The sequence below is a fragment of the Beta vulgaris genome, chromosome 1, assembly GCF_026745355.1.
Source record: "Beta vulgaris subsp. vulgaris cultivar EL10 chromosome 1, EL10.2, whole genome shotgun sequence".
Lineage (NCBI taxonomy): Eukaryota > Viridiplantae > Streptophyta > Magnoliopsida > Caryophyllales > Amaranthaceae > Beta > Beta vulgaris.
The window spans coordinates 61,140,504-61,283,818 of record NC_079202.1 but is presented as its reverse complement, the minus strand read 5'-3'; the positions used below and the strand labels follow the sequence as shown (position 1 = coordinate 61,283,818).

Below are 143,315 nucleotides of genomic sequence, written 5' to 3'. Positions count from 1 at the left end.
AAAAAAAATAAGATAAGATAAGATCACATCAGATAAGATCAGATAAAATAAAATAAAATAAGATAAGATAAGATTTTATAAAATCTTATAAGATAAGATAAAATAAGTTGAACAAAATAAACCTAAGTTTATTTAATGGATTAGTAATAATTGTGATTGTTTCCCCTACTTGTTAGTGAAATCTGAAAAGGTGGACTTATAAAATACATATATTGTCGTTGTCATAAAAAAGTCTTATACAGATGGATATAAAAATTGATGGTAAGATAATGTAACTAGTTCATTTTATAGGATGATTACTTACAATTTGGCACAATTGCATTGTTCATGTTTTTGATAGCTCATATAGTCATATCTATACAAATTAAAAGTCATCATAGCCAAACAGTAATAAGATATTATTCTATGAAATGAATGGGTCAGATCAAGGAACCAAATCATAAGACAAACATACAGGAAGTGTCCAAATTTTATGAGGAATGGACGTCCCAATGATCAATTAATAATAATGCATTAATTAGAAGCTTAAGGAACCGGCAATATGATTTGATAAGACTTGATGATTATGAAGGTGTTGGTGCTATGAGACGAAGGCTATGTTTAGTTCACCTGAAATTTTCTGATCTGATCTGAATTTATTTTTTCTGATCTGATCTGATTACAAGATTTTATCTTTTAGATTTCTCTCAATATATAAGAAAAAATGTAGTCATTTAATTCGTCTCAATGAGTATTTTATTAATATTCAATTATTATAATTTTTACAAATATGTAATGGAAGATATAATGATTTTTAAATATAAGCATGATCTGAACTGATCTGATCTGAACTTATTTTTTCTGATTTGATCTGATCTGATCTGATTAGATCTGAAATAAGCAAAAATAAGGTGAACTGAACATAGCCGAAGAGTAAATCAATTGGGATTTTCATTACTTTCCTTTGCCTATAGATACTCTCACATAACTTGCTAACTTACCACATATTCACTTCGTTTTATAATATAGTACTTTTTTTTTACACGGTCTCCAAGACGTAAGTTTGACCTTTAATATCTTCAATTTCGTATTAATAAAAGATATAAAAAGTTGATATTATAAAACTACACATTGAGACGAATCTAACAAGATCCCACATGAATATGTTTTTTTATATATACAAATGAGAATATTCGGTCAAAAATTAATATTGCTTATATATACAAGCAGAATGTGATAATTGATAACCTAGTGGTGCTGGCATCATGATTTTTCCCTAATTTGTGAGAATTTTCCACGTAAAGATATTATGTGTCATTTTAGCATTTTTGTACTATATTTTCTTTTCGATATTGCGTTTTTGTTGCTTATATCCCAACAATGCTGACAAGTGACAATTAGATTTACAAGTGACAAAAGCCCATCTTGATATTTTATTGAAAAATATCATTTATCCAAAAATCTAAAAAAAACCGTATTGGATATCTAAAATTTCGATCGGATCGACGAATAATGGCATCCGATAGCTCGGATTGAATTTTTGCACACCCTAGCTACGGGCTACATCGATGTACAAATCTGACTATACTAAAGACGTCGAAGAGACGAAGACTACCAAGTACCAACTAATTATAAATCAAGAGTACGTGGTAGTGTGTCGGCAAGCTAAAGACAATTTGGAAATGTCGTTATTTTTAGTGGAAAAGTTGGATCAAGTGCCTTTATCATCAAATTTCACTAGATGTAATTAGTATACTCTCATTTAATAAATTTTTCACTTTTTGCATGTAAATATAGAATGGTACCACTATACAAGTATATATTTGTGAAACGTAGCTTTTCACAGCACAGATTATTGAGATACTAACATCGAATTTTTTTTTACTTTTTTTCTGCCAATAAGCACTCAGAAGGCAAAGAAAAATACTTCCTGCGTTTCTTTTTACTCGCTACACTTTCCATTATGGCAAGTTTCACATTACTTGCTACACTTCTTTTTTGGACAATAAACTCTCTCTATCTCTCTCCTCCCACATGGGTCCCTTTTCTTTTTACTCTCTACCTCTCTCTCCTCCAAAAATTGTCTAGGAGTCCGTGAAATGAGAAGTGTAGCGAGTAAAAAGAAGAAGTATAAGTTATTGGGTTGGTTTGGGACTTGTGGTCGTTTCGGCCACCACAATCATCTCTACAACTATTTCCATGCATGATTCTAAGTTTCTAACCAAATATTAGAATATTCTAAGTAATCTTCACGTTTTAGCAACCACGCTATATATGCCTGTACTTCTTCATATTCTTCATATTTTCCCAATATGTTAAAAGGAGATTGATATTCACTCAATCAACGTCTTTTAATAGATAAACTAATTTTGGACTCCAACCTCGCTCCAATTTTTAATTTTTTTATATTTTAGTCGTTTAAGACATCACATTATTTGCATGTTCCCGTTAGAATATTTGTTTCACCTTGCTTTGTGGCCTGTCTTTTTTTGGTCAGTGAGTGCTATTTGCAATGGTTATTTTTTTGTACATAATGTTGCGAGTTATATGGTGGGTATTATATTCAAAGCGTTTTTTGTGCAACACGCCACACGGAACCAAAATCGTGTGGCCACCTCCTTTCCCACCCACTTGGTTTACACACACGGGTTATACACTTAGATCCTCCTTCCACCCCAATTCTCTCTCCTCCCACCCAATTCTTCTTCGATCCTCCTTCCTCCCACCTCCCTCCTCCTTCCTCCTTCCTCCTTCCTCCTTCCTCCTTCCTCCTTCCTCAGATCTGCCATTAAAGCTGCAATGGCGGGTAGACGAAAATGGAGTTCGACGCAAAATAACCCCGCCAGCCCCGACCACTACTCACAGCGCACTAATTTTCTCTCTCCTCAAACTAAACCCATATTCCCTCCTTATCTCTTTCTCTCCTCCATTTTCATTTGTTTCATTGTTTGTTTCTCTAACTTTTGTTATGAGGAAGCAATAAAGGAAAATTATTCATAATTGTGTTTGCCGTTGGAAGATATATGTTGTGGAAAATCATTTGCTTGAAACCAAAAACAATGAAAATAAAACGCATTTAAATGGTCACACTCAAAGGGGGAGGGCTAATGTGTGTTCCCAAAAATAGCAGTTTCATAGGCGAGTTGCGTATGAGAAATAGGGGATTGGGATTTAGTTGTGTCACTTTTGTTTATCCTACTCATATAAATGGCATACTCATTCTTTGCATGCATTTCTCATGTTTTCCCTCATTGTTAAAACATACACTTTCAATAAAAGTAACCTCGAGTTATAGTAAAAGTAACCCCCTTACAGTTACAAAAAGTAACCTATACTTTCAGTAAAAGTAGCCCCTAATTATAGCAAAAGTAACCCCTTTACAATTACAAAAAGTAACCTATACTTTCTGTAAAAGTAACTCCTTGTTATAGTAAAAGTAACCCCTAGTTATAGCAAAAGTAACCTATACTTTTAGTAAAAGTAACCCCTATTTATAGTAAAGGTAACCCCTATTTATAAAAAAAAGTAACCCCCTTATAGTTACAAAAAGTAACCCCTATTCACTGTAGAAGTAACCCTTTATAATTACAAAAGTAACCCCTTATAATTAAAAAAAGTAACCTCTATTTACTGTAGAAGTAACCCCTTATCATTAAAAAGTAACCCCTTATAATTAAAAAGTAACCCCTAATTTCAATAAAAGTAACCCCTTATAATTACAAAAGTAGCACCTACTTTGGTGAACATATGAGGTTACTCAAACAAATAAATAAGGTTACTCAAACATGTAATTAGGGTTACATTTGTAAACTAATGAGGTTACTTTTATAATATAATGGGTCATTTGAAAAATATATAAGGGATACTTGTAGAATAAATGGGTTACTTGTATGATAAAATAAGGGTACAAATAATAATAGTTACTTATTATGAAGTAATGAGTTTCTCGTATCATAAAATAAGGTTACAAATAATAAGGGTTACATGTACATTCAGGTAGGGTTATCCAAAAACGGATTCACGCTTGGATTTTTTATAAAGGGGATACGAGCATCATTATACGGCCTAGCTTGGACTTATTATTGGCCACATCCTTATTTATCAACGTGTTACTGGTAAAATTCTAGAGGAAATAAGAGGAGAGAGAAAATAGGGGAAAAAATAGGGGAAATAAGAGGAGAGAGAAAATGAGGCAAAAAATAGGAAAAATGATAGACACATCAAAGAGAAAAAAAAAAGAAAAAAAAAAGAGTTTAAAAAAATGAGAGACAAGAGAAAATAGGAAAAAAAAAATAAGGGAAATAAGAGGAGAGAGAAAATGAGGCAAAAAAATAGAGAAAAATGAGAGAGACATCAAAGAGAAAAAGAAAAAAAAGAGAGAAAAAAAAAGGATAAGAGAAAGAGGGGAGGCGTGAGATAAAGGGAGGGTTGAGAGGAAAGGGGGAGGGGTGGCCACACCATTAGTTGAAGGTGTGGCCCGCCTCATATAAAAGTTTGTGTATTATATTTAATATTACGTCATATTACTTCACTTTGTGATATATGCACCCATGTTATTAATTTTAGTGTGTTACATTTCATTAGTTCAAGACATCAAATGTCTCTATGTTTTTATTAAGCCAATTATTTCGGCTTCGGTTGTGGCTTGTGTTTATGTTTAGGGAGTGTTCATTAGCCATTACAGGCTTATAACAGATTCCTTTTTCCTATAAAAGTATTTATATATTTTTATAATGTGAAATAATATAATGATATATCAAAGTTTAAAAAGTTTCTTGTGAAAAAGCTTGTCATATGTCTCCATCACTCCATGTACATTCTGAAACATTTTCAAACTACCACCAAATTGTAGTAGTTCTTTATATACTTTTCCATTTTCAAAACTAAGTTTAATTATTTATTTCCAAAATCTTACAACGACTTGAAGTTCAATCTCATACAGCAATTCAATAATATATAAAAATTTGTTTGTTCATTTTATTTAATTAAACCCTTTTTAATACAACGACTAAAGTTTTGAAAATATTGAAACTAAGAATCGTAAAACTTATTGTCAATTTCATTAGAGTTAATAGCAATTTTTATTTTCAAAAAAATAATAGAATGAAGGCAAAAGGCTGATATACTTCTTTCATTTCAAAATACTTGCTACATTAAAGTAAAAATGTCATAATATTTGCTAAATACTCCTACTATCTTAGCGTACTTAAACGTATAAATCTAATTTCATTTAATATTAAAATATGAGGTGGGGTTGATTTCTTATAATATACCAAGTGTGTGTGAATTTATGTTGTATTTTAGGCATGTGATGGGATAGATAAAGGGGATAGGTACCATCATTACCCAATGTGATAGAGGTTGAGATTAATTGTATGCAATTTTTAGTGGAGATGGATGTGGATAAACCATCCACACTCGCTCTTCCAATAGACATTATCACATATACTAACTCATTTTTTGAGGTATTAACTATTTAGTGATGAGTAGAGATCTTATTGATTATCAAAATATATATGCAAGAGAGATATTGGAGGAAATTAAATACCTATTAGCTAGGCTAAACTTTTCATAATCTTTCCTTATTGTCTAAAACATTTATGTATAAATTCTTTATGCAATCTAGCTACAAATAAGAACACTCCAGAACCGCACCAATGATTTGGTAATGTTCTTTTTTTTTTTTTTTTTACGAAAAAAAAATGACACTTGAGTGGTCATCATTCTTACCAACGCGCTTCATTAATATATTATATTGTTGATCTAATATTAATTGATATTGATATACTAATATTTAATTTTAAATATTTTTTATGAGTACATATAAGAGTGATGTTTTATTTTCGGACGGATTTGATAGATTAGGATTTTTTCCAATTATTTTCCACACAAATACCATGAACTCATTCTCCAACTCTTTTTTCCTCATTATTAGGGAAAACTTCATTCTCCAACTATCATTAGGAAGTATAATTTACTCTTCGTTCAATGCACAGTCTTTACTTTAAGCAGTATAATGTATACGCAATCTACTTTGACCCCTTTCTAAACAAACCGTTAATTAACGTATTCATGCCGTGATTCATAATATTCATACAACTGTCCTACTCTCCAATAGTTTTGGAAGTGTTATGACTCTTGGACAATTGACGAGGTTGAAGAGCAAACTTTTAAAAATTGTTAAAGACCCCAAAATTATTCTTAAAATATGAAAAGTATAGACTTTGGATCTTTCAAACCGTGGACATTTTGTCTACTAGAAGCACAACAATTATTCTTCAAGACACTAAAGCAATATATAGTACATGCAATGAGAAGCCATGAGATGGGTAATAGTTGCTTTTTGGGAGTAACACTACTTATCAATTATCACTAGTTATTAGGCCCGGGCTATGTCCTGGGTAAGAAAAAATTTCATTTATTAATATTATACTTTGATATGATTATACTAAATACAACTTGGTCTAGTGGTTAAAACTTTAGTACATCAACTTGAGGTCATGGGATCAAAACCTATACTATACAATTTGTAATTTTTTTTATTACATATGCACGCGATGCGTGCGTTAATTTCAAAATTTGTTATTCTATAGATACTCCATTCGTACTTTATTTATTGTTAAACTTAAATGTGAAAAATTCAACAGTTAGATGAATTTAGATATATTAATTCGCTAATGTTAAAAAATTAAAAGGTTGTGAGTGATTGTTAACATTAATTTTTGTAATGATTTTTGTGAATGAATATTGAACAGAAAGAACAAAAATAATGAGTTGGTTTAACTAAATTAAAGAGTATCAAAGGTAGTGAATGTTCAGACTTTTCATGTACACGTTATGTATGTCATTTTTTTTATAAGGTATAAATATTTTGTCCATTTAATTTTTGATTGAAGTATTTGATGCATATAAGTTGGAATGAGAATTTTTAAATGATTTGCTTTTGTAATTTTTTTCATTCCATTAATTAGATCATTAAGGGTATTTTAGTCACTTTAAAAAAGGACACCACACCTCCTCCCTTGGCTTATATAATAGAGATAGATGAGAATATGGACACTAAATTGTAATTATATATCTTAACTAATAAATAATCTATTTTGACTAAAATATAGCCGTTTATTCCGTTATCGCATGAATTTTCAAAAGGATTATATATATTCATGAAGAAATATTAATATGTTGTATTTTTGTAGAGGATTACAATTTTTAAAATTTGATTTATGTTCCAACTTCCAAGATTTTCATATAAGAATTGTATTTTCACATTTTCCAACATTTTTCTTTAACCATTAACAATGATCAAATATGAAAATAATCATCCTCATATTTATATATATAAAAAAGTACTCCCTCCGTCCCATAATATAAGTCCTGATTCTGTTTTTACACGGGAATTAAGGGAAACTAGAATCTTGTTTTATTTAAATAAAAAGATTCATTTTCATTGGGAAACACTTACATTTTTTTTTCTTTTTAACAAAAAATAAAAACTTAACATTAATGTTGCATAGTTTGATGTGTGGAGGAGTTTAATGGGTTTTGAGATTCTATTTTATCATTAATAATGGTGCATTGAAAGCTGAAATTATGAGGATTTTTTGGAAGTTAAATTATTTTCATGAGGGTATTTTGAGTATAAATTATTGACTGAAAATAGAAACAAGACTTATATTTTGGGACACTTTTAAAAGGAAAGGGGACTTATATTATGGGACGGAGGGAGTATGTCAAAAGTATATATTAAATGACACAAAAAAAATAGGGATGATGATGCGCATTTTATACTTTTTTTTTTTGCTTTGTATTCATAGAAATAAAGCAATTTATAAATTTACAATTACATTTTCCCCCTCTTTCTCCATCAGTGTGTGACACATGGCGTGCAACCACTTATTGGCATGAATTGATTTATTTGCTTCCCCCGGCTGATTATCATTTCACTCATCATATTCCCGAAAACCAACCCAATCATGCCATGATATTTTTATTCACTCGTGGTTGAGGCTCAAAAATAAAAGATAGAGTTTACAATCTTTAATTTCACTCATGGTTAAGGACCAAAAATAAAATATTGAGTTCACAATCTTTAATTCAATAATGGTTAAGGATACTCTTAATATCTTTCATGTATGGATAAAAATCATTAAAAGTTTATATGTTTGAATTTTCGGTATTGACACGAATCTAACAAAATTCCACTTAATTATTTTTTTAACATAAAATAATAAGAGAATATAGTTAAAGTTAATTGATGGATAATTCTCGAAGAAGCAAGTTTGCATATAAAAAACACCGAAGGTTTTTCTTATAACAATCATCTTTCCAAGGTTTCCATATAGTATTATTTTGATGCTGAATAAAATTATTATTTCTAAAATACACATCATGATGTATTTTAATAGGATACTAGTAAAGTAGGAAATTAAACTAGGAGTATTTGACTATTTTTTTAGTACCAATTAAAACAAAAACGGATGTAGATTAAAAGTTGTCATTGATTATTATTTTATTTTTTTAAAGGTAAAAATAAGGCGTCCTAATCGAATCGGAATATCGCATAGGCCAATCCGACTCGGATTTGTAGACAAGGCCCTTTGAAAATAAGGGGAAATGGTAAGGAACAATCTCCACCTTAAAGTACAGTTAGGGGTTATTTGGTTAACATTACTTAACATAGGAAGTAAGAAATCCTAGGAATTGGAATTGTTTAGTGTTGTTTGGTTGACAAATTCATGGGAAGTAGAAATTCCTAGGAAGTTCCACGTCCCACAAAATGGAAGAAGTTACTTACCTAGGTAAGTGGAAATTCCCATGGGAATTTTCATTTCCCTTGAATCACCAAACAACATCTAGCAATCCGTAGGAAATACAATTACATGGGAAGATAATATTCCACAGAATTTGCACTTTCTACATTCAACCAAACGAGTACTTAATCTCAACTAAATCATTAAACCAAGTGGCAAGTATTACTTGGTGTTGTCATTGCTTATTTGCTTATGCCTTAACTGAGGTGATTGCATGATAATGAAATGTACAGCCTATGCAGATTAGGTTACTTAGGCACTGCGACAACACAACTGGGGCCTATAAAAAAATAACCCACAAAACAGCGCACAAGCAGCCGTTAGAACAGTATTAATAGCATGCTTATCAGCTTATGCTTATGATTATGCTGATGCTGCTCCCAGTACAGCAACACTGTGGATCTGGGCTGGCACACCCAAGGTGTAGGCTCGATGAACCTAGCTTCCATTTCTGACATTCTGACATTATTAATAATAATTCGTCGGTCCTTTTCCAACCTTGAAGCGTCACTTCTAACTTTGATTTCATCCCTCTCTTCTCCATTGGTTAAGTTTTGTTTAGTGTTTCATTATTGGAGTCTTTTACTTTTACGAGGCATTTTAATACTCCAGCCATATCATAATACTTTTGACACTTATCAATGCACGTAATTTTAGATGATAGTAATTTGTTGTTTGGTTATCAAATGTTTGAAAAGTAGAAGGATAGGAGTAGTAGTTAGTAAAAGTAATATTATTTTATTCTAAGGAGAGAGAATGCAGGTCATGGTTAAGAGTTAGTAGGTAATGAGAGTGTTATTATTTTATTTGGAGAAAAGGGAGTGTGAGCCAATAGTTATAAGTTAAAATGATTAAATTAATAGTGGATTACTCATATCCTAAATTAAAAGTGTAAAAAGTATTCTGATACAGATAAAAAAAAAAGGAATAAAAAGTATTTTGAGACGGATGGAGTAGTAATTTTATCGGTTGAATGTATCAAATCAAAGATAAACGAATACTAAATCATACCAAGTAAGTCCATTTGGTGATAGTATCGCTACTAATTTGATTAAGATTTGGTATCAGTTTACATCTGATTTGGTAACTCCGACCTATAAAATTACTAAAATACTCTTATTTGTCAATTTTTCAAAATACTAACATATACTATTTGTTATAATAAATCCAGCTTTCCCAGGTCATATAATCAGAGGGGTTGATGATATTTGTAAATATAAAGTTCATAGTTAAATTCTCTTTGAAGCTTCACACACTTTTCCAATTACATGGGAGCAACTTATGCAATTTTATATGTTGATGCTGCTATGTGAATTGATTTATGTGTGGTTTTCAATTTTAAACTTATTATTCACTGTAAATCAGGTCTCCGAAATACATTATTTCTAGGGTTTATCACCAAAAATTCAAGACTTATGGTGAGATACCTAACTAAAACCGAATCCGAACAACAATCCTCCATTTACACAGAACATCATTATTTTCAACAGATACCATTTCACTAGGCCTTTCAGACCCGTTTTCCAGATGGGGTTTAACTTGGCTCGAGGATAAACTTATGGCGTCAAATTCTTTGATTGTTTCATCTAAACATGTAAATTAATACAAACTATTGAAAACGACGTGCCAGAATATGGAGGGCAGGGTTTTTTGTCCTGCTAAGTTTGTAACTGCGGGTTGGGAATTGGGGTAGTCGGATCAGGGTATTGGTTTAGCAGATATAAAAATTCAATTCAGTTCAGACAAATTTAGATCAGTTCAGTTCAGCTATCTTCTTCACACAGTTTTCATTCAATTAAGTTTAGTTCAGTTAACACCATTTTAGTACCAATGTTACTCAGATAACATCATTTTAGTACCCATTGAGATAGGCACATGTATCAAATTACCTTGTTGGAGTCTTTTTGGAACTTTGTTTATTGGTTGCCAAGACACACTCGCTCCAATCTATAGATGTAAAGGTAAATAAACTTTCTACATGTAATAAATATACACTCATGAGTTGATTGTTTACCAGATTAATAAAAAATAGGGATGAAAATAAAATTGGGTCTATAGTTCTAGTTTTTTAGCAAGAGCTTTCGAGCCCTTAGTAAATCAACTGTTTTTTTAGTTGATTTTGTGAAAGTGGAGGCTACCTTCCATATCTTGAGGTATTTTTCTTTAGCGTTTTTTTAATTTATTAACATTTATTTAAACTAATATGAATTTATTTAAACTTATTGAAGTCTAGTTTTAAAACTCATTTGATTCACCCTTAAACTTATATAAATTTATTTCATTTTCATGATAACTTATTGTTACTTATAATTTAAATTTAGAGTTTGTTCTTTTTAAGTGAAGACAACATACCTTAAGTTCTATTAGGTTCAAATAAGCTTCAATTGATTTCAATAAGTTTATGATGATAAGGTGAAGAGCACGCACCATAGCCTTTGTTCTTTCATCATATTTTTGGAACTTATCAATTTTGTTGTTCAAATCTGCTTGGAGCAAATTAAACCAAACTAGGAAAATTTTGACTTGATCACTTGACCATACCTTATTGTTTCAGTTATTTATTATAAGAGATATTTAATTTTGTACTAGTAATTTCATGAAAAGTAAATTTATATAAAACAATATAAATTGAGAATAATCTTAATTAGCAAGATCTCACGTAATATTGTTTTCTCTTGTAAAATAACTTAGATTATGTACAAAATGAAAACTAAATCAAACCAATTTTTTTACACCATACTAAATTAAATGAAGAAATCCAGACTCTTGATTACTTGGACCAAATTAGTATTTTTATATAAAGGAAAAACCTCCTATATAGTTTTACCGTACCAAAGAAGGGGTTACAATAAGGTCTTAGACACTAGACAAGTCCATCCCCAATAGTAATAGTAGACTAGTAGTAGTAGGTTGACAAAGAAGAATTAAAACGCGCACACAAAAATACCTCTTCCCCCATCCCACTCTCCTGAGACTTTTCTTCTTTAGTTAATACCACCAATACCATCCACAAAACATTTAAATAGTTCGACAATCCAATACTTATCTCTTTCTCTTACTTTCCCTATCATTTTATAAAATCCTTGCGTCTTTTAAATATTGCTTTAGGCCTTGTTTGGTTGTATATAGGAAGTCATACTTCCTAGGAAGTCATACTTCCTAGGAAGTTATTTTTTCCATATATTTGAAATTCCTAGGAAGTGTAAAATTGTGTTTGGTTGATAATGGGAAGTAGAACTTCCTATGGGAAGATCTACTTACCTAGGGGGACCTAGGTAAGTAATTTCCTCCATTGTGGAGGAAGTAGAACTTCCTAGAAAGTGCAAATTCCCATGGTTTTGCCAACCAAACAACTTCACATACTTCTACTTCCTAGGAATTTGCACTTCCCATGATTTGTTTTGTCAACCAAACAAGGCCTTAATCTTATTAGTTACTTCAAAATATTGCCCCATACCCAACGCTCTTTATCCCACCATTATTTCATCCTAAAGATAATTATGAGTTAGATCGAGCTCTATTTAAGTTTAGGGTCAAAACTTTTTTTTCCCAAAATATAAAGAAATTATATCACAACAGACTAATTAGACTTAATATGAGTAAAAAAAAGTTATATTTCATCTCTAAAAATCATACTCCAAAAGGCTAAACTCGATCTTTTCACCTGGAAAATATAAGCCGATCGATAATAGAAAAAGAACAGAGAAAGTACGACAATTCGACAATCCAATACTTATCTCTTTCTCTTACTTTCCCTATCATTTTATAAAATCCTTGCATCTTTTAAATATTGCTTTAATCTTATTAGTTACTTCAAAATTTGCCCCATACCCAACGCTCTTTATCCCACCCTTATTTCATCCTAAAGATAATCATGAGTTAGATCAAGCTCTATTTAAGTTTAGGGTCAAAACTTTTTTTTCCCAAAATATAGAGAAATTAAATCACAACAGACTAATCAGACTTAAAATGAGTAAAAAAAAAGTTATATTTCATGTCTAAAAATCATACGCCAAAAGGCTAAACTCGATCTTTTCACCTGGAAAATATAAGCCGATCGATAATAGAAAAAGAACAGAGAAAGTACGACAATTCGACAATCCAATACTTATCTCTTTCTCTTACTTTCCCTATCATTTTATAAAATCCTTGCATCTTTTAAACATTGCTTTAATCTTATTAGTTACTTCAAAATATTGCCCCATACCCAACGCTCTTTATCTCACCCTTATTTCATCCTAAAGATAATCATGAGTTAGATCAAGCTCTATTTAAGTTTAGGGTCAAAACCTTTTTTTCCAAATACAGAGAAATTAAATCACAACAGATTAATCAGACTTAAAATGAGTAAAACATATATATTATTATATTATATATATATATATATTATTTATATATATATATTATTAATATAATATATATATATATATATATTTCATGTCTAAAAATCATACGCTGAAAGGCTAAACTCGATCTTTTCACCTGAAAAACATAAACCGATCATAATAGAAAAAGAACAGAGAAATTACGACAATTCAACCCCATGAAGGAGGGCTTGACTTGATCTTGTTTCATCTTCATCCTAATTCCTAACCAGCTCACTTACCCCCAAATTGTAAACTGAAAAACTCCCTTAGTCGCATCGTACCTAATCTTCTTCCACTTATATCATCTCTTTCTCTCTCCTCATTTAACCTTCAATTTTATCACCTCTCACTGTCTCTCTTCATCATCATCACAACTTCTAGATCTCACCTCATTTCATCATATCTATCATTTTGAACAAATCCCTAATTTTATTTTTTCTCTCCACATATTTCTTCTTCCCAAGTAACAGAGGAGATAGAAAGTGAATTCTTCCAAGAATTTGTTTTTGGGGTTGAACTTCCAAGGTTAGTTTCTTTTTTTTTTTTTTTTTTTTTTTTTTTTTTTGCAAATCCCTACCCATCAAACTTATCCCCACTAAAATCGGTTTTTTGTTTGTTTTTCTTCAATTTTATATTCCCCCATTTTCCAACTGTATATCTACTTTATTCTTTTACATTCTTCGTTTTCACGATAATTATGCTCTCATCTTTTTTATTATTTTTTTTGTCTTAATTTTGTTTTCTAGAAATTGCTATGTCCCCTCCCCAATTTTCGCCGTGATCTATGTGTAGTCTTATAATTTGATATATTTACTGAGTTTTATGCTTAAAATTTTTGTTGGGTCTTTTTTTTAAAAAAATTAATAAAATTTTGTGTTGTATTATGGTTAATGTGTTAGAATTGGGATCTGTGTTTGAGGGTTGATTTGATAAGCTGAAAGTTTTGTACTTTTGTTTGTTTGTTTAGATAATTAATTAGTGTACAGCTGAAATTGGTTAATTCTGGTGAATGAAGGTGCAAATTTTGTGGGGATTTCATGATTGATTTATCTGGGTGGAGTGTAGTTCATGGGTTGAATGAACTACAAGTGATAGATGGGTAGTTTAAGTGAAGAAGATGAACAATTTTTTGATTCAAAGGATTCTATTACCCCTGTATCTGATTCTGGATCCGAAGGCGTAGAGAATTATGATTCAGATTCAAGGTTGGCTGAAGATGTGGTTCACAATTTTGGGTATGAGGTATGGATTCAGAGCCCTGGAATTATTAGCGAGCGCCGCCGGAAGCTGTTGAAATTGATGGGTTTAGCTCCAAATCAAGTGGTAGAGGAAGGGGATGGTGATAGTTCTAGCAGGTTTGAAGGGGAGGTTGTGGATAGAGCTAGAATTCTGGAAAACAGTGGGACGGTTTTGAGGTCGAGTTTCAGGGATGTGCGTTCAGAGAGTCAGTCTTCTCTATCGTGTTGCTCGAATGATACACAAGACTCTTTGGATGTGGCACTGGAGGAGAATCTGGTTCGTAGGATCAGGAATTTGGACGATGGATCGGAGTTCATTGTGGATGAAGTAGGGCAGGATGGGTTATTCAGAAAAATTAGAGAATTGAGGTCTAATCGATCGCTCAGGTGGGAGGAGTTTGAGAAGACGTTGGGTCTATCTCCGCTGGTTCAGAGAGCTATGAGAAGAGATGCTGCATTGGCACCCAATAGTCATACAGAAGGGATAAGGAAAGCAAAGAGAGGATGGTTGAGGAAATTAGGTGTAGTGGCATGTGTTGCTGATACACAATCAGGGATTAATCGTGTAGAAAGTGATGGTTCTTTTCCAAAATTAAGACGTAGGGCTCACAGTGTTAGGGTTCGAACTTACAGGAAAAGGTCCAAGGAATTCTCGGCGCTTTATATGGGGCAAGAGATCACTGGACATGAGGGTGCAATTCTAACAATGAAGTTCAGTCCTGATAACCAGCTTCTCGCAAGTGCTGGTGAAGATGGAACTGTTCGGGTATGGCAGGTGATTGAGTCTGAAAAATCAGAAATAGTTCATCTTCCTGATGTTGATGCTTCACATGTCTATTTTACAATTAATCAATTTGGGGAATTAGCGCCGATTAATGTGAATAAAGAGAAAAGGGGGAAACTGAGGAGTTTGAGAAAATCATCTGAATCTGGCTGTGTTATCTTCCCTCGGAAAGTATTTCAACTAGCAGAGAAGCCGCTTCATGAGTTCCATGGTCACTGTGGTGAAGTTTTGGATCTTTCATGGTCAAATAACAAGGTCAGTTAGTGGGCCGAGTTTTATCTTTCGCCTCCATTAGAATTTTGTTCGGCAATCTTATAATCTTCCCTTCGCTATGCAGTGTCTTCTCTCATCTTCTGCTGATAAAACTGTCCGTTTGTGGAGAGTGGGATTTGATGAGTGCCAGAAAATCTTTTCACACAATGATTTCGGTAACTCTCTAATTCTCTGTAAATTTATTGATTTTTGCACTTGTTTTCTGCTCTTGATTCAACATGAACTGATTTCTATAAATCCTGCTTTGTTTGAACCAGTTACGTGCATTCAATTTAATCCCGTTGATGACAATTACTTCATCAGTGGTTCTGTAGATGGTAAATTTCGTATTTGGAGCATTCCTAGTTGTAAAGTTGTTGATTGGACAGACATCAAAGAAATAGTTACAGCTCTTTGTTATCAGCCGGATGGAAAGGTTAGCATTTATTGGCAATACTTTGTCTGAAAGATGCTCCGACATTGAATTTCTTGGTAAACCTGAAGATGTTTTGAATTTCTTATCCAGGGTGCTATTGTTGGCTCAATATCTGGTGACTGCTATTTCTTTGATACTTCAGGTGAGCATTTTCTTTCAGCCTACGCTGCAATTTCCTGGGCAACTCGGATCAAGGATTAGCCTGGTCTTTTAGTCTTAGAGAGTGCTTGGTTGGGTGTAAAAAGTTTGTCTAGAAAAGTTGCCTTACACATTTTCCTTTGTTTAGTTTGTAGAGGCGGAAACTTGTTATTTTACATGGAAAACATTTGCTCTTTCAAAGGAAGGAATGCCACATTTTCCTCTCTGTCACTTACCTTCCTCTTTCTTCTTTCCCATCCACACTCTTCCTTCCATCTTTTTTTTCCTTTATCTTTTCTTGCAAGGAACCAAACAAAAGAAAACTAATCAACATAATTTCTGTCCAACCATTCAGACCCTTGTTGAAGTAACTTGAATGCTTGATAGTTTGTTCGCCAGCCGAATTTTCATGCTGCAATTGTATCCTGTTGTTTTTACTTACTCTCAAGATTTCATGTGGCTGAAATAGAGTGAGTAAGGTGTAAGAGGTTCGAAACACCAATTAAGTTATCCCATTTTATAAAGATAGACATAGGGAAACATGCTTGCATGGAGAGAATCTGGGCTTCTAACTCTATGTTTTAATTTTTAGTATCATCTATATGATTTCTGGTAAACATTTGGCTAAATCTTGTTACCTGGATCACCTTTTCGTCTAATTTATTCACTTCTTATCTAAGACTCTGTTTGTTTCATGAAACATTTCAGATAATAGGTTGCAAATGACTGATCGAACATCACTACATGGTAAGAAGAAGGCACCCGTAAGAAGAATAACTGGCTTTCAGGTAGTTAGTTTAGTATATCAATTTAGTATCTTTTGCTTGATTTATCGTTCAACCCTAACCCATTTGCCTAAATTTTAAAATGCTGACATTTTGATTTGTTATGATCAACCCAGTTCTCCCCTGTTGACCCCAGCAAGCTCATGGTAACTACCGCTGATTCACAGATCCGAATACTCAGAGGGGTTGATGTTATCTGTAAATATAAAGGTTTGTACTCTTACACATAGTTAAGTCTCTTTGAAGCTTTACACACTGTTTATGTTACATGGCAGCATATTATGCAATTCCATTTGTCGGTGTTGCTCTATGAATTAATTTACATGTGGCCTTAACTTCTAACTTATTATTCATTGTTATCAGGTCTCCGAAATGCAGGAAGCCAGATATCTGCGACGTTCACATCAGATGGAGAGCATATTGTCTCAGCGAGTGAGGACTCGTTTGTTTATGTATGGGACTGCACTAACTCAGACCGAGCAGTTTCCTCCCACTTGAGAAGTAAGCACTCTTCTGAGCGGTTCTTCTCGCACAATGCTTGTGTTGCTGTCCCTTGGCATGGAACCACGTGTGGAAATATTTCATCGAATCTGTCGGGTTCATCAACAAAACATTCAGGAGTAATGGTGAGATACACAACTGAAACGGGACCCGAACATCGACCCTCAGTTGACAGAACATCGTTATTCTCAACAGATACCATTTCATTGGGCTTCTCTGACCCGTTTTCCAGAGGGGTTGCAACTTGGCCCGAGGAGAAGCTAATAGGCTCAAATTCTTTGATCGTTTCATCTGCAACATGTAAATCGGAGTACAAGCTATTGAAAACGACGTGCCAGAATATGGCGGGTTCTCCTCAGGCATGGGGTTTAGTCATTGTAACCGCGGGTTGGGATGGTCGGATCAGGGTATTCCAGAACTATGGTTTACCGGTCCGCTTGTAAATGCACAGGAGCTCTCGGTCAGTGTATGCATCAGAAATGAATATAAGAATTTGTGGTTACATTGTATAAATGTAAAGGTAAAATTTTCTCCCACACGCAATAAATATACACTTATTAGTTGATTTTTTTTACTGGAAAAAGAGAAAAAAAATGAGAAAAAGAAAATTGGGTCTATAATTTCTAGTTTTTAGGAAGAGTTTTGAGGCCCTGAAAAAGTCAATGCTTTTTTGGCTGATTTTGTGAAAGTGGAGGCTTCCTTCCACATTTAATTATTGAATAGTAAATCTTGGATTGTGATTTGTGAGGAACAAATTGTACAACGATGTGATTGACTCATTACAGTTGACTTATATATTTGTGTATGTCCATTATATCATACTTTATATTATTTGCACCAAATTGTAGTGGTGTGGTGGTACTAGTTCATTTTATACTAATTCTTGACGTTTTCTCTTTGTACCCTTTCAACTTCAAAAAACAAATCCTTTCACTTTTGCCTTTTTTGGGACATCATTCACACCACAAGAAATGACAACTTGAGAAGAATAAATATACTTGTGTCTTTGTTGTTCTCGCATTGTTCACACTTACTAGAACTAAAACCTTTTGCATAGAAGATTGAGAGGGTTACGATTTACAAAGATTTGAGACAGAATTTTGTGTATGCCATTGTCTTCTGTGACTATTATACAACAAGCAATCGGTCTTCTTTTTTGTTCGACAACTTGAATAGCAGATGTCGGAGGCTTTATTAGGCACGACACACTAGTTCATGCTCCTGTTGTGCCAATAAACAATTATGAGGCATCGGTACAACCTACATGTCTCTTGTGTCGGGTGATGGATTGTGTGTCTTCATGCTTACACTTGATTTTTTTCGATTTAGCCGTATCGAACTCTTGACTCGTGTCTAAGGAATATTATGGATTGGATTTGGTCATTTGGAACTAGTAGAACGTTGTGCAAATCCTAACCCATTTTATACACGCCACGCAATTCATATGTTGTTCGATATATGTTGCGCCCATCACCCAAATTTCATCCATTTATTATATATTGGTGAATCAAGGGGATTATGTGATTGTCAGGTCAAATAATTTTAATATATTGTAAAAATAAATATGATCCAACATATATAATATAAATATGGATTGTGATGATCCCTATCAAAGTGAAAAACCAGAAAGTAGAAAATACTAATACCTAGTAGGCTACCAAGTATAATTGGTTGATTATGTGAAAGTCAACATAATTTTATGGTATTGAATATTGATTCAAAGCTTATTGGCTTGCCTGGTTGCATCACGAACTCTGTACTATTGAATATTTTGATCATTAAGACCTCTTTTTTTTGCCTAGAGTTTATTATGCGTCTAGCTGATGAAAAATGTTAAACACCCCCCCCCCCCAAATAATGTTGTTTAGCAACAATATGTTGTCATTTTCATTCATTTATTCATCATTGTCACAGTTAACATACTTAATTTTGGTAGTATGAATCACACAAAGTTTACATCTATTATACTAAAGCACAAATCAAAGATCACTTTCATTTAAAAAAAAAATCCCACCTTAATCATTTATAAGATATTTTTTAAGGAATTTTTTTGATAATCTTCTTAAATTGATAAACTTAATTTTTTGGAAGAGAAAAACGCGGGTAAGGGAGTATATTATTAAGTCAAATCAAGTTCTGCCAAGGATAAAATTCCTTGTGGAAAATTACCTACAAATACACACTTGTTATACGACAAGGGAGCCACTCTAGCCATAAGATGTGCTACGGTATTTCCCACCGTAATGGAGAAAGAAGAGAAAGACAAACTAAGATTTCTAATATGTTCCTACAGAAATCCTCATAAGCACCTCCTCAAAGTTCTTTTTGACGCCACTAACAACACCCAAAGCATCAGACTCCAATTGAATGCTCCTAAATCCCAACCTGCTGGTAGTGAGAAGACTCAACCTTACTGCTGTGAATCGTGCCATAGGAGCTCCCCCGAAGGTGGTGCATCGAGGCACTGCAGCAGCTATAACAGTACTTCCCAATTACGCGCAACCATGCCAAGACCCACCACACCATCACCAATAATAGCAGCATCAAAATTTCACTTTACAGTACCTTCACTCACAGAGGACACATAGCAGGGACTTGTATTGCACACACTCACAGACTCGCAGTAATCATTTACCAGACTTGTGAATACAACTGCAGTAACTTCCAGATTAGAATTTAAAAAGATGTGTTCAATGTTAATACAAATATTCAAATTTAACCCATCAAAATTTTCCTACATATTGTATTTATATACAAAAACTAGTAAAAGATACTTATTATAGAATCGTCACAGAATGATAAAAGTAACATTGTGCCACTGTGGGGAAGTCAACATAAACTAGATATTGGGCTTCCATTATTTGGCAATGCAGACCTCAGACTTGCTTTTGTTGAGTACCTTGACATTCTCAGACCGATCATCCTGTCTTCCACAGAACTTTTTCTCCAGTTTGTCAACATCGTCCTCGTTCAATTTCTTGAACAATTGACATGGCTTCCCTATTTTATGACCAGCAGGGACAATTTCCCAAGGCTTTTGAACCCTCTCAATGTCGTCGTTTTGAAGTGTGAACTCATGAGCTTCAAGCTGAAGTTGCTTCAACACCTCTGTGCTAAATGATGGCATAAATGGTTGAAGCAGGCATGCAAGAATGCAAACAACTCCAACTAAAGTTTTGACAACAAAAGAGCACCTCGATCTATCACTAATGTAAAGCTTCCAAACTTGACTTCTCTGGAAGTATCGATTTCCCTCGTTAGCAATAGCCATTGCAGCCTTTAAACCATCCTTCAACTTACCCTTCTCCAAAGTCTTGACATATTCCTGCACATAGTGTTTAAGGTAATCACATAATTCAGTGTCCATCTCAGTCAGCACAACATCAGAGACATCAGGGATAACAGAGTTATATCCTTTTTCGGGGGGCTTAGCAACAAAGGTGAGCACACGGTTGATGAAGTTGCCCAAATTATCAGCAAGTTCGCTGTTCAGTTTAGCTTGCAAGTCCTTCCAAAAAAATCTTGAGTCAGATGTCTCCGGTCTAACACTTGTCAAATAGTATCTCCATACTTCTACAGGTATATCTGTTTTTTTCGCATCATCACCAAACACACCAATACCATTGCTCTTAGAAAATTTTCCTGCTCCATATAACAGAAAATGAGTAGCATGTATCGAATGAGGAAGGGTCCATTTTTCCCCTGTTCCAATCAGATATGACGGAAAATAGACCGAGTGAAAAGGGACATTGTCTTTCCCCATGAAACAATGAAGCTCGACATTCTCAGGATTTTTCCACCATAGCTCCCACTTGGATGTGTGACACTTTGTGATGGATATATAACCAAGGGGGGCATCAAACCAAACATACAGCACCTTTTCTTTAAATTTTGGAACAGGTACTCCCCATTTAAGGTCACGAGTGATGCACTTTGGCTGAAGTTCGTTATGAAGAAGATTATTTGTATGGGTCACTGCTTGTTGATTTGAGAATGTAATCCTATCAGAAAGGGCGCGCAAGTCCTGCTGCAGATCAGCTAGTTTCAGAAACAGATGCTCTGATTTGCGGAGAGTCAGGCTCAAACTCCCACAAATCTTGCAGGTAGGGCTAAGCAAATCTCGAGCATTCACAAACGCGCCACAGCTCTCGCATTGATCACCTTTACAAGGCAAAAGGCAGCGAGGACACTGACCTTCAACAAGACTATCTGCTAAGAACTTTAAGCATTGCTCACAATACAACTGTTCAAGAACATTTTCCTCCAAGAGCTTCTTGTTGTTAAGTGAATCGAGGACTTCATGACAAATGACAGTGTGTTCAGGAGTAGAAGTTCGGCCAAATTGATCAAACTTAATATCAAACCAGTCATAGGTCTCCTTGTGCAAAGGATGGTACTTGTCACAAATTTCACGGGGAGTGAGATTGTCCTTAGCTGCACGGACCTCAGTAGTGGTACCATACTCGTCAGTCCCACAAACAAACAACACATTATCACCTCTAAGACGACAAAATCGAGCAAATATATCCGCGCTCAGCACACATCCAATGATATTGCCTAGATGAGGCACATTATTGACATATGGGAGGGCACTCGTTACTAATATGTTCCTCTTGCCTGAGATTGGTACCTTCTCCTCCGACTGCGACATGATTTGCAACTGAAAACATTCACCACAATTCCTCCTTAATCAAACTCACTGTCATTAATCAATACTCCATATATAAAGATTCAACACAATTTCTCCTTAATCAAAGTCAATGTCATCAATCAATATATAATAAACTTTTGTGGCATATAATAACTTTTGTGATGATAGCAACTTTTTTGATAAGTATTCGAATTAATAATATCTTACAGGGAGTCATTCATACTCATCACAAAAGTTATTATCGCCCTGTTCTTTTGGACTTATTTTCAGTTCAGTTCAGTTAATTTAAATTTATGTCCGCAATCCAGTTTCTCTCGTACAATTCAGTTTCTCTCAGTCCAAAAGAACGAGACCTATATGTCTACAAAAGTTCATATAACATAGGTTTCATACCCTTCATAGTTCTTAATTCGATATCTAGCTTGCACCACCATCAATCAACATGGTATTACAATAGAAGCATATACACAAATTAAGGTTTATTAATTTCAATAAGTTATAGTCATTATAAAAACAACCCATCAATTTGAATGATAGTTTTAACATATACTATAATACGAAGAACCATCATTATCATCATCATCACAACCCATAAAACACCTTATGATAATTTTCAACATAAGGCTGTAAACTCATACGCCACCAAATCACTCAAATATCAACACAAATCTGCAAGTTTAAATACATTATACATACTAACATACATATACTTCTAGGCTAATGATTTTTTTTTTATATTAATATAATACCAGTAAATTGCTTTGTTCATATATTAATCTAAACCAACTTATATAATTCTGGCATAAAACAAAATATTGAAAACCATCAAATTAACCTGGTATATTGTCTGATTCCGGCGAGGGGAAGAGCAGGGGTCGTCTGCGTCGCACGACGAGAGTGGCGATCGTGTATTCGTGTTGTGGTGCTACAAGTTACAAATGGAGTATGTGACAAAACACTTAACGTTTGTAGGGGATATATAATTACACGAAGAGGTAGGTTAGTTTTTTTTTTGTAATTTTTGTTGTATTTTTATTTGTTGTATTAAGGCTATGTTCTTTTCGATTGAATTTTTCTGAACTAAAATGAATCGAAATGAACTGGAATGAATGAAAATTGTGAGAGGAAACTAACTGAACTGAATTGAAATGAATTTGTTTGAACTAAAATGATTTTTTATTAATTCAGTCCAAAAGAACATAGGGTTATAATATTAATTTTTTTTTCTTTTTGACGAGACTATAATATTAAGTTGTTAGTCCTATAGTACGTCCGTATTTTTTTAGTTGCACCATTTAATTTGGTTTTGTGACACTATTCATCAACCAACTTTGTTAAACTATCTCGCATCATATATAAGAAAAAACATAGTCAAGTAGGGTCTTGTTAGATTCTTCTCAATGCGAGGATTCCAAATAACAAATTTTTATAATTTTTACTTACACCCAATAAGAGATATTCACGTTCAAAGAAGCTTGTCGATAAATGTGAAAAAGCGAATGGTGCAACTAAAAATTGCAAAAGGAATATTAATTAGGAAACCTAAGAATACTTGGAAAAATGGCATATCTACGTTATTTTAAACCTATGATAATTTTATTTGCTATCACTTCTTACAAATATATTAAAAGACGTGTGGGACAATGTATACGCACCGCGTGTCACGTTTGTTACTCCACTAGAATTGTTCAATATGTACATAAGTCATGTCGATTAACAAAAGTAAAAATAGCTTGCAACAAGATGTGAACCCGTGTCCTCTTGCTATTTTAACATGACACAATTACCATCTCAACCAACTTTTTTTTTTTTTTGAAGGGATCTCAACCAACTTTTAATCATGCTTTAAGTGTCCACAATAAAAATCTAAATTACCATTTAGGAAAAGATTATAATAAGAAGCCACCAGAGAATCAACCCTCTTGGTAAAAATAAACCCGGAGGACATCGCTTTGCATTACGGAAAAAAAAAACCTCACTTACAGAACTACATAAGTGGAAGTAAGGATGTATAAATCAATAAACATTAAAAAAAATCTAAAAATCTATTGAGCATGGAAACTCTCATGAAGATCATGTTTCCCATTTCCGAAACTCGAGAGGACAAAATTTCCTTGAAAGACCAGCGAAATACCTGCCTCAATGATCTTCAGTCACAAAATGATATTTTCCCAACTAAAAATCTCTTAGCTAACTCTATAGTTTATGCCCTATTATATACATTTTTTGTCGGTAATAAACAAAACTACCAACAGATTTCTATGCAACAATAGTTATTTAATCCTAAATTTTGGATTTCACGAGAAATGAATAAATGAGGTGCTCAGAGTCATTCTCGAGGCAAGACAAATGTGTCAAGCAACCGTACAATGTTACAAGTCACATCGGCTTTCCTAAAAATGTTTCGGGAAAAAATATGACCAGACCCGGAGATGTCCAAAAATATCCAAAAAATAGCCAAAATCGAAGGTTATAATACAAGATTTCGAACTTTCCCGTGGCCCGAGATCCGGATGGCACGAGGTGCCTTCTAGGGACATGAGATGTCATCGGAAAGGAGTCAAGTAGCTTGGGAACGAATATATGGATGCATTTACGTTCATTTTTAGGCAATTTTGGGTTTCACTAGAAATGAACAAATATGTTGTTCAAAAGTTTTTCGAGACGATGCAAATGGAGCGAAATACCCGCGCAACGTTACAAGTCACGTTGGCTCTACTAGGAACGTTTAAAGAAAATATGACCATGCCCGGAGAAGGCCAAAAATGTCCCAAAAACAGCTAATATTGAAGGTAATACACGCTTCCGGACTTTTCCGGGGCCAGAGCTCGGAATGCCAAGAGATGCCTCCTAGGGACCCGGGAGGTCATTGGAAAGGAGACATGCGGCTTGGAACGAATATGTGGATGCCTTTATGTTCATTTCCAGACAATTTTGGGTTTCACGAGAAATGAACAAATGGGGTGTTCAGAGGCTTTTCAAGGCAACACAAATGGTGTCAAGCACCCGCGCAACGCTACTAGTCATGTCAGCTTTCCTAGGAACGTTTCGGGAAAAAAATATGGCCAGGCCCGGAGAAGTCCAAACATGTTCCAAAAACAGCCAAAATTGAAGGTTATAATACACGCTTTCGTACTTTCGCAGGACCCGAGCTACGGACGCCACGGGATGCTTCCTAGGGACATGGGAGGTTATTGGAAAGAAGCCATGTGGCTCGGAACGAATATATCCATGCCTTTACGTTCATCGCGAGGTAATTTTGGGTTTCACGAGAAATGAACAAATCAGATGTTTGAAGGCTTTTCGAGGCAACACAAATGGTGTCAAACACTTTCGTAACGTCACAAGTTATGTCAAATTTCCTAGGAATGTTTCGGGAGAAAAAACGATTAGTCCCGAAAAATTCCAAAAATGTCTCAAAAACAGCCAAAATTGAAGGTTATAATACACGCTTTCGGACTTTCCCGGGGATCGAGTTCTGAACGCCACGGGATGCCTCCTACGGGAATGGGAGGTAATTGGAAAAGAGTCATGTGGCTTGGAACAAATATGTGGATGCATTTACGTTCATTTTGAGGCAATTTGGGTTTCACGAGAAATGAACAAATGGGGTGTTAAAGGCTTTTCGAGGCAATGCAAATTGTGCCAAGGACCCGCGCAACGTTACAAGTCTTGTCAGCACTCCTAGAAATGTTTCGGGAGAAAATATGACCAGTCCCGTAGAAGTCCAAAAATATCCCAAAAACAGCCAAAATTGAAGGTTAATACACGCTTTCGGACTTTCCCGGGGCCCAAGCTCCGAACGCCACGGGATTCCTCCTAGGGACATGGGAGGTCATTGGATATGAGTCATGTGGCTCGGAACGAATATATGGATCCCTTTAACGTTCATTGCGAGGTAATTTTGGGTTTCACGAGAAATGAACAAATGGGGTGTTCGAAGGCTTTTCGAGGCAACACAAATGGTGCCAAAAACTCGCGCAACGTCACAAGTCATGTCGACTTTCCTAGGATGTTTCGGGAGAAAATAGGATCACTCCTGAAAAATTCAAAAAATGCAGCCAAAATTGAAGGTTATAATACACGCTTTCGGACTTTTCCGGGGCTCGAGCTCCGAACGCCACAGGATTCCTTCTAGGGACATGGGAGGTCATTGGAAAGAAGCGATGTGGCTCGGAACGAATATATGGATGCATTTACGTTCATTGCGAGGTAATTTTGGGTTTCACGAGAAATGAACAAATGGGGGTGTTCGAAGGCTTTTCGAGGCAACACAAATGGTGCCAAGCAATTACGCAACGTCGCAAGTCATGTCGACCTTTCTAGGAATGTTTCAGGAGAAAATATGACTAGTCCCAGACATGTCCAAAATTGTCCCCAAAAACCGCCAAAATTGAAAGTTATAAGTAGTAAAACTAAAGGTGACCCAATCCGATTAAAGTTTAGCCGAACTAATACTACGTCCGTTCTTTTATCACAACAATGTGTTTGGACACAGTTTTTAGGGATTTGGAACAAATGAGTAGTTTAGCATAAAAGTAACTCTTTAATTAACTAGAATCGGAGAGAAATCATCGTTAGAAAATAAAAAAAGTAATTTTATAAGGCAAAGTTAATAAGTAATAATTGTTTTAATAAGATAAAGTAAGGGAAACATTATCAATTAAAGGTGCTTTTTATACCAAAATTGGAATTGTTGTAATAGATGTCAAACGACCCAAAATAGTAATTAGTGTAATATAAAAAGAACGGAGGAAGTATATTGTAACCTCGTCTCATGTACGAATCTATAATATGTAAAATTTTGTGTATTATAGGAGCTTTAGTGCTTTACCATTTAATACTACCATACATCATCTATTCTAAAATAAGTAAGATGTTGATGGAGACTGTAGAATTAAAGAAAGCAAAGAGAGAGAAACAAAAAAATTGTGAACTATGTGCAGAAAGAGTCGGTCTTATAAGAGACCATCTAATTTTAATTTAAAATTAGGCATTTTTTCTTTTTAATAAAATGAGTCCTATGAGGTTTGATCCTTATACCTCAGGCATAACAGATGGAAAGCGATACCATTACTCCACCACCTCAACCTCAATTAGACAACTATTCAAGTTCAATATTAAGAAGAGAACATACCACTTTTTGAATATAGTGAATAGTTTAAGCTATGTCGGTTAACAAAAGTGAAATTAGCTTGCAACAAGATTTGAATCCGTGACCTCTTGCTATTATTACATGACACAATTACGATCTCAACCAATAGTGTCCACATTATTATATTTGTATCTTTTAAATGTTGAGTTTTCCTTAATATATTTTAGTAGGAATGCAAAAAATGCATATCAAATTCGAAAATACAATACCAAACCGGGACAACCTCCGAGCCCAAATAATAATTCATACATATTAAGAGTCTAGATTAGAAGAGTAAGGGGACGTGTAATTAAAGAATAACCTTATGTAGTTTATGGATAGAATTTGGCAAAATATAATGTCCAAAAACAATGCAATGTTAAACTTCTATTTTATCGGCTGATATTTTTATTTTATTTTGATTAGGAAATTAAGTCAACTCAAGGGCTAATTCCTACAAGGCTACTAGCCTGTAGGAAATACAATCGGCTATTATGATATAAACTTATATTTTATTCTTGCTCTCCATCTATAAAAAAAAACGTTAGCTTAAATATTTTAGTGCAAGGAAAGTTTTGGTTTTTATTTTCTTTGTCCTTTTCCTTTCCCTTTATTTAGAACTAGTTCACAAACACTTTTTGTTTTTGAAGGACAAACTTAGAGCATTAAATTGAAAGAGAATTAATTCACAAACATAGCATAATCTGTTCCCTTAATCCTCAAATCTCCGATAAACAATATTTAAATGATACTCTCTTAAAAAAGTTTAAAGAGCTTGATTACTTTACATAAAAGAGTTACAACTTACAAGTCAATTGAAACAAGATGAGCATAAAAAAATGGCACCCTTGCATGCCTTAATTAAGGTTAATGCATAGGCTTGCAAGCAAGCTAGCTAATCACCCGGCCTTAAGAGAAAATTAGCAACCTATTCTATAGCTAGCAAAGCTTCACAATTCACAATCTATACCTTTCTACTCTTATATATTGTAACACCCGACTCATTCGAAATCGAGTCTATCATCACCAATGCGCAATTATAAGGAGCTCTTTAAAAAAAAGATACATCTTGTTAGATTGAGTAGCCTGCTAAATTCCTTTAAAACCATCATAAGAAGTACTACATATATCTCCTTTTATCCCTATTTTTTGCTCCACATTCACTCTTCCCCTTCATTCTCTCTCTTTTTTTTTCAATATACATGTTTGACTGTATCATTAAAATCTTTAACTACTCGTTATTAAATATTGATATTTTGAAAGATATATTAGAATAAAATTACAAGAGCGTACATGATGACACATTAGAGATCATAGATGAAAAATGGAGCTACTAATTAAAGGCAAAGAGATTATGAGCTAAACGGATAAGACCTATTTTTTTGGACTGAATGTAAAATGAAATTATTAACTGAAATGAATTGAGTTTTCACTAATTCAATCCATAAGAATAGGGATTAAGATGGCGATGACTTTTAAAAATACTGACTTTATGGTTTAGATTTACGTACAAACATAAGGTGTTGCATCATTTCTTATACTTTTTGTCATTATGTATATTACCCTAACAACTTAGCAACATATTAGTACGTAACTTTCATACGTACAGCTTAAGAGCCTAGATTAGAAAAAAAATGACGGGCTATGAATTTAAACAAGAACCCTCCATAAATTGAAATAGCGTGGAGGATTGGGCAGGGCATATATTAGGGAGGAAAGTTGGTTGAGTTCAAAACATTATACTTTCTCATACATTTAATATAATGGAAACAAATCCTTCCATATTACTCCATCCGGTCTTTATTAGTTTATCCGTTTCTTTTGCACAAAGTTTTAGAAAAAATAATGTTGTGGGACATAAAATGAAATTAAAGAGAAACTATTATTTTATGTAAAAGTTGAATGTATGTTTGATATGGAAAGTTAGTAGTCCCGTTCCAACAATAGTCGCAAAAGATATGAGTAAACTAATAAAGGACATTCCAAAGAGTAATACGGGTAAACTAATAAAGACGGGAGGTAGTACGATGCAATATCATAATAATTAAGTCATATTATATCATATATTATGTAGGTGTCCTAGTAAGTTGGAAGAGAAAAACCCTACTATTTAGGAAAGATTAATTTTTATAAACCTTTATTATTGTTTAATTAGTAGGGAATTAACAAGGTTGTGATCCCTTGTTTGCTCTCTAAAGCATGAAAGTCATCCTCTTTCTCTGAGTACCCTCCTCCTTAATCTCTCCCCTACACTTAATCAAAAGTTTAAATTTTACTAATATAGAAATTAAAGGAAGAGGAAGCAAGTAAAGAGGAGAGAGAAAAAAGAAAGGAATTAGAGATAAAAATTAAATAAAAAATGGGAAGAGCTCCTTGTTGTTCTAAAGTTGGCTTACATAGAGGTCCATGGACTGCTAGGGAAGATGTCTTGCTAATCAAATACATTGAAGCTCATGGTGAAGGTCAATGGAGATCTTTGCCTAAAAAAGCCGGTAAGACGATGAGATTAGTTGATTAAATCCTCTCTAATTACGTATATTTATGGTTTAATTACCAACTAGATAGTACTAGTTAATAACCCATGAGATGCATGCATGTTTAATCACTAATGCATAACCCTAGTCTACTTAGAATTTCATTCATCTCTTTTGAATAAACATGTACGAGTTAAATTAATGCTTATTGGAACCTCTCTTTTTTTTGAAGTAAAGTGAGTTTAATATCGTAATTAATTGAGATTGATATCATGTTTCTTATATTTAATCATATTACCACTTTCCTTTTTGAGATATTTCGAGAATAAATTCTCGTTTTCTTTTTAAATTAAAATAATTTCCTCTCTCCGTCACTTCAATTTTTTGTTTCTTACAATTAATTTTTTTTACTGTTCATCACTTTTGCTCTCTCTATCCACTAGCACTCTCAAAGTTTCATTCAACTTTAACTTTTTGTTTTCCAAAAAACTTTTGTGACACTTAGAAGTACAAAAGTGAAAATATTGTTAATAAGTACACATCTATTTTCAGATCGACTATGTTGAAAGTTACTTATCGAATAATTCTGTATATACAATTAGTAATATTCATTAAAAAAAACATTTTCCTTTAACGTACTAAAATCACAAATTATTATTTATATATAGAATGATTCAATTAATTATCTAGACATTAATCTTCATTAACTCACTTTGTTTTTTCTTCTAAATGTGATTTGATTTTGATTTATGAGCTAACACAAGTGATTAATTGATGCATGTTATTTATACATGTAGGACTTCTAAGGTGTGGAAAGAGTTGTAGATTGAGATGGATGAACTACTTGAGGCCAGATATCAAAAGAGGCAATATTACACCAGATGAAGATGACCTAATTATTAGGTTACATGGCTTATTAGGCAACAGATGGTCTCTTATAGCAGGAAGATTACCTGGTAGAACTGATAATGAAATCAAAAATTACTGGAATACCCATTTAAGTAAGAAGCTCCGAAGCCAAGGGACCGACCCGAATACCCATAAGAAACTATCCGAATCCGAGCTCGAAAATTTATCCAAGAATAATTATAATAAAAAGAGATGTAAGAGCTCCATTGATGATAATAATAATAATAAGCATACTAACTATAGGAGTATTAGATCTAAAAAACTTGGTGATGAAGTAGGGGAAAAGACTAAGATCCATTTACCCAAACCCGTTAGGGTTAAATCTGTCATTTCACTAACAAGGAACAATAGTGATAGAAGTTTAGAGACTAATAATAATAATAATGTAAGTACTACAAGTGCATCTTCAAGTCAAACTCAAACCTTAAACCAAAATTATGGGCTAACAACATATGACTCAGAGAATAATATAATTATGCCATGGATGGAAAATCATGCTAGCATGGGAACAAATGGATTTGATGATCATATGATGATGACTATTGGATCATCATATGGTGATCATGATGTCAATATTGATACCATGCAGCCTCATCATGAAGTGGTTGCACAAGATAATAATCAGCAGCTTGAGAAGCTTTATGAGGAGTATCTACAGCTTATCAAGGTAGATCATGATCATGATCATTATCATGATGGTGATGGTGATGATGATGATGTTGATGGTGAAGCTCAACTAGATTCATTTACTGAATCTTTTCTCATCTAATTGAGGAGACAAGAAATCTAGTTGAGAGGTTTTCATGCTAGTTTTAGAATTTGATGTGCTAATTTTACCTTCCTTAATTGGATCCTTGATAGTTTACTGATAATAATGATTTCAAATTAAATATGGTTGCACTTAATGAGCATTTTATGTAATGTGTATTATTGCTAATGAAAGGTTAAGGTTTTCCCATTCTCTTAATCAGTTAAAAAGGCTAACATATACTTTGTCAGTTACAAATTACTTGCTACATTAGCTTTTGGTACTAATTATTAAGAAGGTAAATTAAAGTAGAAAGAAAAAAGTAGGTGAATCCGTGGATGAAGTGTGGAAAAGTTAAAACTTGCTTAAAAGAAAGTTAATGTGTAGCAAGTAATTTGAGACATCTAGAAAAAGAATGTAACAACTGATCTGGAATAGATGAAATAAGTTTATGGATTTACTTTATAATATAAGATTTTAAGAGAATTGAGTAAGCCAACTTCACATGCTTTTTTCGAGTTACTCAAATTGTGGTATGAGTATGACTCAATTTTGAACTTAACTCCACCAAACTCTAATATTTTCAAGTCAATCATAACTACCTACACCTCTATAATTGGTTCGGATCACAAAATGATAGTTTTGACTTCATTTTTTTTAACTAAAAGAGTTGAATATCAACTATCAAGTTGATTATTATTTACCATATATAAGTCGAGCCTAAACTCAATATTACTTGGCTTGGTCACCTTTAGGTCGAGCTTGGGTAGTTGAGTCACACAACATCTATCAGGCGCATGAGAGTTTTTTTTTCCCCTGAGGGATAGGTAGAGTTGGTTCAAACAAGCTTGGCTCTACTCAACTTTGTTACTTATAAGGACATATGCCCTATTGGATTGAAATCTCGCATAGGTTAATCTGACCGATATAATTACACAGACAAGATCCTTTAAAAGTGGGAAAAATGTAAGTAAATCTCAAGTCCAACACTTAAAGTGCCTCGAGTGGGAACGATTACATGTACAAGACATATTAGTATTGCCTAAATTAGGTATAATTGCCTAAACTATTTGAGATTCATCTTTAATAGTCTATTTTAATTTAAATTAGTTTAACAGCTATTAAAGAGATTAAAGGTCAAATTTTGTCCTTAACAAGTAACAACAAAAAGAACACGGATAGTAAATTTAAGATACCAAGGTATCTTAAATTATAAACACCATTACGATTCACATGCAGAAGTAAAGCAGAGGATCTCTCCTTAATCAAGATAAGAGAAGTACCCAAAAAAAGCAATGTGTATCCCATTTGGTTACTTACTACTTACTAGTATAAAGTATATATATGTTCTTGGGTGACCTAAATGAGACACCTATCATTTTGAGAATTGATGAAGTAAGCTTCTAAATCATGTTAATGTGACTGTTAATGTCACAAATCATGAAACTCCAAAATTATGTATCCTCCAAAATCCAAATTCCTTAGATAATGTCAAAAGTGAAAATTTGAGAATGATGACACGAGAAAATATTCCTCGATTCATTTTCCCCTAGTTGGTGTGCACGACCTTGCAAGTTCTAAGAGCAGGGCCACTGAGCGAAATAAAGAGCTGCGTAGAAAGTACTCGTAGCCGACTAGTTTCAAAATGCAAGCCAAGATTGCTGGGCAAAAAAAAGTCCAGAATGCTACATAAATGCATAAAAATTAGGCAATAGCAAGGACTATATATTGAGAGAGAGAGCCTGCAAGTTTCATGTTTTCCTTAAAATGTGCAGATTTGAATTCTGCATTGTATGAGCCAGATTTAAAAATTTAGTCATACAAATTTTAATCATTCCGATAACCCAATGACTGTACACAAGACCAACCTACTCTTGAAATTCTTCTGCTTCCATACCAAAATCAGTTTGTAAAAGGTTGTCAACCAGAGACCTGCATATTATTTACTCAAGCCAAGTACCGGAATAACTGGGGGTTTTCCTTGTCTCTTTCGATATAATCCCGAGTAATTAAATCCTCAATCCTCTTCTTGATTGCCTTGAAATCGGGCTGCAAAGAGACGGTAAAAGAGAGCAATCATCAGCAAAAGATAACTTGACACTAGATATATTGTTTAATCCTAAGTTACTCGGACTCTCCAATGATCTCAAGTACCTGAATCGGATGCTCAACACTCCGACATGGGTATGGAGTATGGATGTTCCGACACACAGTTTTGGACAGTTATTCAGAAAATAGCCGAGTCTCACACTTAAACATGTACTCATGTGCAATATGAGTACCAGAGTCCGAGTAACATAGTTGTCAATGATATACCCTAATAACGTTACAAGCAAGCAGCAAGGAGTCATACCTTAAACATGCGGCTTAGCTGTTCAACACACTCTGTGATCAATTGTTGATACCCCAATACCTTCCTACTCTTCATTATACGCACAATAGAAGCATCGATGGCATATCGTCTATCTTTGTCCACGTCCTCAACAATCTTTTTCCTCTCATCCATCGGGGGAAGAGGAATCTGTATATGCAAATATACAAACGAAAAGATTTCAGAGACGATTTCAATGAATAAATAAGAAAGCTTGTACAAGATGACATACCCTAATCCTCCTCATTCTGTCAGTAAAACCAGAGTTGAATGAAAAGTGATCAGTATGAGACACAGTTCTTGTGTTTGGCTCCTTCAAAAGAATCTTGTACTTTGCACACGACAGTGATTGAAGCACTCTAACTAAGTCTTCATCAGCCAGATTTAGTTGAGTTGAAATTTCTGCATAACTCAAGCGATCCGCTGTGTTGAATAGGAGCAAAGCAGCAGCCTGCATGGGGATGAGTTCAGTAATTAATTAAAGCACGAAACATTGGCACAAAAAGAAAGTGAACAGAAAAAATAAGACCAGAACAATTTAGTAATTACCTGATAGGTTCCAACAATCAATTCAATTGTTTTCGGACCAAACTTGCCATTAATGTTGCAACTTCCCAATGAGTAAACCCAAGAGAGCTTCCTGTGTTTTGTTTTTGTTTGATAGAATTGCTTAAAAGCTTCCACACACCTTACCTAAAAGTCAAAAGATAAATTATGGTTTTCATGCTCAAATGAGAAACTTGTCGAGCTAGTAACAGAAAGTTTTATGAAGCACTAATTACCATCTCAGAAGGAAGGTTAAGATCAGAGGACTTGTAACTTGGCCAGAACCCCGTCGTGAGAACTGTGACATTCAGATCAAGCCCAGGATTGGCATTCGGATTTTGCTCAAGATATTCTTCAAAATGAGTCTGATTCTCCCTCCCCAATGTCAAATCAGTTACCTAAAAATATAAAGACAAAGTGGGAGAATAGAATCTAAGACATATGTCCCAGTAATACACAGCAATTTAAGTCCAGAAGTACATTACAGCTTACCATCCCTTCCATCTTTGACGTAAACTGTGCACCGCACTGCTGCTTCAATTTCGTTAAGATGCTTCTTTCATGATCATCATTGGCACTCTTGTCAAAAAGTAGACGGCGAGAGAGCTTCTTTCTGTTGCAAGTTGATAGCAAGAAACAGTATTGAACTTTCAGAAAGAGGACTCCAAAAAAAATATGACAAGAGAAAGGCGGGAAATGCTGACCTGTAAAATTCTGCAAACATGTCTTTATCGCTTACATAAGCAAGAAGCTTTACCACCTGCACAAAAAATGGAAAAAAAAAACCATTAATCAACTGCACCTTGAGCAGCACAGAAGCTTTGCTAAGTAGTCAGCCTGTTTGCACTGTTACCTTCTCAAGTGAGTCCTCAATAGCTTCATCACTTAGCTTTTCACTCCCGCCCTTTTTGAGTATATTATCACAAAATGTTGCGAGCAGTTCAGCACTAGAACTACCAGCAACACCCTTGTTTAAAAAGACCTCAAAAGCTTCCTTTAGAGCCTGTGCACAGCACCAGAAAATAAAAATTGAAAAAAAATCAGAATCCAAAACTATAAAACCAAATAGCACAGTCCATTGATAAATTTCACCAAGCACAATTAAGCAAACCTTGTGAAAAATAGTGTGGCTCATAAAGCAATCGATGACATAAACCATGAACTTATCGTGTAGCACTATCACCTTCCTTACAAAGACCTGATAACATGCAAACGAGTTAATTTTAGTTCCAATTATCCAATAGCTGCTCAAGTATGAAGCTAAAGGTAATGAGACCTGCCTGTTCATGTGAACCACCCACAGCATTTTCAGCCTGCCAAAAAGAGAAATCCAGAGGGATTATGATCAATACAACAAAGCATTATTAATATATCATATATACTCCATAAGGAAACCTACAGAGAATAATAAGCCAACAATTCTAGCTACACCAATATACTCATAACGAAAACACTAAGCCACGTTCTGGTCATTACCAATTACCTACACAAAAATCTATTTGTCCAAACATTTCATTCACACGTTTTCATACATAAGATATAAGAAATATAATAAAAATCTCTAGTGCACCAAAAAGAAAAAGAGATAACTAGTCCTCAAGAGGACTTCCTTGAGCAATTTGGGGATACAACAGATTTAATTAGACAGATGCAACAAGAGAGACACATCAGTCTTCTCACTGCAGTACCAATCGCTTAAATAAAAACATTCTTCTCAGCAAAGAGATCAACACTATTTAGGTTGGGTAAAGCGCATACATATGGTACATTGACTGTGCATGGTGAGTGGGAATCAGAACAGTCAACAGCAGAATTCTAAAGTTCAACAATTTTGAATGCTAGAGAGTAGTAAAACAGGAGAGTAACAGAAGGTAACATATAGTAAACAAAAACCAGCGTCATCAATTAGTCAAAACCAAGCCACCCACATTAACACGCACCAAAACAGCAACCCAAAAGGAAAGGTGTAGCAGCTCAGATTAAGTAGGGCATAATGAGCACATGGTAGTGAAACAAGTATACTTGTTCGTACTGAATTCAAGGCTTGAAGTAGATATTATCCAACTCTTAGCTAGAGTGGAGCATGAAAGCAGCATATCATCTATTTGTACTGATTTTGAGGCTTGAAGTCATTCATTAACAACAATGATTCAAACAATGATCATGAAAAGTGCCAAACCTTGCTAATTGCAGCATCTTCTGCCTGCTGGACCAAGGCAGTTCCTTCATCTGTAATATGCTGCAAGTGAGCAGGTTGCGCAATGTCAAAAATCATCACAAAATACTAAAAATATTTGCCAATAATCATGAGAGGCTAGACAAACCAGTTTAAAGATGGATCCAATAGGATCCAAACCCTTAGGAACTTTACTGTATAGCCTGTACATCCTGGAAAGATCATCCACCTAACCACACCCAAAGAACAAGTTCAACATTCTTCATTTGAAAATGATGAATATTAAAATTCATAAGCTATTAGAATAAATAAAAGCAAAAATACCTTATCGTCTTTAAGCAATACACGACATCCAGAATTTTCTTTCTCAAGCAATTGGTTTTCATAAACCAACAACAATTCATTTTGCACTCTCTGTAAAGGACAGTAAGGGCAAAAATCAAAACCATATATAATAATTTCAATTGACTAATAACATCAGAAATTTATTCTTTTATTATTAACAGACTTTTATTGAAAAGGAAATCAAATTGATACACAACAAAGCCTACTTTCACTAAATAAAAGCATGAACGAACCTCTAGAAGCTTCTCTTCACTGCTAGAATGCAAATAATGAGACACCCTCTCCTTTTCTTTTTTGAGACATTCCTCGGACTGCACAGCCAGAAGGCAAACAATGAGCAACATAATACACCGTGTGCTGCCCAATAAAATGTAAGAGGAGTTAAATGGTATTAAAAGTTGCCTTCAACATGTATTCTGGACATGAATCCTCTACAATCCAACTTGAAGCCTTCCGAGAATAGTATGCAGCAGTATCATCCAGCAAATGTGCCTCAAAATCCTTTTCGTACTGCTCCATCTGTCCCATACCGATTTCAACAAATATCCCAAGCACATTCTTGAGTAATGCTCGGTCAATTTGTCCACCCTCTCTTTCTACATAGATCTGACCAAAGAACTTCAAACGTCATCCACATCGCAATCATGTGAAAGAATTGCAAAACGCTTTAAATGATGACCTTACCAGGGCTAGAACAGCATCCTTTGCCTTGCAACTGATTTCTTGGTAAACCTTATAAAAATAGAAAAAAGTCATCAACGACTTAAATGCATAACAGACGTACAAAGGTAAGAAGAATTATAAGGATGGGGTCCGTATGCGACCTAGAAATTCAATAACTTCACTCAGCAGGCAATTTCTAAGAATTTTAATATAAAATCTACGGCTTTACTCACCAAATTAAATTAACTAGCTTGTTATGAGGGAAAGGGGTTCATTAGTTTAAGAGGTTTCGCTCACATAACTTGATTAACCAGCTTGTGATGTTTTCGCTCACCTAGAACAGCATCTTTAAATTAACTTCACTCACTAATTTAAATGAAATTACCTAGTTTGAATTTACTCCTCAAATTGAAAGAATTAGTAGAAATTCCAAGACTAAATTATAAACTCAGCATGCAAAAGTAACAAACTAAAGCCATATATAAAGACAAGATAAAACATAGTTCTAAGATAAAAGAGAAAAGTGAACTTGATCCTAAAACCAATAAATGTTGCCAGCACCAATGCAGATTAAATGGGATTAAAACTTCACGAATCCAACCTGGCCTATGCATAGTACAGCTGCTAGACGTGTCATAATCCAGATCTGCAGACTGTGCAGCAGCTTATATTCTCGTGCATGAAGAGTAATAATGCTCTCAAAACTCCCTTATGTGTAGGAGCAATTTCTAACTAAATTAGGATGAAAACTATGGTGGCAAGCTAAATGGAGATTCACGCAATAAACAACATTGTTCCTTTTAGAAAGGAGATCCATATTGAAGTGAGACGATTGATTTCACATCACAAGAGGCTCAACTTACCACTTGATCAGAGTTATGACATAATCGATAAAAGGAAAAGGCAACAACGTGAAAACAAAAAATCAACATATGTATAACACAAACAAGAGGGATCTATACCAGATCGCGGAAGCAAGTGAGCCCAACATCGTTCAGTGAAGGAAGTGTCCTCCGAGTGATGAAGTAGCGATCAAGATAATGAAAGAAACGAGAGAGCCATCTGACCATCACTTTATGATTCAACCATCTATTTACAAGTTCAATCAGCATATATTCATCATGTTTTTCCTTCAAAGCTGGCAAAACCTGATTTGTTTGAAAAAAAAAGGAAAAAGACACAAGGTAATAGAAAAGAGTAAGCATGAAGGCGTGAGTTAATATTAGACATGAAACTGTACTTTCCACTTTTTTAGTTGCAATGTTTGACTTTTAGCACTATTCGTACACTGAACTTGACCTAAATCTTTTTACTAATAGAATTTTAGGATTTAAGATATTGGATTTATCTCAATGCATATTTTCATAATGTTTACTAATGTCTGTTCGCAAAAGTACAAGTTAAAATATTGCAACTAAAAAAATACAGAGGAAGTATATTTGAAGAACAATGCAAAATTTCATTAGGCATCTATCAAACAAAAACAGAAAGCATATTAAGTCGTAGACCCCAAAAGGGAAGCAAAATACATCTTTACTTGTATGCCTTAGATTTTTATCATTTCTTAATAAAATGATACAATTAAAAATATTTGTTGTGATACTCAAGCAATCAATGATATTGATGAGATTTATATTTAAGTCTTAAAATAATATCATATGACAATGCCTATTATGCTGCTTCACCAAGCAAAAAAACAGCAAAGCCCATTAAAAAGAACAGGTATAGAAATGCCCAGTCTACTTCAATGTAACAAAAAACATGAATCAGAATGGTTGCAAGCTAACTTTCTTGCACAAACAGAAACCTGGGTTCTATCTTCCGAAAAAAGAAAAAATAAAAAGCAAAGAAAAAGCAATCTCTCAAATTCGAAAGAGGACTTTATATACAGCTTTTGGCAAAAAGCGGCGAAAGTAGTTTCTCTTTTAGTTTTTGATGTGCTTAGTCACCAAATATATGCATGATGCATGGGAAAAGTCCATATAGACGAACAAAATGACGACGGGACAGTAATTCCTTACCGTCGAAACAATGTAATCCACAAAAGCTTGTCTGTAATTATCATAAAGTTGCTGAGAATAGTCATATGGGTTTTTCTGAGTACACATGTTGTATATTGTTCTGCAATTAAAATTATGAGTTAGCAACATAACTTGTACTCATAATCATATCACATTGGTCATAAGGGGACAATACACTTACGTGTAAAGCATCATGTACTCTTCAGAGTTAAATGGAGGCTCAGATTCACCTTCAAGAATCTTCTTCAGTTTCTTTATTCCATTTTCCATAAATTCCCATCCTTCGTGTAGTTCCATGGGTTTGCGGTCACCCATTTTGGTATATTACTTGATTTACTCAGCTGTGACACACAAGAGAAGTAGCTGCTTCAATAACATTCCACTTATCCAATGATATAGACATAATGAAATCTCAGCCTCACTGAGAGATCTATAACATATATTCATATATATCTCGTAACAGCTACCTTACGAGACAAAGGCAGTATAATAGCACACAAAAATGCAAGGGAGGAAGAAGAACAGGGAGATAAAATAAGTAGTGGTATAACTGTGGGTCAGATAGCAAAAGACTGAGATGAAACAACAAACACGTGGGATAAAACTACAGAAAAAGTATATAAAAAAAATAAAACCATATGAATACATTATTTTTATGGCATCAACAGTCAAAACAATAAGATGACATTAGGAAAGCTTATCAGAAGAAGATCCACCACTTATCCATAATAAATGCGTGCCTCTAACTGTTACTCCGTTGGTTAGTCCATTCTTAAAAAGAAAAGGCCACACTGGACTTTTATGATCAACGTTGTGAACCTTTTGTATACTACCACAATATCCTTTTGAAATTTAGAAAGATATAATATTGCAAGATTACTGTCGAGGTAAAACTTACGGGATATTTCCATCATAAGAAGATCTACCACTTATCCATCATAAATGTGTGCCTCTAACTGTTACTCCGTTGGTTAGACCATTCTAAGAAAGAAAAGGCCACATCGGACTTTTATGATCAACGTTCCTGAACTTTTCACTGTTGGGCATGGGATATATACTACCACAATATCCTTTTGAAATTTCAACAGATATAATCTTGCAAGATTACTATTGAGGTAAAACTTACGACCTTACGGGATATTTCCAAATTATATTTGGGCGCCACATCATAAATTGACACATTGGAAATCAAGGTTAATGACATTGACCACTGGAATCAAACATGTCGATAAAACAGAAAGTCTCGTATGAAGGATAAAATGAGATTATCTATGGTGTCTGCATTAAAACGGTAAAACCTACCACACCACATCTAAAGTATGAATGCCACTTCATTACATCCAAGACATCTCGCACTTACATGCATCTACTACAAATGCAACCATGTCTACAAAGCAACTACAACATCGTCTAGCCAGTCTCATGCCAACATCCACATCGCTATAATCCATTGTTACCCCGACTGTTCACATTCCACAAGCTGCTGTCTATTTTTTCAATAAATTCTAAATAATTTGTATTATTTGAATCCAATATTCCAATTCTCCTCCTTGGAAAAAAGATTACCCTAATTGTAACTAAGAACCAGACTTCAATCATCAGTCCAACATATTTATGAAGCTTAAACTTCTTTTCTTCTGTACTCAGTGAACAAAATAGAAGACGAAAAATTACATCAAAGACAACAATAACTTAATAACAATTTCACTACTCGCAAAATTAGCATCACAAACTCAACATAAGCAAGAGCACTTTTTTGCACCGATTCAAATCGCAATATAAAAAACACTCGCATGAACTCACACCAATCGCATTCAACTACAAATTCATAAATTACGCACAAAAAAAAAGGAATCACTCAAAATTGAAATAACCTAATTCAAACTTATACTCAAAACATTCAAACTCAATCAACGCGCTTTTCTTAAACGTCAAACAGAAAACATCAAACAAAAACCTCAACAAAAAATTACAGTAAATAACAGAGCAAACAAAACGAAACAGTTTCGAAGCCAATCATCAAGTGATCGAGATTATAAAAATAAATAAAAAGCAAATACTAAAAAAATAAAGGAAAGGAGAAAGAATCTAGTTACCGTCGAAATTTAGGGTTTCGAAATAATGCAGAAATCTTAAATTCGTTCCGAAATTAGGGATTTGATGAGAGAGAAAGATGAAGTGGAGAGTAGGAGTCTGAGCTAGAGAGAGAAAAGGGAGATGACGAAGAAGACGACTATGGTAGTTTCTCTTTCTTCGCTTTTTTTATTTTAATTTATTTGTCGCAGGAAAAAAAAAAAAGCGCCTGTAAAAATCCCTCTTTTTGGGCAACTAATTTGCCTGTATATAGTGTTTTTTATGCGTGTTCTTTTTTTTTAATGGGCGCTTTTTTGTTTATCTATATGAACGATGAAGGCAATACAAAGTATTAAAAAAAAAAAAAAAAGGAGGGAAATTTGACCCTGTAACCACTAGACCAAGACATTTTTAATTTATAGTAGTATTTTTTTTTAGCACACAGTATAATTTTTTGTCTTTAATTTATTTATTTTTTTGTCTTTGATGAGATATTTAATTAGATTTGGGTTTTTTTATAGAAATTGGATTTGGGTTTTAATAAAATTTTGTTTAGTACAATTATCATTCTTCTAATTATTATTGTGGACAATCAAGTAGAATTATCTATAATGCTAATTTTAATAATTGATCATAAATCATCTTGACATAATTGATGGAGCACACTTATTATTATAATTTGGTCGTCAATTATTGTTTGTCAATAAAATTATGATAAGTTTATTCAGACATATTGTGATGATAATTGAGAATTTGTATACATGATATCGTTGTACTCTATTAGTTATATTGGTGGAGTTTCTGCTTCATTTAATTTAACATCTTTTACATCATAACTTCGCGCTAAAAATTCATTGACAATTGAATCAAATAAATACCCTTAGCCTCAAATTTCGAGAAACAGATGAAAACAAATATATTCGCTCTTCTCTCTTTAACTTACTCTCACTTGTCCCTCAAAAAAAAAATCAGAAAATTACTCATCCCCTAAAAAACATTACTCATCGGCAACAATTACTAACATCTTCACCCTCATAATTATCGTTACACGCTTCATTTTCCTTTATGATGGTTTCATCTCTCTGAGCCCTACTCCCTTTTCACTTCCTATGTCATTTCATTGTCATCGCACATTGCTAAGGTAAATGAAAAGGAAACTCCCAAAGAAATTGAGGTTAATTCTTGACCCATATTATATACACCACAATGCAGTTGAGTCGCTATAAGGTAATTAAAATCATAAACTCGACATCGATCAAATGATTTTTTTTTTCCTTAAAGATCCAGACAGTATAGAGAATATATACATATCAATGTTCATAAATACACTTTCTTATATTTTATACTTATCGTTGGAAATCTATACTATATACTCCCTCCGTTTTCTTTTGTTGTTTCCATCTGAAATTAGAGAATAAATTAATCCAACTAAAAAACGGGCAAAATTCGACTATTTTAAATAAAATAAAATTAATTATATATAAAGATTTTAGCCTTTTGAGATATTTTATGCTAGCCAACCAATGACACAAAAGTTTGATGGATAAAATAGTAACTATAAACTAGCGTGAACACATTTATTGTCCGTTGAGTTACCCTACGTTAGACAACCAATGAGACAAAAGTTTGAGGGGTAAAAAAATAAAAATGACTACTTAATCGTGTCGACGCGTTTATTGCAACTTAAAATAAATGAGAAAAAATTGTAAATTACACTATGTATGAAAATATTCAAAATAATAACAACATATTCAAATTTTTCAATGAAAAATACAAGAACAACAATATAAAACATAGGGAGTACACACTAAGCCATAAGCCGAATTTTCAATCCTAAAAATCATTCTTCAATGTGTAAAAAATTAATAAACAACTCATTGTATTTGAACTTTAACACACCTATCTACAATAGGTGGGTAGCTATTAAAAAAAAAACTTGAACACTACAAATTAGTTGATTAATTACCTTAAAATTAGAGTTTACTTTATTAAACAAAATATATCGATTTCAAATTCATATATTGAAAATTCAGCATGACTCATATATATATACTTCTTCCGTTCTCAATGAGTGATATTTCTTACATAGTTTGTATATTCTTTTGATATGTTACACTTTCATTTTTCACGTATAGATATAATTTTTGTGTTTCTAAAACTTATACAAAGTACATATTAAGACGATATATTTTTTTTGACAGGCATATTAAGACGAATTTAACAAGTTCTCACATGACTATATTTGTATTCACGCTTAAATCACAAACGATTGTCAAAGTGACATTTGTGAATAATGTAAAATGTTAAAGTGTAACATGTAAAAAAGCATAAAAAGTATAAAAACTGAAAATGTCACGACTCAAAATAAGGTGACACCAAACTTGAAGTGACAAGAATTTTCAGGTTCGTTACAAGTATGTTATCATAAAAGTAAGAGGAAATCATTATTTTTTTCACTCGTTTAATTACCCTACTTTATTATAGTCATAATTATTTATATAAGTTCTTGATTTTCTCGATAATTTTCCTTTTGTGAAAATTAAAAGAAGTATATATGTAATCTGTATTGATTTTAATTTTGGAGATATGTAATCTGTGTTGATTCTTTCTCTATAAGTACATATGGTGTATCATATACTAAGGGCCTGTTCTCCCCAGCTTATTTTCAGTTCAGTTCAGTTCAGTTCAGTTCAATTCAGTTCAGTTCAGTTCAATTCAGTTCAGTTCAGTTCAGTTCAATTCAGTTCAGTTCAGTTCAGTTCAGTTCTGTTCAGATCAGTTCAGTTCAGACCAGTTCAGTTCAGCTCTTGACAATACTTTTACTCTCACATATCACTATTCATTTCAGTTCAATTCAGTTCAGTTCAGTTCAGTTCAATTCAGTTCAGTTCAGTTCAGTTCAGATCAGTTCAGTTCAGTTCAATTCAGTTCAGATCAGTTCAGTTCAGTTCAGCTGTTTTATGCCGAAGAGAACATGCCCTAAGCGAGTTAGTTTTAATATTTTAAGACTCCATTCACATCGGCATGTACTTCAAATATAATGAAGCATATATATGAACACATCATATTTATTTTTTTTTGGTCTTACTACGAGAAGTTTTCCACCGCTTTCGGTGAGGGGACTAATCTCCCATGCGAATGTGTATTAGTACCTCAAAAGACAACATCCCTCCCAGTTGAGATTTTTTTCATACTTAACGCTCGAACCAAAAACTTTAATTGAGGAACGAGAGCCCCTTAACCACTCGCGTCAACCCAACCGGAGTGTCATATTGACCATTGCATAGTGCAATAACCCAAGTTGCAGGAAGGAGAAAAAGAAAAAACAAGCTTCATCTGAAACTGCAGATGCAAGATGAACACTGTAACGCCATGGAAGCAGCTTCTTCTTCATGCTATTGAGGCCAATTCTCATCTCAAGCATTCTTCTTTCTTCCAACTTGTAATCTTTTCTCATCCATTCTTTTAGAAATCTCTCTAAACTTTATCGATTATTTACTGGATTTTTCTGAAATTAAATTGCTTGCACAATTAATTAGGCTACAATTGGAGGAAATGGAAGACCATCTAATCGCACTGTAGTTTTCAGGTATCAATTATTTCCCTCTAAATTTAAATGTTGTTGTAATTAGGGATTTTTCTTAACATGGTATATCATATATGATATGATTTTCAGGGGATTTCAAGATGAGACTGATAAAATCCAGATTAATACTGATTGTCGCACTCGGAAGGTATTCTTTAATCTTTGAACTCGATAATTTCGTTATAATTGGACATATATATTTGCTGGAAAAGTCAATTGGGAGAATAAATTCTGGGTATTGCAGGAGAAAGTTGTTTGAAGGTGTTTTTTTTGATGATAATTAAGATATCTGATTGAAATTTATCAATGATTATCAAAGTGTAAATTAAGAAAATCACATTGAAGCAATTATTTTTATTTGGGTCATTTGGATTTATTTTGAAATTTGTTCTTATTAGTTAGTGGAACATGAAGAATGTGGAGAAATGAACAGATAAAAGGAAAAAGAAGTAATTGTTGAGAGTGGGATTTGAACCCACGCCCTTTCGGACCAGAACCTTAATCTGGCGCCTTAGACCAACTCGGCCATCTCAACAATGTGCTACTTGAAATATTCAATGATGTTTCATTTTATATGATTCTGCTTTCTTGAGAAAGAATATAATAATGCTCTATGAGATTCTCTGTCATTTGTAAAGATGTATTGCATAGATTATTGTAAAATTTGGATTTATATACCCTTTGGGGTTGCTAGAAAATGCTTAAAGTTCAAAATTTGGATTCAAATAACGGGTTAGAGATTTTTTATTGGTAAACAAACCTTAAGTGGGGGCTTAGGAAGTCTGGTATGTTGGTTTATTAACAATTTAATTAGCTCCCACAACATTATTTTGATCGTATTCGGAGAAAATTGTTTTCATCTTCATGTTTTTTGTTTCATGCTTGTCCCACCCTATCTTTTTTAGACTATATTAGCAGTTTGTATTTCTTGCATCATTCACATTTGACATGAGTAATAATCAATTTTATCTGAAATCAGTATCAATCTAGCTATTAAGTATGCAATTGCTTTTGTAATTTATGTGTGTCTGATTCCCTCATTTTACATGCAACATTGCTAAAACCTGGAACTCCAGACCCATTAGTTACTGATATCAGGGTAGTAAAATTATAGAGACATTTATTGCAATTGGACAATGTTATTTGTCACCGGCGTAGCTCCTTTTATCTCGCCTTGTCCCCCATATCCTCATTGAGACTTGGTGGGGGGGGAGGTAGGGGGGTAAAGGGCTGTGGACGTGTGTAGTTAATACCTCAGTTACATAAGTTTATGTCAATTAAGCTTTTGGCAGATATGATAAGGAAGAAGAGACACAGTGAGGGTAGATTGAAAGATGTTCTTATTATTTTATGTCATAATCAACTAGTAAATTTAGTTTATTGATATATGGGCTGGGAGGGGTGCCAAAGTTGAGAGAAAGGGTGGGGCTGTGAAGGGGAGTTGCAGGGGAAAGGGAGTTGTGGTGGGAAAGGGTTAGATTAGGTTGTGGTGGGAAGAGGTCAAAGGATATTTAAGGGGGTTGAACTTGGATTGTTTATAATGATTCTCTTTGTAGGGGTGGATTTGATATGAGGATGGTTGTTGGTTAAAGATGATATTGTTTATGTGCTGATAGTGCATACTATATTACAATTGTCTTAGTCTGAAATTTTTTTTCATCAACCAAAGTTGATAAGGATTTACTTTTTTTTTGGCTGTAGCTCATAAAATTCTTCCTCTCTTCTTGTTGGGTATGTTTCTTTTGCCTTCTGCACAGATTGAAGAACTCAAGCATTGCCCATTTGCCGAGGTAATAAATTTTTGAGGTAAACCTTTTTTCCCCCCACTCTCTGTTTCATATTTACCGGTGTGCAGGGGGGGGGGGAGGGGGGTCAAGCAAATCAGAAACTGCTCAGGTTCATTTTTCTTAGAACAAGTTATGTACATTGGTTTTTTAAGCTTAAAGTTAAACCGAGTTTCAGTAAGTATGAACTCATTTTTCTGTCTCTCTAGATATGTTGGTATTTTACAGACTCCTGGGAGCAGTTCAGAATAAATGGCAGGATTGATGTTATTGAGGGATCAAACTCCGACTCCGTGAAACTCCAGGTGAGCCTAGTAGTAGCATCTAATGATGCATATATTGATGGTTTATGAATTCTTTCTGGCATGCAACGAAACATCCAGTGTTAGTTGTCAGATTTTGGTTCAGTGAATTTGTCGGTCAAACTGTTTTGTGGTATGTCTCCTATTGTCTCATGGGAACGAAAGGTGTTTGGGTTACATTTGCTGTGCACGTGGTGTTCTATCACATATGCTAACACTTGACAAATAAATTATCAGTGTCAATTCTTGTTGCAACCTTGCAACATGATGACCAATTTGATGGTCGTCTTTGAACGTAGCCAACCTGAAAAATGGCTATTATATGCATATGCTTGTTGCAATTGCTAGTTTTGTGCTAAACATTTGACTTAGCAAATGTTTGAATTTGTGGCCTGTTCCTTGTTATTAAAGCTTCCATAGTCAGCCATTACTCTGCCTGAAGTAAGTGCATTTAGATCCGCACTGCTGTGCAATTTGTATGGTTGGATACATCCGTATTCTTACAGTGTCAATTTCCTTCTCTTTCTGCAACACAATGCAGGAAAGGGAGAAAACATGGTTTGCTAGTTCATTGAAATCAAGACTGCAGTATTTGGGTCCTGATCCTGGTATTCCCTCCATTACTGAAGACTTACCAAAGGGTGTCAGTTTGGATCCTTCTGCCGGCCCGGTTAATGCATTTTGCCTGCTGGTTCTAGATCCTGATCAGGTCTTTCTGAATTTTAGGTTATTAGAGTAATGGAAGCTTGCATTTATTGTATCTCACACTTTTTCTTTAATATCTTGTGCAGGTGGATTACTTGAACTTAAAGACTAACACAAGGATAGAGTATAGGTGCAGCAGAAATTCGAATGGAGATAAATGTTGGACTCCAGAGAGAATCAATCCATAGTCTTGTGTTATCTCAATGCAAGAACATAATCGATGATACTGTCGATCAAGGTTTGAGCCTCTAGTGGCTCTCCCTTGATTTGTAAGCACACCCAAGAATAATTTAAGATCTTGGGTTATGTAAGAAACTCATAAAATTCTTCAAAAGATGGATTATGCATGAAGCTGATCTGGTGAAGTTAACACTTATGTACCCTAAGTAGTGACATTAATTTGCAATTTCCACTAATTCTGGCCCTTGGTTTCTTTTTTTTTTTGTTCATTGGAATTTCTGTGCTGCAGTTGCCTTATTGTTAGGTAACTTAGGTTGTGTCATGATCCATGCGACTTCTGTCCTGTTGGACTTATTCTGCCGCTCTAGTTGTCCTGAAAGTATTGTGTCACACATTCTATTAGGGGTTGTCAATCTGTTCCTCATCTTTTTAGAGCATTTTATCTGACGTTGTTTTGCCTGAAATTGCTGCCTTTGGAAGCTTAATACTTATATTGCGATGATGTATTTTCTAAGGCCTGGTACTATCTCATGGAGAGCGGCATTTTTATGGTTAAGGAGGATATCATGGTGTGGGTTGTGTTTATTGGAACATTATCTTACATGAAATATTATATTGCCACAACAGGTATGCAAACATTTTACCTTGTATAGCTATTACGTGTATTCTTGGAGTTCATCATGGAGTGTAGAGTGGATGATGCAACAATATTACAAGAAGTCTTCAGCAACCTTAAAAAGGTAATTGCAAAATAAACTACTTTCAAGATGGAATCAATGTTCTTAAGTCTTTTGTAACCTTCCGTACTGATTTTGCCTTCATGGTGCTGTTGGAGTGTGGAACATTAGGCTAATATGCTTGTGATTATTGTCTACAGTTAATGGTTCTTGGAGCTGATTTTCCTTTACTTTCTCATTATAATTTTAGTTTCATGTCCATAATAAAAGTCCGTGACAGTCACAGATCTACCTTAATCTGAAAAATATTCTGTGTTTATTTAGATACAGCACTGTTTTTATTTAAAAGCTGCTGGAAATCCTCTCAAGTCTCAAGTGCATCAAGAATAAGTTGGAGCGCAGTTAGAAACATTTTTAGCTTAGAAATATACTGATCCAACTTACATCATTAAAGACTGTATGTTAGTAGGCAAAATTTGCAAAGACAACTGAAGTCATGTTTGATTCTTCAATTCTTCTATAACTCTGTCTCTAAAAAATCCCAAAGCCAATAATCAAATTCACCCTTCTCCTGTCCCCCCTTCTCATCTCCTTCATAAAAATTTTAAAAAGAAAAAAAAAGTAGAAAAAGAAATGCTGGTACTTACCAAGTATTTCTGTTTCTACCTTCCACTATATTTAAGTTGAATCAGATCTGATGTACCACTCACCCCTTTCTGAAAAAGGGGAAAGGGGAGATTAAACTTCCGTAAAAGTTAGAACTATAGGATACGGCTTCTTAGCTCGTAGAAAGAGTAAAGTCTTCTTTTCATCCTAGCATCTTGGTTGATCATATGGAGGATGAGGAAGTACCTCTTGCTTGCCTTGACCATTCTTCACTATGAGCACCACAGATAGACCCCAAGACATATGCACTTCCATGTGACAATGCATGAACCAGACCCCTAATAGAAGCAGTTTAGTTTAATCATTATTGATTATCAGAAGTTATTAGGAGTACGTGGATCTGTTTTTACAATAAGTGAATTAACAAACATACCTGGATTATCTGCAACAAACCGAATTGCTGCCCACCCACCTGTAGGTACTCCTATGGTGTTCAGGTAAGGTGGATCTACTAAGTTGAAGGATGCAGCTTGTGGGTCGTAATTCCCTGCACCATATCCCACCACATAGAAGCTGTGGCCATGAAGATGAATGGGATGGTTCTCTGTTGTCACAGTCCCTGTGTCCTGTAGGATTATCTGCACTCTAGACCCGTATTCAATAACCTTGGTTCTGGTCCCAGTGATGGACTGAGTGTCAGTAGGGATGTCATTAGGGGCCTGATTAACAAAATCATAGACCTTTAGTGGGTATTCAGGAAAATCCTCTGTGAAATGCCCATTGATCTTCTTGTAGTATGCCTCGAGGAGGGAGATGTTTGGCATTACAAAGCTCACATTGTTCATTGAGGCTGCCATCACCCCTCCATTGATTCCCTTGCAATTTTGCAAGGGTGTCTTGGAGGTGCATTTCTGTACGTTGAGTCCAATAGTGATGAAAAGGTTGGTGTCAATCTCCATTGGGGGGTATACAGGGCCCAAGCTTCGGAGGCCATCCATGACAGTTCTGATGACCAGGGTGTCATTGAAGCTTGGCAATGGGGCGAATAAAGGGTAGTTGTATGGAGTAGAGCCTGAGTATTGGAGGTAAGCGATGGAGGAAATGTTTTGGAATGAGACATTCCTAGCAGACATGTAAGGACCCACTGACATGGAATATCTGCCTATCTGCTGATCAGTTGTTACGAGAGCATTAATGGTTTGGCCAGGACCAAGCATGACTTGGCTCACAGTTAATGGCTTTGTGTATGCCCCATCAGCTTCAACTATAGTTAGGTTGTGCTTGGCAATGGCAAAGAACTGCTCCATGTTGAGGGCTGCATTGATTATCCTTAGTAGATAGGTCTTTCCTGGAAGAACATCTAGCTTATACGTGTCTGTAATAAGCAGTATAATTAATTAATCACACTGGGAAATCAATTAGTTAATCATTCATCATTTATAAAGTGTGTTTTAATCTATGTTGCTCAGACACGGATTGAGTGTCTACTCGGATACGGGTGTCCAAGTGTCCGACCCGACTATTTTTTAGAAAAAAGACAAGTTTTTAGTTTAAAATGAAGTATCCAAGTGAAGTGTCGTGTCGGACACGACACGACACAACACCTGGTTTTTGAGGTAAATGAAGGTGTCGGAGTAACATAGGTTTTAATGGCCAATTTGCTCCGTGATTTAGCCGTTTAAGCAGAATGAATGCAATAACTCTAGAAATATATCACCTGATTGCCTACTTTTGTGTATGACTGACACTTAGGTTTCTGATCAAAGATTTATCAGTCTAGGAGATTATTAGCAATCTCATTTACCATTAATTGAGCAATTGTAGTTGGGTCCTGGATGACCATTGATGGTGAAAGCATCTGCTGGTGGAGGACTTCCGCCACTTGATAGAGCATCATGCTCGAGCTGCACAAGGTCCTTCAGCCAATATTCTCCTGGGAAGTTATATTCACCAAACATTTGTGGATCTTTAGACTTAGAATCTAGATACGCTGAAAGCAAAAGATGCTTGATGATTCACTACAGAAATATATTACCTAGAATTATGATATGTTCTTCATATGAGCCCTTGAAAGAGTAAGGTACTCTAGTTTTGGGATATGCAACAATGGCGCCGTACACAGTGCCACGAAGCCAGGAGGAGTGAGCATGCCATAGAAGGGTTCCCTTTTGCTTCTCCATTGTGAACTTATAGGTGAAGGTTTGCCCTGGTTGGATAGGGCATTGGGTTATGTAGGAAGGGCCATCATACCAGCAGGAGAGCTTCTGACGAACTCCGTGCCTGAGAAATAATAAAACATGTTCAGGTTTTTATTTGTCCGCCATATTATTGTACTATAAAGCAGAGCATAGTATCATACATACCAGTGTATTGTGATGTTGTAGGGGGATTCATTGGTAACTTTGACCACCACCCTGTCATCTTCCTTGGCATAAAGGACTGGTCCTGGATACAAGCCATTGACGGTGACTATGTCTTTCGTGTTGCAGAGCTTTGTGACCCTGGTTATTTGCACCTAAAATTTTATGACATGTAATTGAGTCATTTTATTTATTTTTGTTTAGAGTTCAACCTCTTAGAACAGATTACTCAGACTAAGAGTATCTAGCACATTTTCAAAAGTAAACCTCAGTCGTTCAAAAAAATTTTGCATGTCAGCATGTTTCTTCCCTAGAGCAAAGTGACAAGTCACTTAATCATATAGTCATATTGGCTATCAAGTATTTGATGATGCAACTATTTGAAGTGAAATGAAGAGTTATAACATTATCAAGTATGCTTGCTCAATTACAATTAGAGCATTATACCTTGTCAAAAATGCATGCTCAATTACAGTATGAAAAATGAAATAGAATGCAATTTCCTTGAATAAATTTTGGAATAGAATAGGGAAGAAGTGAGAGACCTTAAAGTCATAGAACTGGGATCTTTGACTCGACCATCGTGCCGTGATTGGTAGAACCTGAGCTTCTACTATCAAGACGAACCATAATATAACAGAAGCAATATAATTGTCCATTCTAGGCAGACTTGTCCTATTCAGTGGATTTCAGCTTGTTACTGTAAAAGAGAGACTTTTATAGAGAAGAGAGGAGGAGAGTTGGTGATGATTTCTTTTTCCCTTTTGCTGTCTGCTGCTTTGTTCAGTTGTCATGATGTGTAACATGGACTGTTGATAATAAGTTTTTAGGAGCATGAGCATACAATATATGATTTTGTGGGCAAGGTTCTGCCTTTTGACCTATTAATACCTTTCCCCAAAAGAAGCATTCGTTTTCTGGGTTTCATCATTTCATGTTGCACCCTGAGGAAGCAATCTCTCTGTAACTGCTAGTTTTCATTTTTTTGATAATGCTTGTTTAGGTGAAATGATTATCAATGTTAATCATATTAGATAGAATCCTTGATTGGCTTAGTACATGCTTACATATCATGTATGGTAGATTATCGGATTAATTCGTGCTTGTATTCTAGTAGTAATCATAGTCAATACATATAATAATAGAAATTGCACAATGATACTCTTTTAACTCAAAAGTGTACTATGCTTGATGTATTATTATACTCTTGGATCTGTAATGATTTGTTTACCGTGAAAAGTTGTTCCTAGGTCTTCCTCTTCAGAACTGGAATAGTGAAGCTCAAGATAGGTGCGACTTTGCTTAGTGACAGAGGTGTTGGCCTTATCGTGATTACTAAGAACGAACTTGGAGATTCAATTTTCAAGAAGATGAATGTTTAAGATGGTTACCCCATTTATGTAATGTTAATGGTAGAAAGCGATTTTTCATGAAAATCATTCGGCTTGCCGAGAGAAGCTGATTGACTTTTTGTTCAGCCTTGCTATTGAAGGTAATTTTTTTTGCTGCAAGTTATTTTGATTCTTGTTTCAGATTAATGTTGAAAGAACTAGATATCAAATGGAAAGCACCTCGTTGTGTTACAATTCTTTGATTTCCAGGATAAAGTACATAGATGAAGATCCAAATCAAAATAAGAATCTTATGTAGATTAAGATTTTTATTGATGAAGAATCTTTGAACAAGATTTTTGAAGATGACCTTGACTGGCATTTGTATAGTAGACTTTTTCTGTTTTCTGATGTACAATGGTATAGAGGTTACAAATGTACTGTACAACGAGAATGCAAAAACCTTTAAAGTTCAGAGAAAAAAAGATCAAAAGTTATGTTGCCCTACCAAAAATGTTTGCTTTGACCTTTTGACATGAGAGTGTTTGTTTACTTGTTTATAGTGGATAGTATAGCAAGAGTCAAGACAATTATAAAAAGGTTACTTGCAAGTCACTCGAAGCCAGAATTTGTTCTTGCATCGGCTATCAATATAAGGGTGGCTGAAATTACAACGAAAAAGTGTTGTCAACTCATAGTGAGTTGTCAAAATGACATTTTACAAGGGTATTAGAGTAATTTCATAAGTTGGAGGTACCAAAACTCTGTTGGTACCAAAGTTGTAAGAGTTACTTTGGTAGTGGTATCAAGGTTACTCTATTTTTGTACCAATTTGTTCGAGTTTTGGTACCAGTTTATATTTATTTTGGTACTTCCAACTTATAAAATTACTTCGGTATCCTTGTGAAATGTCATTTTGGCAACTCACTCTGAGATGCAATCCAAGCTCAATTATAACCGAAGTTGAGGGATTTGAGATGAATAAGGGGTATTTTAGAGAACCTAAAGTTTATAGGGTGTAATTTTTTTTACTTATACGAGACAATGAATAACCTAGTGGTTAAATTGTCCCAAAATATACACATTGACATAGGTTTCTAGAGAGCGTTAGGAAGACAAAGGTATAATTAAGATCCCATTGTAAGTCTTGTATGTCACTCTTACAAAATTTTACCAACTAATCTAGCTAGCATCCTATCTATTCATGTAGACATAAACCAGTATTAAAGCGTAATAACTTATTTCCCTGCAATATTTTAGAATAATTACGCCCTACTAGATTTATCATAGGAAGAGAATCTAATTAAACACAATAATTATGAAGTCAATGTTCCAAAAAGAAAAAAAGGTAATGGTGAAAGCAAGGAGAGAAATAAAGTTACATAATTGTATAACAATAGTAAATGAAGGCATAAAAGAGCAGAAGATGATTCATAAAAGAGCAGAAGATTATTGAAGTTTGGAGAAAGAGAGAGGGGTGCTTGGCCTGTGTTTTGGGATACACAACCTTTTGTATGCCTTTTCAACAGGTGACCCCATATGTTTCGTAGATATGGAGGAGTTTTAGGACATGCCTTCATTGCTTAGAATTGTGGCATTCTTTAAAGTAGTCCGGATCCTTTAGAGTTTTAGCGAAACATTACAAGATAGAGTTGTACCTAAGTCATATATTTTAAAATCAAGAGCTCATATTGGTGAAAAAAAAATTTAGGGGTGGATTTCAACGAGATAAAATAGTGGGGATTTCAGAAAGAGAATATATGAGCCTTTGATTTTTTTATTCAATGGTTGATATTGCTCAAACTCTACCTTGTAGAGTTATTTTACAATTCTAGAGGATCGAAACACATAAATCTCCGCTAAATAACTTGACATGAATAAATGATATCACATCAATATTTACATGAATTTCATAACATCTTGATCAATTGGTTATATGATATTTTCCAACACTCTGTTCAAACTCAAACCTGCTATCATTTAAAAAAGCATTAACAGTTAGTTTTGCATATGAACAAATTACAGACATGCTGTTAATGTGTAAGTGTAACTGCTGCCTTAGAATTCAGAGTCTAAGCAAACCCCTAGACTTTCTCTAGCAGAAAACCTAAGCCTTCTCCCTGGTTTCCCACAGGTTTCTCCTTAGTCTGATGTTACAGTTATGATAACTAGCTAAGCATAAATATATACTACTGCAACACATAGAAACACCTATCCTAAATAACACTTTGAAAATTTGAAAATAAAACTCTTATAAGTTCTTTCTCCTAATTCAAGTCCCCTTGCAAAAAATAATGACGATGAGATTTCCGACGATTCATCTGGCAAGCTGTTCAACAAACAGCAGACCTCCGAAAGAAAAGCCGTTCAAGATGCTACGAGCAAGGGTCTACATTATATTGCGTTGTATATCAATGCTAGTTTGTGGGAAGGAATGTCAAGACTGATCATGTCAACAATGAACACCACACATGCTACTTGTTACTAAGGATGTCTTGGCCTAGTGGTTAAGATTAAGGTGCTGTGAACGATATGTCATAGGTTCGAATCCCCCTCCCCTTGTTTGTACTTTGTACTACCTTCGTAGCTCATATGGATTAAAAAAAACACACACATGCTACTTGTTAGTATGAAGAACAAGCAATGGAGATAGATAGCTGAGTTGTCTCTATACTTGATTCTCAAACAAGCAATATACCAGCAGTCGACTAGCATTGTAGTCAGTGTTCTGGATCCCTGTCCCCTCTGCAAAAGAAGCAAAAAAAGAAAGATATGAATGTTGCTGAAATGCACTAGGCTTAAGTTTCATAGATCATTAGCAAGAATTTCAATAAACATCATTTTATACCAGGATCATGCATTATGCTTACTCTATGAATTTAATACTTTCTAACTATCAACTGCTCAACACATACTCCAAAACATCTACAACGAGAAGAAAACTAGCAGGAGGCATTAACAATGAGGTTCAAGCCGTTCAACCCAAACTTAGCTTAGTTTCCGGTACAGTGTTACCTAATTGACTAATTCGCAGTACTAAAATGCAATTTCCTACCTAGTTTTGTCAAAATTAGTTCGTAAGTATACCACTTGCACGTACCATTCACCTATTTTTGAATAGCAGCCTAAAATGATTTAGAGAAAATCCCAACACAAATTTCAATTCAGTTTCAGCAAATGAACTCAATATCTACACAAAACAAAATGCATTCCATCACACACCAATGGTGCCAAAAACCGAAACAATTTGCAAGGCAAGCGAATCGATACAATAATGTGGTTTGTCTTTCCTACAGGTATCCTAGATCAACAAGATATTAGGATACAACCATCATTATCTCTAGCATTAAGCATATTCACATGATAAGTAAATCAACCTTCAACTACAAGTACAACCACTACCTAAAACAATTTAAGATGTTTTTAAAGATATAATATGGTAAGAAAGAACCATGAATCCTTGAATACAATGATATGGCTTCCTATCTCTCACATGGAAGATTAAGGTTCAAATCTTGATTGAAGCAAAAATTTCGATAGTGTAGAATGTGGAGGGGTTGCGTCTGGATCTTATGACCTTATACGAGACAGTCTAGAAGAAATTCTTCTTACACGGGATTCCAAAAGGGGCCCAAAAATAAATAAATCCATAATACAGGAATTGTATATCAAAGATTATTTCAGCACTTTAAACAAACATCTTGTTGTAGTAATGAAATTCTGTAAAAATTGAGCAGTACAAAATCGAAGAAAATCTAGTAGATATAACACATTTCCATTAACAACATACTAAAGATAATTCACTAGGTACAACTAATTTTCTGTACAAACAGAGTATAAAAAGAAAAAGAAAAAAAAAAATAAACGAAGAAATGATTAAACGACAGAAGAAAGAGGAAAGGTTGAGGTGTGATGATTGGAAGAAGACGAAGAAGTGACGTGGCGGTCTCCGACAACATCGTAGTTGTTGTTGTTGTTGGTTGCGGAGTCGTCGAGGTCGGAGGTACTAAGGTTGATGCAAGAGCAACGTTGTAGTGATGCAAAGAAGGCTGATATTACATTTGTTCCTATCCATGTTATCAAGCTGCATCTTTCCATTGTTATTGTGCTTCGATTTCTGCTGATATGAGGGAGCTTTCGTGGAAGATAGAGAGAAAAGGATAATGCTTGATGATATGTCAGGTGTACTAAACACTAAACAATATCCCGTCTGTTAATATAGAGGATGAGATACCAATTGGGGTTGGCGTGACTACGTGAGTGGTTAAGGGCCTCTCGTTTCTTAATTAAGGTGAGGTCCTCATGTAAACTCATGCAGGAGATTAGTCCACTCGTCGAAGGTAGTAGGAAACTCCTTGTAGTAGGACCAAAATATAGAGAAATGAGATTTTATCCTATTAATTAGACTTAGAATTTACTTAAGAGTAGCAACTAACATTTGTTTTCTAAACTACTAGTAACAACTAATAATGGATAGAAAGTAGAGTAGAATTTTAATACTATGTAGTAAGATATAGAACGACATTTGCAATTAAGAAAATTATAAAGATTGTGTATTAGATGTAACATATTATACTATATTTTATTGTGTAACTTGTATAATGATATAATTTTCAACAACAATGACATGAACTATACAAATAATAACATAAATTTTATTGTGGTTTGTGGATTGTCGCACCAAGAATTTGTGAATTATAAAATTGCATCGATAGATAATGACTAGTATATGCATGGATGTGTAGATTCCAGTTTGTTGATTTTTCAACTTTTACTCAACTCAAAACCGACGATATGGCTTTTAGGATTTTTTGTGTTAACTTTCAAGACGGAAGTTATTTTATAGATGCTTTATTCATGCCTGTTCGAAATATGAATCATATAACTCATTCTTCTGGAAATGGGAAAGAAAAACAAAATATATTTTTTTTTCTCGAAATATGGACATACACATGGTAATTTAACTCCAAAAGAAGCACTTTATGAACCCGGATTATCCGACTTACAAACAACACTCAATAGTAGGCAATATCTATCTAAAAACTCCAAGTTTATCCACCATGGACGCCTCCACCACCGGTGGTGGGGCGTCCATGGTAGAAGTTCTCCATATTTCTCTTTTGGAAAATGATATACATAACCCTTAGGGCTATGTATAAGGTGTTTAAAATGGAAATAAAATATTGAATCAAGCATCTATTACCTCAGTTGATGTGAAAATGTGTCTTGAATTCTTAAACTGTTTCCATTTAAAGAAATGTATTTAATGCTTATATGTAGCTCTTAGGTCTACATATAACATTACCTTTCTTTTTTAAGAAAAATTCAAAAAAAGAAAAAGGAGGTGTCCATGACGCCTTTCCAAAAAAAAATTACAAAAAAATTATCGTATGTGGCAGTGTGGGGAATGATGGTGGTGGTTCCATTGGTTCTTGTCGTGGTGGTGGTGGTAGTGCCAGCATCACTGGTGTTATTTTAATCTTCATTTTCTTGTTTCTATTTTTAATTGGACTCAACTTTTACTGCTTTCATATGTTAGATTTCTTTCATAGGTTTTTAAATTTTTTGATTTTGAGACAATTTCAATTGATGGGTATGTGTAATTTTTTTATTGATTTTGTTGGTTTAATATGCTTCTCTTGTTTTTTAGTTGTATTTGGTTGTGTTGGCGGCAGCGACGATCTTGGTGGTACGGCTCCATTCGTTCTTGTGGTGGTGGTTGTGAAGGCGGCGACAACTCCACTAGTGGTAGTGGTGGTTGGGAAAGGGGAAGGAAAAGGGAGAAAGAGAATAAATGGAAAATGAAAATAAATGAAGGTATACATAGACAATATAGATATTGTATTTAGGATGTTATAAAAAATTTTAGGACAGCAAAATTTTAAAAAAAATTATATAAGTGCGTCCGATAGATAATAACTAGCATTTACGTGGTTTTTGGGATGTTAGACTATTTTATCGATTTTTCTTTCCTACACCGTCTTACTCTTACTCTACTAAACATCCACCATGTGGTTTTTGAGATCTTCTTGTGTTGGATTGTTCGGCTTGCAAACAACACTCATAGTAGGCAATATTTATCCAAAAACTCCAAGTTAGTTTCATCTTCAAATTATCGACTTTTTTCATAATACTCATAATATAACTGTACATTATATTGTAAATTTCTCACTTCAAACTCAGCTATTGTAATCATTTATATGTTAATTTTTTATAACTACAGTGGAGTAATTTAAATTAGCAAATAAGTATAAATAAAAGAAGAGAAAGCTTTGATATACCTAGCTCTAGGTGTACTTGCGATTTGATAATGCGTATGAGTTTGTAAAATTTCATAAAGTGGCTATGTTATCTAATTGAAATTGGCTATGTTATCTAATTGCTATACAGAATTCTATGTGTTCTTAATCTTAAACATTGGATTTGCTAATAAGTTATTTTGTTTTACGATGTAAAATGTAATTATTTTCTTTAGAAATAAATACTTAGAATTGTTGCTTGTAAAATCAACAGCGCATCTAGTGTAGTGGTATCATAGTACCCTCCCACGGTACTGACCGGGGTTCGATTCCCCGGATGCGCATTTTTTTCCCTTTTTTATATTTAGCATCTGTATGAATTGTGATCGATTTAATAACCCCAGTTCCTAACTTTGTTATTCTTTTTATAACAACACCAAAGAGATGAATCCAAATAAAGCCAACTGCATTTGACTCGAAAGAGCAATTATCATAGCCTCATAGAAATTCATGTGCAGAAGTAGAGTAGTTCAGTCTGAAATTTGCTTCCTCAAATTTCCCATATTTTTGAAGATAGTATATACCCTTATCTATAACGGTAACTAACAGGACACTGGGACAACAGTGAGACATGCACGAGATGCTTGATTAACTTAGAACATAAAAGTTGAGAAGTCGGGTTATTTGGATAATTGTTTCTCTACTAAACATGTGAGCTTGAAACATTTAGGTAAATCCAGTTGGTGCGAGATCCACACCAATTCCTCCACTCCTTTACGTGGATTATGGAGAACAAATTCTCCATTTTGTTGCAACAGTTGTGACTGTCAGGTTGGACTTTGGAGCATACCAACTTTGACAATGCCCATCAACATTCAATGCAATGCAACAATTTTCTACCGCCCTACTACTCTACTATATGTAAACAGTGGTATAATTTACCACTATAAATAAGTAAGCGTAAGATTTACATATGTGCATCAGATCAAAATACTTCAATATACAAAACTCTCTCTACTTGCATAACTTCTTTCTCTATTTCTCACAACACGTTATCAGCACGAGTGTTCTACCGGAAATTTTTTTAAGGTATCTTTAAAATTTTTACATCCATTTTGTTTTTAAGTTTAAATTTTTTTCTCCAAGCCCAACCCTTTTACTACCCGAAATGGACCAACAAAGTAACGGGATTAACATTGTTTTACACAATGTCTCTGTCTCGGGTATTTATTTTTGGATAGAGCGAAACAATGTGCCATTCACTACCAACCCAGCGAGGGGAACTGTAATACAGCCCCGACCCAGTAACCGTAACAACGGTACAAATACTCATACCAGAGAAAACCCACAAACCCCTGTTCCCAACACCAATAATAACCCTCCTATACAACCAGCTGAAAATCAACCTCCCAGTAATAAAAGAGATAGAGATGAACAGGAAGAAACTAGTAGTAAACGTCACCATACTACTAACGCAGAAAACAAATAATTTTAACGCCACCTTCATGGAGGGCAAGGACATTTTATTTACGTTATTTTATTTTATCTGCTCTTAAACCGCCTATATGGACAAGTTAATTTTTTATTGCCACCTATATGGACGGCCTAGTGAAATGATAGCATTATTATGTCTTATATGTGCAATAATGTCGTATGTATGCAGGGAACAAGCATTCAGAACATTATTATATATTATTGTCTCTAATCTTCTATTTTTTTGCATTTATAGTTACATATATTATATTACCAATTTACTAGCATGCTCTAATATATATTTGTCAATATTAGAATTTTATTGCGTTGTATATTTTTTAACTGTATATGAACTGCACAGTTAGGGATAACCCTCTATAAAAGCGGATTACCATCCCCATTTTCACCACATATCCCTTATCTTCTTCCGATTTTTTTCTCTAAACCCACAAATTTTTTCCTTCTTCCTCAACCTTCCGGCCACCATGTTTAACGCCGACGACAACCGTCCTCCACCCTCATCTTCCTCTTTTGAAGAGGATTTTAGGAAAATAAAACTCTACTTATTTCTTATAGCCGGTTTCTTTTTCCTCCTCATGGCATTAATGATATATCTCCTAATACATAAATAGGAGACAAAAAAAAATTTCCCCCGGAAGAATGGAGAAAAATGCACATGAATATCATTTTTTTTTAAGTGCATTTTAGGAAGTTTTTTTTGTTTATTCACTTGTTGTATTTTGTTTCTATTTTTGGTATTTTCTTGTTTTTTTGCTTAGCTTCATTATTGTTGTACGCTATTTTTTTTTTTTTTGTATTATTTATCTATAATAATAATGATATAAATCAGGGGGAGATAATATATATATGTGATTTATCATCATTACTAATTTCAAATATTTACCTATTTGTAGTCAAAAGAATGGGAGATCTAGTGAAAAGACAATTTAACATACTAGATCTATCTGGGCAAAAGTTTTTAGAATGGACGGTGGACGCCCAAATGAATTTAAAGGCCCAAGGACTGGAACATACAATTAAAGATGTGACAACCCAACAAGGGGATGCAACTACAACAGCCGCATCAGTTAAAATTGCGACTGTACAAGAAAAGGCAAAAGCCTTAGTCCTCCTAAGACATCATTTACATGAAAGTTTAAAAAGTGAATATCTACTTGTGGATGATCCAAAAGAACTATGGGATAGCCTAAATGAAAGATATGGGCATCACAAAAATGTGCTTCTCCCAAAGGCACATTATGACTGGACCAATCTGAGGTTCCAGGATTTTAAAACGGTCAGTGATTACAATTCAACATTGTTTAGAATTGTATCATTGTTAAGATATTGTGATCATCCCATCACGAAAGAGCAAATGATAAACAAAACGCTCTCCACTTTCCACGCCTCTAATATCATATTGGCAGAACAATACAGGTTCAGAGCTTTCAAAAAGTACTCTGAGCTAATCTCAGTACTACTTGTGGCTGAACAAAATAATGATCTTTTGCTGAAAAATCATAATCTTAGACCTACGGGGTCTTCAGCCACTCATGAGATAAATGTATAGAAAGCTCTAATCCACCAGAAGCAAATGCTATACATAGTGGTGGACGCGGTAATTACAACGGTCGTGGGAGAGGACGTGGTAATTACCGTGGCCGAGGGCGTGGACGTGGAAGAGGCCGATTTTCCCCAAGAAATAATAATTTTAAACATTCTGATAAAAATTGGGGACAATCATCTGGAAATCAAAGGCAGACGTCCTATAAAGGAAATGATACTTGCCATAGATGTGGCATGACCGGGCACTGGGGCCGCACATGTCGTACTGCCAAACATTTGGTAGATCTATATCAAGCTTCAATAAAAAACAAAGGAAAAAATGCTGAAGCAAACTTTGTTAATGAAGCCACTACATCCATGCCCAGCCTTGATGTTTCAGATTTTTTTATGGATGATGCTGAAGTTGAAAATAAGTTTGTTTAGATCACAATCGATTAATGTGCTTAGTTTATTTCAACTGCTTCAATATCCACTTTCATGTATTTGTTCCTTTATTATTAATAAAAATACGTATTTTTCTTATACTAATCATCGTATTTATTATTTATGAAGATATGAATTCATCAGAAGTTGGAATTAAAGAACAATGTCTCCTGGACAGTGGGACAACACACACCATATTGAAAAATAAAGAGTATTTTTCAAAACTTACAATATTCCAAGCAAATGTTAGTACAATTTCTGGGACAGCCAAGCTAATTGAAGGCTCTGGAAAAGCTTGCATTATATTTCCAAATGGGACAAAATTGATAATTAATGACGCATTATATTCGAGTAAATCTCGAAGGAACCTCATAAGTTTCAAAGATGTACGTCAGAATGGTTACCATTTGGAAACAATGACGGTGAACAAAGAGGAATTCATATGCCTAACGGCAGAGAAAAACGGCAAGAAATACATCTATGAAAAATTGCCAGCAATTTCCTCGGGACTATATCGCATAGATATACGTCCGATTGAAATTAATATGATATCTAACCAGAAGTTAGATAATAGAAAATCATTTACTCTATGGCATGACCGATTAGGCCATCCTGGCACAGGAATGATGCATAGAATCATTGAAAACTCAATGGACACTCTATAAAGAATGTCAAAATTCCTCGGTCAAATGAATTAACATGCTCTGCATGCTCACTTGGCAAATTGATAATCAGGCCATCTATAAATAAGATTGCCACTGAATCTCCAATGTTTTTAGAAAGAATTCAAGGAGATATTTGTGGGCCTATTCATCCTGCATGTGGACCATTTCGTTATTTCATGGTATTAATTGATGCCTCTACTCGATGGTCACATGTGAGCCTTCTGTCAAGCAGAAATGTTGCATTTGCAAAACTTTTGGCTCAAATAATTCGATTAAGAACTCAATTCCCAGATCATACAATAAAGAAAATAAGATTAGACAATGCTGGGGAATTTACATCCCAAACATTTAATGACTATTGCATGTCTATTGGGATTATTGTTGAGCACCCTGTACCTCATGTACATACACAAAATGGTCTTGCTGAATCATTAATCAAAAGACTACAATTAATTGCAAGACCATTAATAATGAGGTCAAAATTGCCATCTACTACTTGGGGTCATGCTATATTACATGCGGCAACATTGATAAGATTAAGGCCGACAGCCTATCACAAATTCTCACCATTACAATTAGTATCTGGTCGAGAACCGAATATCTCACATTTGAGAATTTTTGGGTGCGCTGTACATGTACCTATTGCTCCGCCCCAACGTACTAAAATGGGTCCACAAAGAAGGATGGGAATATATGTTGGATTTGAATCTCCATCAATTATCAAATATTTAGAGCCAACAACTGGTGATCTATTTACGGCTCGATTTGCCGACTGTCATTTTAATGAGTCGGTATTCCCATCCTTAGGGGGAGAGAAAGTGGACCCACAAAATATAAAATCGGAAATTACATGGAACGCATCGCAAATGTCGTTTCTGGACCCGAGAACAAATTCATGTGAACAAGAAGTCAAGAAAATTGTTCATCTGCAAAGTATTGCAAACCAATTGCCAGATGCATTCACAGATTCTAAGAAAGTGACAAAGTCACATGTACCTGCTGCGAATGCTCCGGAACGGATTGAAATTCCTAATGACAATAAGGCAATTGAAAATGAGTCAATAGCACGTCGAAAACGTGGCAGACCACCCGGTTCTAAAGATTTAAAACCGAGAAAAATGAAAAGGCAAGGGGAGACAACGAACGAAATTAATATAAATCTCCCAACAGAGCATGATGAAAACAAAAATGAAGAGAAACGTGTTCCAGAAGAAAAGGAACATGAAAGCGTAGACAACAATGAAACTTCAATTAATTATGTTTCTACAAAGAGACAATGGAATCGAAAAGATGTTGTCTTGAATGAAATTTTTGCTTACTCGATAGCGGTTGAAATGACATACGATGAAAATGATGTAGAGCCAAATACAGTTGATGAATGTCGCCGTAGAAAAGATTGGCCAAAATGGAAAGAGGCAATTCAAGCAGAATTGAGATCACTTGAAAAACGTGAAGTATTCGGTCAAATAACCCAAATACCAAAAGGTGTAAAACCAGTTGGGTACAAATGGGTATTCGTGAGAAAACGAAATGAGAAAAATGAGGTTACTAGATATAAGGCAAGATTAGTAGCCCAAGGCTTCTCGCAAATGCCAGGGATTTTATGATGAGACATATTCTCCAGTAGTCGATGCAACTACACTAAGATTTCTGGTAAGTTTATCAGTTTCGAAAGGATTGCAAATGAGATTGATGGATGTAGTGACCGCATATTTGTATGGCTCACTTGACACAGATATTTATATGAAAGTTCCTGAAGGACTAAAACTACCAGAAAATTGCATGCCCAAAGAGATGTTCTCAATAAAATTGAGAAAATCACTCTATGGGTTAAAACAATCTGGAAGAATGTGGTATAATCGTCTTAGTGAATACCTATTGAAAGAAGGATTCAAAAATAATCAAATCAGTCCCTGTGTTTTCATTAAGCGATCTAAATCAGGATTCGCGATCATTGCTGTATATGTCGATGATTTGAACATTATCGGAACTCCTAGAGAACTTGAAGCGACTGCAAAATACTTGATGAAAGAATTTGAGATGAAAGATCTCGGGAAGACAAAATTTTGCCTTGGCCTGCAAATGGAACATCTAAGAAATGGGATTTTTGTCCATCAATCAAACTATACAGAAAAAATCCTGAAACGTTTTTTCATGGACAAAGCCCACCCAATAAGTTCTCCAATGGTAGTGCGTTCCCTGAATGAGAAAGATGATCCATTCAGACCACGAGAAGAAAACGAGAGATTCTTGGTCCTGAAGTACCATATCTAAGTGCAATTGGTGCTTTAATGTACTTGGCTAACAATACTCGACCTGACATAGCTTTTTCAGTAAACTTGTTAGCTAGATACAGCAATGCACCAACCAAGAGACATTGGAATGGAGTCAGACACTTATTACGTTATCTTCGAGGAACACAAGATCTCGGATTATTCTATCAGTCAAGACCAAATGCGTCACTCATTGGATATGCAGATGCTGGCTACCTCTCAGACCCACAAAAGGCTAAGTCTCAATCCGGATATGTATTCACTTATGGAGGTACTGCAATATCTTGGAAATCTACAAAGCAGACTTTGACGGCCACATCATCAAATCATGCGGAATTAATTGCTCTTTATGAAGCTGGAAGGGAATGTGTATGGCTAAGGTCAATGATCAAGAATATCCAAGAAGAATGCGGGATGGAACAATAACAACAAATCCAACTATCATCTACGAAGACAATACTGCATGCATCACCCAAGTAAGCGAAGGGTACATCAAAGGAGACAGAACTAAACATTTATCACCAAAGCTCTTCTTCACTCATGACCTCCAAAAGGAAGGGACGATCAACACCGACAAATCCAATCATGTGAGAATCTTGCAGATTTATTCACCAAATCTCTTCCGGCGAAGAAATTTGAAGAATTAGTCCGAAAAATTGGAATGCATCTCTCGTGATATATGCTAGATTCAGGGGAGTATTATATGCGCTGCACTCTTTTTCCCTTCGATCAGGTTTTTATCCCACCGGGTTTTTCCTGACAAGGTTTTTAATGAGGCAGTATATCAAAAGCATATAAAACATAGAACCAACACTGACATTCAAGGGGGAGTGTTGCAACAGTTGTGACTGTCAGGTTGGACTTTGGAGCATACCAACTTTGACAATGCCCATCAACATTCAATGCAATGCAACAATTTTTTACCGCCCTACTACTCTACTATATGTAAACAGTGGTATAATTTACCACTATAAATATGTAAGCGTAAGATTTACATATGTGCATCAGATCAAAATACTTCAATATACAAAACTCTCTCTACTTGCATAACTTCTCTCTCTATTTCTCACAACACATTTAACCTTTTTGAAAATTACTTATTTGGTAAGTTATAGTCCAGCATAAGTACATAACTAGAGTAAAAGGAGCAAGATTGTGCATATACTTTTATCTCGTAACGACGCGTTTTTAATCAATTGATGCATGGAATACCCAATAAGGCAATAACAAGGTGAAGAGTCCCTGTCAAAAAATGACAAAAATTACATACTGATTTTACCTTCTACATCTGAGTGTCTCCCTAGTCCTTATTTACAGCTTTATAGTATATCCTGATATCCTGTAGTTAGCAGTTTGCAGTAATGTTTCAGAAAACGAACCCATGAAGTGGAAAGAAGATGACACTAGCTAGTAGCTAGCTAGCTAGCACTCCATGAGGCAGAGCGAGTGAGCTTAGGCTTGGTAATTGTCTTGTCCTCATCGAGCGACACCAGCAGAAGATTGGCTGGATTTTCAATCATCTTCTTGGCAACCAGGTAGCCAGCAATGCTCCATGTCTGGTACTTTCTTGCTTGCTTTCCGATGTAGCGGCCTGTCTTCCCATCATAGTACTCTGGCCACCCATCTTTGGCTAGACGTTTCTCCACCAATTCTATGGCATTCTTCGCTGTCTGAGGCCTCCCGGTCTTGATGCATGCAGATATCAGCAACCACAGCAGAACTGGAATATATATATGAGCAACAGAGCAAGTCTATTTAAAATTAAGCATGACATTTACTTGCCTATAATACCATAAGAAATGCGCCTCACAGAAAATTGCTGCTATGCTGTGTTCTGTTCACAACTTCATATGCAACATGAGTGATACCAGGATCTACATTTGAGTATGCGACATGATTTTCGCAAATCTTTTATTGCATCAGGAAATTTACCTGGCCAAGATCCACCATTGTGGTAACTCCACCGAGTATTCTTGGGATCATACCCTGTGACAATGTTCCAGTCGTTACCCTCAAGAGCGGGATAAGTGATTTTCAAAGGCATCTCTCCAATCAGTTCACTCCAACGCGCCTCAATCAAGTCCATTATTGCTGATGCTTGATCTGGTGTAGCGAGACTGCTTAAGATGGCAATACAGTTCCCAAGTAAGAACCACCTGAAGTCCATCCGAGCTGGGCTGACATTGCCAATGAAATAACCTCCTTTTAAGGGCATGAACTCGAACAGCCAATCAGGGATTGATTCTGGGCTTACATTGAACTTGTTTAGAGCAGTATGAGAGTATTCTTCTGTTCGATAACGATATATATTGTTCAGCTGGGTATAATCAAGCCAGTAGTAGGTTCGAATGTGAAAACTTAGTGCTTTGATCTTTTCAATGATCTTGTCCAGCAATTCTTTGTTGTCAGACCCTTCTTTCAACATATCTTTGGCACATCTTAGTGCAAAAAAGAAAAGAGCTTGAATCTCAATTGGATACCCATATATTCCCTGCTCAGTAGTTCAACATATAGAAGGAAGCAAAAATGAATTTACTTCTGTACATGAAGAATTTCATATATGGCAAATTAATAATAATGAAGACCAGCTACATTTTCGTTGGTTCTATTAACTACAGAATATATACTATTGATCAATATGAAGGTTTCTGAATTGATCAGAAGCATTCCTATATTAATCATAGGTCATCGAACTAGAAAGATGCTATTAAAAGAGAGTTACTCTGAAACATATGAAGTTTAGTCTTTTATAGTTTTATTGTGCTGGTTAGTTTAATGCTACCAATTACTGGTTCGAAAGAAAAAAGAAAAACCAGAAGCCATCTCATGCTAAGGATCCACATTCATGTACAAATCTATTCAACACAATGCAAGAAGAAAAGGAAAGGTTGAAATAGAAACTTACCATCCTTCTATCAATCATACAGCATGCATCTGCACAAAGTAGTGATGGGAAAGTGTCAAAACCATCAGAGAGGCAGAGGTTAAGGATCAATTTAATGCCTTTCTGCACTTCAGGCATGTCTGTAATTGAGTGGTCTCTTGTGCGTTTGACATATGACTTCAGCAAAATTATCCACCAAAACCCAGAATCCATAGGCGCAACTCTTCCAATTGCGGTGCCACCATAATCAGCTTCCAGAGTTTCCTTCACACGTTCATATTTCTCATCTTTCTGAACCTTGAAGCTTGCTGGCATCACCCCTTCTCCAAGAGTAAAATTATCAATCTTTTTTTCACGGCCTTGAAGATGGAGGGTTTTCAGCAAGAAGTTCTTCACAATATCAGCCTCAGGGGGTTCTTTCATTAGGCAAGCTAGCGCACTAGGAAAGAAGTCCCTTACGAAAACCTGCAAGAATTCCAGTGGAAGCACAGAAATCAATATATGCAAATCCTCACACTTTTACTCAATAATATCAAAGTCCAACGCTGGATAAATACTCGAGTCTGATGTTAGAGAACTTAAATGGTTTGGCACCATTTCAGAGAACCAAAACATATACAGATTTTAGTACTATTGGTATAAAAGAAATCCCTATATGATCTTGCTTGTCAATTGCGATTCACTGGGATCCACAAAATGAGTTCCATGTGACCAATAAACTTGAGTGAAATCTTAGACAAGTGCATCTCAAATAAATTTTCGTAACTTGACAATCTCCTAGAGCTACTAGATACATGAATGACAAAGGAATCCATTGGAACATGAATGATTCAGGCAAGAATAAGGGTACCCCAAGAATAACAACATTGTAAACAAGCCAAGTTCTGCATCAGGTTGCACATGTAAGGGATCGAAGGCCGATATTATCAAATCAGGGGAAAACCTGCTACAAGCTGTCCACATTACATCTGCTTTAGTCAAGCTGAGAAGTCCAAATTTACAGCATGCTTGTCCAGTCCATCATCAACTTCATCATTCAAGTATCGAAAAAAAGCATGCTCTCGAAGTATAATACAAATATGTTTCTAGCCATTCAAAGGAAGTGGGCTGATTATTGTGATAAACTCCCTTGGGCTTGGGCATTCATGCAGTAGTGAACTACATTATCCAAATTAATTTTGTATGCAATCTTGTCATGTACAATTTTCAGGATCCAATTTAAGAAGTTCCTTGTCCAAGATTTACTGAGAAAGGATTTAAGCAAAAAGCTGTATCTGATAGATTTTCAATTTCATCCAACATATTCAACTTTTTGCACAAATCCCCCAAGTTTTGCATACATGAACGACAAGTCGACAAAGCCGGCCAGCACAAAATGAATTATTCAGGCAAAAGTTCCTATAACAACGCAATATAAATAAGCCAGAGAAACAGATTAATACCAGCAACAGTACATTCTCTAATATCAGAATTAACATTCAGTATTAAATTACGAACATAACTTTACAGGAATCATATCAATGATAAGAATGTGGTTAATTCAACCTCAAATTAAATTAGTGATAGCTCGACCAATCTATTTGTAAACCTTTTCCTTACTCTTTATATAAGATCAGCACCACCTCAACTAAAATATTCAACTGTTAAACTCCTTGAGCAACTGATTATATTAGCTAATTACAGTTTATCAAAGTAGCATATATTCAATTGCGCAGTTTATACTAGTTTACGCTTTCCGATCCACTAATTACAATGAAAAAACACACGTCTATTGCATCTAAATGACATGCAAAAATTGTTGCGCAACCAATAACATACGTTTGCAATGACACTACATAATTGGAATCCTTTTGCTCTCAATATTACCTACTATGATTTCATATTTGTGAAATCAATAAATTCAAAACAGAATTATAACGTACAGCTAACAACAACAGAATGATCATTTCAGTCTAAGCGCCATAACAAACAAAAAAACTGGAAAAATCTTAAAATTATGAATGATGACTGACATCAAAAGAATAATCAACAACATCTCCAATAAACAAAAAAAAAAAAATAATACTCCAATTAACTAAAAGCTTGAACCACAACCTAAGAAAATATGAAGAACGATATAAACATAAACATAAATCTACTCCTAAGTCCTATTCATACAGTAGGACCAAAAATGCTAAAAGAAAAAAAACAAATTATTCAACTCAAAATAATGAACAAAAAACCTTACAAAATGAAGTTAAACAAACAACATCAAATTGTACCAAAACGTATACAGTATGATATTCATATCATTATTAAGATGTTGAGATTTTCTTAAAATGTGATTATCATCAGACGATCAAGCAACATGCAACTCAAACACACACACACACACAAACACATTATAGAGCAGATGATCGACGCCATGGAAGAGAGAGAAAGAAAGAGATAATGTAAACCTGATTATAGTTCAGAGCTTCAGCACTAGGATCCAAAGCAGCAACAGTTCCAACAGGTTCACCTTTATAATAAACGTAAGATTTCCTCAACCTATCCCAAGCTTCTTCCACCAATGAATTATCAACAACAGGAGGCACCTGATGATTTCCATTAATATTACCGTTGGATTTCGCCACACCTCCACTTCTCGGTGTTCCGTTACTTCCGTTAACCTCCTGAAAATTCTCAACGTTTACCGCATTTAAAGGCCTTGGAAACACTGATCTCGACGTCGTCTCCAAAGAAATACTGTCAGCACTCATTCTCCTCGACAACAACTTCTCCGAAAAATCGACGTCGGAAATTTCCGAGGAGGTAGAAGTGTATTCAACGGTAATGGCGGAGATGTTGTTGTTGTTGTTGTTGTTTCCGTTGCATTCTTCATCGCCGACGTGAAGTGGAGGTTTTGGAGAAGGAATTTTTTCCGGCGATGGTGTGTTTTCGGTGGTTTCGTCGGAGATTTCGTGGTTTTCTGAAGGTGAGGAAGCCATTGATGAGATTGAAAATGGAGGTTTGAAAAACAGAAATGGTGGTAGTGGAGTTTGAGTTGAAGGAAGGAGGAGGTTTATATATATGCGCGGATTAATTTAATTTCGCGCTTAGATGATTTGAGGGAGATTTGCCCTATGAAGTGGTAATATTTACAGAAGTGCCATTGAGAGAATGGAAGTACTCCCTCTGTCCCAAATTAGTTGCTACATTTTGACCGCAGGCACTATTCACGTCATAATTTTGACTATCTTTTACTCTATATACATAAGAAGAAACATATTTTAGATCTTGTTTGATTCGTCCCAATTTATATTTTTCCAAATATATAATTTTTGTAATTTTTTCATATATATAACTCAAAATATTAATGTTTGAAGTTACATCTCGTAAATTGTGAAAAAACAAATGTAGTAACTAATTTGGAACGGAGGTAGTAATATTTACATGATGATTTGTGGGTTAATTCTAGAGGTGATCATGGGCCGGGCCGGGCCGGGTTAGGGTCGGGCCGCGGCCAAAAAAATTTGCCCATTGGCCGGGCCGAGCCTAAATTCGGGCCGAATTTTTGTGTCCAAAGCCCGCTATTTCGGGCCGGGCTTAGCGGGCTTTTGCGGGCCAAAACGGGTCGGGCCAAAAAATAGACTAAAAAGTCGTTTTTAGCTTGCCCAAAGCCCGCCCAAAAACCAAAAAAAAAAACGACCGGGCCGGGCCCGGCCCGGCCCGCGGGCCGAAAAATTCTGCCCAAAACCCGGCCCAAAAGCGGGCCGGGCCAAAATGATCACCTCTAGTTAATTCTGTTAATGATGGTTTTTTTTTTTGGGAAAGATGGTAAAAAAAAAAAAAAGGTGGGAGTTGTGAAGTTGATGACATGGAATTCTGGTTGAATAAGTTGTCAGGCGTACGACCCACTACTATTGCCTGCTACAGTGAAAATTTGAATTTCCTAACCAGAATTTTAAATTTGTTTAGTGTTTTATTTCCCAATTGTTTGCTTACACCTCTATTTGCAATTTCCTCGCCACTTCATAATAGATTTTAGAATTTAGATTAATGGTGTGGTCCGGGATGGCAGTGGACGGATTAAGTAGGAGACTCGTTCTATTTTTGTCTAATTAGGGTGGGGATGGAGAAGAAATTGTACTCATAATGGGTGGTGGAACATGTAAGAATTTTATGCTATATTTGTCCCATTTCCGCCGCCCTGCCCTATTTTCGTCCGTCCCGCTTCTCCTTCATTTCATACCCTGCTCTCAAATTAAAAACATATTATACATTCAAATATTTATTATTAAAAACTAATTTATATACTTATATTATTAATAATTTTATCTTACAATCGCAGAATTAACAGATTATTTTGGATTATTGAAAGGATAATTGCGGGTATAAATTGAGTATGAAACGGGCGAGGGTACTCATGCGGGTGGCAGGCGGAAATGGTCTAGAACTTCCCCCCGCAATGCGTGGAAGGACGGGGATGGGGACGTGAATTTCATGCGGGTGCAGGTGTGAAGGGATCATCTTTCACATCCTTTCCTCCCAATTGTCATCCCTAAGATTGGATGGTTAAAACTTAAATGGTCATCAGGGCAACTTAAAAAAATTAGTAACAACTTCTTTAAATTGGTTTGTGATATTAAAACTTTAGTTAGCTTGCTTAGATAATTAAAAGTGTGGTTTGAATGAAGTAGATTTGTATCTCATTTTTTAAATGATGCATATTTCAATTGAATAATAATTTATCAAATTGTTATACATGCTTATTAAATTATTTAACGTCGTTTTATATTTGACGAATTCACCCTTAAGATCATTGTTAGCTTTCTCTCTATTCTTTAAATCTCTTGTTTTTTCACTTAGGAAACCACCTAGCCACCACCTAATCACCATCTGCTTCACCATATAACCCCATTATCACTTCATCTACCAGATACAAAAGTACATCAACTACCACAAATAATAACTACAATTTTAAACGAAATGATAACTGGTCAAAAACATCATAAACATGTCGAAGTGCACTTTCTTGTTAATTTTTTTTATGGCAAATTTAATAGGATATACGGTGATATCTTTTCAACCTTTATGCGGGTTATGCCTCAAATCGAAGATACACATTTATAAATTTCTCAATCTTCCTTATCTTTCTCAGGTCATCCTTTGAGTTTTGAACCGTATTCAACTCTTGAATGAAAGATTTGGATCTTGTGTTGGTTGTTAGCGCTTAAAAAAGTAAGAGTGAAGCAAGCTTCACAAAAGTATATCATAATTTAATCATACAGTGACGCATCTAAAAAAATGAGCTTTAAAAGTCACAAGTAATACATCTTCAATATAAACAATTTATTTATGTATGGTCAATCCTCTAAAGTACCTTTAATTAGCTAAATCCCTATGAAATGTTGTTCACCAAACATGCCAATATGAACACGGGCCAAATTTACTCATAAACTAGTAGGAAAGTTCAAATCATTATAATACATACAAAACTTTCATTTGAAAACATTAATTGGCAATAGCTCGCCCAATTTATAAACCCTCTATAATTGAGAGATAGGTTGTTAACTTTAGCACATCACAAAACATGATAATATATGAAGGCAAATATAGGTTTAGGCAACTATACAACGTGCTTTATTAAATAATTTGAGATAAATCCCGAATCTAACAACTAGTTAGAAAAAAAAACCTTATATGAAAAAATCATGCTTAACTAGGCCATGACATCAGTGACAACTTTGCTTATAGCATTAAGTGTGATTTGTTCGATCATAAGCAAATATGGAAGACTCGATAATAAGAAACACTAGGAAATATCCATATGACAAGCAAGTGTTTGATGACACCATAATCTACGTCAATAACAACCTCAATATTATTGCTTACATTAAGCAACGAGATCCACGACAACTCATGAGTTTGTGGTGAACCATCTATCAATATATAGATGCTTCCAAATCCAAAATTGACCATTAACATCTTTATAGCATAGGTGAACGTTTCCACCACAACCCATAAGCTCGCCGTTTTTAATCCTCTTTCAACAAGGCCGAGGCTAGAAAGTTGGAGGCCCTGTGCATATTCTTGAAAGAGGATCCTTGCATCTGAATTTAAAAAGAAATAGGGGGACTGGGAAGGATGATAAAGTTACAAAAAAATGTATGTATGAAAGATCAGAACGGACAAGAGATTATAAAACTTACGGAAAGGAAAACGTTATAATTAAAAAAGAGTGCAAGAAGTATAAAATGAGGGAGCATGGATTTTGGAGTTTGGACTTGGTAAAATGTAACTTCAGTCTGCATAGCATAGCTGTTAAGTTCTAAATGTTCATTTCAGCACCACACCATCAAGTGATCAAGTCATTAAGCATCAAACTCAGTCGAAAACCTCATAACAATGGCAGCTCATGACAAAAATCAACCTACAACAATGGCGGAATCCTCTTCTTCCTCAATCGATCTCACTAATCATCTTCCTCTACAACTCATCAAAACAGAAACAATTCCGCCATCTCCAAACCTCTCGAAATCTGGATCTTCCGTCATCGATTGGCTACCTGATTTCGCCGGATACTCATGGATAGCTTATGGAGCTTCCTCTCTCCTCGTTGTCTCTCACTTTCCTTCCCCTCTCTCTCCTCAACAATGCCACATCGGCCCCGTCTTTCGTCAAGTCTTCGAACTTCTTCCTTCTTCTCAATTATCCGACGTCGTTTCTGTCGTTTGGTCGCCGGAATTTCCTTCTTCCGGCGATCTCGCCGCCGCCGCCGATAATCGCATCTTTCTCTTTCAGTATGATTCTTCTCCAGGTATTTTTATTGCAGTGTTTTCGTTTTTTGTTTTGAATTTGTTGATTTTAGGTTTTGTTATCTTATATGAAAACTCCTGGAATTTGTGAACTTATTTGCGTCGAATTGATTTCATATGAACTTGATTTTAGCTCGAAATTCGTATTATATGAGCCTATTAGTTATGATTTATGAACTGAACTTATTAGCTTTAAGGTATGCTTGGATTGAGGGTAATGTATTAAGCGGCGTAACCGTGTAATTGGAGAAAAATGACGAGAATGAAGGTGGATGGCGTAATTGTATGCGAAGTGGGGATTATTAACGTCATTCTGGGGTAATAGTTATCCACCAATTTACCATATGTTAGATGATGTATTTCTTCAAAATGAGTGTAATAGATAGACATATTAGCTTTGATCCAAGCATTCTTAAAGTGAAACAAGTCAATTACTCTACCTCACTTGTATACAGGAGAGCAGAAAAGTAAATAAGATTTGAGCGTCTAATACATGAATGCGACCGAGAGATAATTGTAACAATCAAGCACATTAATTATCAGTCATTTGTTTGGTAGCATAAAAGAAGCAAGAATCCAATAGTATGTTTAATTTGCGCTAGTTGAAAATGAGTGCGATTTTAGCCTGAACACTGTGACTGTTGAAGGTATTGTGAATTTGGTATCCTCTCTATGAGAGTAAGGCTAAATGGAGAGCGAGACTCCCTAGCGAACAGGTTATAGAGAGGCAATCTGGTAAATTCATTTGGTGCAGGCCCTACACTAGTTCCTCTCTCTTGTTCAAGGGTAAACTTATTCTCCATGTATTCTTTTTCTTTCTATAATTGTAGCTTGTAGCAGAAGTTAGAATGAGACTCATTTGCATTAAGTTAACGTGAGACGGGGGTTGGCTTCTTGTCTATTGTGGGGTAGCTTTTAAGTTGGTGTGACTGTGTGAGACAATGTCGCCTAAGAGGCTAAGACTTGCAATTTATACTTTTTAATACTTTGCTTTAGAATACTGTGCTTTGTATTCCCTGCTAATCAATTATGTCATTAGTGGAACTCCTCTAAATATAGATTCATAATGCAATCCATAGAGCTCAGAATCATTTCTTTTTATATATATACTAAATTCTTTGGGCTATTCTAAGCGCGTGTTTGGTTGGAAGGAAAACTTTTCAAATGGAAAGCGGTTTTCCATGAAAACCATTTTCCGGAAGAAAACTGATTAATAGATTGATTTTCCTTTGTTTGGTTGTAAGGAAAGTAACTTTTCTTTGAACCTGTCTTTCTTTGTTGGTGTTGTGTATCATTTGATAGAGTGGGGAAAAGTATGACTTCTTTTGCCTCGCTAAGGAAAGTAACTTTTCCATCCTTGAAAAATGAAGTTCAACCCATCTTTTCCCCTCTTGATCCGCTCCAAACCGAACAGAGGAAAGTGAGGAAAATAATTTTTCCCGAAAACACTTTCCTCCCAACCAAGCACACCCTAAATGTGGTTTGCTTAAGGTATATGATTGACAATTGTTCTGCCGTTGATCATATTGAAGCACCTTCTTGGCTAGTAAATTTGTTTCTGCATCCTATATATATCACTGAAACTGCAAAAATATTAAGGATGCTTTTGTTTTAAAATATTTCTCTGCTAGGTATAAGTACATGGGAATTTCTTCTCTTGAGCTCACATGTTAAGAGTCTATATTCATGTCTTTATCCAAAATTTTGGACTAATTTAGATTGCTTAAAGTGAGGGGAAAATTAATTTACTCATATTCAGGTTCTTTTTGTTGGAGCCAGACTGCTATACTTGTACAATCTGCCAAAGTTGAGGCCATTGCTTGGACGGGCTGTGGAGATGGGATAATTTCAGGGGGCACAGAAGTAGTTTTATGGAAAAGAAACATCAAATCTTGGGAAATAGCATGGAAGTTCAGAATGAAGGTCCCTCAAACTCTGGTTTCTATTACTTGGTCGCTTGAAGGGCCTTCAGCAACTGGTGCATGTCCGTCTAATTGTCATGCTAAAGAATTAGCTAATTTTCCTTGTAATGCAAGCGAGCATGTTAGTGTGTTCCAGTATGACGGAAAATCTGGATACGTGGCTACTGAATTACAGCATCCTCAACCTGTTTTGGCAATGCAATGGAGACCTTGTGGAGGACGCCAAAAAAATGAAGATGCTCTTTATGCACCAAGACATGTTCTGTTAACAAGCTGCGTAGATGGGACTGTCAGGTTGTGGTGTGAGATTGATGGCAGTAGGATGCGGAAAGGCAACAAGGATAATCGTGAAATGTTGACGCCTAAACGATCTTTTTGTGTGGTTGCTACCATTGAAATTAATCAACTACTGAGTGGTACTCTGGGAAAAAATATTTTCTTACAGTGGGCGATGGAAATAGAAGGTGTTGTTGGTGTAGGAGATGGACTTAATCAAGTTTTCACTGGTGGGAGATGCCAAGATGATGAGGTTGGCAGCTGTGAATGGTTGATTGGGGTTGGCCCTGGCCAAATGCTTACATTCTGGGCTGTGCATTGCCTTGATGACATTGCTACAATGCGGTCTCCACGAGTGACATTATGGAAGAGAAAGGAAGTAACAAAACTTGATTTGACAAGCTCTTGTAGATTGAACGCTCCAAGGTATTCTGAAGGATCTTATCTTAATAAAGTAGCTATCCGGAGGAATGGACTCTTTGGTCCACCAGCCATGTGCTCGTTAGTTCAATTATTTCCTTGTAATTCTTTGATTTGGTCAGTGTTATATAATCAATCATTACAGAACATGGAGGGGAGATCTTCCCAAATATGTGAAGCCGATGAAAAATTGTCTTGTCAGTCCGGAGGAATCTTGGATACTGTTGGTCACACTGGTAAAATTTTACAAGTTGCTGTTCACCCTTTTATGCATGAAGTTGAACTTGCTGTTTCCCTTGATTCTAATGGGTTACTTATATTTTGGTCAATTTCCTCCAGTACTTGTAGCCTTTCGGGTCTGCCAACCTTTACTCCTTCATGGCAACTTATAGGGAACCTTCCGTTACAGCATACTATATCTCCAGATATAAGCTTGTATTGGGCACCATCGTGGCTTGAAGAAGACCAGGTTCTTCTCATTGGACATGCTCAAGGAATAGATTGCATTATTGTCAAAATATGCATAACTGAAGAAGACAAAATACTATGCCATAAACTTTGTACTATTCCTTTCATTGGGCGTGATCACCTATATGGGCCTGATAAGCTTGTCTCAGTTCCCTTACCTTTCGCTTCTAAAGAGAAGTTCAAATCTAATCAGTTCTTGCTTTTGGGAGTGTGGATGAAGAATCGTCTGGCTGAAACATGGAAAGTGACCTTGCATTCCTCTGAACTATCTGAAAGCAGACATCTATACAACTCTGACACAGGAAGTAAAGCTAAAAGCACATTTATATATAAAACTGACTTTGCTGATAGAACATATTGCATCGTTGTGAGTTCATGCTCATCATATTTGTTAGATGTTCATGATGAAGTTACAAGTGTTTCCATGGTTTCTCCGAGTATATTGAGGCATTCTTTGCAGCAAAGGTTGGTAGATAATGGTTGCCCGAACAATTTTCCTTATCACATGGCCACAGGACATTCTGATGGTAGATCAAGACTCTGGAGGCTTAACCTATCTGAACTATCAGTTGGCCGCACTCCTTTTGAGCTTGTTGGTATATTTAGTTCCCTTCAAGGTCCAATTACTGCAATATCTGTAGCTGATTGGGGTCAGAAGATTGCAACCATATGTTCAGATATGCTTTATATATGGGAACCTCTGCATCTCACAGGTGATGCGACTCTGGAATTGGAAGACAAGATATGCCTCGATGGCAAAGTTGTAGCTTTCAACTGGTTTTTAATGGAAAATATTTTATTTCTCGGGGTCTGCTTTCTGAATGAGTTGCACATTTATTGCCGAAGGGTTTGTAGTGTTCAGACTTCATTGGACCTTGGAAAACTACCAGAAACGTCCCTCTGGGTTTGCATCAGTGTTGTGCAAACCTCACCAACTATTTGTGACTTTGTTCTAGGGCCTGGGGGGACACTTCTTATCATTCATGAGAAGTATTTCACTCTTTTCAGCCATTGGTCATTCTTTATAGATAACAAGCATCTGAGTGATGGGCAGTTTAGCTCAGATACTACTTTCCGTTTCAAAAATGAGGTATTCAGTCCTGCATTCTCTGTGGGTAAAATACATGTTTTTGAAGAGTTGTCATTTGAAAAAAGCAGTGAGGGGGATACTTTCTGCCCTCCTATGACAAAGGTACATAATGATTTATGTAGCTTTTTGTTTGGAGATGATACTCAACCGATCGTCATCTCTCCAAAAAAAAAGCGCTTGTTGAAGATGACGGTCATTGCTGAGTTATTGTGTGGTCCTCTGCCTTTCTATCACCCCGAGACACTCTTGACAAATATATATTCAGGTATGTTTAGAATATCGTATTTGTACTAATCTGTTGGCATTAATAGGGAAAATTTTGTTGACGTGGTTTCAGATTAGGTTAGTGCTGGTCAGTATAGGAAAGACAGAGAACTACTGATGTCCACACCAAAATATTTCTTGTTCTATTGTATGCTCTTCCAGATACCAATGCTTTTACATTCCAGAAAGAAAATCTTGTAGACCATTCTGATTGAAATTTAACCTAATGTTTGATGGCTTCATTTCCTCACAGGTTATTTGTATTACATAGGGATCTATTAAGAAACTTAATGAACACTGATGTCACCACGACGTGCTTCCCCCAAAAATTTCTTCGTTTATTATATCTATATGGATCTAAAATGAACCAACTAACTATTATACAGAATTGATAAATAAACGGGATAGTACTTTCAAACTTGCAGAGGTTCATTGATGATCGCGTTCAACATAGCAAACATAAGTTGCCAACAAGTGTCTTTTGCTTCAACAAACCGATATTTAAACCATCAAAGCTCCCAAGATAACTTACCCAAACATAATTCATACTTGCTATTCTTTGAGTTTCATTAGTAAGAAATCATACTCACCCTGTTACAGTATACAAGTTTGGGCCTTACCGATGGATAGAGATAGTGTGAATCAAAGGAAATGGTCCTCTGAAATCCAGAAGAACTTTCTCTGCTTACTAGTAGTTTCTTAAATTCATCTCTCCTTTATCTAGTTCAAGTTGAATGCTTGTGAATGTGAACTTGATATATGTTTGGCTTGTAAATTAATGTTAATATATTCATCATTCTCCTGCTATACTTCCAGTCACTCATAAGTGATCTGCATGTAGCTATTTTCTTTTTTATTTATCTCTGAGGGTGTAAAGATTTCTGATATACTTTTCATCGAGATTGAATCTTTTAGTTTTTATTACTTTAGCTTTTCTTCATATTCTATTAATCACATGTTATAAATTGCTATAGGCAATTGGAGACGTGCATATGCAGCTATTTGTCATCTCGTGGAGTGTCTTATCTCAAATGCGGCAGCTGAGCAAAGAGCAACTCCTCCAAAGTCTGGTATCATCATTAGACATATCACACTATCGAAGTATTTTGAAGGACAGTTGTCAAAAGTAGGAGCTAATCAAGGGTTTCAATGGGGCAACGATCTTGGCACAAACACTTGGTCTCGACATTCGGGAGGAGAGCTGATGCCTTTGGCAGATTCTTCTGCAATTAATGCTATAAACAGCATGTCCACTATATCTGCCAGAAGTTTGGAGACATGTGAATTCCATGATGTGCTGGAGAAATTACGTGCTCATCAAGCTATTACAGATTCACAGAAAATGCAGATGCTTGCAATTGTAGACCTTCTTCATGAAATTAGTAATTCACAATCTACTTCTGCGTATGAAAGCCTTGATGACTCAGGAAAAAGGTTTTTCTGAATTTAATTCTAAATACTTCCAATGAAATTTCTTTCATATGCTTGATTAAGAACTTTACGTTTCTAATCAATTTGAACAATTTTAGTTCAATCAACTAAAAGTCAGTTTTGAAATTTTGATCTGCAAAATCTGTTTAGCTAAATGAAAATCAATTGAAGAGAACAGGGCTGAATACAGATTATTAGCCTGCCTACAGGGTACAAAATCGAATTTGTTACTTTTAAATGTGAAATAATTTTCTTATTGGTGAATCTTGTACGTAAAGAGACAAGGTTGCGCTGCCACTCCGGGATCTAACGTGATTCAGTTGCCTTACCTTCCTTACCTAAGGAAAAAAACTTAAATCTATTAGCTTAGCTTAACCAGTCCTGTTTGCTAAATTATGTTTGAATCTATTTGTGTTGAATTCCTCTGAATCCACTTACCAGCGCACCAAACATGAAGGCATCCAATTTGTTTCTGGCGTATGTAATTGTGATGAATTGACATAGCCATGGCCGATTAGGAGAGATGATTGGAAAATAACATAGACTTTGGATTGATAATATGAAAATGGACAGTGAAATAAACGATAATTTCAAGCATTCGAGAGGCTTGAATCTCTCCCAAGAACAGACTAAAACTCATACCAATATTTTTCTATGATCTCTCTCTCTCCAAATTATTCTATATATATAGTTTCTTTCCGACTAACCTTGTAGCTTAATCCTCAAGCTACCATCAACTAACATACTTAAAATCCCCCTCCCCCTTGTATCAGTCTATTACAGTAATCTAAGTTGGAAGGATTCTGATTTCTGATAGGGATGGCTTCTTTGCATGCTTAATCTGACCGTGATGTGTGAGTCAACAGAAGCAATATGGTGAATTGTAGAATATCTGGATGTTATTATGTTAGCAAAGGCCTGTGCCATTGTTTTCTTTCACTTTCAAGTGCTGCTAAAATGAGTTAGCCCTCTAAGTTTTAATAATGTTCAACAACCGCACTGCAGTCTCCCGGTCAGCAAAAGCTGTATGGTTTTTGTCCATCAAGGGTGTATTCTGTTTCATAGTTTATGCATGTAGTTTACTTATATGTCTTGATAAGCCTTCATCATTTGCCTTCTTTTCTAACACTTCTTATCTGTTTATTGTAAGGTTTTGGTGTGCAATAAGAATTCAGCAACTGGATTTTCGTAGGAGATACAACAAAACTCCATCAATTGAGGAATTAGTGGTTAATTCTAGGTTGATGGTCTGGGCCTTCCATTCTGATTGTCAAGCGATCTTGTTTAGTACTATTTTACCTACCGAACCGACTTGGGAAGATATGCGGAAGTTGGGTGTTGGCTTTTGGTTTACTAATCTTGCAGATCTACGTGCTAAGGTATATTTGGAGGTGTTAGTGTTTCATATTAGTTCCCTCATTTAGTTTTTAGTAAGTTTGGGGTAATATTAGAAGTGTCTGAAAGCTTTTATATGGGGGAAAGCACAGGTCTTATAAAGGTTAAAAGGCGATCTTGGGTACACAGCTTTATTCGTGTTGTGTGGTTGCAGTTGTGTACTTGTCTGAACCTTTGCAATTTATACTTCCATACATATTGCAAGTATCTGTTGATATGAATTTAGTGCCTTGTTGGTTTCAGTGTACTTGTCCATGATAGCTAGCTGTCAAAAGTATGCTTAGATATGGTTATGAGTAATAATACCAGTAGATTCCTAAATATGTCATGCTTGGCATGCCCTAATTCTATACTATTCACGTACGTCCCTGGATTAAAATTATAGATCATTTTAGCTGATTGTATTTGATCCAAACTATAGGTCTTTATAGGGTTTTTATGCGTAATGCTCTTTTTTTTTTTTTTTTTTTTTGTAAAATACTTTATCCCTATCTTCAAGGATTAGTTGTATCTTCTTCAATAACATGAAGTGGTGGAAGTCGGAAAGCCAATTTGTTCACAATCTTTTACTTCCAGTCCAGCTACAATGCCTTTTTCTTTATCTTATGAGAGGAAGACCAAGGAGTGCCTAGAAGAGAAAGATAGCAGCCGGAGAACATTGGTATTGAGACTACAAGCACTATTAGATGTTCCTCATTTGGTATCAGCCTAAATCATCCTATACTATGGATCAGAGGGGCTTTTGGTGGAATTGTCAAATTAATCTACAGCCATGGTCAATATTGAAGTCATACCTTGGACTTTATTTGATATAAAGAGCTTAAGTCCTAACTTCAGTTAGGGGTAATTATTAGTCATAATAAATTCTGCTAGAGTATTTAATTTTTTTTCTTTTAATCTGATTACAATCTTTGGGTGATTTTTAGATGCTCTAGCTGTACATTTGCGAAATACACGATTTCTCTGTAGAATTTGCATGATTTATGACCATGCATATTGCATTCTTTCATGCAAATAAATTGGCTGCTACTGATGATGGGCAAACAGATCTTTTGTATATCCCGAAATAGGAAGCTAAGTCATTAAGTCAGCTAGAGGCAATTATTATTTTATTTTATCTTGCTAGAGTTTTTAGCTTTTTTTTTTTTTATTACAAACCTCTTTGGTGATATATGGGTGCTTTAGCTGCCCCTTCGAAGAAGATGCCGTTTCTCTGTCGAATATGCCATGATGTCTGACCATGCATATTGAGATATTTGTACCTTTAGAAATATTCAGTGTATTTGCTTGCTGCACATACACTACCAAATCAATTTCATGACATGAGCAGCTTGTGAAGATTTATATGCACTCTACCTTTATGCAGATGGAGAAGCTGGCAAGATGTCAGTATCTGAAAAAGAAAGATCCAAAGGCGTGTGCCCTTCTATACATCGTGTTAAATAGAATTCAAGTCTTGGCTGGCCTCTTCAAAATCAGCAAGGATGAAAAGGACAAGCCATTAGTTGCATTTTTATCCCGAAATTTCCAGGTGTTCCTAAAATCTTGAACTTTAGAATTGCAAATGTTGCTTTGGTGCACCTATATATCCTGTATCTCTATATTAGAACTTATGCATCTTAGTTTATATTGTATTTTGCTATATATCTGATAGTAGTTGGCGACTTGGCGTACAGGAGGAGAGACATAGAGCTGCTGCTGTAAAAAACGCTTATGTATTGATGGGGAGGCATCAATATGAGCTGGCAATTGCTTTCTTTTTGCTTGGAGGAGATACTATCTCTGCTATCACTATTTGTGCTAAGACTCTTGGAGATGACCAACTTGCTCTTGTAATTTGTCGCCTCATTGAGGGGCAGGGTGGAGAATCAGAGCGCCACCTAATATCAAAGATATTACTTCCATCTGCGGTTGAAAAAGGGGACTACTGGCTTGCGAGTGTTCTAGAGGTGGCTTTCTACAAGTTTCTTGTTATAGGATCTGCTGTTGTATTTTTTATCCTCATGTCGAATCTAACTATCAGTTCTTTATATGCAGTGGCTATTGGGTAGTTACCTGCAATCATTTTTAGTTGTTATTGGTTTTCAAGGAGGCTGTTACGCCACTGAGTCTGAAAAATCACTCAGACATTCTGCTTTTCATGATCCTAGTATCGGTCAATACTGCGAAATGTTGACAACCAAGAATAGCTTGAAAAATGCTGTTGGAGAGCAGAATACCGCTATTTTGTGTCGTTGGTCTATGGTGATGACTGCTTCTGCATATAACAAGCGTGGCCTTCCTGTAAGTCTAATCTAACTTTTTGCTAGTATTGCTATCTTTGAATGAATAATCTTGCCTTTGTCTTATCCTTGCAAGTTCTTTGTATTTAGAATAGATATATGTACATCAAGCGTCAGTATGCGTACTGTGCAGAGTGTGCACATGGACTCCCTCACATTCTCATACCCAGGTTGTCTAACCGTTGGACTGATTTTTGAAAAAAGCAATTTTCACTTTAAATTGGCATGTACGTTAAGAAGTGACTAATAAAGGTCCATGTCCATTACATGTAAAAGTTTGGGAGTAAAGTGGTAGTCTTAGGATTTCTTACTATCAAGAGATAGCTATCGTGAGAGGATAATGGACTTGTTGGTCATCAGAAATGAGAAATAAACACGATAGAGATAGAGGAAACGGGAGTTCATTATAATTTTATGATTGTTGTATGTATGGGTAATATCTGCATGAGAGTTGCTTGTTGCTTGGAGACAATTTAAGGAGTGTATTTCGTAGGGTCTGAAAAAATGGACTGTTGTAGTTGCAATTGCCTGAAGTCATCATATCAGATGGTGTCTACTATAATAATTTAGAAGATCGCGGGTTTATCTACTTTGTATTGGATCTCGTCATGTGGTTTACACTTTACAGTCATTTTTTCTTTGTAAAATGTAAGTGATTCTCATTTAGGTCCTCCTGTTCACATAGACAGCTTTGTTCCAGACTTCCACCCCTTTGCAATGTGTACCTAGTGGTTAATATACAAACTTGCTTGCAGAATTATCCTATTGGTAAATATGACTGGTATTAATTTTACATTTTTCTTGCCATATGTGATCAGCTTGACGCTTTGGAGTACCGCTCATCATCTGCGGGACTTTTTGGAGTTTCGGATAAGAGACCAAATGGTGGAGATTTAGAAATTCTTCCTGGAATATTGTGTCCATCTTTAGCTAATTCTTCTAGGTGGCTATCACATGAGGTAGCCTGTCATTTGGCAGACCAAGTCAAATTAGATCTAGCTATGCAGTATGCCATCAAATTAATTAAGGGGCATCCATGCTCACTTGACTCTAGTTCAGGGTTGACCATAGCTGGTGCTACTGGCTTGAGCTCTCTGGAGTATGAGATAAGTCGGCATGGTGCTCTTCTTGAAAATTTTGAACTGCTGCTGGATTCAGAACTTGCATATCTAGAGCAGAAGTTTCATGTGGTTCGGGATGTACTGCTTGATAAGGTAATTGGTATTTCATCTGTTTGATGCCATCTGTTTTATCTTTTCAGGAAACTTCAGTGCCTTTTTTTATTTGATTATGAGTAATGCTGATTTTCCTACATCTTTTATTCTGCAGATTTTCACTTCTTTAGACAATGATAGGCTTTTGCTGCTCAATGGCAATCATGTTTTTGCTTCTAAAGTTCATCTGCCTGCAAAAAACAACAGTGGCTGCACTTCATTCCAGTTGGTTAAGCATTTTGTAGATGTCACTGAAATTATGTCTTATTCACTTTCAAGGTTTGTTATTGCCAGTAGTATAGCTAATTCCTGGATGCCGGCTTCATCTGAGCAGAGTTTGTCTACGGGCAAACAAAATTGCTGCTTCCAGTATATGGAATTCTATATGCAGGTCTTTTTATCATCAATCTCCAACTTGAAATCTGCTTTGATGACACTTTGTAATGGCAGGTCTAGTGACCTCATTCAAGAATATATTACTGCTCTTGATTTATGCACTTACTGTATATATGTCGCTTCAGCAATGCTTCACCATAACCTAGAAGCCCTTAATTTAATGTTACGACCCGTCTTAGTGTCATGTGCTGATGGTAACTATGGGGAAACTGACATTGTTAGTCTGAGGACAATCCTAAGGCAGTACGAGGCACTCAGTCTCAAGTCAGAAAGCCCTAATGATATGCAAGAATTGCATCAGAAAAATGTCAGAGACATGGAATCTATGACTTCAGACTATGAGAAATGGATTATTTTAAGGTTATGTTTGTGGAAACATCTATCTAAGTTCATTGAATACCAGCTGAATCAATTATCCAGTAAACTATCTCATGATGTTGCGGCTAAAATGTGTGCCTTGGATTCTACTTTATCTCCTGATCTTGATGGTGATTGCTCCATGAAGCACATCAGTCAGGTCTTAATGGTCTTTATTGAAATAATGGGAAACACCTTTACACATATACCACTTCATACTGCGAGGCAGCTTGCAAATTTCCTTTGGCAGAAGGTGGAGGGGGGGACCTCTATGCCTATTCTAACATGGTTGGAGAGTGTTAATCAATCTACTCCTAGTGTGCTTCATGAGCATCAGGAGGGTAGTTCTGGCTCTTTAGAGGCTCTCAATAAAGAAAATTCATTTTCAAGCTCTGAGCTACTTGCAAAGATCTGTAATTGCCCTAAAACAGTCTCGGAAATGCTTGCTCAATTACCAATTAAGTTGTCAGAGCTCATTCACTGGAAGACTGGTAAAGGGTGGAACGGATTGCACATGGGTCTGCTGGGAGAGCATGAAAAGTTGGAAAGTTATAAACAAGAAGGAATTTTTGATAGCAGTCCCCGTGGTAATGGAAGCGATAGTCCTTCGGCAGGTTCTGAACGGAGTCATAGCCTTCGAGATTTTGATGAGAAGGGGACAGTTTTCACGAAGAAGGTAGTTCCTTTCGACAGTCCTAAAGAAATTTACAGGCGAAATGGAGAACTGTTGGAGGTGAGTGAGTTGACTTTTTTGGTATCTTCATCTTCAGAATTTTTTCCTTTCCAACCCCATGTCGAGTATAATGGCTGTACTCATTTATTGGGCAGGCGGTTTGCATCAATTCTGTCGAACAACAGCAGGCTGCACTTGCCAGCAACAAAAAGGTACGTTGTTGGGACATAGCAATTTTTTTGTTGTTTTTAGCTTACTATAATAGCATCTTATCTTTTATACATTAATTAGTGTGAACTACAAACTCATCATTAGTATGAAATGTTGAGGCAACAGTGACAATCCTAAGTGTGTGGTTTAACCTCTTATAGTCTTATTTTATTGATGGGCATGAATATGAGAAGCTGTTAATTTTCCCTTTTGATTAAGCCCATGGCTCATGGCCCACAACCCTAGAGGTGGCCACCGAGAATCTATGTGCAAAGCTGTGGGTTCTTGCCCGCAATTCTGGATCAATAACAGCCTCTCACTCCCTAAATAATCTGATGAGGCTTCCATCGTTTAAATCTGGCTGATATCATTAGGCAAAGCTTACTGGTAAAACAGTACTCCCTCCGCTTACTTTCTCACAATCTTCAAGAAATATGTCTGACACACTGACTATTAATATCATTTATTATGCATTAGTAAAAGTTATAATCAGTTTGTATTTTCGAAAATATACACTATGTCGCTATGACAAATCTAACAAGACCCTACATGATAGTTTTTATTTTCTATGTATCTATGAGATTACTTTGATCCCAATGGAGCAATAAATTAGGAATTGAGGGAGTATGTAACTTGTTCATTCTTGTTCATTTCTGAATTAGGAACAATTGCATAGTAGGCAAATATGGTCTACTGGACAGGAGTTATGTCACTTGAGGACATAATATTGATGAATAATTATTATCTTCTTTTCATCATCAAGCAGCTTGTATCTTGATTCTTGATTTCTTCACAATATAAATTCCTAGAAAGCATATTTATGCCTTTCTAGTTTGCCTTTATTTTTTAGTGTGCTAAAAACATCAATCTCATATTGTACAGGGAATAAGCTTCTTTAGTTGGGGTGTACCTTCCAAAGATCCGTCAGACTATGTTTGGGCAGAAGTTGATTGGCCAAAGAATGGTTGGGCTGGTACAGAGTCTACTCCAGTTCCTACATGTGTTTCTCCTGGTATTGGTCTTGGAAGTGATAAAAGTTTACAACTTGGATTGGGTGGAGGTGCAAGTGGTGCTGGTTCTCAAGCTAGATTTGGAAGAGATTTGACTGGTGGTGGAGCTTTTGGAATCCCAGGTTATGCTGGCATTGGTGCCACTGGCATGGGCTGGGGAATCCAAGAGGAATTTGACAAATTTGTTGACCCACCAGCTACTTTGAATAATGTAAATGGAAGTGCTTTAGCTGCTCATCCTTCAAGGCCATTATTCCTAATTGGTTCTAGCAACACTCACATTTACCTATGGGAGGTATGACTTCATTAATATACTGTTGCGCATAATCCCATTGTCAGTGTACTACTTTGGCACTGTGACTGTTACAGAAAGTTCTAGATTTTGGTGGATTTGCTAATAGTGGGAGACTCATTGTTTCAAAATAATACTTCATATAAATATTACTTTTGGTTTGGATTTTGGGAAACCACGGTATAATTGTTCACCTAATTAGAACCAAAATATACTATAGTTTGTCCTTTCATAAATATCCATTATAAGGATGTTGCTTTAGAATATGCATCATTTGCCTATGAAGCATTGAATTTTGCAAGGAATATCCATATGTGAGCAAGTTTAAATGGTGCCTTTCTCATAAGAGTAAAATTATGCATGTATATTTGCGTCATTTTCTGTTCTTAATAGAATTCCGTGAAGATGTTCCAGCTATTTTTTGTTACTCAGATTCAGGTAGTCTTATCAGTCATGTTACGTGTCTGAGTGCCCTGCTTGGCTAATAAATGAAAAGTTTTGATGATCTTGGCCCAAACTGGAGTGTGAAGTGTCCATACTCATGTCGGAGTGTCGAGGATCCGACATGAGCACTTAGGTAAATTGAAGAGTTTGAACTCATAAATAAAACATTGAAATATTGGATACATGGGTTTAAACTTTGAACTGTTCTTCCATAACATGGCTGATTGAGGAACTATTCTTATAAAATGATATTTTCGTTGCTGTATATTGGGTCTTTTAGTAGATGGAAATGAGTATTTTAGTGGATACCACCAACACGATCAAATTGTCTGATATCTTAGTTCATGGTGTTACTACTTACTAGCCTAAACATATCTTGTGTCAAACCAGCATTAATGAATTTTTTTTAGTGAACTTATAAAATTATATTTTCGTTGCTGTATATTGGGTCTTATTTTTAGATGGAAATGAGCATTAATGAATTGTAGCAACTATACAATGATGTCATTTGCTGCTGTTTTTTTTTATTTTTTATTTTTTGTTGTGCTTGCTTGAAGACACGTTTTCAACCTGCTGATTAAATCACAATAACTGCAGTTTGGTGAAGAGAAAGCTGTAGCAACTTATGGAGTACTACCTGCTGCTAATATACCTCCTCCATATGCTCTTCCATCCGTTTCCGGGTTGCATTTTGATCGCTGCGGCCATAGATTTGCTAGCAGTGCTTCAGATGGAACTGTGTCCGCCTGGCAACTGGAGGTGGGAGGAAGGAGCAATGTCAGGCCAACAGAGTCATCTCTCTGCTTTAATGGCCATGTGTCGTAAGTAACTTAATGGAAATAAACTGTACAACTGCGTCTTTTCATAAAAACTTGATCGAAAGAGACTAGTGTTCATTTTACATCTTTTTGAATGATCTGCTCTCATGAGTTGCTACCCCTCACACTTTCCTTTATGAGCATGTAGTCATGTACTATGCTAGTTGGGTACTGTTTCTTTTCCACGTTGCTGTGCTTTGCATCGAATGTGGACGGAACTTTAATATGTGTAGCTTTGGGATGCAATCATGCAACATGGACAATATCTTGTACAGAGGTTCCCGTCTAGGATTAGGGGTTGGATGTATGCATGCTCAGGCTGCTTCCTCAAGAGTGTCCGTCAATTTACATTAGATAAAAGTATAGAGTATAGACAGTTTCAGGACTTATATGGGTCTAGCTCATCACAGTTTGAAGCTAAAATAGTGGATCTTCTGTTTCCATTAGGGATAGAAAATGTGAGCGTTTAATTGATTAAGTTTTAAATGTGTCTGGATTCTTTATATCCTAATCTTCATTATGGATGAATGTCTTTGTGTTTTCAAGTTGGAAGATATATATATGATATATCTCATCAAGTGCGCGGACTTTCTAGAAATGCATGCAAAAATCATTCAATTTGTTCTAGTGCTTCATGGAGTTTCTATCTCTCTGTTTTGTCTGTCCACCTTCTACTCTCTTTTGGTTGTTGCTGCAGTAATTTGTGATGTTGTGAAGATTAACGTCACACTGTAGGCTTCTAATTGCTTGCTGGGTATAATTGTTTGTTGTTATAGAGTTATCCTAAACTTCAGCATTGTTCACTCTTATAAATTTGCATACTCCTTCCTATTCAAAATATGTCATATTACTAAATCAATGCCATATTTCACTAATATTACTACTACATTTTAGGTCATTTTCTATAATCATATCAATACTATATTAGATGACACTTTGCAATACCAATGCGACTTTGACTAAAGTTAACTGTAAAATGGCATTTTGAAATGGAACTGGTTCTAGATGTGTTGGGTAATTTTACCATTTCCACTGGTTTCAGGGGTGGCAAATCTAATGACATGTTGGGTGGGTAGTGGTTTCGGTAGGGGGGAAGATGTGTGCTTCCCAAGCTTTTGATGTAGCATCCCCCCCTGCCCTGTCCTCCCATCCCTGTTTCACCTGTGTTATGCTTCTGATGTGGGTGCAAACTTTTGTGTTTTTGATGCACAAACATGTTAAACTTATATATATATATGTTTGCTATCTGATTTGACAGGGATGTCTGTTATGTGTCAACCAGTGGGTCAATTATTGCTGCTGCTGGTTACAGTTCAAATGGTGTTAATGTAGTTATATGGGATACACTAGCTCCCTCATCAAGTTCACGGGCTTCTGTGATGTGCCATGAAGGTATAATAAATTAGCTTAACTTATCTACTGATCCACCCTGAGTACACATCATTTTATTTGCTTTAGCATGTAGTTTGTATGAGTCTCTCTTTTTACCTACCATTTTTTGCAAGCTATTCTCGAATGTAGGATTGCCTTCTCTTAACCTTTTTGGCCCCTTGGTGTAGGTGGTGCATGCTCCATTGCTGTGTTTGATAATGATGTGGGAACTGGTTCTATCTCACCCCTAATTGTTACTGGTGGAAAAGGTGGTGATGTCGGACTTCATGATTTCCGGTATATAGCAACAGGAAAGACCAAAAGACACCGGCATTTGAACACTGCTGAGAGGATAACTGATGCAGATTCTATTGATATACGATCTGAGCTCTCATCAAGTGTGGGAGATCAAAATCGACATGGAATGCTGTGGTATATTCCAAAGGCTCACTCAGGTAAATTCTGGTTTATAAATTTCCAGATTCTGTGAAACTGTATCTGCTTGACATGCTATAATTGCTATGTATTGTTTGCAATAGGGAGTGTTACCACAATTGCAACAATTCCAAATACAAGCTTTTTCTTGACTGGAAGCAAGGATGGAGATGTCAAACTTTGGGATGCTAAGAAAGCTAGCTTAGTCTTTCATTGGCCAAGACTGCACGAGAGGCATACTTTTCTCCAGCGTAGTTCCCAAAGTTTTGGGGGTGTCACTAGGGTAAATTTGCTTTTTTCTAAATATATAGTTTTACTAGTCTTTGTCTACATTTTTACCAAATACATCATCTTGATGTTGCAGGTTGGTGTCACAGATATTCAAGTTATTTCCGATGGTTTTCTTACATGTGGAGGGGATGGTACAGTAAAACTAATCCAGCTGAACAACTTCCGTTTCTGAAAGCATCAATAATCACTCTGAACTTTTAAAGCGAGCGCTTAGATTTGAGTCAGAATCTGGTGTGATCTACGTGCTCCCTCTCTATCTATTTATCTACCTACCTTCCAGCAAGTGCTCAAGCATAGAGAGGCTTTTGCACAGGGTTGTAACGCACTCCTTGTAGGGGCTGCGATAAACTTTCTTCAACTGAACTGCAGAATTCACAATTTCACACAGGTTCAAGTCTTCAAAGCCGTGAATCGGTAAAATCCAAATAGTTTGTGCGCTTGTTCAGGGATCCAACCTAAATGATCCCCAAATGAGACTCAGTCTGGTATGTGCTTCTGGGAGAAATTGGTAAAGGATATAGGCGTTTTCTGTTGTACCCTAATTTGTTGTACATCTAGCTCATAGGCTGTTCAGAAGGAAATTTTGTAGGCTTAGTAAAATTGAACATTTGTACATATGTAACATAAGAGTTGAGAAGTAATACAGTCAAATTTTCGCAGCTGTTTTTGAACAGTTGAATGCGAGTGTAAAGTTTCATTATTGCTTCCTGAAACAGTTCTAAATTTCTTGCTTATACTTTTTTTGAGGAAGCTACAAAGTAGAAATTGAAACTTTAACTAAGTATAAATAGCATTGCTGCAATCTTATAATGATTTTAAATATTAATGTTGTTTCATAGATAAAAGCTATGAATATTGAATTCCACTTTGTTAGTATAATTTGACCAGTAATAAACTACCAAAATTGACTAGTTGGTGAGATATTCAATTTACTCTAGCATAGCAATTTAGTGAGAAAGTGACGTAACTTATAGTGTGATGGTAACTGGTAAGATGGCATCTCACAAAAAATTTGATATCAGAGCTAAGTCAAAGTTGTATTAAAAGTAGAGTCATTTGGTACCAAAATGTAACTGTAGTAAATTGATACCAAGTAAGAATTAGTTTGGTATTGGTATCACAAATTCACAATGACTTTATTTTGATACCAATTTGACTCCAAAAATTTTGTAAGATGCCAAAAATGAGACGCAAATCAAAGTTCTAAAATTTAGTTACCTTGTATATACGGAGTATTAAGGGCCTGTTCTCCCCAGCTTATTTTCAGTTCAATTTAGTTCAGTTCAGTTCAGCCCAGTTCAGTTCAGTTCAGATCAGTTCAGCTCTTGACAATACTTTTACTCTCACATATCACTATTCATTTCAATTCAGTTCAGTTCAATTCAATTCAGTTTAGTTCAGATCAGTTCAGTTCATATCAATTCATATCAGTTCAGTTGTTTTATGCCGAAGAGAACATGCCCTAACTAGATTAGTTGGTAAAGTCTTATAAAAATGGTATTTAAAACATGTCATCGGATTTCCTCTACAACACTCGTCTTTGATCCTCTCTACCCACCAAAAACAATATAACCAAGGTGGCGCCAAAACTGCTCATTTACCCGCCATAAATTGAAATTGAAAATCCAAGATACACTTATAAGCAGTTTTCAGTTTTCACTCCTTTCTAAAATCACAATTCACAAACCCACAAATTTATAAACACCAAAACATTGTCAAATGAAGAAGAAAAACCAAAAATCCGTGGAAGAAGAAAAACAGGAAGAGCAACAAAAAAAGTGGTTGCTGAAAACAGAATTTGAAGAATGGTCATGGGAAGATCAAGCAGCAAATGAAGGAAAAACAAAATGGGATGGTGTGAAAAACAAGCAAGCTCAAAAATATCTCAAGTCCATGAAAATTGGTGATTTATGTTTCTTCTACCATTCAGGCATCAAAGCACGCAGCGTTGTGGGCGTAGTTAAAGTGGTTAAAGAATTTTACGACGACGGCGATGATGGCGGAGTGGCAGTTGATGTGGAGGCTATTGGGGAAATGAGGAGGCCAGTGCATTTGGCGGAAATGAAGGCGGATGAGCGGCTGAAAGTGTCGGGGTTTACGTTGTTCCGGCAGCCAAGATTATCGGTGGTGGCGGTGTCCGAGGAGGTGTGGAAGAATGTGTGTGAGTTGGGTGGTGGATATGAAGGAGATGGTATGGGTGGTGAACAAGATTGAGGTTTAAGGAGAAGGCCTTGTTTTGGAGGGAAGGGTTGTTTATATGTTTTGGGTTTGATGTTTTGAGACACTAAGGCTACGTTAGGTAGGACGTAATAGAGGACAACAGTTTTTTTGGAAAACGTTTTACGCCCTATCAAACGGAGTTTAGGTGAAACAATCTTTGGTGGTTTGATGGCCTTGGTACTAATGCTATTTTAGAAGTTTCTTGTGATTATTGAGGTGTTTTGTTAGTTTTTGGCTTTTAGGGTAGGGTGGAAATCTTTTATAATAGTATTGTTGAAGAAATTTATGGATGTTAAGAGTTTTAAATTAGTATAGAAAGAGGGTTTTAGAATCGTAAAAATGATACGGTAAATATATTCTAAGTTGTTTATGATTATTAGTTTATTACGTATAAGAGGAGTATATTGCTTAATGCTTATGTTACAAAAAAAAAATTGAATTATGTCTCCCTTGTAAAATGAATAGAAATTGGATCAAATCCCATTAGGGGATTTTTAGAGTGAGATTTTCTTTAACATTCTCCTCTTTTCAAGGAGTCTGACCTGCAAACCTGACTGATAATATCTTTACGATGTGCCAATTTAATAAGGTCGCATATGTATTTGGCTTTTATGAAGCAATTGGATTGTGTCTAACACAATGATTGATAGATTTGTTTTTATTATGAGTTTTTTAAGAGATATAATTGGCGCAATACCCTCTTACAACGTTACAAGGCATATGATCTAAAGTAACATATACAACTAGTAAGGCATATGGTCTAAACTCTAACGTAACATACACACAACTGGTAACTTGGTAAGGCCGTAAGGCGTATGGTCTATACTCCATAGTAACATATACAACTGGCAAAAATTATTAAAAGAGACGGTCTAATTTTAATATAAAAGTAGACCTAGTTACTAAATGAATTAAACTAGTTACCAAATGAAATTAACCTACTTACTATTGGGCTAATTTTCTTTTTAATATTGGGCTTACCATTGCCTAATTTTAATTTAAAAGTAGGCGGTCTCTTACAAGACAAACTCGTGGTAAGACATATGGTCTACACTCTATAGTAACATATACAACTGGTGCGCTACTTATTACTATATGTATTGCTGGCTATTGCTAATTAACTTTAGGTTGTAACCTCACTAAACTTCTATACGGTCGGAAAATCCTTCAACAAGACATGAAGACAACAAGGGTCTATGTAGATAAACCATTAACGAATTATTACAATATCAGACCAAGTGATAATCATGGTTAGTCCTAATGTAACTCCTATATAGCTGCAAAAAGTTAATAGGTGTAGGGCAATCATGTCTATATAAATATATAATAGTATACATTTCCTAAATTTTGTACTCAATTCTAAAATATGAATCAGAATGAATATGAGTCTCTATCCTTGCATTTCTTTTATTACAATCGTTATTTTATAATCGAAAATATATTTGTACGATCTAAGTAAGGCATAAATTTAGATATACTGTACGATATTTCTACTGATGTCTGGTTTATTAGACATTTAACTTGATTAATTGATTCATATACATCTAAATTAGGCTAACTATTGGTTATAGATGGTTCTAAATTCTAAGGTACTCCAACTTAGTACAGTAATTAATTACCCATTATATTTAAGTAGACAAAGCTTTTTCTTTTTACTCCGTATAAAATTGATTAATTGCTTTCTTCATCATTTAACGTTCAAAGTTCATAATTCCATGACTCATGTTCATGCTGTCGCATAAACTATAATAGTGACATTGCTAATTATTAAAAGTAACAAATAAATTATTTTTCATAATTAAAAATCGTAATTAGTTACTGAATCCATGTCAAGTACTTGTAAGTTTTGTCTTCAAGCCATAATGGATGTTTCAAATATAATATGGATGAATCATGATCATAATGACTTATGAGGAGCTCTATTTTGTTTTGTTCTACCTAGGATTATATGGCGTACATACACTACTAAGCCGACCCCTGATTTAAGCAAACTAGTAAATGTATATTTTTTGTGGTTAAAAAATATTTGTTATTAAACAACTTGGATATTTTCTTCATACGCCACAATAATCTTGTAGCAACTAGCAAGTGATTAAATTATTGCAAGAGTATTAACTACTCCTAAGGAAGGTGGCTTCTCCTTTGGTCTCCATTCCATGTCACAAGTTTGTCGCATCCATATTTTTTAATTATCATTTACATACTCCCTCCATCTAATCAACGATATATTGGTCTAGTGGTTAAGATTGAGGTGCTGTGAACAATAGGTCATAAATTATATTTTGACACGGGGGAGTATTAAACTAGCTATATGATCGTTTAATTAACTTTTAATCAGATGTTCGTCTAAATTAATTAAATAAGATTTATAATTTAGACCACGACAATTAATATGCATATGAGATTTTATATGTAGATTCGTCTTCAATAAACGTAGCTATCAGTCGTTCTCATAAATCATGATTTCTTTATCTTACTAAGCTTAATGTTTACTAAGGTCGTTGATCAGTAGGTGACTATCAAATCAAAACAAATTCCATCTACCAAAAGTTAAGGCGAGTAAATGTGGATAAGTGGATGTTTCAAATTATCAATGGGCGCCACTAAGGGTGTGCACAAACCGGTCCGGATCGAAATTTGAATCGGGTCGGATCGGAAGTCCACGGAATATCAATATTTCGGTCCACCGGTCCCGTCCAGTCCAAATCCGGAAAATTCCGGTCCGGACCGGTTGGACCGGAATTTTTTTTTTTAGTAAAAAAAAAAGTTTATATGTTTTAAAAAAATAATTAAAAGGTAGAAAGTTAAAAATTTAAAAACCTACTATTTATTCTTTTAGGATTATTATTATTAAAATTATTAATTTTTAATGTATATAATTTATAAATATTTTTGATAAAACAAATAAATAAAAAATTTCAAAAAAAAAATTCCGATCCAAGAGGTTCAGGATCGGACCGGAAATTTTTCGGTCCGCTCCCGTCCAAGAAAATACCGATCCGGTCCGATCCTAGACCGGTGCACATCCCTAGCTAGGCACCACACATTGGTTTATAAGGAAAGATCTTGTACTCTGAGTCTCTCACAAATTTCTTTTCCATCTTTTACACTTACAATCTTGACACAATTTATATTTAAAGAGAAACTTCTCAATTTTTTTCAATTTATAAGAAAAAATATAACTATATGGGTCTTGTTTGATGCATTTTAATTATTATTCCTTCTGTTTTTTTATCATTCTTACTTAGAATCTTGACACTATTTATATATACTTAGAGATTTCTCAAATTTTTTCAATTTATAAGAAAAAATTAGTCATGTGGAGTCTTGTTTGATTCGTCTCAATTATTACTTTATTAATATTCAATCATTATAATTTTTACTAATATATAATGAAAGATATTTAAGTTCAAAGATGTGCATTTGGAGACGCGCACGGGGAAGTGAGAAAGGTAAAAAAACAGAGGGTGTACTTTATTAATATTTAATTGTTATAATTTTTACTTATATATCATAAAAAAATATTTATTCAAATATGTGCATTGGAAGACGCACGCATGAAAGTGAGAAGGATAAAAAAACAAATAGAGTATTTTATGTGCTACCATCTGACGCTATTACATGAAAAAATTTAGGATGTAGATATAATGAACTTAAAATTAGTTTTATTATGCTTACTTTTGAAATTGACAAAATAATAATTGAAAATTACTTTTTCTGATACCTTTCATTTAGTTAACAAAAAAAATGAAAATTCACAATGGTAACAAATACTCTTTGATTTAATATTTGTTTGAAAAAGGTGGTAATAATAATAATAATAATAATAATAATAATAATAATTATTATTATTATTATAATAAAAATAATAATAATAATAATAATAATAATAATAATAATAAGGGTGTTTAGTTGACAAAACCAAAAAAAAATCGAGGTTTTGGGAAAAACCAATTGTCCACGCTGAAAAGTTGACAATTCATCCCGAAAATGAGTTAAGTATACAGGAGGGTACTGAACTTTGAGAAAAGTTTCAGTTAAGGTACTGAACTTTCAAAAGTTCCAGTTAAGGTACTCAAATTGGATGTCTGTTAACTTAAGGTACTAAACTTTGGTTTGTACCGTTATCAGCCCCAAAAATAAAAGAAAAATATGACATGGCATTAATTAAACAGAAAAAGGTGACATGACATTAATTATTAAAATTCCAAACTCTTTTCTCTCTCCTCTAATTCCTCCCCCTCTTTTCTCTCTCCTCCTCTATTATTCCTCAAAGTTCAACCATTGCAGTATTGTTATGTGGTGAATGGTGATGCAAACATAGGAAATAGGAATAAGATGGTATTTATTTTAGGATGTATAGGAAATTCTAAAATGACCTTAATAATGGTAAAACAATCGACAAACACCGCAAATTCAACAGCCCTAAACAAGACACATATAGCCCAACTGGGGCAGCATATACCCAGAAACAAAGGAAATTTTTCTGCTTACTCGGCATTGCAACTAGATGAATTTCCTCATTATTAACCAAAACAACAGCAGTTTTAAGCTCGTAAAAGCAAGAAGCATGGAGACTCAGAAGGTGTTGCTGTTGTTGTTGTTGTTGTTGTTCGGAGGGTTCAAGCTTCCACAGGAGAGAGAATGGGGAGATGACGTGGAGGAGAGAGAGTGGGTGGCAACGTTCAGTGGGTGGGGAAATGTGATGGATTCGAATTTCGTTGTTTGGGAATTGAAATTTTGATTCTTTTGCTATACAAATTGCTTCTAATTCTTTTATCAATGTGATGGTATTTATAAAAAATATAAGAAATAGGAAATTCTAAAAACAAAATACTAGTATAAATCTGCCTTGATAATAGTAAATCTGAGTAGAAAAAAGTTCTCAAATAGTCAAAGAAAATTTTTATAATTCCACAACAACTCAAACTTTTTTTCTAAAAGAATGGAAGAATAATAGCAAAAAAAAATTCAAGCAAACCTTAGGAATAATGCGTGCTGAAATTTAGAGCAACACTTTTCTACTCCCTCCGTCCCATAATATAGTGCTTGATTCCATTTTTTCACGGGAATTAAGGTAAATAGAATCTAAGAGGAAAGTAAAAACTTTTTATTATTAAAATAAATATTGTGTGGGAAAAGGTGATCTTAGGAGAGAGAATGAAGAATAATTGGTGAAAGAGCATTAAATGCAACCCTTGGGTTGAATAAACAAAGCAAAAAAACTATTTTCAAGAAGCAAACAAATAATGATGGCACGATTTTTCTAGGCAAATCACAAAAAATTATGGAATTAAATATAGAACCAAGCACTATATTTTGGGACACCCAAAATGGAAATGAAGCACTATATTATGGGACGGAGGGAGTAATATTCATCTGAGAAACTTAAGAAAAGAAAAAGTAGCAAAAAGTAAAAAGAGGGTGAGGAATCAGATGAGAGAGAAAAGAGAGTGAGGAATCAGAGGAGAGAGAAAAGAGTGTGGAATTTTATAATTAATGTCATGTCACATTTTTCTGTTTAATTAATGCCATGTCATATTTTTCTTTTATTTTTGGGGCTGATAACGGTACAAACCAAAGTTTAGTACCTTAAGTTAACAGACATCCATTTTGAGTACCCTAACTGGAACTTTTGAAAGTTCAGTACCCTAACTGAAACTTTTCTCAAAGTTTAGTACCCTCCTGTGTACTTAACTCTCCCGAAAATCGTAATGTGGTGTTTAGTTGCCAACGGAAGTATTTATTTGGTACGTCCTTCCCTTCAAAAAAAAAAAATTAAGTGGTGTTTCCCCCCACAAAAACCCTATTTTGATTGGTCCTTCCCCACAAAAGATCCAAATCATAACAAAGAATATTACCACTTAATTTAAACAATCTTAAATCAAAGAATTTTGGTTACCATTCTTAATATTCTTAATATCACTAACTTGTTCCAATTAAGGTCAAAATTCTAAATTTCAATGCCACGTGCTAGAAGCGCATGATGAACAAGATAATTAATTATGTGGATTTGAATCTAAGCTTCTAAAATACCAACTAATAAAAAGTTATAATAAGTGTGTAGAAATAATTTATCCAAGTGATGAACAAACTTTATTTCTTCATACAATAATTTAGAGTTTATCTGCAAATATATCATTCCAACAAACAAAGTTGACAAACTAATTGAGATTGAACTATGTGATAACCAAGTACTATATACTTCATTACAATAAACTCTAACTATAGTCTTGAAGGTTTCATTTGTTTTTATATTTTCCTTTAATTTGTAATGCTCCCCTTATTGTAGTAATTGTTGGAGTTTATAAGAGTAAAAACCCGGAGTTTGCTTCAAAATAATATGAAGAGTCATTTTTATCTTTTGTTCCACATTGAAAGAATAAAAAGAAAGTGTAAGGTTTATAACCATTATTCTTCCTTTACACTTTGAATTGTGTAGTAATGAGATTTTTAGTGGATATGTGGTGATTGGAGTTACAGTTACCCCATGCATGTCACTTGAATAATGCCTTGGGCCTTGGGAACAAACTTAATTATTTTTTTGGGTCAATGTTTTCGGTTTTCCCTAATTTCTCCCATAACTGTTGTCATGATTCTCCCCACTAAATGATCGTTTTTCCCACGATTTTAGACTTCTTCTGATCTCATTCTGGTTTTCTCTCTCTATAAATATTGGCGTTTTGGTTTCATTTACAACACAAAAACACACAATCTTTTCTTCTTCTCAATTTTCAATATTCAAATAACGTTCTCAATCTGTTTTTCTGCCAACATCGGAAACGCCGAAACCGTGTATCCCTGGAAGTTGATTGTTGTGAGTCTGTGTGTTGTTACAGGGCAAATTCAACTTTTGGGCAGTGATCTTCTCACGCCACGATTATCAGATAAGTTAAATATAATTGTTACCAATTTACGTTTATAAGGTAACTAGTATTGCTTTGATATTGTGATAGTATGAGTAGACGTAGTGCTGTTATCAATCATAAACAATGTAGATAAGATATTGCTCTTCACTTCTGGTCCAGCATATGTTACATTGGCATGGGACAGTTAAATGTGTAACATGCATGGCCAGCCCTCCTCATAAATCCTTTTCATCACCAGTTAGTTCTGGCTTTCTGCTACTGTAGTTATAACTTTTAGAAGTACTTAGCTTCATTTGGTGGATCCTTTGGTTTTTATTGCCAACTTGACTAGCATACGTACAACATCATGACACCACTCACAGCAGGGGCGGGGCAAACATAACGGGGGCCCTATACACTCTCTTAAAATTGGACCTTTCATATTTAGTTCATAAAAGATATTAGATTCTCAATTAAAAAAAATACTCTCAACATATCGAATAATTATAAATAAACAAAAATTTATATATAAATAGAGTAAATTTTATTGGAAAATCGCCAAAAAAAAAAGGAATATGAGTAGAAATTAATGAGAGAGGGTTAGGAGGAGAGAGAAGAGAGTAGCCATTAATGGGGAATTGGGGATTTGAAGCAGCCCAAGAAAAACCCACGCGTGATGGTTTATTAATGTGAGTAGGTGATGAGTCGGCACTCATAATTAGAACAACAAAAAGTAAAAAAAAACTGCTCCTAAGTAGTAGAATTGAACCCACGCCCCTTTGCCCAATCCCTTATTACTTTACCACTGATCCAAATGCTTTCTTTTTGTTTTTTCTTTCAAACATTTAATACATATAATATGTTTTGGGGCCCTTTAATTTTTGGGCCTCTATTCCATCGCCTATATTGCATGGGCCAAGAACCGCCCTTGACTCACAGAGTTAGTCGTATGTGTTATGAGTTGATACTTGATAGCAAGAAACTAACATTATTATTGGAAATTTCTAGTACCTATGTTATTCTCACTTCTTTTCACTTGTTCAGAAAGTAAGTTTATGTAAGTAAAGTTAAACGGTAATACAATGGAAACTAACAACTTTTATAGTTTTGTTTGTCACGTCTGATTTCCGAACTTATAACATTTTCAAGGTAGAACCTCTTCTAATGAAAAATTGCAATCACTTGTGATTTTTGTAGGTCCACATGTGAGGAAAGTGAGATGGAAATACTGAATTTCTATTCGTTGTCCTAATATTACTTAAAATTGTTCAAAAAAAAATTGAAATTACATTTATAACCCCAACCCCCTATTTCTCTCTCCTCACTCCACCACATTCCACCTCTGCCACCACCATGTATCTAACAAAGCCACCCTCCCCCCACCCCCTGCAAGCCACACGAACAAACCCCCGGCAAACCCCAACCCCCTCTTTCTCTCTCCTCTCACTTGATGTTAACGTCCATATATGGACCCGACAAGATTGATAGACGTTGACAGAGCTTAACTTGCGTCGGTGCTATGTCGTAGTGGCAATCGGTCCTAAAACCGAATTTTTTTTGCGGACCATGGAAAAACGTCCGGGCTAAACGTTCCACCCATGGCCCGAACGTTTGACCTGGACGTTCGGGCCATGGGTGGAACGTCTGGGCACTTAACCGGTTGGTTTCGGAATGTCTATACATGTGTCACATGAACAGGTTACAAGGACCCCGTGGGCTTGAGAGCATTATGTCCTAATATGAGATTATTTGGACTACAAAATCAAACCAGATTATCGAACAAGATTTGATAAATGCTAGTCAACAAATCGAAATTCATTTATCAATCGAATTTTTTTCTTCCATTTGAACTCATTTCAATAATTCTATTAGTTTTTTTTAATAGGTGTAATTGTCGTGGCTCGTCAAATAATTCATTTTCAATTAATTTGAATGAAACTTGACTTCAATGATTGAAATGAGTAGGCTAGAATCCGTAATATTCGATGAGATTAATTAGATAGTATGGTAGAAAAATTCATAGCAGGAATCTTTTATGAATCTTTCTACCATATATACTATCTAATCTATTAGTTTTTTTTTCCCACGGGCCACAAATGTCTATATTTTTTAGTTACATCAAGATTATTAGAACTTTCTCTTCTAGTTAAAGTACTACAATTCGTGATATGGACGTTCGACCCAAAGCCCGAACGTCAAGGCTAGACGTCCGGGCCATGGGTGGAACGTCCAGCCCGGACGTTCACTCGTGGTCCCCAAAGAAATTCGGTTTTCTACAAGGTGGGTGGTGGAGGAGGTGGCGGGTGGTGACGGGGGGAGGTGGGTGATGGCGGATGGCAATATGTGGTGGCGGGTCGTAGTTAGGGTGGTGCAAAAAAGAGAAGGGTAAAATTCTCTATTAAAAGTGGATCCGGGATGATTTTAAGTAATTTTAAGGCGACATTTAACAATCGTCATTGATATATTGTGGGAAACAATAAGGTACACGGGGGACCACAAAAAGTTAAACAAAGCGATAAGCTTTGTGGAGCAACTTGATTTCTCCCAGCTACAACATCAATTCTCCTTCAATGATCAAGCTAGTTGCTCCAAGATTTGAGAAACTACAAGGGAATCCTCCAACCCCATCGCTACAGTTGCTCTTAATAATACGATCCGATAATTACTAGAAACTAAAATTCAGGGTTCATAAGTTACTATCGAGTAGAGGTGATCATGGGCCGGGCCGCGGTCAAAATTTTTTGCCCATTGGTCGGGCCGGGCCGCGGCCAAGAAAATTTGGCCATTGGTCGGGCCGAATTTTTGTGTCCAAAACCCGCTATTTCGGGCCTAAATTAGCGGGCTTTTGCGGGCCAAAACGGGTCGGGCAAAAAAATAGACTAAAAAGTCGTTTTTGACTTGCCCAAAGCCAAAAAAATACGACAGGGCCGGACCGGACCCGGCCCGCGGGCTGAAAAATTTTGCCCAAAACCCGGCCCAAAAACGAGCCAGGCCGGACCAAAATGATCACCTCTACGAGTATCGAGTAGAAAATTAGGGTCTAGGAATCTTGCGTTGATAAGAATACCAATAATTTAAACATTTCAAAATGGAAGAAATCAACCTCATAATAGTACCACTGTGATCATTAGGCTAATACTTCATAGCTTCTTTCCAGGTGAAAGGTCAAATTTTTTTTAGTATTAGAGAATCTCAACACCAAAAAATGGTCCCTCTTCTTAAAATCTTATCACCATAGTTGATTGCTTTTTTTCAACATGACGCGGATCGAAATCTTTGCTTAATATAAGTCGTTTAAGGTTTTTGCACACAAATTAATAATTTAGTTAATTTTAGTTAGTTTTGCATGGGTAATAAGAATTGACATTAAATATTGTATTGATAATACAAAACAACCTATAAGCTTATCTTGATAATATAAAATCGCATTTAATCTTACATTGGTATTGTAGAATGCCTTATATTTTGAAACAAATTCTTTTAGCTAAAATGCCTTATAATATGAAACAGAGGGAGTAGTAATTAATCAATAACTCAATATTCTTTACTAATTTTTTACCATATACCATGACTAATTTTGCTACTAGCTATTTACACAAATTATTAGAATAGACAGATTAATTTTAACATAAAATTAGACGAATCTAAAACTGAATTTTTCTAACAAACCTATTCCATTTCACTCTAAACAAACACTATCCTAATCATCCCTTATATTTTTCTTAATTTATTTTCTTGATTCTCGAACTACAACAGGCAATTTCAAAAAATAACTCGATAGTCTTACCGAACAAATTAAATTAGTCACTAAATGGATTAAACTAGTAACTGAATAGGTTAGAGAATATCATTACTGAATATTTAAACTGGTCACGAAAGAGATTAAAACGGCCCTAAATAGATTAAACTAGTCACTATATTAAAAAAGGTGGCATGTTCTCTGTTGAATATTGGGCTTGACCGTCTACTTTAGATTAAAATTAGACAATGACAATCTCTATATTAAAAACAACTTTAGCCCATAACGACTAGTTTGATTTCATTCAGTGACTAGTTTAATCCATTTGGTGATTAAATCTACTTTTATATTAAAATTAGACCGTCTCTTTTAATAATTTGTGATTAATGTGAAAGCGACGAATTTACAAGGGAGTTTGCAACTTGTAAGGGCCCAACCTCTGAGGCCCACCATGCAATCTATATTTCTAAAGTCGCTTCTATATGTTTGTATTTTTTAAGGTATATTTTATTAAATAAGCTATATATCATATAAATATTCTTATTTAAGTGGTAAGTAGGATAAATGAAAATAATTTTTCAAATAAATTTGCTCTTCATATTTAGGGTGTGTTCGGAGCAAGCTTTTGAGGTAATTTATAGTTTTTACTCAATCAAAACACTAATTAAGAAAAATACGAGTATTTGGTTAAGTAATGCTATGAGTAACTTTTGATGGTGGTAGTATTTTGACTTTTGATAGTGTTTTTCAAAAGCTATAGTTTGTAGCTTTTAGAATAGCGTTTAGTGGTATATAAACTTTATATTAAAGTTCATTTGAGTTTTTGACTAGTTATTTGTAAATAGCTACTCTGACAACTTCTTTTATCGAACATCAACATATAATATTGCTACTTTAACAGCTAAAAGGTACAGACCAACCACTAACAACTAACAACTACTCTCACAACTAAAAGCTGCTACCACACCTACCGTTGCCGAACACTCCCTTAACCTCATTATTTTTTTAAATTCTTGAATTCGGTCTAGATGTGGGATGATACTAGTAAAACCTTTCTCAATGACAATTGACAATTAAAAAAGAAGCAAATTCTACTTATAAATCTCCACAATAAAAAGGTGATTAATAAAAGCATATTCTGCTTGTAAATCTCTACAATAAAAAGGTGATAAGCAAAGGAGCAATAATATTCCCATATTGAATATGGTCTAATACCATGCATTTAAGTAATTTTTATGATAAAAAGTAATATTTAAAAGATATAAATAAAAAAATTATATAAATTTTATATATTTTTATTTCGGGATTGTTAGTTGAAATTTAATTGATGTATTAGATGACTAGTATATCATATCTTTACATTATTTTATTATATCAGTTAGCTATTATATCATGTCCTGGCTGCATATAATCATATCGAGTGAATGTTATATTTAGACCTGGGCATGGCCCGACCCGAGCTTGTGGAAATGGCGGACCGGACCGGGCCTGTGAGTGGCGGACCGGGTGTGAAATTTCAAAATTTTGTCCACGGGCCGGGCTCGTGCCTCCTGCGGGCCTGCCCCGTGTTTTATGTTGTTTTTTTTATTTTTGATAATTTTAGGCTAAAAAACAAAGGAAAGGAGCGTTCGACTGGCAATCCGGCCCACGCGTGCTCGTGCCGGTGCGGGCCTGAAATAAAATTTAATGACCGTGACAGGCCCGCGTCCCACGTAGCGGACAACGGGCCAGGCCGGCCCATGCCCACCTCTAGTTATATTGTATCAAGTTGCTAGTAAAATTAAAAAAATATTATGGTATGAGACAAGTTGGGAAAATACAGCAAAGCACGAAGCACCTAAAAAACGAAGGGGGATGATTTGGAAAATATAGGAGCACATAGAGATAAAAATCCATGGGCACATATTGTGGGACAAGCCTTACGTGGGAGAGACATAATTTGATAAAAATGATAAAGTTTATGAAATTAAAGCAAGAGAATGAAATAAGGAAGAGTAGTTGCAAAAAGTAAAATTAACAAAAGCAACGTGTAAAACTCTGGAGTGCTCTTGCATAGCTTGGTCCCTTTGCAAACTTACACATAACATCCCTAGTTTAGTTATTCATCTATTCTCATCCCATGATCATCATTCATCGCATTTGCTTTCTTTTTACGTTATGGCTAATATTGTTATTGTAGTATCACTTTCTTTTGATGGTAAGAAAAAAAGACAATGAAATCTAAGTTTGCACGATGTTCTTGGTCTAATATTTATAGGTTAGACATTTAACAGTCGAGGGATAAAGATTATTAATGGCTTTATTTGACAATATTAGTTGAAAAATAAATTGAAATTGGTAAAGTGTGGAATGAAAAAGGAGCTGATTAGTTTAACAGTTTAGTAAAATTAAGGATCTGTTCTTCCCAACTTATTTTTAGTTCAGTTCTGGACAATATTTTTACTCTCACATGTCACTATTCATTTCAGTTCAATTCAGTTAAGTACAATTCAGTTGTTTTATGCCAAAGAGACATGTCCTAAGTTAATAAGTAATTTTGACAAAATTAATTGTTATCAAAATTTTAAAAAGAATTTTCAAGTTTTCAGTTACCTGATTTTAAAAAGGTCAAAATTTTATCTTATCATTTAAGTCAATTTAACCATCTAAAATTCATTTTAAGTAACCCAAATATTAATAATCATTTTAACACTTAATATATATTAATACCTTATCAGTTGAGGCAATTAAAATACTTCTTCAAACAGAATTTAATAAATATTTACTTTTATCGTGATTTGTGGGGGAATAATTCAGTAAAGTCGAAATTTAGAAACAACAAAAGTAGAGTAGTTAAAAAACAAATAAATCCAGCCGCACCATGACTATGTTGAGGCCCCATTTGGCCATTTCCCTATAAACGACATCGTCCCCGTAGATAAAGATGTCCGGTCTATAATGTCACTTCTTGGCCCCATCCGGCCATCCCTCAACAACTTGACTTAACATTCTCTTTTTTGTGCTAACTTTGTAAAATTATGATTCACTATTATTATTTTACACTGATATAACCAGTTAGGTATGCAGATCAGACTATTTGGAGGGAAGAGGACGATAATTGATAAGAAAAATCTCACCTCAAAAGTCCTGAGAGAGATTTGATCCCAAAATCACGAGGGCAAACTTTTACCACTAGGTCAAGCCATCACTCAACAACAAAAAAAGTTTTTATGTATATCATGCTTACAATATAAATTGGTATATGATAAAAGATGTACACTAAATTGCTAATGCTCGAATTTGACTAATAATGTCTTTAATCATCAGTCGATTTAAAAAAATTAGTATAAGTTGTTATCATGAAAATATCTATCGATACAAATCAAACAACATCTACCATAGTAATATCTAATTTTTATATATACAAGTACCATTGAGAAGTTTAAGACCGTTTAGGCTTTAGACTGAATTAATACGAATTCAGTTTAATTTAGTTACTTTTCTCCTACTGTTTAAACTCAGTTTAGGACTTTAAACTAGTTATTAGGCCTGAGCTATGTCTCGGGTAAGAAAAAATTTCATTTAGTAATATACTACCTCCGTTTCAAAATAAGTGCAACATTTGCATAGTGTTTACTATTCACAGTTTAAACTTTAATTAGCTTTGGTGATTTACATTTTAGGAAAAACATAGTCATGTGGGATCTTGTTAGATTCGTCCGGATGTGAATTTTTTTAATATCAACTTTTTATAATTTTTACTTATTGATAATTGAAGATATTAATGGTTAAAATAATGCATTGGCAAACGTGCAAACAAGAAATGTTGCACTTATTTAGAAACAGAGGAAGTAATACTTTATGATAATAACATTGAATACAACTTATATTATTGGTTAAGATTTTAGTATATGTACTTGAGGTCTTAGGATCAAACCTTATACTATGCAATTTCTAAATTTTTTTATTGTACATGGATTACATGAACTATCGAATACACGAACATAAAAACTACTTCCTCTATTTCTTTTTACTTGCAACAGTTTGACTTTCACGCTTGCCCATGCATAATTTCAACCATCGATAAGTTTAATTATCGATATATAAAAATTATAAAAATTATATATCTGGAAAATACACATTTAGACGAATCTAACAAGATCCCACGTGAATATGTTTTTCCTTAACTATAAATCACCAAACATAAATTAAGTAGAATTAGTAAACAGTGTAAAAGTCAAACCGTTGCAAGTAAAAAGAAACGGAAGAAGTATATGAATACGGCAAAAGTTAAGGTCGGACAAGTAAAAAAAACAGCCGTAATAAACTCCTGATTTGCTAATCCTTTGATAATACGCCAATTATCCACTTCTTAATCAAGCAAAACAAACACACTAGAAAAACATAACTGCAAAACAACAACAACAGATCAAAGCAGAAGAGAGAGAAAGTAAGAGATCCAGAGAGAAAACACCCTTCTAGCTTCTGTTCGTCATCAACTCTTTTATGTATTCTCATGTATTCTTTTTTTGCCCAATCATTTTGTATTTTTTTTTAATAACTCCACTTCCCCAATTTATCTCCCTTTTTTTTTCTTCCTTAATCTGAATTTCTACTGTAACTCATATATCTTTCTAGTATTAGATTTTTTCTGGGGGAACCTAATAATTAGTAAGATTAATTATGTTTCATGTCGATTTAATTGTGTTTTTGATGATGTTGATTTTTTTTTTCTGTTATTAGCTAAGCATAATATTACAGTTAATAGATTCTAGAAGATTCATATTCTCTGTGATTTAGGATCATATGTGTAGTAATTTTTTTTCCCCAATTATTATCTGTTTCAGTTATTTTAGTTTTTAGTGTTAATAATCTTCATTTCTTTGCATAATTTGATATATTATGACACTATTTGTATGTTGATGAAATTATTGTTGAGATTTTATTTTGTGGGTGGGTGTGTTTTTTAAGTAAACTCATGTGCGGTGCTTTTTGGTCAGACAGAATTATGCTTATTGTTGATTACATTTAATGGAATTTATTTTGTATGATATTTTGCGCGATTAATGGTGATATCATGTGCTTTAAATGAGATTGGTGTAACATTGAGCAGATAATTTGATGTTTTAGTTGGAAGTTGTGAATTATTGTACGGATCTGGATTTTATCTTTGGTTGTTTGGGATTATTCAAGGTGATTTTGTGTTTTTGGTAATCAAATCATAGAGACTGAAATGTGTTCAATTTGTAATGTAATTTGTGGGTTATGTTGTGCTTATGAGATCTATTGATCATCTTGAAATTCATGGCTTCAATTTCAATGAGTAGGAGTGATTTGTAAATGATATGCTTTTAGGCTTGGGTGATATTCTGGTCAGCTATATGTTACTCGGACTCGGGTATTTGTACCAAACGTGGGTACGTGTCATAGTGTCCGACACTCTGATCCGGTTATTGTATGGTTTTTTTTATGATTTTGGCCCAGAATGAAGTGTGGAAGTGTCCGAAATGATGTCACACGGGTATATGAGGTAGTTCGAGTAACGTAGCTGGATAGGTGTGATGGTGCATGTTTGCTGGATTGGATGCTGGGTTTCAGATTGAGTTCTTGTTGTTGTATGCTCTTGTTTGTGTGTATAATTTTTGAGGTCTAGATCATGAAATTAGGATATTCATAAGATTGAATGCTTTGGAACTGATGGTTGATTATTTTTCTTGCAGTTAAAATGATTGATGGCTGCTGCAGAAGCAAGAGCAGCTTGGCAAAGAGCAGCTAACCGTTACTTTGTCCAAGAAGATGCTAAAAGAGCTCCCAAATTAGCCTGTTGCCAATCTTCAACTTCATCATCCAAAGTGGTCGATGCAGGACCTGCTAATACTGCCGATGCGCCGCATCGAGTTGTAGGTCGTATGCCTTTCAATAGTATACCTTCATATTCTAATTTGCCTCCTGATGCAAAATGGTGGCTCCAAATGCAACCGAATAACGATCATCAAAGAGGCCCTAACTTTCAGCAAGTTGATGCTGGGATAGCTGATGTGGAATCCTCTTCGCCTGTTAAAATGAATGCTGATTTGCCAATCAGAGAAATGGCTACAATGAGTGAGGAAAGTATAAAGGATGTTCTTTACAAGGACCTTGAATCGTTTATGGATGTGAAGAAACATCCTGAATCAAGATTGGACGAACTGAATGTTGTTGATAGTAATAAGGTGGATCAAGATTTTCTTGAAGTAAAGAACATGACAGATTATTATGAGTATCTGGAAATGGAGATGGTTGGTAGCTCAGTATCTAAACAAACCAGTGAATTTTCTTCAAAGACAGATTCTTCTTGGATTGGGGGAGAGAATGTTCCTTGGTGGCGTGTGACGGATGGGGAGGATTTGGCCTCGTTTGTGGCGCAGAAATCGTTTCACCATGTTGAGAATTGTGATCTTCCTCCCCCTCAAAAAATACATCAAAGAAAGGAGGGGGAGCTGTATAAACAGGCCAAGTCTATTGACCATGATACAGTTTTTATGTCATCTTTAGAGTGGGAGTCTCGGAGTGATGCTATTTCCAGTCCATCTTCTGCTGCGTCACATAGAAAACATTGGTCTTCAGTACAAGGACTGTCTCACACTGGACATGCAGCTTCTAAACCTATGAGGTAACATCAAAATCCTATTTTTGTTGCTGAAGCCTGAACCCCTATCTGCACACTCGCGATTTGAAAATTTATGCTGTTTGCCCGTCAAAATTGTAGACCGTACATTGCTACTTGTTTACGTCTCTCGTTGAAGCTATTTAGTTGTTTTTGTCCATATCATTAAACATCTAACTTTGGCTCTGAAATACTCCAACAGATTTTTATTAGTTTACCCACTTCTTTGGGCACAAAGTTATAGGATAATTAGATTGGTGGATCATAGAAGGGAAGATAAAGGCCTTGTTTGGTTGACAAAATAAATCATGGGAAGTGCAAATTCCTAGGAAGTAGAAGTATATGAAGTTGTTTGGTTGGCAAAACCATGAGAATTTGCACTTCCTAGGAAGTTCTACTTCCTCCAAAATGGAGGAAGTTACTTACCTAGGTCCCCCTAGGTAAGTAGAGCTTCCCATAGGAAGTTCTACTTCCCATTATCAACCAAACACAATTTTACACTTCCTAGGAATTTCAAATACATGGAAAAAATAACTTCCTAAGAAGTATGACTTCCTATATACAACCAAACAAGGCCAAAGTATTAACTTATTGCATATTGTATTGAAGTTAATGTCATGGGCCAAGAGAAAAAAGGTGAGAAGGTAAAGATAATAATATAAAATTGGTAGGATCATTCCAAAAGAAGAAAAAAAAACTGGGTAAACTAATGAATAATAACCCAAAAAGGAAAGTGGGTAAACTAATAAAAACTAGAGTATACTTTGTTAATGCCATTTCAAAACTCATAGTCTAACTGGTGGAAGATGGGGTTGATATGTGAATCCAAGTGCTGTGAAGCCAACTACTTTTCTAGAAGTTTATGTGTGTTCCTGTTTGAATTTGAAAAGACCAACTCATATTGGATTCGGGTGTGTGAGGGCTGGATAATGGTACTGTGTTAGAATGAAGAGACGTTATGGGGTATCCTTAAGAGAATATAATTGATCCTTACAGTAGTATCGGTACCTTGTTCTCCTTGATAGCCGGTAGCCTTAAGCCCTTATTGAGATGGTAGACTCTCTGAATCCATTGAGAATTAGCATAAAAACTAGTCAAGTTTGCATGCTCACATAATCTGCAGCCACCTCAATTTAATTTTTTTGCTGGCTTTTTCTCTTTATCATAGTGTTCTTGTATATACTGAGCTGCCACTTTGTTTAGAAGCCTGATTCCCTAAAAGCTGTATATGTATTAGTCTTAATTTTGTATGAGCCAAATGCCTTCTTAAGATTTAACTACAGCAAAGAAGTTACTTATTACTGAAAAGAAGCATTATCTTGGATATCTTCAGCGACTTTCTTTACACTTCTAGTGTGAAAGGTGGGGGAGGGAAGGCGGGTGCTTGCATTTTCCTTCCAAATCTTGCCGACATTGAAGGATTTGTTTTTTTTTTTTTTTAATTAAGAGAAGAAATATATCCATCCTATTAATTTCCTTCTCTTCCCCCATGTTGTATCCAGACAAGAGAAAATGAATCCCTCCCTATTTGTTCTCATCCTTTCCTTCCAAGTCCCCCTACCCAATATACTAAAAGGGGAATATGGATCAGTTTAAGGATCTAGCAAAAGAATTGTCCTCACACTATAGGAATGATTTCATTTGAACCTCCTTAGCAATGCTTGAAGGCTCTCTAAATCATTGGATCGACCCATCTTAGTATCAAACAGTTTTTTGGGATAATACTGCCTAGTACTTATGTTACTCGGGACTCGGGGACTCATATTGATGTGGATATGTGTCCAAGTGTCCGACTCAACTTTTTGATGAATATTTTCCATGTTTTGGCCCAAAATGAAATATAGAAGTGTACTAGTTCCATACCCATGTCAGAATGTCGAGGATCTCACATGAGTGCTCTTAGTTAGAAGGAAGAGTTGAGTAACGAGTCCAGTATACACTATTAGCGTGTTTAGAGCTTCTGGTCTGCAGAGAGCTACATAGGGTAGGGATGTAGATTGAATACGATATGAGGTCTGAGGTGACTTTATTAAATAAACTACTTGGCATCTACTTACTCCTCATGTGATGTTTTCTGATTTGACATACATGATATTCGTCCTTTAAACTATCTGTACATGGCTCTTTGAACTTTTTAAGTGGCAGAAAAAATAGTGGCATGCCAGAAGAAGAAAAGATCACTGATGATGATCCTTGCAAGGCTAAGCTATTGGAAGCACTCTGCCATTCTCAAACTCGTGCTAGGGTAGCAGAGAATGCAGCCAAACAAGCCTACACCGAGAAAGAGCACATTCTCAAGCTCTTTTTCCGACAAGCTTCTCAACTCTTTGCTTATAAGCAGTGGTTCAAAATACTACAATTGGAGAACCTTCTCCTACAGACTGAGGATGACTTGTCACCTCCCCCTGCTGAATTACTTCCATGGATGGCCCAAAAACCTCGGAAAAAACTGCATAAAAGCTGGCAGAAGGCAACTAAAGGTAAGCGACGTAGGAGAGACTCACAAGAAAACGACATTGGTAAATATGCTGTTGCTTTTGCTGTGGGCTTCACTCTCGTTGGGGCGGGGTTGATTCTGGGATGGACAGTTGGGTGGTTGTTACCGGCTTTCTAGGAGCGATGCCTTGTTTTGAAGAATTGAAGAAGCAGAGCAGTCAGATTAGGTTTCATTTGGTGGTACACATATAATATGCTTAGGTTTTTAGCAGTTTGGAGATTTTTCTTAAAGATGGATCTCTCTGTTCTTGTATTTATAATGTTTGTGTGTAATGTAAATATGTAAATATTGAAGGTTAGAAGAAGTTAAAAGTGACATTTTGTAACATCTTTCTACATTTCAAGGTAATGTACAATGTCTTTGAGGTAACTTTATTCATCTCAAGCTATGTGCAATATCAAGTTTAATAGAGATTTGGGAAGTGAAATATATTGCATTCAAATGTCATTACTCATTTGAAATCTCCAAATGAAAATAATCACATAATCTGTAGAGTTTCAATTGATCATATAAGCAAAAAATAGTCTTGGATGTAACATGCATATTTTTTTTTTTTTTTGGTAAACATAGCAAAGCATAAAATTAAGTAGACATGAAATTAAACATAACATGCATATGTAACATGCATATATTACATCCAGGTGTATGATGAATGCATTTTATAATGTATAGAGAGATGATGTAGAAACAACCCATTCAAGTCTTAACTCTTAACAAGATGTGACTTTTCATAAATTTCAAACATTATGAATGAGCTTTCACCAAAAAAAAGAAAAAGAAAAAAAAGAACAATAAACCAAGAATGTTAAAATAAAAAATATCTTTAATCACTTTTTATAACTTTTACATATACATAATTAGTATAAAAAAAATAGTCATGATATATTTTTTGCAAATACATATAACTATTATCAACTTTTATAAATACATAATGGTTTGGGGGAGAGGTAATATCTCAGTGCATTACCAACCCAAATATCAGAACATTGTCCAAGGTTCGAATCCTCATCCCAACAATATGTCGGGACATTTACTTGAAATACATAATGATATTAAATTTTTATAACTTATACAAATAAATAATTAAATTTATTACTGGTTAGAGTGGTATGTTGTCAAAATTTAGATTAAACGTACTCGAAGAATAGAGAAAAAGTAAGTGGGTGAATGATATCGCTAAATGTTGAAAATTAAAGCCCAAGTCCGAAACCAAAAGTTCGAACCCATTTGGTCCATCACTCCATCTTCCACCATTGACGCACCAGAAAGCAAAACTCCCAATACCAGCGAGAGCAAAAAAAAGATAAGAGAGAGAAAGAGGCTGCAATAATGGGAGTCATGCAGAGGTTGCGGATGTTTGTCGCTGAAGAACCAGTCGTCGCTGCTTCTTGCATCATCGGTGGCATTGGTATCAAAAACCCTAATTATTTTTGTCGATTCAATCTCATTTCGATTAATTTGTGTCTAGATTTTCGATTCACTTTGTGATTTATCTTCCTGATCTCAATATTTGATGCTTTCTCACTTTTTTTTTTCTATTTGGAGAGGTTTATTAATTGAATTTTTAGACGATTAATTGAAATGTGTAATCGGATCATTTGCTAATTAGCATTTACAAGTTTGAAATTCTTAAATTAAAGGTCGTATGTTGAGTACGGAGAATTGCGAAAGTGGTTGAACAAACAGATATAGATCCTCACTATATTTGATTGTTTTCATGAATCATTTATCCTGTTAGTTTGTTTACTGTTTAAGTAGGAATTTGTTTGTATGAGACATTTTTGCTTTCAATTATATAATGTGGAGCTACATCTACAATAATTGAGCTCAGTTTGAAGGATTTTCATCCGATGTTATTCGATTTAGGGTTCCTTTCGGTGTTGATATTCTGTTTTATCAGCATCTAGGTCATGTCAGGAGGGAAAATAGTTCTTTGACATTGAAAAGTATCCTAAAGTGTTGGCATGGTCCGATTGAAGTTTGGGTTGACGACTACAGTTTGGATATACGAAGCGATTTTCTTAACCTGCATCAGATTGAATCAAACTTTATGGAAACAAATTTGAAATTGTTGTTGTTCCATTTTATTTCATCTTGATATGCTTTTGAAATTGCAACTTGTTTTAGAACTTGAGAACAACGGTTGAAGTTTGTTGGTGAGGATAATTTCATGTCAGATGAAATTGTAATATTGAATAGCACAAACTGATATGATCTTACAAAGAAGAAGCTAGAAGTTACAACTTACAAGTTATACATGCTATGCAGGGAAGCAATGATCAATATGTTTGGATTGACACTCTTATAAGTTATAACCCTTTATTATTGGTGTACTAATTCATTCAGGCAAGGGAATTCGACTGTGTTGGGAATTTAGTATTTGGTGCCGGAGTCCATGTTCCACAGCTTAGTGTCATGCACCTTTTTTTTAGTCAGTTCATCCATTCGTTGAATACTTTCTCCTCGTAGTAGTAATTCTGAGAAGTCTTGAATGCTGAACATATTCTAGTTTAATGGCAGTCAAGTAGTCAAGCAAAGGAAATTTTATAGTTTGTGAAGAGACATTCTATTTGTTGAAGCCAATAACGATTTAGCCATTCAATAGCTCGCCAAATGCGTGCTATATTAAATTGCTAGTGTAAATTGACTGGTTTTTCAGGTTCTAACAGTTAGAAATCCTAAATCAATATGGTGTGCTCTTCTATATTTAGGCTTTTGGATAACTGTGCTCTCACTGTTTTTCAATTTGATGCTCTAGGGCTTTTCCTTCCAGCAGTGGTGAGGCCTATGTTGGATTCTATGGAATCAGCTAAGCAAGTACCTCCACCTCCTTTAAGTGATGTGAGTGTCATTTTATGCATTCTTTGTGCTAAGTTCAGAAACCTCTTGTGTTACATTTAATACTTCCCTTTCTCTTTAGATAAGATTTGAGCAGTCTGCTGTAGAAATTTAACATGTCAAAATGTTTGCACCCTTCATTATGTAGCTTATTGGTTGGTATCCTTTTTGCTGATTTTTGCACTATTTTATAGTTGCCAACTCCATAATAGGTGGTAGCTAAATACTGATCGTGAAATCGTGATAATATGTCTGTGAATGGAGTATTCTGTAGTCTGTAACATTGTATTTCATTTTCGGTCTTATGAGATGTAGATGCTCAAAGTGAACCCTGCACCTCCTAGTTCAGAGTGCTCTATGTGGTTCTTGGTGCCTAGTATTCCTTCATGCTTTTCATCAGTCCAGAAGATGGTGTAACACTTTCTTTGCTGATTTACATGTCTTGGGCTATCCTAGATAGTTAGCTTGTGCTTCCTACTAACAAGTTTAGTACCTTTAGATGGCTAAATGCTCAAATTGGCCCTGCACCTCTTGCTTAACGTCTTTTGGTTTCTCATTCACTTACATACCATTGTGTGCACTACTTACGTGTGAACGATATCACCTGTTTTGTAGGTTGTTTCTGGTGTTACTGGTAATAAAGCTTGAAGTGGATCATGGATGTGAGTCCTGTTTTTTCTTATATGTTTCCTTATGTTCTGTTAATGTGAGACATTCTCTTTTAGGAAATAAGCCATTTTTTGTATGAGCTAGAAATATCGAAGTTCATGGTTTTCCATTGTGATTATAATGAAAATGCACATTGTAATGAAAATGAATGTGAAACTTGCTTCACTCCTTTTTCTATAGCAGATTTCAAATTCTCTATTCAATATTGTTTGCATTGCCGAAGTTTTTCCCATACCAGCTAACCAGTACTACTATGAGATGTTTAGACATAGACATAATAGTACTGTAGTAGTGACTAGTGACCAGTGAGCAGTGAGTATATACAAGTAGTACTCCGATATCACTTTTGCTAATTGGAAGCACTGATCGAGGATTTGAGAATACATATTAGAAGTTGGTGTACTGATTTTGTTATAATGCTGTCACCCCAAATAGCAGCTTGATCAGTATACATTCAGTTTATTACTTGAGAGAGAGAGAAACAAGAGGAAAAAGGTTGGTAGCGATCTGGATATGTCGTATTCAATAAGTTGGGATATGTCGTATTCAATACGTTACATGCCAACGGATGCTTTAAAGTTTAGTTGCTCATCTTTAAAGTTTGATTGACTTGGTTGATAGAGTAGGCTGCACTTTGATATATGGAGGATTTACTCTATTGCAGTGCTTAAATGGCTATTAATACGAGTATATCTCCACATATATTATTGGAGTTGGATGATAGAGGGCCTAGTAGGCTGGTTGGTTACGAAAAGACCATTCAGTGACTCATTAAGATGTAATAATTCATTAACTGTCTTTTTGTCACCACATTACTGAATAATGTTTATGTGAGCACCATGAAGGTCAAGTTTTTGAGAATGCTTAAAGCTATCAGACCTGCCTTTGTTCCCTGAGAGATGAGTGAAGGTGTCATCTATATGCACATTTTACTATTTGAACTTTTACGACTATTTTTTTTATCCATATGAGCCACAAAGGCAGTACAAAGAAGGGGAGGGAGATTCGAACTTGTGAACGTATTGTTCACAGCACCTCAATCTTAACTACTAGGCCAAGACATCCTTGGTTACGACTCCATATGATAGGTGGTAATGGCAATGTATCAATAAGTTGTTTCTTAAGAAAAATCTGATGCCATCTTTCTTGGTAATGTTTGTTCAAAAACATGTTTGAGGACGAAATTGCATTACCATAGAGTTTATAGACATTGGCATAGGACTTTCTATGAAAGTTACATGTATTGGTTTTTTATTGCCTACCCAATAGGTTATCAAAGCCTCAAAGGTCACCTTAAACTCCATCATTGTCCATCAAAATCGTCATTGTAATATTTTTATTGAACTTTTTCTTGGTGTTGGTTTTTGCTCTATAAGGTGTGATTGGAATGTATATTTTTCATAGGAATACTCATTCATTTTGAACTTCCTATTTTTTTTCTCATGGTTTCCAAGAATAAACCTAGACCACTATAATCTATGTATGTCCGTATGGGCTACCGAAAATTATTTTTATGAAAGTATTTTGAATTGGTCAATAATGATTATATTCTATAAATGAATTTATTTTTGTATATTTAAGGTCAAAGTTGTAAAGTTTGATGATAAAAGTTAAAGTAGGAAGAACAAAGGTACATAGTAATTAACTAATTATATATGCAAAATGTGGTTATCATAATTCATAACCTTAAAGGGCGTCTAATAGGGTGCATAAGGTGACACAACTACACAAGGCCTTAAACTTTAGTTGTTATTTTATCGCTTTTTAAGGGCCTTGAAATGTTAAAATTGTGATAGCTTACTATCATATCATATGTGAGACCTTAAAATGTTACGCTCCGCCCAAAAGTATTGTTGAATTTTCACAACCCTATAATTCAACAAAAAAAAAAACACGAGTGATGTGCACAAGAAAGCATAAGACAATAAGTAGCACAAATTCAAGGGTGTTTAACTGTTTATTCAACAGGTCACTAGTTCGAAACTTCGAATCTTGTCAGTTATCACTAGGATCCTTGGGCTGAGATTTCTCATTATTTTCTCTTGCTTTCATGGGCCTAGTTTGCATAGTTGAATTGGTTTCATCTCGTGCAGGATTTCTATTTAGTGGGGCCTGCTCCCTATATCAAGGATCCATTTGGTAGGGCGTAAAACATTTTTCTAGAAAACTGTTTTTCTCTGCTTTCAATTTTACATTATTTGGTTTGCAAATGAGTGCAAAACTAATTTTGGAATTGTATTTTTCATTGTAAATTATTTTCCATGAAAATCATTTTATATTGAAGATGTTTTACTCCCAACTAAACGGAGCCTAAATCAAAAATAGAAAAGAAATTGTAAGTTACACAAGCATCGCAATTCGTAGTCACAGTAGTTGGATTATGTACGCTGTAGAAATGATAGGTTTGGGACAGGTGTAGTTGATTTTATGGCATACATCATAATTCATAGCCTTTGGTTTTTGTGGTTAGGCTTTAGTTGACGGTTTGTTTCAGTAGACCTCGAGACAATTCTTCTGTGGAGTACATTTATGTTTGTCTGTTCATTCTCAAATGTCTTCGTATTACTAAAATGGCTCTCACTTTGATCTCACTTTCTACTTTCTAGCGTTTCCTCCTCAAAGATGATGCCGTGTTGTTTAGGCTGAAATTTGGGACTAGAGGGAAGCCATACGATGAGCAGTATACTTAGCTTTAGCTCTACCCATAACTATTTTTCGTTGCTCAACTAGAGCCATTTAAATGAGCATAAAATAGTCTTAGGTACGCCTAGCTCTATATATTGTCTGGAAATATAATTCGTAAAATAAAATAGAGTTGATCCTGGGCTAGTTCACGGCAAATTTAAGTCGGCTTAAGCCGGGCAAGATCGGGCCATAAAATAGTCATAACTGTTTAGGTTGGGCTAAATATTGACCCTGGCCAGGCTGGCTATAGGATAAAATTGGCAGATAAGATTTCCTCTCCCAGCAAAAGTTGAGAAACATTTAGCGTCTCATCATGAGAGGCAAAATAGCCTCTCATAGGTACCAAAGCAAGAATTACCGAATCAAAGAAGGTCTTAATGATACTAAAATTTGAAGTTGATATCAAATTACTATACCAAAGGAGGTATTAGTGATACCAAAGTTCAAAGTTGATACCAAAGTAAGTATAATTGATACCAAAACTCAAAGTTGATATTAGTAATTACACTAGGTATCAAAATAAAGTTATTTTGGTATTGTTACTAATTTTACTAAACTTTGGTATAAATTGGTATCAAAGTTCAGCATCTGTTTTTTTTTTTTTTTTTTTTGCACAAAATATTAAGCGTACCCATGTGAGAGGCCATTTCATGAGAGGCCTAGACAAGCTCACAAAAGTTGTCCAACTACTATTACCATGTGAAAAGGGAGAAAGAGAGAATCAGAAACAAACGAGGCGAAATTTCTAGCTCTATGACATATCCTTAGTTGAGAATTGAGATCACCTGTGAAAATTTAACTATTTAAGATAGTAGTGCTAAGTGCTAACTTAGAAGAATCCATAAAACTTTATACATGTTGGAAAAGATATATAAGCATATAAAGTAACAACATACATACCCCAGTAACTTAGCTGTTCTCTAATACTATCACAAAGACACAGACATTGCAGAAAGGTTAAACTTTCATGTTTACAGCTTTGAAAATTCGACTATTTCGCGTCGTTTTCATCAAAGAGAGAGTAAATGGGGAAGAGAGAGCTTTTAATTAGAGGAGTAAAATGCAGCAGAGGTTTTGTTTGTCACTAGTACTTGGGTTGGTGGAATATGATGGAGACTTGTTGCTGCCAAAGAGATAGTAATGGCATTACCAGGCATCTTTCTTCCACTTCGTACTTCTCCTGGGGCTTGGTATCACTTGCTTGAAGGCCCCATATATGGCTTCCTGCATAATGAAAACAATCTACTTTAAATTTATTCCTGGAGTATAATCTGCAGCTGTTTACTGTACAACTGTTTCATATGTATATACTGTACTAGATTCTTAAACCTATGTTACTCGAACTTGAGTACGCGTGTTTGACATGGCTATGTATGTAGAGTCGATTACTTGAAAGAACTTTTTGATGTTTATGGTTGGAGAATGAAATGTTAAGTGTCTATACTCTAAACTAATGTTTAAGTGTCGAGGATCTAATCATTTAACGTAGACGTGAAATGAGGAGTCTGAGTAACATAGTTCATAACTAAGGAAAGAAATTACGCCTAATGACATTGTAGATATAGAAAATCTTACTCCAAAATAATAGGCAATTAATATTTTTTAGGGGGCATTCTCTTTACTTGACCTTATTAGACTTAATTAGTCCTTAGTATCCTTGATTTCATTTTATATTTTCACTTAATTGAACCTTAATTAACCCTAATTAGACTTAAACAGCTTTTGAAAAAATTATTAGATGAAAAAAACACCATCTTAGTAAGCACTAAATACCAATATAAGAGGGATTTTATATTATTATTACATCTGTGATCTTAATACAAGTATTATACAATACTATGACCTAATTGGAGCTGGCTGCAATTGTTTAAAAGTACTCATCACATAACTCATAAGTGATTATTCTCTCTTTTGCTTTTTTTTTTCCTGTCAAAGTTACAAGAACTTTAGCAGCCTCTACATGAAAAGCAACTATATGAGAGGAGGAAACAGAGGAAAATACTGAATTCCTTATTACTTAAGAGTCTTTCTCCATATAAAATGAAACTAATAAAGACAAAAGTATCAATATACCTCCTCACTTTTGTTTTAAATGAAAGGTTTACTTTTTCACGCAACCCAATGCGTTTCTTTAATCATTAATATCTTTAGTTGTTCACACGTAAAAAATATAATTAAATAGTATGCATCGAGACGAATCTAACAAGATCTCACTTGATTATATTTTTCTTTATACCATAGCGATAAATTGAAATCAAAATTGATCAATGAATAGTGTCATTTCATCCGATGTTTTATTTAAAACAAAAGTATAAATCCGTGGTTTAACTAAATCAAAAATAGCCCTGAAGGTTAGAAGTACTCAAAGCCTCAAAGGCCATCTACACTTTGTGTAAATTGACCTCAAAATATGACACTTTGAAGATTACAGTGCAAAAAACTAGTGTAAAATGTTCACTAATGACAGATATAGAATGTAGATTAGATTAATTATGGCCTATGGCTCCTCGATTATGGAATATGATTACATCTAATTCTTAATAAAAAAAATTTAGTTGTTGTAACCTAAAAGATAAATTAGGGTACTAAATACTACTATGACAGCATGATTATGGTGTTGTAGGACCATTACACTGATTAGAGTAACCTTTTTTGCCCCCCATGAAAAGTCATACTACGAGACTCATCAAGGCCATATATCATATATCCACCCATAAGTAGATAAAAATATTAATCACACCAAATCAATGCTTGCACATGATATTAGCCAAGGACAAAATTGATGACCCTACTTTATTTGTAGTAGGTTAGCCAAAGGAACTCATTTTTGCACTTTTTTTTTAATGATTGATTTTCACATTACTAATAGAGATTTATTAAAATATTTGTAATAGTAAAATATAGAGGAATCCGACTACAAATCGTCAAAGTTAGTTTTGTAAGAAACCGCCTACTTTTAAATTAAAATTAGGCAATGACAATCCCTATATTAAAAACAGATTTAGCCCAATAGCAACTAGTTTGATTTCTTTCAGTGACTAGTTTAATCAATTTGGTGATTAGGTCTACTTTTATATTAAATATTTCTTTTCATAATTTGTGATTTGGTGAATACTATATGACAACCTCAGAGAGTAACACGCGCATGGTATTCCAAGTGAATATATACTTCCTCCATTCTAAATATAAAATGCTTATTATTTTAGGCCGTTTCGAAATAAATAAAACATTACTTTATTTGGTATTTACTTCTTTCTATCTCTCTCCACATCACATGAATCCCTCTTTTCTCTCTCTATCTCTTCCCTGTCCCAAATTCCTGTGACAATATACTATGCTTCATTTGAAACGGAACGGAAGAGTATGTACTTTAATTTTTATCTGAAATGAACATCATCGTTTCCGATAAGGAGTATAGAGAGTAATCCTTTTGAATGAAAAATTCTATTTAGTTTAATACTCATATTAGCTAGCTAAATGACATAAGAAATGTATGAGCCCTACACAAAGTTGACAGTACAATCATAAATAAGCTCCATTACATTTATGAGACAAAAATTTAGCTAAACGAAATTTAGCCAGATAACTTCAATCTTAAAACATTTGCATTTGACCATAAACCATCTCGATAATGATTGGACAAATACAAACAAAACTATCAAAATTAAAACTAATTTTTTTTAACATATTCCCTAAATATCTAATGGTGTGGACTGTTTATAGTAGCAGGTTCCTTGATTATCATTTGGATGGTAGTTAGGATTGCCAAATATGAAAAGAAAGGTGGTTAGCATTTTAGCAATGACCTCTAAATAAAGCAGTATTGTGTGTCATTATCAGACGAAAATGAGGTCTTGAAAGTTGAGTTTTTGTACTCATTTCCTATCTCACCACCCACCCACTGAACAAGAGAGTGAGAGTAATCACTATCTAATTTTCCATTAATGAACATGGCAGAACCATAACTTGCTCCGGTTTCTAGGCGACGATGACTCGTTTGGTTACCGTTGGAACTTAATTCTCATGGGAAGTTTTATTTTATGGGAAGTAAATTTCCTAAGAAGTGGCTTTGGGTGTTTGGTTGAGCATAGGAATGTGTAATTGATACAAAAATTTCTAATCAGCAAGAGGGGGTTGGTGATTAATTTCCTACACTTTATAGGAATTGACATTTCCTTGGAAATTCTATTTCCCATGAATTCCTTATTTCCTGCATACCAAACAAGTACCCTATTTTGTACTTCTTAGGAAATCCAAATTCCGGTAGAATTTGAGGTGGGCCAAACAACCTCTTAAATATATGACTATATGAGCATATGGTTATTTCTACAATCAGTGTCAATCACACCATATCAAGTACTTCCTCCGATTTTGAAAGCAACAAAGAAATATTTTATATCTCACGAAAAATACTCCTTTGTTGTATTTAAAACGAAATGGAAAAAGTATTAGTTACACAAAAGATATAAAAAGTTCAACAAAATTTATAAATATTAATTAGCCTTTCTTTTAATATATGCTAACTTTGTACATATTTTGCTTTAATTTATTTTTTTTATTTTGGTAATAATTGACGATATGCCGTCTAATACAAGACTTTGCCTTATTATTCTATTTACTTCTTTTAACAAAATAAAAAAGGGGGTGTAGTTATTAGTTACTCTATCTTCCTTAATATGGAAATTGAGACACCTTGACTAGATACTTTTCTAGATGGCAAAAATAGGTATTTCTGGCTTCAGCCTTCAAATATCATCCTATTTCTTAATAAAAGTCGACCTATTACCATATAACCGTCTTAAACAAGAACTACTCTAATGTGCATGGGAAAATAAGGACTTAAAATGCGATACCAAGTTCTTCTTACAAAGCAGAAGTCTGATCCAAACACCCAAAAAAAGGCCAAAAGCTTACAAACATGATAGATAAAGTTTGAGCCTTAAGTTCAAAATACTTAAACACTCAACTTTTTTCAATTCAAAAACTTTGGTCCCAAAAAAAATATGTGCATTTGGCCTATTCTTTATCTTTAATGGTCCAACTACAACCTATGGAGGAAAGTGGAGACAGACAGAATATGCATTCTCAAATAAAAGTTCCTTCTTCGTACTGACAATTGTATAGTACTTATTTCATAGTTCATGCAATAGTCATTTTTGTTCAAAAATTAAAAAGAACACCTAACTGAAGTCATGTCCTATTGTCCTTATGGCCCGTTTAATAGTTCGTTATAGATAGTGCGTTTAATAGTTGGTTATAGATGATGGTAATGAGAACAAGAAATTTTCAATTACTTAACTCTTCACATTAAAAAGTTTTTTTACTCGTAATTAGGTAATTAATGTAGTGTAAATTTTCCTGCATAACCCTATTAGAATAGCACTTAGACTTGACGTAAACAATATCAGAAATAGCTGGTAGGTTAGACTGTTGACTTTTCATGAAAATCTCTAATTAATACTAGGTTTTAATTTTAACTTTTGAACAATTAGTGGTTCTGCTCTATTATTGAGCACAGAGCAGGTGCCACTTATGGTTGTTACAAACTTAGGATGCTAAAACATCACACCAGCATGTTACCTACTTTCTGTTTTTTCTTACGTTTAGTTTTTTCAATTTTTCAATTTTCATTTTATGTTTTTTCCATGTTCCATTCTAGTTATATCAAGGCCTAAAATAGAATTTATGTAGCACCGAAACAATTTAAAACCGGAAAGTTTTTTATATCCGATAATTTTTTGGGCTTCATTAGCACGGAAATAGTTGGAAGTATTTCGAAAATGAAAATATTTCGAAACTGAAAAGTATTAAGTTTTAGAGATTTCCGTGCTTCATAAAATAGAATTGTAGTATCTCCTCAATGTAATACACTAATACACACTTCTTTAGACCTCGGTCCTCATTTAACATGACAAACACAATTCTGAATTTCTGACAACTTTGACGTACCCAATAAATCAAAACACACAGTACTAAAATTCTGATCTTGTAAAAAACAAATTCAAACAAAAAAAATCATCAATCTTTTGTACTTCCTCTGTTTCAAATTACTCGCTATATTCTAACTTTTACGTTTGTCGATGCACTACTTTGATTACTAATATTTTTAATTATGTATTAGAGTAAAGTATAAAATTTTGATTTTCTAAAAATATACATTGAGACAAATCCAACAACATATTATATTATAATATTTGATTTTATCTAATAGTAAATAATACATGGTCAACCCTCATTCATGAATAGTGGAATTTTCAAAGTGTAGCAAGTAATTCGAAACGGAAAAGTAGTAAAACAATAAAACTTACCCAGAAGTTAGACTTGTTTGATGACAACCCCAAGAAGTTGGGCTTCTTACTCATCTTTGTAACCTTCACAGTAGCTCCACCAACATCACAGCTACTACTAGTAGTAGTAGTACTAGTACCATCATCAGACAAGAAACTTGGAAAGACAAAACTACCCTCAGTTTTACTCTTCAAATTTTGTCCACCTCTTTTTCTCCAAGAACCAAACAAGCCCTTATTATGATTATTATGATTATCTCTTCTACTACTGCTACTACGACTAAGAACAATAGTCCCAAGTAAGCCTTTTTCAGGACTAGTGTCCTCCAAATTAAGGGAACCATCAAAGGAACCTTGTCTTTTTCTAAGGAACCTAAAAGAAGAAGACTTTCCTACATTAGAAGAAGAAAATATGTAAGGACCTTCTAGAACAGTAGTTGGGGAGGGTGTTTTAGTAAATTTAGTCTCGTTGAGTAACCTAGGAGGTAACTCTAAAGATTTGTTGTTGTTAGAAGGAAGAGCAAGTGTAAGACAAGGTAAAGGTTTTCCAGGTTGTTCTTCCCAACTAAAGGGTACTGATGCTGAAGTGTGGAGTGGTGAATTCAGATTTGATGAATAATGTTGGTGTGATTTTAAAGGGAGTAGAGAGAATAATGGAAGTGTTGGAATTGTTGTTGTTGTTGTTGTTTTTGTTGTTGTTGTTGAATTTGTGTTTGTATCAGTTGTTTCTACTTCAGATCCCATCTCTTTTGTTTATCTGTTTTTCTCTCTGTTTCTGTTTTTTCCTTTGTGTTTCTCTGTTTCTCTTTGTGTTTCTCTGTTTTTCTCTTTGTGTTTTTGTGTTTTTCTCTCTGCTAGTGTTTGAAATGTGATGGGTGGTGAGAGTGGAGAGTGGTGTGGGAGAGACAGAGAGTTGAGGAAGGAAGAGGGAGAAAAGTCAGTGGTACTGACTACTGACTTGTGTGAGAATGGGGGTTTTGTGTTTTTGAGTACACAAGAAAATAGGATAAATTCTATATTTGAGTTATGACATTTGGGGTTTTGTCCTCTCTGGCGGGCCTCTAATTTTTTGTGTTTTTATTATCGAAGTTATTACCTTCGTTTTATATTATTTGCAACGATTTGATAAAAAGTGTGAGTAGAAAATGTTTAATCGTAAATAATATGAAATGGAGGTAGTATTTTTTTTAGTTGTAACATCTTTTATTGGCTACGGGTGTTAGGCCTCATTTTTGGAATTAGAGAAATCGGACTGAAATAAATTTAAAGGAAGGGAACTGAAATGAGAGAAACTGAAATACAGATAATAATTGAACTGAATAGAATGGAACTGAAAGAACTCAAGATAAGTCTAAAAGAACAATGTCTAAATGATGCAGAGTTAAGTTTGAGTCTACGCTAGTTCGGCTCGGTTCATTAGCATGTTGAATCGAGCTCAATTGAGTCGACTTTTGACCAAGTAGATCTCGAGTAGCTTGTAACTTTCTCGGGGTAAAATTAACCATAAGATAGAAAATGTACTGGATTTAAGTACTTTGTTATAGACAATTGGATATTTGAGCTTCTCATGAGTTTTGGAGTCAAGTATTGAGTTGCTCAACTCGACTCGCCAACATCTCGAGTCGATCTTGAGTTCGATCCGTGCTCACTCGAGTCGAGTTTTAACCGAGTCGATCTAGAATAGCTCGCAAATTATCTCGTCATATTTACAGATTTTACACCCCTAATCTTGGCTTTTATATTTATCCATCATCTAATATTTTGGTTATTACTTTATTCATTTCAAAATTGTAACTTTACTTGTGTATGAAAACAAATGCTTTAGTATATATATTCGCCATTTTCTTTACTCCTATATGCAACATTGTTGACTTTCACATTTATCAACGAATAACCTTAACCTTTTATATATCTAATTATAGATTTGTAAAAATCACTGTATAAATTTACATATTATAAAAATATATATTAAGACAAATTTAACAATATCTCACATGATTATATTTTAGCTTTACATTAAAATTACCAAAGTTAGTCAAAATGTAAGCAATTGGATCTTGTATGGTTGCTTTCTCTTTACATTGCAGATCAGTATGACTATATAGTTAAAATAACGTTTTTTATCATACTTTATGGAAGAGTGTTATATAACTAGAAAATCTTGTTTGGTCTAAGAGACTAAGGGGGCGTTTGGTTTGAGGGAAATTGGAAAGGGAAAGGGAATATAACCCCTTGATTCCCTTTTATGTTGTTTGTTTTGGGGGTTTTTTCCCGCCCTTTCCCCTCCTTACCCCCAAACCCCTCTAATTTAATTACCCACACCCCCCAAGGTTTCACATTCACTTTCTTTGTCTCATCATAGACTACCTCCTTGCCCGTCCAACCACCACCACCAAACCATCACAACCTAACCCAATCATTACCACCACTAACCGGCCACCACCCAACCACTTCCTTGACCACCCATCCGCTAGCAACCCTAACCCGACCACCGGAACCTTAAACCAACCACCACCATCTGACCACCCAACCACCGCACACCGCATTGTCTCCTCCACGCCAACCAAACGGTGACGCAGTTAACGACGACAAGAAGGGGAGGGGGAGCGAGAGGGCGCGACGCAGGGGAGAGGGTGGCGGGAAGAGGAGGGGGAGGTGCGGCGGTTCGCGACGCTACTGGGTGGAGAGAGGGTGGCGGCGGCACTACAAGGGAGGAGGAACTGGTGGTGCTATGGTGGAAGAGAGGTAGGAGGAAGAAAAAGAATTTGTATCAACCAAACAACACTTAACATCTAAGGGTTTTGCTTTCCTTTCCCTCTCTACCCCTTTTTTGATTCCATTCCCTTTACCCCATGACAACCAAACACCCCTAAGAGTCGTAGTACCCGTGGAATAAAACTGTTGAATTATTGATTTCTTTATTTTCCTTTTAGTGGGAAAGGTGTTTCATAGGAAAGTATATATTATTATAATAGGGGTGCTTAATTGGGTTGGTGCAAGGTTTGCTTGATGTCGTTCCTTTATTCATCTTTAGAAAAAAAAAAAAAAAACTCTATAATCATATCTTAACAAAGATCAATAACTATATATAATTCAAATTAGGGTTATCACATTCAATTGATAAAAATAAGTAAATTCATTTAGAGTTATTATATATATATATAAGTAACTATATTTTGATCTATAACAAAAATAGTACAAAATACAAAAAAAGGTACATTGTTTTTTTTTTTTTATTTAAATATATTTACAAAATTATATACATTAAAAATCAATAATTTTAATAACAATAATCCTAAAAGAATAAATACTAGGTTTTTAAGTTTCTAACTTTTATTTATTTTCTTAACATATAAACTTTTTTTTACTAAAATAATAGAAATTCCGGTCCAACCGGTCCGGAGCGGAATTTTTTGGATTTGGACCAGACAGGATCGGTGGACTGGAATTCTGATATTCGACGGACCGGGGACCGAACAAGAATCCCGATCTAATCCGATGCGGTCCGGACCGGTTTGTGCATACTCTACCTATATATAAATAATATAATAGTCTATTAAGTACATTTTTTTCCATGTCCAAGAAAATGATACGATCTCAAAGAAAATTTACGAGAAAAAAACATTCACAAAATTTAACTATAGGATTTATAGAATTCTAACACATCAATCTTGTATAGTTGCATGTCATATCATTTTAGTTGGGAGAAAATGAACTACACATAGATCAAATATAGTATATATAACCTTTTTTGGAGATTGAAATTTTACGACAACGTGTGAGTCTAAACTATCTAAAATTCCTCATCGTTTACTTGTTAGGATAATAAGTGGTATATATGATCTAGAGAGAGGGGTGTTGACATGTCATTGCACCTCTTTTGTCGGTAAAGTTTTGTATTAATAGTCAAAATGAAAGCAAACTTTATTAGTATAACATGATTAAAAAAAAACATGATAAAAAAGGGAGAATTTTTGAGATAGAAAGAGACTAATTTCGACATTGTTGACGCGTAATTTAAAAGCGAAAATGAGAGCTAACGGAGATTTGGTGCACTAGGATTTTATAATCATGCAATGCATTTTCTGCCCACCTTTAAAGAAGAGGAAAGCATGTTACTCTTTTTTTCCCTCAATATTTTTAGTGTGTAACTAAAGAACTATAACTTTCCTTTAAAAATAATTGAGCCGTTTCATATTTTTAAATTTGCCGATGCATGATTTCAAATATTAATATTTTAAATTATTAATGAGGAAAAATTATAAACAGTTAATATTAAAAAATTATACATTGAGACGAATCTAACAATATTCCGTATAAATATATTTTTCCTAAAATATAAAATCACCGAAGATAATCAAAGTGTAAGATGTAAATAGTAAACACTATATAAATGGTGTAATTATTTCTAAACGGAGAAATTATATTGTCTTTATCTTGGTTGTAGCCTTTTAGGGTGTAGAAGCAAATATGGGATAATATAAATGGAAAGGCTTATTTGCGTAACAATGGAATAACTAACATGGTAAATCAAATTTAAGTTAGTAAAGTAGTTTTTTTAAGGCATTAGTAAAGTGGTACTACTTTCGTTTTTTTAAATGTTACACTTTATTTTAAGGGATAATCGATATAAGGCATAAAAAACTTGACAAATAAAAGTTCACCAAAAGTTGATTTTGTTTTGGAAAATGTAAGAAAATCATTAAAGTATTAGATGGGAGAAAAAAACGTGGTAGGTGGAATGGTTTGTAGTAGGTTTATGAAATAAGTGGTGGCCAAAATGACGTAGAAAATTGAGTTAATATGGTATAAAAGGAAGTATATATAGATAAAGTACTTGATTAGGTAGAAAAAAAAATAAGATTTTTCACTCTCTACTTGCTAATGTTGACAATGAGCTAGATGCTCTTTCACATTTCTGTTAACTTATCCTTCTTTTACTTTTTTTGATTGTATATATGAAAGCATAACAATATATTTTTCTAGCATTAATATGATTAATATAAAAGCATAACAATACAACAAACGGATATTAGCAACATACGACATCACACTTAACTGCTACTTATAAACTACTCCAACCGCTATCTACTACTATAATCACTATCTTACCAAACACTCATAATTTTTTTAAGTAGCGTTTTGATCTTGTCTAACCGCTATTCGCTACCTAAAGCTAGTGCCAAATAAGTATTATATTGACCGAATTTAGCTATTTCATGAGTATTATTATCGATTACTAATTTTCTTAAGTAGCGTTTCAATTTGGTCCAACCGCTAACCGCTACCTCAAACGCTAGTGCCAAATCAGTACTCCAACTAGTGTTATATTGGTAATCAGTACTCCAACTAGTGTTATATACTTATATTGGTGCTTGTTCAGTTGTTTGTAAACATAAAATTGTAAGAACTGGCTCATCGTAAGTTCCTGAGGCTAAAATGATAAACATTGAGTCCAGAAATAAACCAACGGCATGCATGTTACATTACTGTTGTGTATAGGATAAAGCAAGCATGAAGCATAAAACATTATCAGTAAATTAGGTTTAAACTTTTAAGGTGTGATTAGTTTGGATCAATTTTCAACAAATAATTTAGTCAAATTTCATTGATTGCCATATAAAGTACAAGCAAAAGTGCAAAACTGTAGTTGGCTCCAAATAAGAAATAATATATTCTAAGTTTTTCCTATGCAGTTTCATATTCTAGGAAGTATGAAATTTTTTTGGTTAATCTTAATTAAAAACAAAGTTTTACATACAAATTTCTACGATCGTTTGGTTCACCTCAAATTTCACTGGAATTTGGATTTCCTATAAAGTATAAAATAGGATAGTTGTTTAATTTAGTATGCAAGAAATAATAGGAAATTCATGGAAATAGAATTTTCAAGGAAATGAAAATTTCTATGAAATTAATCACCAACCTCTCCCTGGTGATTAGAAATTCCTATGTTAATTACAAATTTATATGCTCAACCAAACACTCACATCCACTTCCTAGGAATTAGACAAGAGAAATTAATTACTTCCCTTAGTTTGAAATAAGACGTCCCATGAAAATTAAATTCTAACGATAACCAAACGAGTCTAAATAGCCAACATCACAATTTTTGTCACTTTTTAAAAACTTATTATATTTTTTTTCTTTCGTATACACCAAACAAGCACTATATTATAATATATATATAACCCTAACAAATTATATTAACAAAAGTTCATGTTTGATGGGGTCTTGCATGAGCCATCGACTAGGGGAGTAGAATTTATTATAGATTAAACCATACACATGATTGATGAGTGACATGATAGAGTTATTAGTTATACATAACATATGGTGATCGATTGGTCATTGGTGTGTGCAAATTAAATCTGCTCGAACTCCATCCACAGTTGGTTTGTGGGCTTGTGGCACAGCAGTGGCGTATCCAGGAATTACGGGATGGGGGTACGGATGAGAAAAATTCAAATAAAACAAAATACAATACTTGAGTTAAGTTACGACTAAAAATTCAAATCAAAATACAATGCCAATATCAATTAATAATTCAAATTACAACTAATTTAAAACGACAAAAATACATAAGTAATTTCAATTCACAACCTTTATTTCAATTTTACAATCTCTAATTTCAATTCAAGTAATCTCAATTTCAATTCAAGTAATGAAGTAATCTCTAATCTCAATTCAAGTAATTTCAATTCAACTATTCAAGTAATTAGTAATCTCTAATTTCAATTCAACATTTAAATCTCTAAGTTCAATTCAACTATTCAAGTAATCTATCCTTTACAAATTAGCAGAAATTATACAAAAAATTAAAAAAAAAAAAACAGAAAGTGGCGACGGGAGTTACAGAATACAAACTTACAGTGAGACGTGAGTTCTGCTTCTTACTGCCGGGCCGCCGGCGGTGGCGTCTCGTGCGAGTCATGCCTCGTGGGCTCGTAGTCGAACTCAAGAAGAAGTGAAGAACTCTGGCAAAGGGCAAAATGGCGACAACAACCGAACGTCTACAATTCTGGGCACAGCGTGAAAGTGGCGACTGAAAGCATCAAAGCAGTACGTCCGGCACTGCGGCACAGCGGCACTCCGGCAGGCGAAAAGAAAGAAGGAGAGAGAAAAGAAAAAAGAAACGTTATCTTTATTCTTTAGACTGACACCAGAGGAGAGAGAAAGATGGGGAGTTACTTTAGGGACGCGTGAGAGAGAGAGACTGAGAGAGTAATGAGGAGCATTTTTGTCAGTTTTGGGAGCCCGTTTCTTTTTTTTTTCCCTTTTTTTCTTTTTTTTTCCCTCAATTTTTTTTTTGAAAATGGGGGTACAGCTGTACCCACTGTACCCCCAGTGGATCCGCCTCTGTGGCACAGAGACACAGAGTCACTCAGCCTTATTCATTTTCCATCCAGTTATTGAAGGTGTCTTCATTTATTTGAAAAGATGAGTCAATGACTTTATTGTCTCTCCTCAATTCATATAAATCTTGTCTTTATGATTATTTTTTTTAAAACAAAATTTTACTTCAGAGATAAGGCATAGGGATCGGATAAAGATAATTACTAGGTTAAATTTTCGGATCATTATTTTATAATATCTCATTTTATTATATCCGTGTTTTAAAAAACACAATTGTGAAATATGGTTGACTAAACCCCTTTTTATGAGTATATTATTATATTATTTTAAGAAAAAACTTGGGGACGCATGAATATATTCTATCATGTATTTTTGCATATAACCTTTTTTAATTTATTCCTATTTTACACATTTGTCAAGGCTTGAGATTCGAAACTCTATGAGAATGGGTGATTTTCACCTCTTATCTCATCTTGTATATCACTAATTTCCTCTTTCATAAGTATATTATTATAGTACTTTAAAAAAAACTTAAGAATGTATGAATATATATTATGATGTATTTTACATATAATCTTTTTTATTCCTATTTTTGCACATTTGCCAAGGTTTGAGATTCGAAACTCCACGAAAATGGGTGATTTCCACCTCCTCTCATCATGTATATCACCAATTAGATATATGTTTTGTAAGACTTTATAGAAAAAATAAATAGGTGGACTATATGAAAGTCTGAAACATCCTTTTAGATGAATCATAATAACTTCGAGATAATAAAAATATGACTAAAGCATAGAATGAAACTCAAGTTCTAGCCTGAACGGTGCGTCTGGGAAAGAGATATGGGCTCCAAAGACTCATAGTGGAATCGGATTGTCAATCTGTGATAAAACGCCTCTCCAAGCATGCTATCCATCTTTATGAGTTAGACCTTGTACTCCATAATATCTTATCTGGTTGCATTGTTTTTTCTTCCATTAGTTGGTCACATGTCAAACGTGACAGAAATACAGTAGCTCATATCTTGCAAAGTTCATTCCTTTCGGGGTTGAACAAGTGTGGGAGAACCCCTATCCTAGGGAGGTGGCTCCTTTTATTTTGATGGATTCTTTATCTATGGAGTAATAGTCGCATGCTTTTCCCCTAAAAAAAAAAAGTTCTAGCCTGAAACTAACCCAACCCCATTCCAAGAAAACTTTACTCATATTAAGCATATAAATAAACAATAGTCAATACAGCTATGGGCAAGCAAAATCAAATCCGATTTTTAAAGTTGTATTCATCAGTAACAAGTTATTTAAACCACAAACATCATGATCTATCTTTAATCCTGTTATTTAAGACACAAAGATAAACCCTAAATATTATGAATTACTTCCTCTATTGCCATTATATATTACTTATGAATCATAATAGGATTTAGTGTGGAATAATTTGAAAAGGTATTAGATAGTTGAGTTTATTTTGTAAGAGACGGTGTACTTTTAAATTGAAATAAGGTAATAATAAGTCCAATATTAAAAAGAAAATTAATCCAATAGTGACTCGTTTAATTTCCTTCGGTGATAAGTTTAATCCATTTAGTAATTGGTCTAATTTTATATTAAAATTAAACCGTCTTTTTTAATAATTTTTGTAAATATTTTTTTAAAGAAAAGGCTTGGGAGGAATCTATATTCTCAACTTTGCTTATTTTTGTATTTGACTAAAGGAAACATTTTCTTCTTCTTATATTCAAGTAAAGTTATATACGCCTAATCATAAAGCATTTGTTTGATTAAAGCACAAAGAAACATGTGGTAGTATTATTGGTACAAGGCTATAGAGAAAAACAGCTCTTTCTGCTTTAATTTGTTTTGTCCTTCTCTTGGATTGTTTTTTCTAATGAAGGTCCAAATCATATGGATCCTTATATCAGGCCCATTTTTGGACCACCATTAACCTTTTTACCTTTGCAGAGATCGTAAAGCACATCATTATTAATTTTTTTATCCCACTTTTGAGTACCTAATCATGTTGGACAAGAGTGCTCCTACGTAAGAAAGATATTTCATACCTTATTTAATAGAATAATAACTTAATTATAAGCTAAATAAATGTAGTAATTTATGGTTTCACGTGTTTTTGGACTTTTTTATATAAAATTATATGACCCCAATTATTCTTTTGTCTTTAATTGCATACCTAATCTAAATATTACAAGAAAGAAAAAAGAAAAAATTAGGTTTTATCGTAAGTCTATAATTATTTGAACATATTGAAACTTACTAAACCTTATTATGAATCATAAACTTATTATCACTAAAGTAGAAGTGATAGCGGAATAGGTTGGGCTTGGCCCAAAAATGGCATGATCCAAATCTAGGTGTTTGACCTTGCCTTTTTTGGCTGGAAATTTTATGCCCAAACTTAGGGGAAAATCGAGATGGGCATGTTCGGCTTTAGGGCCGGAACATATCTTCTAGCACATGAATTGTTATTGTATAGTAAGTTTCAAACATGCAACCAATAAGTGGTAAAGTAGAAGTCTTACCATCTCTACCAACTATTTTTTTTTTTTTTTGATTAGGAAATTAAGTCAGCCCAAGGGCTAACCCCTACCAAGGCTACTAGCCTTGTAGGAACTACCAGCACATTGACTGGTAAAGCATGCAAAGCATGCTAAGGAAATATCCCAACATAATGCTGGGGGTAAGGATCGAACCCCTAACCTCAGAGATCAGAGGGGAATGCTCTACCATATGAGCTAGCTCCTCATCCTTATCTCAACCAACTATTATATAGATATATCTTGTATTCTTGTATTATTGTTTTTTTTAAGGTGAGATGAGGGGGGATCACTTGAGGGTGAACACGGAAAAATCCTCAAATGAGTCTCATGCGTTTTGATTCTTGGACCTAAGAGATATAAGTTTGGAAATCGATGCCCCTACTCCACCACCTCAACCTCAATTTTTTTGTTTTTAGGTAGGTAAGATGAATGACCCTACTGAACTAACACCTCGCTCAAGTTTAACCAGTCAGGTTTGCAGGTCAGCCCGCCTTGGCATGAAAGGGAAATTATAAGGGCAACCTCACCCCAACCCAAAGACTAAAGAGCCCCTAGTGGGGTTTGATCCCATGACCTTGATGTTATAAGGTCAAACCTTTACCATTAGATCAAGTCTTACTTTGTAGTTTTATTGTTTTTATTATGTTTAGCTAAATCATAGAAGTATTTCTGAAAAAAATGATATCTACATAAAAAGGCCCAAATAGAAGTAGTAACTAGAAATAAGCTGTTCATGGGCCGATCCGCATTTCGTCCCGGAAGTCAACGCATGACACCAAAGATAAACAGGCCTTCTAAGAGTAGTGTAGTATATAATAAGCCCGCATCAATAACACTAAACAACTGTAAAAAATGTAGGGTGTCTTAATAGAATTTCATGCGGAAAGTCGCAATTTTTAAGGCAAATTCAGATGAATAAAACATAATAATACAATGGTTTTAGATGATTATGTTCTAAAATGTAAAAAAAATTGCCTTTTCGTGATGCTACTTGGGTCCATTTTTATTAAAATGATGTGCCTCATGGACAGTGGCGGATCCAGGAATTGAACCACGTGGGTTCGAACATGTTCAAACATAAAGCCAAAACTAACATTACTTATACGAAGCGTGCGGCGAATTTTAATATTACTACTTATATTCAAAGGTGCTAAAGACACTTACGCTGATTGATTGTATTCTAAAGCGACATTATTTTTCAATTTTAATCTTTCAATGAGATGAAAAAATATTTATTTACAACTATTAATTTAAAATTAAGTCTTTTTAAAGGGGCTTCCATCGGTTTTTACCGTTGGAAATCCCCCACCTTTGTTTTTTATTTTGTTTTTAGGTTTCCAATAACGATTTCTCCCTCGAAAGAAAGGATTTTCGATCTCCTTCGTAAGAAAAGGTTTTTCGATCTCCTTCGAAAGACAAGGTTTTTCGACCTCCTTCGAAAGACATGGTTTTTCTCCTCTTTTAAAGGGGAATTTCTACAGGTTACAATCCGGGATACTAGATCTAATGGATTACCGTGAAATTATTTTGTTGGTAAAGAATTATGCGGGATCACAAAGGTTATCAATTTTTCGAATACAGTCAGATGAATCCGACGCAAATCATCCTCACGACTACAAGGGATCGTTAGATTGTCTCTCCAACAAGGCTGTATTTTCCAGCGATATAAGCGGGAGATGTTCCACATTGCAAGATTTGTTTGACGATCGTAGTTTTTATGAAGGAAATTTTTGTTTGATTCAACTTATGTATTTGTTTGATTCGATTGCTTATGTAGATGTCGTATGACTTTTTATTAATGAATTAATTTTACTATTCAAAAAAAAATCTCATTGCATATATTAATCTTCATTATTTAATCAACCAGTGAATTAAAACTCTATTTGTTTTAACTTATATTGATAAATTTTGATGATAAGTTGTCTTTAGGTAAATAAGTGTTAGAAACTGTAAAAACTCTCACTCGTGAAACGGAAAAAAAGATAGTATTAACAATCAAAAAAAATCTAAAATAAATAATTAAAAATTCAACTACAATAAAGTTTTTGTAATAGTTTGGCAAATAAATAAATGCTATCGATAATTGATTGCCTAAGCAAGAAAAATTAGAAGAAAAGTGAAATTAGACGAGATTCATTTTCTATCTATATTAATATATTAAAAGATGTTCTTAACCAAGGAACACACCACGTGGTGCTCTCCTTTAAATTGTTTTACTATAAACTAGTTAATGTTTTAGTACTAGGTGGATGGGGAAATTCTAATGAAAAAAAGCTAAAGGATTAGAAGATATTGAGAAAATAGAACCAAGAAAGTAGTAATAAAAACAATAAGATGAGAAAAAGAAAGGGGAACAAAAAAAAACAAAGAGAGAAAAAAAACAAAGAGAGAAAAAAAAAGGGGGGGGAAAGAAGGGGAAAAACAAAAGATAGTATTAACAATCAAAAAAAATCTAAAATAAATAATTAAAAATTCAACTACAATAAAGTTTTTGTAATATAGTTTGGCAAATAAATAAATGCTATCGGTAATTGATTGCTTAAGCAAGAAAAATTAGAAGAAAAGTGAAATTAGACGAGATTCATTTTCTATCTATATAATATATATTAAAAGATGTTCTTAACCAAGGAACACACCACGTGGTGCTCTCCTTTAAATTGCTTTACTATAAACTAGTTAATGTTTTAGTACTAGGTGGATGGGGAAATTCTAATGAAAAAAAGCTAAAGGATTAGAAGATATTGAGAAAATAGAACCAAGAAAGTAGTAATAAAAAACAATAAGATGAGAAAAAGAAAGGGGAACAAAAAAAAAACAAAGAGAGAAAAAAAAGGGGGGGGGGGAAGAAGGGGAAAAACAAAAGATAGTATTAACAATCAAAAAAAATCTAAAATAAATAATTAAAAATTCAACTACAATAAAGTTTTTGTAATATAGTTTGGCAAATAAATAAATGCTATCGGTAATTGATTTCTTAAGCAAGAAACATTAGAAGAAAAGTGAAATTAGACGAGATTCATTTTCTATCTATACTAATATATTAAAAGATATTCTTAACCAAGGAACACACCACGTGGTGCTCTCCTTTAAATTGCTTTACTATAAACTAGTTAATGTTTTAGTACTAGGTGGATGGGGAAATTCTAATGAAAAAAAGCTAAAGGATTAGAATATATTGAGAAAATAGAACCAAGAAAGTAGTAATAAAAAACAATAAGATGAGAAAAAGAAAGGGGAACAAAAAAAAACAAAGAGAGAAAAAAAACAAAGAGAGAAAAAAAAAAGGGGGGGGAAAGAAGGGGAAAAACAAAAGATAGTATTAACCATCAAAAAAAATCTAAAATAAATAATTAAAAATTCAACTACAATAAAGTTTTTGTAATATAGTTTGGCAAATAAATAAATGCTATCGGTAATTGATTGCTTAAGCAAGAAAAATTAGAAGAAAAGTGAAATTAGACGAGATTCATTTTCTATCTATACTAATATATTAAAAGATGTTCTTAACCAAGGAACACACCACGTGGTGCTCTCCTTTAAATCGCTTTACTATAAACTAGTTAATGTTTTAGTACTAGGTGGATGGGGAAATTCTAATGAAAAAAAGCTAAAGGATTAGAAGATATTAGAAAATAGAACCAAGAAAGTAGTAATAAAAAACAATAAGATGAGAAAAAGAAAGGGAACAAAAAAAAACAAGAGAGAAAAAAAAGGGGGGGGGGGGGGGGGGGAAGAAGGGGAAAAACAAAATACATGCTTTTGCTGGGATTTGATCCCGCGACTTCCCATACACAAGACAATGCTTCACGCGGACTTAACCACTGAACCATAATATATACACTTAAGTAAAATTCAGCGCTTAAAAATATAACCCACTTTCTCTTTCTGCAGTAAAGTTCAATTTTTCCCATATGCTCATGGAGTCATGGTCATGGAAAGAAAAAGGAATTGGAATGACGGTCATGCATGACGTCTTCTAATGCAATAAGAAAAAAATATTACGATAGCTATTATCAATAAATGACATTCATTATATAGTGTTTATTTGCTAACCGCTATTTATAAATCTCAAACGTTATTTGCGTTCACGTTCTACAACTGCTATCCATAATAAATGATGATGAAGAAGGATATCTAGGTTGAGTTCGGGATGAAGAAGGAGGATGAGAAGGCATATGTGGGACCAAAGGTGGTGGTTGTTCGACGATGAACGAAGAGCTGACAAGTGTCGCTCTCCAATTGACTTACGCTTTAATATAGAAAATAATTATAAAAATTATATTAGATTACACTTTATTTTAATGATGTCAAGAGTACTTGCTTATATTATGAGATATTATTTTAGACCTATCACATAATATTTTGACTCTAGAATATTTTGATTCTAGAATATTCTTTAAGATATTACAGTTTTAGTCTTTTGATTATCTCTATTCTATATGGGAAGAGGGGTAGGACACCAAAATATTAGAAACCCCATTTTACCCTCATAACATCTCTATTATAACTACTTCCTTTAATGAAAAAATATAAAAAAAAAACTACCTAATTAATTTTAAAAATAAAAAAATATTACAAAAAGAAAACCATCAAGAATTCAAATATTTCTAATTTATTAGAAATAATGAATAATTAATTTAATTTTTTCCATCTCCTAAAAAAATAATTTTGTACGTATGTTCGCATGCATCGCGTGCATATAAAAACTAGTACTGTAATATAGTAAACGTCATACTTACCGATTTTTTTTTTGTCAAATCGTGCAATTTCTAAGTTTAATATATTGCACTGTATATATTACGTGAAGGCGTCTTATAGTATAATCACATTATATTTTTTACCATTATATTACCAGCCGGATTACATGCGTTTATTTCAACTTCTTAAAGCACTGTCGTGCTTATATAAAAATAATCAGGTTAGATAAGATCGGATAAGAAAATTTAGATCAGATAAGATTAGAGAATTTCATATTAGAAAAGAAAAACTCAAATCAGATTAGATTAATTATAACTATTAAAATAACTATAACCAGAAAAATTCAGACGATCAGACCACATCCTTATTAACACTTCTTTGAACTTATTTGCAAAATAGTTGAATAAGACAGACCCATACATAGGGTGTATTAGTTTTACTTACATGAATTTTTCTGATTTGATCTGACTTTTTTCATTTGATTTAATTTGATTTGAAATTTTCTTATTGTAGCTTTTTTTTTTGCAGTTATAATTTTTCAAATTTGACCTGAATTTTTCTTATATAATTTGATTGGTTTCTAAATAAGCATTGGAGTACTTAAACAAGGGTGCGTTTGTTTTGTTTGAATTATTCTAATCTATTCTGAACATTTCTGATCTGGTCAAAAAATTTCTTATTTGATCTATTCTAATCTGATCTTAATTTTTCTTATCGTAGTTGTTTTCAATTCATACTTATAATTTTTCTGATCTTATCTTATCTAATCTGATATTTTAGTTGCACACTTGCATTGAACTACAAATCCTATTTGTTAATTTAGCAGCCTAGTTAATGTGAGTTGGAAAATAAGCGTATTTTATCAGTTTAAAATTAGTTACAGTATTTTTTTTTATTCATATGAGTCACGAAGGCAATACAAAGTACAAACAAGGAGAGTGGGGATTCGGGCCTGTAACCTATTGTTCACAGCATCTCAATCTTAACCATTAGGCCAAAATATCCTTTGTAAAGTTAGTTGCAATGTAAGGGAATAATGAATGCACGTGAAGAGAGTAGATAATTTTTTTTTTTTTTAAATGAACTCATGTGATACGAAAGTTATAACTAAATAACTCCTTTCACTATTCAAATATGGGAGGAATAATTGAAAAATCCATAAGAACTAACCGAAAATGAAACATACTTTTATACTATTATTAACAACTAGTATATGTACATGCTATGCTGTGCTCCATGCCCAAATGTTTGTTTCGTGTTCTTGCAACTTGCAAGTAGTTGCTCCTTCAATTTATTGATTACCTCATTTGCTAACGGCTGGAGTTTGGACCATTTGATATGACTATCTCCATATGCTATAAAACGTCTAATTCATGTTGTTGCTATATACTCTAGATATTGCCCTATCTCTACATTCTAACTTATCCTTTACCAAAATTTTATAATTTCTTATTAAGAAAATAATATTGCAAATGCCAATAATTCTACAAAACAAACATGTATCCACCAAAAAAAAAAAAAAAAAAAATGTAAATCCAAACTATTATACTAATTATAAGACATCAATAGTTTTTTATTAAAAATAGTGAGTAATCTGACTAATCACCCCTTAAAATAAAGATGTACCCTTGTTGTTCAATTACATATCATATTTATAAGTCCATCTTATTACATCTTTCGTTTTTAAAATGATGTAACATTTTGACCTAAACGTTTGCCAACATGTTACTTTGACCATTAATTTCATCGATTATCGATTATCTACTCAAAATTTTCTGGTCAAAATTGATACTCCCTCCGTCCCAAAATATAGTTCCCATTTCTCTTTTTTCACGGTAATTTATGCAAGTAGAATCTAAGAGGAATAGTAAATATTTTTTGTTTATCTCTATTATATAAGCCAAGGGAGGAGGTGTGGTGTCCTTTTTTGAAACGGTGACTCTTCTCCAAAAAACTCATCACAATCTTTGGGTGACTAAAATACCCTTAATGATCTAATTAATGAAATG

At 34.5% G+C, this 143,315-nt stretch overlaps 12 protein-coding genes and 2 non-coding genes across 22 annotated transcripts; 8 read left to right on the top strand and 6 right to left on the bottom strand.

The window, feature by feature from the left end:
• Positions 1-13,300: 13,300 nt before the first annotated feature.
• LOC104907549 (uncharacterized) lies at positions 13,301-18,151 on the top strand. Of its 2 annotated transcripts, none has more exons than XM_010696571.4 (8): positions 13,301-13,681; positions 14,172-15,433; positions 15,516-15,606; positions 15,709-15,866; positions 15,957-16,008; positions 16,713-16,792; positions 16,906-16,999; positions 17,153-18,151. In XM_010696571.4, the coding sequence occupies exons 2-8, from the start codon at positions 14,252-14,254 to the stop codon at positions 17,731-17,733; spliced, it is 2,238 nt and encodes a 745-aa protein (XP_010694873.1). In that variant the 5' UTR covers positions 13,301-13,681; positions 14,172-14,251; the 3' UTR covers positions 17,734-18,151. The 2 variants fall into 2 exon arrangements, with proteins under 2 accessions (XP_010694873.1, XP_010694812.1); XM_010696510.4 differs by having other exon boundaries at positions 14,124-15,433.
• Positions 18,152-19,937: 1,786 nt separating this feature from the next.
• LOC104907666 (methionine--tRNA ligase, cytoplasmic) lies at positions 19,938-22,925 on the bottom strand. The gene is made up of 2 exons (XM_010696656.4): positions 22,777-22,925; positions 19,938-21,950 (listed from the first exon to the last, which is right to left on the bottom strand). Exon 2 carries the CDS (start codon positions 21,939-21,941, stop codon positions 20,148-20,150), a length of 1,794 nt encoding a protein of 597 aa, XP_010694958.1. The 5' UTR covers positions 21,942-21,950; positions 22,777-22,925; the 3' UTR covers positions 19,938-20,147.
• Positions 22,926-29,434: 6,509 nt separating this feature from the next.
• Positions 29,435-31,227, top strand: LOC104907739 (myb-related protein 308). The gene is made up of 2 exons (XM_010696746.4): positions 29,435-29,567; positions 30,347-31,227. The coding sequence occupies exons 1-2, from the start codon at positions 29,435-29,437 to the stop codon at positions 31,225-31,227; spliced, it is 1,014 nt and encodes a 337-aa protein (XP_010695048.3).
• Positions 31,228-32,938: 1,711 nt separating this feature from the next.
• Positions 32,939-41,633, bottom strand: LOC104907807 (cullin-1). The gene is made up of 20 exons (XM_010696826.4): positions 41,425-41,633; positions 39,510-39,669; positions 39,329-39,428; positions 38,270-38,455; positions 37,329-37,376; positions 37,047-37,250; positions 36,878-36,955; positions 36,624-36,713; positions 36,448-36,528; positions 36,303-36,362; positions 35,404-35,436; positions 35,235-35,321; positions 34,977-35,126; positions 34,828-34,883; positions 34,616-34,736; positions 34,360-34,521; positions 34,127-34,270; positions 33,810-34,028; positions 33,560-33,727; positions 32,939-33,255 (listed from the first exon to the last, which is right to left on the bottom strand). The coding sequence occupies exons 2-20, from the start codon at positions 39,641-39,643 to the stop codon at positions 33,154-33,156; spliced, it is 2,223 nt and encodes a 740-aa protein (XP_010695128.2). The 5' UTR covers positions 39,644-39,669; positions 41,425-41,633; the 3' UTR covers positions 32,939-33,153.
• Positions 41,634-44,646: 3,013 nt separating this feature from the next.
• On the top strand, positions 44,647-48,211 carry LOC104907968 (pyridoxine/pyridoxamine 5'-phosphate oxidase 2). The gene is made up of 7 exons (XM_010697027.4): positions 44,647-44,843; positions 44,941-44,990; positions 45,078-45,135; positions 46,745-46,777; positions 46,981-47,076; positions 47,615-47,782; positions 47,865-48,211. Exons 1-7 carry the CDS (start codon positions 44,757-44,759, stop codon positions 47,964-47,966), a joined length of 594 nt encoding a protein of 197 aa, XP_010695329.2. The 5' UTR covers positions 44,647-44,756; the 3' UTR covers positions 47,967-48,211.
• TRNAL-AAG (transfer RNA leucine (anticodon AAG)) lies at positions 45,442-45,522 on the bottom strand. Its single transcript has one exon. It is a non-coding gene; the product is annotated as a tRNA-Leu (tRNA).
• Positions 48,212-49,034: 823 nt separating the features above from the next.
• LOC104907881 (laccase-6) lies at positions 49,035-55,672 on the bottom strand. Its single transcript, XM_010696940.4, has 6 exons — positions 52,147-55,672; positions 51,605-51,756; positions 51,277-51,521; positions 51,046-51,174; positions 49,675-50,616; positions 49,035-49,579 (listed from the first exon to the last, which is right to left on the bottom strand). The coding sequence occupies exons 1-6, from the start codon at positions 52,258-52,260 to the stop codon at positions 49,449-49,451; spliced, it is 1,713 nt and encodes a 570-aa protein (XP_010695242.2). The 5' UTR covers positions 52,261-55,672; the 3' UTR covers positions 49,035-49,448.
• A 3,772-nt stretch (positions 55,673-59,444) lies between these two features.
• Positions 59,445-59,515, top strand: TRNAG-CCC (transfer RNA glycine (anticodon CCC)). Its single transcript has one exon. It is a non-coding gene; the product is annotated as a tRNA-Gly (tRNA).
• A 7,267-nt stretch (positions 59,516-66,782) lies between these two features.
• Positions 66,783-71,288, bottom strand: LOC104890239 (probable alkaline/neutral invertase F). The gene is made up of 4 exons (XM_010675648.4): positions 70,894-71,288; positions 68,477-68,920; positions 67,504-68,062; positions 66,783-67,291 (listed from the first exon to the last, which is right to left on the bottom strand). Exons 1-4 carry the CDS (start codon positions 71,194-71,196, stop codon positions 66,990-66,992), a joined length of 1,608 nt encoding a protein of 535 aa, XP_010673950.2. The 5' UTR covers positions 71,197-71,288; the 3' UTR covers positions 66,783-66,989.
• A 3,441-nt stretch (positions 71,289-74,729) lies between these two features.
• LOC104908039 (uncharacterized) lies at positions 74,730-93,027 on the top strand. Of its 3 annotated transcripts, none has more exons than XM_010697115.4 (16): positions 74,730-75,236; positions 76,994-79,675; positions 80,649-81,108; positions 82,256-82,484; positions 83,867-84,031; positions 84,177-84,449; positions 84,538-84,783; positions 85,601-85,996; positions 86,112-87,482; positions 87,578-87,634; positions 88,515-88,937; positions 89,976-90,199; positions 91,455-91,588; positions 91,756-92,022; positions 92,107-92,285; positions 92,367-93,027. In XM_010697115.4, exons 1-16 carry the CDS (start codon positions 74,825-74,827, stop codon positions 92,463-92,465), a joined length of 7,617 nt encoding a protein of 2,538 aa, XP_010695417.2. In that variant the 5' UTR covers positions 74,730-74,824; the 3' UTR covers positions 92,466-93,027. The 3 variants fall into 3 exon arrangements, with proteins under 3 accessions (XP_010695417.2, XP_010695486.2, XP_048489975.1); XM_010697184.4 differs by having other exon boundaries at positions 74,881-75,236; positions 77,014-79,675; XM_048634018.2 differs by lacking the exon at positions 74,730-75,236 and having other exon boundaries at positions 77,723-77,858; positions 77,998-79,675.
• Positions 93,028-93,795: 768 nt separating this feature from the next.
• LOC104908154 (uncharacterized) lies at positions 93,796-94,860 on the top strand. The gene has a single exon (XM_010697270.4). It carries the CDS (start codon positions 94,013-94,015, stop codon positions 94,505-94,507), a length of 495 nt encoding a protein of 164 aa, XP_010695572.2. The 5' UTR covers positions 93,796-94,012; the 3' UTR covers positions 94,508-94,860.
• A 14,534-nt stretch (positions 94,861-109,394) lies between these two features.
• Positions 109,395-114,591, top strand: LOC104908232 (uncharacterized). 6 transcript variants are annotated; one of them, XM_010697522.3, is made up of 3 exons: positions 109,395-109,529; positions 110,800-111,731; positions 113,865-114,591. In XM_010697522.3, the coding sequence occupies exons 2-3, from the start codon at positions 110,812-110,814 to the stop codon at positions 114,337-114,339; spliced, it is 1,395 nt and encodes a 464-aa protein (XP_010695824.2). In that variant the 5' UTR covers positions 109,395-109,529; positions 110,800-110,811; the 3' UTR covers positions 114,340-114,591. The 6 variants fall into 6 exon arrangements, with proteins under 6 accessions (XP_010695824.2, XP_010695702.2, XP_010695879.2 ...); XM_010697400.3 differs by having other exon boundaries at positions 109,420-109,566; XM_010697577.4 differs by having other exon boundaries at positions 109,444-109,597; positions 113,871-114,591.
• A 789-nt stretch (positions 114,592-115,380) lies between these two features.
• Positions 115,381-117,932, top strand: LOC104908516 (hypothetical protein). Its single transcript, XM_010697659.4, has 3 exons — positions 115,381-115,630; positions 116,981-117,063; positions 117,676-117,932. The coding sequence occupies exons 1-3, from the start codon at positions 115,552-115,554 to the stop codon at positions 117,706-117,708; spliced, it is 195 nt and encodes a 64-aa protein (XP_010695961.2). The 5' UTR covers positions 115,381-115,551; the 3' UTR covers positions 117,709-117,932.
• Positions 117,933-121,195: 3,263 nt separating this feature from the next.
• Positions 121,196-127,707, bottom strand: LOC104908603 (hypothetical protein). The gene is made up of 2 exons (XM_010697752.3): positions 126,723-127,707; positions 121,196-121,638 (listed from the first exon to the last, which is right to left on the bottom strand). The coding sequence occupies exons 1-2, from the start codon at positions 127,443-127,445 to the stop codon at positions 121,561-121,563; spliced, it is 801 nt and encodes a 266-aa protein (XP_010696054.2). The 5' UTR covers positions 127,446-127,707; the 3' UTR covers positions 121,196-121,560.
• Positions 127,708-143,315: the final 15,608 nt, after the last annotated feature.

What these genes read in the sequence shown, in the direction of transcription:
- LOC104907549 (XM_010696571.4), top strand. Translation starts at nt 14,252, where the DNA reads ATGGGTAGTTTAAGTGAAGAAGATGAACAATTTTTTGATTCAAAGGAT. An exon ending in TTTCATGGTCAAATAACAAG is followed by an intron (nt 15,434 to 15,515) that starts GTCAGTTAGTGG and finishes TTCGCTATGCAG; the next exon opens with TGTCTTCTCTCATCTTCTGC. An exon ending in CTTTTCACACAATGATTTCG is followed by an intron (nt 15,607 to 15,708) that starts GTAACTCTCTAA and finishes TGTTTGAACCAG; the next exon opens with TTACGTGCATTCAATTTAAT.
- LOC104907666 (XM_010696656.4), bottom strand. Translation starts at nt 21,941, where the DNA reads ATGTCGCAGTCGGAGGAGAAGGTACCAATCTCAGGCAAGAGGAACATA.
- LOC104907739 (XM_010696746.4), top strand. Translation starts at nt 29,435, where the DNA reads ATGGGAAGAGCTCCTTGTTGTTCTAAAGTTGGCTTACATAGAGGTCCA. An exon ending in ATCTTTGCCTAAAAAAGCCG is followed by an intron (nt 29,568 to 30,346) that starts GTAAGACGATGA and finishes TTATACATGTAG; the next exon opens with GACTTCTAAGGTGTGGAAAG.
- LOC104907807 (XM_010696826.4), bottom strand. Translation starts at nt 39,643, where the DNA reads ATGGGTGACCGCAAACCCATGGAACTACACGAAGGATGGGAATTTATG. An exon ending in GTCCAGAATACATGTTGAAG is followed by an intron (nt 36,956 to 37,046) that starts GCAACTTTTAAT and finishes CTGGCTGTGCAG; the next exon opens with TCCGAGGAATGTCTCAAAAA. An exon ending in TATTGCTTAAAGACGATAAG is followed by an intron (nt 36,529 to 36,623) that starts GTATTTTTGCTT and finishes GGGTGTGGTTAG; the next exon opens with GTGGATGATCTTTCCAGGAT.
- LOC104907968 (XM_010697027.4), top strand. Translation starts at nt 44,757, where the DNA reads ATGAACACTGTAACGCCATGGAAGCAGCTTCTTCTTCATGCTATTGAG. An exon ending in CCGACTCCGTGAAACTCCAG is followed by an intron (nt 47,077 to 47,614) that starts GTGAGCCTAGTA and finishes AACACAATGCAG; the next exon opens with GAAAGGGAGAAAACATGGTT. An exon ending in TGGTTCTAGATCCTGATCAG is followed by an intron (nt 47,783 to 47,864) that starts GTCTTTCTGAAT and finishes TATCTTGTGCAG; the next exon opens with GTGGATTACTTGAACTTAAA.
- LOC104907881 (XM_010696940.4), bottom strand. Translation starts at nt 52,260, where the DNA reads ATGGACAATTATATTGCTTCTGTTATATTATGGTTCGTCTTGATAGTA. An exon ending in TACAACATCACAATACACTG is followed by an intron (nt 51,522 to 51,604) that starts GTATGTATGATA and finishes ATTATTTCTCAG; the next exon opens with GCACGGAGTTCGTCAGAAGC. An exon ending in GTTTGTTGCAGATAATCCAG is followed by an intron (nt 49,580 to 49,674) that starts GTATGTTTGTTA and finishes TGCTTCTATTAG; the next exon opens with GGGTCTGGTTCATGCATTGT.
- LOC104890239 (XM_010675648.4), bottom strand. Translation starts at nt 71,196, where the DNA reads ATGAGTGCTGACAGTATTTCTTTGGAGACGACGTCGAGATCAGTGTTT. An exon ending in AAGCTCTGAACTATAATCAG is followed by an intron (nt 68,921 to 70,893) that starts GTTTACATTATC and finishes GAATTCTTGCAG; the next exon opens with GTTTTCGTAAGGGACTTCTT. An exon ending in GTATGATTGATAGAAGGATG is followed by an intron (nt 68,063 to 68,476) that starts GTAAGTTTCTAT and finishes ACTACTGAGCAG; the next exon opens with GGAATATATGGGTATCCAAT.
- LOC104908039 (XM_010697115.4), top strand. Translation starts at nt 74,825, where the DNA reads ATGGCAGCTCATGACAAAAATCAACCTACAACAATGGCGGAATCCTCT. An exon ending in TGCTTTAATGGCCATGTGTC is followed by an intron (nt 90,200 to 91,454) that starts GTAAGTAACTTA and finishes CTGATTTGACAG; the next exon opens with GGATGTCTGTTATGTGTCAA. An exon ending in GTTTTGGGGGTGTCACTAGG is followed by an intron (nt 92,286 to 92,366) that starts GTAAATTTGCTT and finishes TTGATGTTGCAG; the next exon opens with GTTGGTGTCACAGATATTCA.
- LOC104908154 (XM_010697270.4), top strand. Translation starts at nt 94,013, where the DNA reads ATGAAGAAGAAAAACCAAAAATCCGTGGAAGAAGAAAAACAGGAAGAG.
- LOC104908232 (XM_010697522.3), top strand. Translation starts at nt 110,812, where the DNA reads ATGGCTGCTGCAGAAGCAAGAGCAGCTTGGCAAAGAGCAGCTAACCGT. An exon ending in GCAGCTTCTAAACCTATGAG is followed by an intron (nt 111,732 to 113,864) that starts GTAACATCAAAA and finishes GAACTTTTTAAG; the next exon opens with TGGCAGAAAAAATAGTGGCA.
- LOC104908516 (XM_010697659.4), top strand. Translation starts at nt 115,552, where the DNA reads ATGGGAGTCATGCAGAGGTTGCGGATGTTTGTCGCTGAAGAACCAGTC. An exon ending in TTGCATCATCGGTGGCATTG is followed by an intron (nt 115,631 to 116,980) that starts GTATCAAAAACC and finishes TTGATGCTCTAG; the next exon opens with GGCTTTTCCTTCCAGCAGTG. An exon ending in CTCCACCTCCTTTAAGTGAT is followed by an intron (nt 117,064 to 117,675) that starts GTGAGTGTCATT and finishes CCTGTTTTGTAG; the next exon opens with GTTGTTTCTGGTGTTACTGG.
- LOC104908603 (XM_010697752.3), bottom strand. Translation starts at nt 127,445, where the DNA reads ATGGGATCTGAAGTAGAAACAACTGATACAAACACAAATTCAACAACA. An exon ending in CAAACAAGTCTAACTTCTGG is followed by an intron (nt 121,639 to 126,722) that starts GTAAGTTTTATT and finishes TTCATTATGCAG; the next exon opens with GAAGCCATATATGGGGCCTT.